This window comes from Vanessa cardui, chromosome 15, assembly GCF_905220365.1.
Source record: "Vanessa cardui chromosome 15, ilVanCard2.1, whole genome shotgun sequence".
NCBI classification, from domain to species: domain Eukaryota; kingdom Metazoa; phylum Arthropoda; class Insecta; order Lepidoptera; family Nymphalidae; genus Vanessa; species Vanessa cardui.
The window spans coordinates 9,378,377-9,522,555 of NC_061137.1; the positions used below are offsets into that span (position 1 = coordinate 9,378,377).

A 144,179-nucleotide genomic window follows, 5' to 3' on the forward strand; every position below is an offset into this window, starting at 1 on the left:
ATTTATGTGTATTTATTATTTCGTCATAAAAATGTAAGTTTAAAAAAAATATTTGTATATTTTTTAGGATGTAGGTAGCTGACGTAATGAAATAAAATATTGCTGTTCCAAAGTTACATAATATCATTTACTTAAAGTTTAAAAAAAACTTTGATTAATATTTCTGAAAATACAAAGTTTTATGCGAGAAGATCATCACAGGACTATTTGACTTATCTATGACCATGCAAAAAACTAACAAACGTGGTTTTTCACATATAAAAATGATTTTCAGCATTTTAAAATTAAAATTATGTCGTTCTTACGAGCATACATAAAAATAATCTTGTCATTTTGGAACTTTTTAATGTTGGTCAGAGAAAAACAATAACATAATTCAAAAAGCAGATAGCTTAGTTTGTACTAGCAGCTACTCTTCACAGGGTTGCTACTTCGATTAAATGTAAAAATGAGAAATTGTAGCCTACAAGTGCTGGCCTAAGTCCTCTGCTCCAATTAAGGTTACGAGTATTTGGCATTGAAATAGTCGTATTAATTGATTCCCCAAATACCACAACGCTATTTCAATGTCGAATGCATTGAAATAACCACACTGCCATTGAATCATGGCGATTATTAGAAGATAGAGTACAAAAAGATTGAGCTTTAACAACATTATCGGAATTTCTTAAATATAAAACACCTGTATGGAGGGTAACTTGCTGTCTACCAGCGCCAAAATGAACCGCTTGAATTTCTTCACTGTATTTACAGGAGTAATTTTCGCTGAAGTCTACATGAATTAACACATCATTGTCTGATAAATTCTTCTTTAATTGCGTTATAGCTTGATATTGGTGTGCTATATTACCAGTATGTTTAAGAAATGATGGCAATGTATTTTCTAATGTAACAGTCAGTTTTTGAAGGGTAGTAGATATATTTATTTTCATAGGTTTACGCACTTTTTTAGTTTTTCCGTCTTTCTCATATGTTGTAGTTTCGTACATCCATTGCTGATAAATAACTAGTTTATCTGGCTCTGGAAGATAATACTCGAGGGCTTTATCCTTACAAGTTAAGCATTCTTTAAATAAGCATTTTGTACTGTAAATATCACATGTTATAGCTGCTAGCATCCTCGGTATATTGTTATAAAGTAGTGTTTTCTTTTCGTGTAATTTAGCAACAATTAGCTCTGTATTTGCGTGGATAATGCATTTGCAAGTGTCTCGTTTGTTAATGTTTGCCCAAGTAACATTAAATGGTCTAAATCTACAGAACGTCGATAAACTTAATTTGTAGGTGACGGTAGTCAAAAACTTTTTGTGCAAGTTACTCAAAGTGTCAGTGAGCAAACGTTTTTGCTTTAATACTTTTCTCAATCTCACAAAATCTCTTTTTCCAGGACACATTCTAGAATTTTCATCTTTCTCTAAAAAATCCGCGACATCTTGCTTTATTTTTAACATTTTCCAGCTAAGTTTCCTACAAGTTCTTCCTGTTTTATACCTCTGGTTTTTGTAAAAAGAATTTGATAAGTATAACAATCTTTTCTTCCGTAAAAGATCTAATTTAAAAATTTCATAGTAGTCCTGTTTTGCTTTATGGGTTTTTAATCTTCTATAAAATTCAGTTAATTCTGTAATAAGTATTTCAGAATAAATAAGTTTCTTTTTAACAACAATCGGCACCTTTGTGTTTTTTAGAAGTGAATCTACTTTGGCCTCTGGTGATGTTATTTTATGTTGTTTTTTTATTCTCATGCACATTTTTCTATACTTTTCTCTTCTTTTAACCTCTTTCTTTAATTCCTTTTCTAATTTATTTATTTTGGCGTATAATATTGCACGACGTTTTCTTAACAATCTACGCCGTCGTGAAGCTAGCGCATCTCTATTAAGAGCGTTGTTTTGAGGAGCAAGTTCTACCAATGCTATTGGACTATCAGGTGGCGTATTACTTATTAACGTTGATAAATTTCTACGCAAATTTTCTTTCTTTTTTCTGTAAACTGAACTATTTATTCTCCATTGTTTTCTTTTTTGCCGTTTTTCTCTAGAAGTCATAGTACTTACAGGCTTCACTTGACCTTTCTCTTTTTTGTTAAGATATTTAATTCTCTCCTTTTCCCGAAGCATTACTAAAGATTGCGTATCACTTTTCATTTTTTCCCTTCTTTTTCTGTCGTATTCCTTCTTCTTTAATTTAGCTTCTGCTTCTGTGACTTTCTTTTTTCTTGCCATATCTTTCTTATATCGCCCTAAAAACATACAAACCTGAATTTAACAAATTTATAAAATATCTATCATTCCCTCACACCCCTGTCATTCCCTCACCTACAAATCGGATGAGGAAATGAGTGCGAGGGAATGACGAAATAAACCGTTACGTATTAAAATGCTGTGAACATGACGTTACTTTTTTATGCCAATACATACTAATTAAATACCCCTAAAAACACATACGATAAGTAGCTTACAATGAAAAAAACAAACTCTTACCTTTTCTTAAAACGGTGTGAGGAAATGAGAGGAGAAAATGTAAATTAGAATAATTAGAACTTTAAAGTATATTTAACAATACTGTTTATCACTGACACTCAAGGTCGCCATATTATATTTATAGCAGTGCTGCCACATTACTAAAAATATAACGCTGCGTTCAGTTTCATTTAAAATTTCGCTCTTATTTCACTGTCATTTAAGCTATGAGGGAATGATTTGCTTTTTAAGGACACGTTAAAAAAGTTAATTTGTGTTTCTCCCTTCGTGTCCTTTGTCAACAAATATTCATTTTTAAAAAGATAATGTTTTTATAAATGAATAAAAAAAATATTATTAAAAAAAAATAGACAAGTCATGGAATATATTAGAAAATGTTTCAAATTTCGGTACATGGGACACGATGAGGGAATGATTTTTGAGGTGTATATTTAATAATATGTTTTTTATTCATAACAATGGAAACAAAATTAATTCATGATTTGGTGTACCCAGTGATTTAGTTTCATGAGACAATCTTCTTAATTTTAACTTTCGGTCCAATTTTATAAAAATCAGCAAGGACAACAATTTCGATTTTTTTTGAGAAATAGCCATATATCATTGTATTTTGAAATGTTGAAAAAGAGTAACTTTTGTGTTTCTTGTCGGGTCTTCTTGGTAGAATATACATTCCGAATCGGTGGTATTACTTAATATAGTTGGTAAATGTCGAATCAAAAGCCTACTTGAATCAATTATATATTGATTATGATTTGGACGTATAAATGTGAATTTAGATCAATGATAATCCAATTAATGAAATACATTATACTTAAACAAGTTATAACAATCATCCCCGAGATTTATCATTCACTTAATTCCACCTACATTTTCATCGATGAATTGACAACTTATACGTTAAAACGTGAAAGTGAAGGGAAAATATTTCGAACAAATGAAAAAACTCCTTTGTTAATTTATAAAAATAAATTAGGATTTGAAAATACAGTGGCAACCCTTACGAAGCTAGCAGATTAATGCAACGAGACACGAGCATTTGAGCATTAACGTTATGGGATTCCACCTCGACTGTAATACCTCTAATTTGTTATTCCGACGAGATTTATTTTCAGATCCTTCCTTTTGTCTTCTTTTAAGCCTCTTTTTACTAAACATTGTCTGTAAAGAGAACCTTAATTCTGTTTGTTATTACCCTACTGTTCACGCCATCTAATGGTTATGCTGAGTGGCACAAATGTAAATTTTTGTATGTAGTATTGTTGTGATGGAAACCTTTCTATTTTAACTGATATAATTATGGTTTTTAATCAGACTATAAAAAAGAGTATTTCATATTTTAATTTGCTTAAATAAATCGAATACATAAAATTAAGCGCTTTTAGTCTTATAATTTTATGATTTATGCTAAAAGGTAAAAAATTAACCCAAGTTTCTCTTACTCTTGATAAAGTCGACTTTCCGTAACATCTTTTTGTATCCGCACAAACGCGGCGCGTTTCAGAGTTGAATTATGAAATGTTTTCCCGGACAAAGGATGTTCTTTTACCATTTTTATGATACAAATGAATTTCCTTCTTTTTTCATTATTTTTGTAATAACTGTATAAGCAAAAAGCTTCTGTGTTTTCTATATTTTAATGCGAGTAGACCATATTCTGATCGTATTAAAAAGAATAATATATACATTAGCAGTATGTAAAAATATATGTTATAAATAAACATACAATATTATTATCTAGGCTCGAAAGAAATTTTGTTTTCACTTAATTTTACTATTGATAGATAGTAGGTATTTATTTTTTCATACTGTATTCGTCGCTGTCATGATTTTAACGAGATTCGACCTCATTTTTCTAAAACCAATATATCTTGTACACAGACAATAATTTATAGTTACAATGATTAATAAAAGACAAGCTTTTGTATACATACATAAAACGAAAAAAAAAAAATTAAATGTCTTTATAAAAAGGACAATATTTTCTTAATAAAATTGTAACAAAAATTGTAACAAACTGGATACCTGTCTACAGCGCACTGGTTTTAACGATCATTAGGGAAGGATTTATGAAAAATCATTCTCTAAGCGTAGTTTAGGAGTCAATTTGTGTGGAAGATCGTCAATGTTAAAGCTATACAATTGGAAATGTATGTCTAAACTTCTTTAGAGTCTGTTAAAAATTTAGTTTATAATAATTTTCATAATAAAAATTTACTGGCTACTACAATGTCACATACATAAGATATACAAAGGATTATGCTTATGAATATTAAATATTTTAATTACTGTTTACTAAAAGTTTTCACTTGTATTTACCAAAATTTTGGATAAGGATCCCTAATACTGTGATTGGTTTTTAAAAGGTTAAAATTATAATAGAGGAGGGTTCTATCAGTCAAAGTAAGACCTACGCGTTGCTATGGTTACCAGACGCCGCAGTACTTCTGCCCGCCCTCCGCAGTAAGCTCCCGCACTTCGCTCAGTACGGACATATTATTCGATGCGCTTCGAAGTCCCTCGATGTTATTTTGAGTTTTATCAATTAAATATATTTAAAAAAAATTCATTATGAATTAAAAAATATTCGTACATACTTTTTCGGATTTAAAATTTAATCAATTAATTTTTAGTTGAAATGTTTCACGAAGGACGCGTAAGTTTATACGGTCGACTTTGGATGCAGTTGTTGTGTTATTCTGTGATGGTCCACAGTGTGCTGTGTTAGTGAGCCATGAGGCCTTTCTCCGTACATTCCTTGTGTGTGTTCTCACAGCCATGACGTCACAGGAGCGTAACAACATTTTCTCCGACGATGACGAGGATTTGGTGAGATTTCGCGCTATGATTATGTAAGCAGGTGTATTAAGTTTTGGGTCCGGTCCAAGAGCCCGCTGTTACATAAACTACATCTGCAGTACTCGGTGGAGTTCATATTTTAATACATTGAGCTGATGCTGCGTTTTTAGGATTGCAATGGTATTTTTCAAATTGAAAAAAAATGGTACCATCTTCTTTTGTCAGTTTAACTTATAAGTTTAGATAGTCATAAGAACATTTCAATAATGTTACCATGATTGTCTACTTTATAAAGAATATTGAATATGTATTAATTTTAACATACACACATACTTAAGCTATAAAAAATTATAAAGGTAATTTGTTGACACTACTCATAAATGTTGCTGTTGAATCTTAACAGAATTGCCGACTCAAAGCCCTGAGTACAGAATTTTCATGTTTTTTGTTTGTATAAATATATTAATAAATTTCGTTGTTCGGAAAACAACATAAGGAAACTTGCAAAACGGTGATACTGTAACATGCATCTCTGTGTGTGTATGTTTGTATGTAGTGAAATGGTTACAATCCCTCTCAAGAGGAGAGGAGACCTTTGTCCAGCCCATTTCCTTTATTTCTACACCCCGACTTCGGTGTGGGTGCAGTATATTAATAAAGATAATGATATGATATAAATTTAGTTAATGTCAACCGCCATAGATATGGGATTTAAAATTGGACATTAGTTCTAGAGATTAACCTACATTTTTATGCCAAATCAAATAAACAAACACACACATTTTACTTCTTTATAATACAAGTAAATATTAGTAATTTCACGTTATTTCCTAAACACAATTTTATTATTTTACTCTGAGACACGATTACTAATGTACTAGAAAAAATTATATTTAATCTTTTTACCAATAAAAATAACTGTCCTAAGCAGAAATCGAGTTTACGTTTCTCGGAATATAGATTAACTGTCGCCGAACAGACGTCAGTTGATAAAATATTTAGTAAATCAATAAATCCGTAATGACATACGACTACGTATTTGTAATAAAAAACACTACACGAATGAAGTATGAACTAATGAAAATAAATCTAAAAATATATATTATCTTTACGAGTCGAGATGGCCCAGTGGTTAGAACTCGTGCATCTTAACCGATGATTGCGGGTTCAAACCCAGACAAGAACCGCTGTTTCATGTGCTTAATTTGTCTTTATAATTCATCTAGTGCTCAGCGGTGAAGGAAAACATAGTGAGGAAACCTGCATGTGACAAATTTCATAGAAATTCTGCCACATGTGCATTCCACCAACCCGCATTGGAAAAGCGTGGTGGAATATATTTCAAACCTACTCCTTAAATGGAGAGGAGGCCTTTAGCCCAGCAGTGGGAATTTACAGGCTGATGTTGTTGTTGTTGTTATTGTATATTATCTTTAGTTATCTATATCAACATTATAAATGTGAAAGTAACTCTGTTTGTCCATTTGTTTTTTTGATTATACATAAAATGTGTAATTGGATGGTGTGGTGATGGTGTTTATTACAATTGAAGGAACAAGCATTGGCATGTAGTTTTGAAAATACTGAATTAAAATGAATGGATGAATGGTTTAAAACGCGAAATTATCTGCTAACCAATGTTTTCCCACTAGAGACGTTGTTTTCGGCGGTGTGCGTTAATCGGATACGTATCATCCAAAAACGTTCACTGACATTCTAATTTACGGATGGTATTGGTATTAGAAAATTAATTCTCAGTCAATGATACACATATTGTGGTTGGATTACATGAAAAATATTTATTACATTTAAACGCTTTTGTAAAACAACTGAATGATTTCGAGATTTCGTTGAAAATGGAATTTCCAGGCAGTGGTGATAAGATATGAATATGAGATTTATAACGAGGAGTCTATGAAAAACCGGTCTAAGTGAATCATCCGTTATTTAATAATATAAAAAATATTATTGCAGCGCGTTATATATATATATATATATATATATATGGTTTTATAACAGGACCTAAGGAAGCGTTCAAACTAGCACTAAATTTGAAAGGAACGTTTGCGTGCAAAATCTTATTACACAATTAGTAAGTTCATAAGTTATAGCACACCTTGAAAATAAATCATTCGCCTCCTTGATTTAACATCATATTGAATTTAAATTTTGAATGTATTTTATCTATGTTAAGAGTTCGTTTGCCTTGTGACAATTCCAATGGTAATTGTAATTTAAACCGATGCGTCGAGTAAAGAACATACAATTTATATATTCATATATTTAATAATTTTAAAACATACTGCGTAAAAGGTAGATAAGGTAACGCAACATCCATAAATGCAATTTTACAGGCGTAACGGATACCTGTACAAAAAATGTAATTCATTTCTAAAATCCGGATCTGTATCCCGATTTTACAATTTTCCGGATTTTGAAACTGAACTGCATTTCTCTTTTAGTATAGGTATCTGTTGCGAGTGTGAAAATTAGATTAATGGATGACGTGCTGTTTTGAGAATTTGGAAATATAATTTATTTTGTGTTCAGCTAAGGAAAACGTCGTGAGGAAACTTGCACGTGATGAAAATTTGATACATTTGAACACCTTTATTCATTAGGACAGTGTGGTGACTAAGAGAGGCCTTTGAAGAGTAGAGAAGATATATGATTTCATTTCCAGTTATAAATCTACTTATAGGACTATCATTAAAATGAAAATAATAAATTTCAATATTTTGAAGATAAATTGCCGGTAGATTCCTCGTACACGCTGTGAGAAGTCTATCCAATTTGAGAAGCTTATTTTGAACGAATAATGTAAAATTTCTGTTTAAGAAGCAACCTTGTTATGAAACATGAAATTGTGCTGTTGTTAAGGGCTTGTTCATGTAATTTATTGCTTAATTGAACAAATTGTAATCTTTTTTTCTAAATTGAAACGAATAATGAAGTAGTATGAGAAAGTATTGGTTTATGAGTTTGGAATTTGAATTCTGGACCTTTATGTAAATATTAGTTTTCTGTTAAAAAAACTTAGTATTCTCCTGAAGTTTGTAAGTTGCAAACTTTCTTGCCTCGGAGGGAATATGAAGCTATTCTTTTAGTCGGGGACTCTTTCCTATCGCGTTGGATTGATTGCATCATATTATATCATCATGGGTAGAAGTATTTCTTTTAGCTTCTTTCTTAAATCGTAGCTCCTATTAGATTATTATGATACTCTGTATTAACATAACATTAAAAATATACGGTCACATACTGTTATGTGACCGTATATTTTTAATGTTATGTCTCTACAGGTATAGGAGGTAGCAAAAATGATCAAATATGAAAGATAACGAGTGGCAGCTGTAAATATTCCACTAAAATAATGTTACACGCTAATATTTCATGTCAAACCAGAAGTTCTGCAATTTTTTTGCTAATTTTTTTGCGGTCATTTTGTTAAGTTGCGCTAAAAAGTAATTCATGTCTATGATATTACTTAATTTTTCGTTAAAAAAATTGGGAATAACATAATTTTAAACAGACTATATAGAGCCGAAGTGACTATACTAGTATTCTAATAACAAAAAATATTTTTATATATTTAATATAGAAATTTTACATTTACTTATTGATTATTAAATAAAAAATAACCTCAAGTTCGAAAAACAAAACAACCTGACTCGCGAAGACACGATAAAAGACATTTAAAAACAATCCTAACAAAATAATCGTTCAGAAGAAAACAATTTTAGAAATCCCAATAGGCTAAAACAAACACGTTTGCGTGATTCACTCCAATGAATACTATAAATATAAACGCTTCAATTGTTTGCTCAAATACTCATATTCCAGTTATTTTTAGCTAAGCTGACTGTTTTATGTTGATATTAAAGCAATAAAAAAGCTGATCCACTTAAGGACCGATCGGGACATAAATGATTTAAAAAAAACGTTCTTGCTTCAATAAAACCTTAAGTAAATAAGCCATGAGCTTCCATCATATTGCCATACTTACATACGTTAAGGACATCATAATGGATGTATTAAAAAAACGATAAAAAAAAATTATGGCTCTCTTTATGCAACATAAAACAGAATTTAAGGAGAATAATACTGGACGAAAAATCCTCTCCAAGCACCTTGTAAAAATAAAAGTAATACTCAAGACCTTTGTGCCTTTTTACCTACGCACAAACAGTTAACGTGCGAATGAAATATAGACCTTATTGTATAAGGTACAGAGCTGGTTATGTTATAAAAATATTATGCTGTGGTCGTCATCACCCACGCTGTCGGCTTCAGCCCCTGTAATATTAACGCGCTAAGGTACGGTCGGGTATGGAGTCGAGTGGTGAAGTTTGTAATACTTGCGTTTCGTCTATGCGAGGATCCTAAAAACTTTTTATGGCCAAATTAAATTTTCTAGTTACCAGCGAAATTTTCACAACAACAAAGTTGATATGTACTGAATATTTAATATTCGTTAACATGTTTTATTATATTAATCTTCAGCCTAATACGTTTAGCTTGCTATGCTAATATTTATTTATAAAAAAAATTAAAACTTAATACGGTTTAATATTTATCCAACGTTACTGGATACTGCCCATAAAATACATATATCATATTTATATAGACAGAGCGCCACCACAGCAAAAAAATGAATAAAAAAAATACACAGTACGTAGTTTAAGATTTAATTACTTTTTAATTTTTTCTTTGACAGAAGTGCAAGTAAAAGCGTTTTCTATAATCAACAGTGCTATTGAGAAGACCTATCTTGAATAAAGATATATTTTTAAATAAATAAAGTTCTAGAATTACATGCGCAAATTAAGAATATTCACTTGGTGGTAGGGCTTTGTGTAAGCCCGTCTGGGTAGGTACCACCCACTCATCAGTTATTCTACCGCCAAATAATAATACTTCAAAATTTTCATGTTCTGATTCTCATACCAATTGTATAAGTTATTTATAGCGGCCTATAAGACTGTAAACTGTTTTTCCTTTTTCTTAATAGCAGTAAAGAAGTGAGTGCCAGGAATTGATTATTTATTATTATTTCATAAGATAAATCTATATGAAATTGAAGAATACGGTTGTTATCTATCTTTTTTTTCTTTTTATTGATGGTGTACGTGTTATTGTTTGCGTTTTCAGGGCGATATATTTTGTTTCTCGCTACCGAAAAATATTAAAACGATCCCTCGAACAGGAAAAAGGAATAGCATTAAAGATAAAAAAGGCATAAAATAAATGGGGGTTTTCTTACAACAAAACGCTTGCCTTTTATCTATAAAAGTAGATATATTATACTGCCAGTAAATATAGGTTAGCTATGGTAAAACAGGTGATATGGGGGTTTTGGTTTTTTTTTATTAATTAGAAAAAAATAGATTTTTCCAATTTTATTCGGTCAGTGAAACTCTTATACATCTTTCCATTTTGTGAATACTATTTATCCATTAAATAACCCGTTTCATTTGCATATGGTATTTCGAGACCATGTTTATATTTGAATAATAGAAAAAATTTTACAAACAAACACATTTCTTTAAATTTATCGTGTTAGTTAGGATAGCTAAAGTTTATGTGTTAAGACTTAAGTTAAGTACTATAACGTACTTGGATTAGAAAATTAGTGCGTGGGTAATATATACCTAAATAATATGTGTCAACAAGCCGTCTTTTGGGATCAATAGTCTTGATGATGTCTTATCGTACCATTACTATTTTAGGCAATTATTTAAAATTATTTTTATAAGTTATTTTAAATGGCCGGTTAAGGCGCGTAGTTGAAATGTCCCTATCCGTAGCTGTTTCGCTCGGTTAGGGCAGCATATACTTGATCGTCAATTTTTTTCTCAATTTGCAAAAGTTAGGCAACACAGAACGCTATTCGCTCTGATTATATGGGACAAAATAATTCAAAATATAAATCATAATCTAAATCTAAAAATAACTACTCTAAGCGTACACGTATGCCTGCGACTCATTTGAATTGCATTTTCCCTTGCAACAGATCCCCTATCATAAATTTGGTTTTGCCATCCAGCTCCGCTCTCGCCAGAGTTAATAAAGGTTCGCCGTTAACGAATATCAAGCACGACATAACGTACCGCATCAACCCGAAGATTACAATGTATCGTGCTGTGCTTAGATATAAAATATAGGTACGACTTTATATGATACTAGTAGTCGCCCGCGGCATTAGGGTGTTGATTATGCAAAAAAGGTAGCCTATGTTAGGTGTTAGGCAAAAAAAGGATCCTATGTCCTTTCATGAAATTCAAGTTTTCTTCATACCCAATTTCATCATATTCAGTTCACAGGTTTGGTCGTAAACAGCGGCAGACAGACAGACATAGTTTAATTTCAAATTAATAATATTAATATAGATTAAATAACGAAGGAGAGGAGAGCAAAATTAAGAAGAAAGTATGTTCCTGTTTAAATCTCGAATTAATTGTACAAATAGAAGAATGATTGATTCTTTGAACACGTTTCCATCTATAATTAATGCAACACCTCGTAAATTTCCCATTGGGCTCCTCTCCCTTTGAGGAGATGGCTCAGAGCTTATTCCAACACGCTGTTCCAATGCGCTTTGCTGAATGCAAGCTGGAGCCGAATGTTGGCAGCATGTAGCCGATTACAAAATTAATACCAAATGTTAATGTCAAAGATTAACATCTGAAGCAACGACTTTTTTCTTTGGATGTGTTTTTAATCGTATTCATTGTATGTATCAAAATAGATTCTTGATATGTTTAAACTTTAAACGACTGTTGGCGATCAACACTGTTCAAAGACAGAGGCGCTGTAAAAAGTATTAATTATACCTTGCATCACCAATGCGCTAATAACCTCGGAAACTAAGATGTTATGTCCGCAGTAGAATAACAGATATGTCGGAGGTTTTTACTCAGGCGGACTTGTACAAATCCTTACTACCAAGTAAATAAAACAATTCAATAAAAGTGGTATATGTTCAATTCCTCTTATAACTTGGGTGCCAAACAAGGCGCGAAGAGGCCTCTTTCGACTTGGCGTGGGCGACTAATACAGCACATTCTTACTGACTCTACTGGTCGTCTTCGCGTTTGGACTCCACTTCCACTAACCACCAGGTGGAGTGGAGTCACAAGCCTTCCCGGAAAGTATTATTAAATATTATTAAATACCTAATTTAGAATATTGTTATCTAGCCATCATATGCCCTGTATGATTCTATGACGTCAAAAATAAACGAGGCGAACATTTTCCAATAGGCGAGCTAGAACAATAGTTCGGCTCATGCATGCCCGCACACATTCACATTGGATGAACACGAAAACTTTAAAGTGCTGATGAAACAAGAATATCGTCGCTTCCACTCGGATGAAATATCCGACGATTTTGAATATTTTTGTTTTATATTCAATACGTGGTAATTAACTTTATTATTTACCAATTCTAGTTACGTTTAGAAAAGTAAGCCACTAAAAACAATATAATTGCATATATGTTAATCTAACTATATAAAAGCGACATACAACTCACTAGCTAATCACGAAATCTCTGAAACTATGACACATTCAGGTTGTAGACATCCGCTAAGAACAAATTTTGCGAAACTCTCTCCTTCCTAAGGGGTTAAAACGGGACTTAGAAGTTTGTGTTTTTTAAATTTTGAAAAAGAGTAACTACCGAGTTTTTTGTCGGTTCTTCTCGGTAGAATCTACTTTCCGAACCGGTGGTAGCTTCACTCAATTTTAAAATGAGGATCCAAAAGTGCTACTTGAATAAAGTTGATTTTTATTTGATTTGTGTTTTATAAATTTGTTGCGAGTAAAGCTGCAGTTCAGCTAGTGATGATATAAAATATAAGATGGAAAAAAGTATCGATAAAATAGTAGCGAGCCGTTCTATTAAAAGGTAAAAGGAACGTAATCCATCACCCATTTATTTGTTCAATGAAGAGCGTTGCAAGATGAGAACTTATTATACCTACTCCATTTTAATTTCAGAGCTGTGTACAATCATCTGCAGATTAAATATTTAAATAGTTTTTACTGCACTATCGATCTTACAATTGAACATATGGATGTTAAGTTTTACTGAACTTGTCTGAAGAAGATTACCTACAATTTTGAAAGTCGAAGTATAAGTGCCTAAGCTCAAAAAAGTTAAAATGTATTGCTTTTTGAGTATGTGCATATTTTTGTAAACGCGTTTTCACTTCATGTGAGATACAAGAGTAATTTTCCGGAATACCCACTAAAATATAAGTTGTACCCGCTTCGTTTCTTCGGGAACATCACGGAATCACTTTTGTAAAAGGTTTGTTTTGCAAAAGGTTTCATCACAATCAAATGGTTTAAGAACGAATATACAACAAACATACATAGAAACATTATTTTATATCTGGCGTGTGATTGTACTTTTTATTGCATTTTATTATAAAATAAGAGTTAAAGAGTGTTATCTGAAAAGCTGAGATGGCCCAGTAGTTATAACGCGTACATGTTAGCCGATGATTGCAGGTTCAAACCAAGGCAAGCACCGCTTACTATTCATGTGAAAAATTTATGTTTCTAATTTTTGTGCTCGGCGGTGAAGGAAAACATCGAGGAAACCTGTATGTGTCTAACTTTATAGAAATTCTACCACATGTGTATTCCACCAACCCGCAATGGAACAGCGGTGTGGAATATGTTTCAAATCTTCTCCTCAAAGGGAGCGGAGGCCTTAGCCCAGCAGTGTAATTTACAGGCTGTTGTTGTATGTTGTCTGAACAGATAAATGTTTAACTATAAATCATATAAACTAATAATCATAAAATAAAACAAATCGAACTTACAAGTAATTATAAATGTATTTAAATAGGAAACTGTTCGCGTGTAATTTGGCTTATTATAAAATTAATCGGGTGTCATTGGGAATTTGGCCGCTATTGATAAATTTCCAATTGCGGTTTAATCATTATTAAATGATTTATAGTGTTGTACAGTTTAAACGACTTTCATAAATCTACGTACATTTTCGTACGTAAACAAAGATATTTGCTGATATAATAAATCCAGAAATAATAATGACATTTTACAAATCATTTTCAAAATGAAACGTTTCTTTTTAAGTGCTTATATTTCAATTACGTTTAAACAGCTGGGCATATTAAAACCCTTTTCAACTCAGGGGCTGATGCGGTCCATTAAAAAAATATACCGTTTGCCGACAAATATTATAATAACAATCTTAATTTAAGGTCTAAATATACTCAACTCAATTTCAAAAGAGTTCTTAGAATAATGTTTATTTTAATAATATAACAATATGATAAAGTTTATGTCAGCAGACAAACATTTTTTTATCTAAATTGAGGCTTGCGTGGGTCGATTATTCATGTAACTATTAATTATATAAGAGTAGATTTATATAGCCGTGATCTTTTGACATTCTCTAGTTAACGTTGCAAATTATTATGATTGAAATTATTAGGGAGCAAACTATGCTTGAGGCTAGATTTAAATGAACTGAGAGAATTCAGTCCTTGGATTTTATGAATTTTCATTAAGTCAGTTTATTAATTCCATAAAAATAATTTTGAATATATAAAATATCGAAATTATGGTTACTGAAGAATTTATTTAATTCATTATAATACGCTATGACGATTTAAATTAAGATGATAAATACACTTCTATATTACTAAAATGTGTCCGATTTGTAACTCGCAGAAGCAAACAAAACATTTTTTACAGGACGTACTGGTACTTGACTGATTTTAGAATTTACGTCCATCCAGAGATACCTTAACTTTCTATATAGTCGGTCCTTGGCTACTTGCATCATTAAGAGGGAACAAAATTGAAACAGTGGCTAACTTTGTACTTGGTTTGTAAAGGTTGTACTTTACGACTAAGCTTGTAAGGAATGTCATGAATTTGTCAGTCTCCGCGTTTACGGTCTATCTCATTTAGGCTGGAGTTCATATATGCGTTTGCGGTCTGTATGGGCCACCATTTAGGCTAATTTGTCCGCAGATATATTATATGTAATGTGTAGGTTAGAGTAGAGGTAGAATGTAAGGACTACTGTGTTCATATTAAGAAACTTGACCGAAATTGAGTTTATTAGCAGGGTTTAACTCAAATCTAACCCAAAAATTATGCTTTCATTTTTTTTCTCATTAATCATCTATCAAGACAGGTTGCGATCGTTTTCATATTCATGTTAAAATTATGTGTACTATCATCATTATATACATATATATTCAAACTTGATCCTAAAAGGGTTTTTTTTCAAGATAGTTATTTTACTAAACAAACAGGACTTGTGACATGTTATCATGAATACAACAATGAAAAAAATTAAAAAGCAATAGTATTCCGTAAACAATTATAACTTTTTGCGAACTTAGAACAAAACAAACGAGTAACTAAAAGTTTTTACGAGCATATAAATCGCCGAACTAGGGAGGATTGAGTAAAATACGCCACAAATCGTATGGGTAACTCGATAATGCCGTATTTTTTGGTGGAATAAGTTTGGTAGAGAATTTGTGCGATGTGCGCTCTATATCCAAACGATAGGTATACGTGGATTTCGTTTTGATTTTTTTAAAATAATAATGCGTATTCTAAGTATCAATTTTAATAAAACAGAAATGAGCTTATTTTAATAATTAATCAAGTTTATATTATTGTATCTTTTGTATGTAGTAAAGTGTCTAATTAACTTAACCCTTATGTGAGTGACAAATAAAACACCTTGAACAGAGTGACGAGGTACCCGGGTACCTTCATACACTTTATACGTAATGTAAATGATCAAGATCAGCTTTTGTGTCACACATTCTTTAAATATTATTCTTTTAGCTAATCTAAACAATTGACAATTTGTGGCAATCAAAGCGGAGGTGAGGTGGAGTGCGGAACATGGTTATCGGCGTACAAGAAACACTGGATCCATTCAATGCATCGTACTTGAAATTTGACTGTATACTTTTGTTTCTATTGTTCGAGTATATTTATAATTTGTGAGTTTATAATATATCATTACGAAAAATGGAGCTCTTGCTCAGTTTACTCACAGGTACTCACAATTTATCACTTCTCAATAAAGATCACATGTTCAAAGATAGAATTTCAAAGAATTGCTAGCGTTATTAGCAGAATCTTCTAGTGACGAGTATATATGTACGATAATAAAACGTGATTATATGCCTTAGGTTGAAGTGGGTACATCTTTCAAATTTTAGATGTGAAACCAGATATTTAAGTTGAAAATGATTCCTATAATTCCTATGCGAGTTTTGAAGGGGAAATCGCTTAAAAATATTCCTGATGCAAAAAATGGATCGAGGTGGTACTCTGAACCACTTTCCAAAATACAAGCTTGTAATAGAAATATATTTGGTCACCAGGGCGGCTCCATAGATCTAATAAAAAGCATTTGTAATAAAGAGCTTACCATTCTTTCGGGCTGCGATGTCCAATGATAAATTCAAAATGCAGCTACGCTTCGTATGATTTCATAATGACGTAACGCACCCTAAATATTTGTTATCTTATAAACCTGCTATACGAGATATTTGGACACGTTCATGACAAATTTGAAAAAATCTACAAAGATCGTGAATGTATTACCGCTGACGAATAACTATAAGGATATCGTGGGCGGATTCGCTTCACTCAATCCATGCCTCAAAAGTAATGGCATAAAAATGTTTCTTAGGCTTGTGATTCAAATAATTCCTACCCCCTAAATGGACAAACATGTACAAGAAAGTCAAGTGATGGCATATGTCAAATTAATGTTGGAGAATGTACTGTATTAGATCTCATGGTTACCTCACAACACAAAGAGGTACCCGGGTACCTCGTCCCTCGATAGTAAGTCTAAAATATGTTTTGATTTCCAAAAAGTATTGTAATTAGTAGACTTGGCCAAAACATTAAAAAAATTGTAATTTATAAATAGTTAGAAGCTCTCACAAAGCCGCAGTTGCGTACAGCGCGTATATCATACTTTTTTTTAATTTGAAAATGCCAAAGGTACCCGGATACCCACGGGTACTCACATACGGGTTAAATCGAGATTTCATCTAAGTAACGTATAAAAATACTAGCGACCCATCCCGCGATACTAAATATATTGCAAAATGTCTTACAATGTTCACATTTTCAGTCATTCTCTAATATATTGTACATTTTTATACACATAAACCATAAGTTAGTTGGTTTTTTGTGATACTATTTATCAGATAATTTTTTCGGACTTAATAAAAGGATTAGATCTCTTGGATTAAGTCCAATCTTATTTATGTTAGAATGAGACAAAAAATACGTACTGTAAGCTTATCGTTCAAACATAATCTTGATGAATTCCACAAAAAAATAACATGATGTTGCTAATGTAATAATGGTGTAAATCTTCTGCCATTCTAAACTAATAAAACTTATTTTCTATTATAATACCTGAGAAAGGTTAAAGTGGAAACCTTTACTTTAAAAAAATAACTTTTTGGGACGAAAAAAAATTGTCATTGAAATTTTTTAATCAATATTTTACAAGAGGAGATTATTATTTAATTATCTTTGTTAAGCCTCGTCATTGAGTAACCTAGTTTTCACGCCGACTTCTATAGAGTTTTTGATTTGTATCAGGGCTATATTCTAAATAGTCTTGTACAATGGATAAAAAAAATATTTTCATAATATCCAATGCAAAAATTTGAACCATGCATTAATGTAAAATAAATTTGTAACGGATAATAATCAGCTTTTGTATTAAAACGTAAAACATTATTCTTTGTTGAAATTAAAACAAAGCAAAACGTAATAATCCATTATTGCGTTGAAAATAAATGAAAACATCATGAATCCTTAGCGTCTTGACAGGATTATAATGAGAGCCTTAATTTAGTCTCCTGTAGACTCTCTAAATCACTTAAGTGTTTTATAAGGTAGGGAAATAAACAAAAAATAATTCCATTTGTACAAATTAAGACTGTAATGAAAATGTCTAATTTTAATAGCTTGCAAATTAAAAGAGTTTCGTTTGTGTTCTTTCTTTATTTATTTTTATCGAACCTCGAGATATTAAACAATATCATTCAATCTTTAGAATATTATTACAGAAGATTCATTGATCTAGTAGATAGATTATTAGGCTGCAGGTGAAATCGTATGTTCAAATCGAGTCATGTTTTAAATACATACATTCTCACAATACATTAATATTAGCTTCTACATGCATTAGCGACAGATTTCCGACCCCATTCTGCTGGTAAGGAAAAACAAATAGAAACTCTGATGCCTTTAATGGTTCTGCAATATATCTTCTAGAGTTGGCAAAGTCTTCATTCAGATTGGGCTGAAAAAGAGTCATGCACAGATTGCAGCTAAATCTCAGGGGAACGAATGAAGAAGTTCGTCGTCTCGATGGCCTCTACGGGTTACCCGTTTGGTCACACAGACTATCGGGCGTTCGCTACTGTTTGTCTAATACACAAAATTCGAGTGGCCATCTATATAGTGCGAGGGTAAAGAGGTGCGAGATTACCTTCGCCCCTGAGGAGAGCTCTGCTGAGCACGGGAGGGACGAGTTATTGCACAGATGCGTTACAACGATACGATACCGAAGTCTCGCCGATCCTTGCCGAAGACGCTTTTACTCGTAATAGGTAGCAATCCCACACTACCCAGTTCACAAGAAACCTTTCTGAAAATTTCCACTGCGTTAAAAATCTCCGTTGAGAATTTAGTTGCTCGTTCTTTTGGTAAAGATCAAAGTGTAGTACCAAGATTAATATCTGAAAGTCTCCGGTGATAAAGGCGACCGTGGCCCGATACGTAGGTAGAAGACGCTAATATGTCGAATACTAAGATAAAATATAATAAGTCGTAAATGGCGACATTAATCTTAACAATTCAAATCTTTTAGTATTTTTAAATATCAAATGTAAATTGCCTTCACTTAAAGAACAACTTTCCTATTCTAACCGAGAATAAATATTCAAAAACGTGAACTTTTAATCTAAGACTAAGTTTTAATTACGTATATAGACATTGAATTCTAAACTGTTACCAAATTGCGTACAAATTATTAACTGTTTACTTTATTAATGATTGTATATATTTTTTTAATTATTGAAATAACAAAGTTTATATATATATATACTACTTATTGAAATTATATACTGATACAAACCGCAAAGCTTTTACCACAATGCATTAGTCTATAATGAATTTAAAAAATAACAATGAACCAATACAAAGCCAATATCGAGTAACAAGAATAAGAATGAATATAGTTTATTTTATAACTATTCAGCATTATTGTTTAAGCATTACATACCTAAAGGTGGCGTAGCATTAAAAAAAAACTAACAGTAACACCGAGGGATACGGCGGTAAAATATTCAAAGACGATTTGTAACATTAATTACAACATTAAAAAGATAAATAAATAAAATCTTATGCATTGCGCAAGCCGTTTTTTGTCCCAATGATTATGAAATAATAGCTGCAAACATAAAATCGGTTGTGGTCGCAGCTTCAGACATAGACGTGCAAAAAAATAAAGACGATTCTTGATTGCAATTCATTAAAACTATGGTGATTTAATAAAGATTTTATGTTAGAGTGCGAAAAAATGTTACTGAGCGGTTGAACAGCAATACTACAGCTGTATAAGAACAAAATGAAAAACGTAAACAAACTTTAAAGAAGAATGCCATCGACTAACTCCTGACATTAAATATATTTAAAAATGGTTTCATCACTTTTGCTTCAAGATGAGTGACTTGCATTTTACAATGAAATCAAAACACAAATGCTAAGATGGCCCAGTGGTTAGAACGCGTGCATCTTAACCGATGATTGCGGGTTCAAACCCTTTTTTTTGGTGATGGAAAGTGGGGGGGGGGGGTGAGGGACTCCCCGGAGGCCTGAACGCCGAGTACGCCCAAGCACACCGGATTTACCCACTAAAAAACCAGCGGTACCCTCTCCGTCTTTCGGCGGACGCCACGGGATCGCTTACGCATGCTACCGTGACGCCCTGACGGTCGGCCCGTCTATACGGGCCTCCAACAGCTAGGGGGGATTCCCAGGGTACTGGGACCCCCCCAGGTCCCTACGGCGCCTATTGAGGCGGAGGGAGAAGGTGCGCGTAGCGCCTTTTCCTTCTCCCCGGTCGTCTTCTGCGGAGCGAGTCAGCGGCGGCATTCTTTTCCCGCTCCCGCTCCGCTGCTTCCTTCTGCGACATGACACTTTCGCAGAAGGAGCGCATCTCCGACCAGCACATCTCGCTACCGAGCATGGCGTTGATAACGCTCGACAGCGAGAGGTCTCCGCCCATACTCGCCGTAAGGGTGTGCCTCTGGGGCCCCCACGCAGCACACACGTACAGGGTATGGTACGCCGTGTCCACTGGCGCACCACACTCGTGGCAGGAGGGTGACTCCTCCCGCCGCGCTATCCCGTGCAGGTACTTACCGAAGCACCCGTGTCCGGTAAGTACCTGCGTCATTCTGTACGACAGTGTGCCGTGCTTCCTCTCGACCCAGCGACTCAAGTGGGGACGGATCGCCTCCACTGTCGCTAGGCCCGCCGAGGGAGACCCCAGATCCTCCTGCCATCGGGCGATCAGGGCTTGCTGGGCTAAAGCCCTGATCCGCCCGACCTCCGCCGACCCCGGACGGTCGCCGCGGTCCCTCGCCTCGACCCGGAACCGGTACACTTCCGCGAGCACCTCCGCCTGGAGCTCCCAGGGCGGATCACCCGCGAGAAGTGTCGCCGCAGTCCACGACACCGTACGGTACCCTCTGATGCCTCTCACCGCTATGACCCTCTGCGGCTTTCGCAGCAGGGCCCGATTTTTAGCGGTGAGGGCGTCTATCCAGATCGGGGCACCGTACAGCGCCATCGACCTCACTACGCCGGAATAAAGACGCCGGCATAGCGACCCCGGCCCCCCCACATTCGGAAGGAGGCGACCAAGAGCGGCGGCGGCGTTGATGAGCCTCGGGCCGAGATGAACAAAATGCTGCCCGAAGCTCCATCGTCCGTCCAGGATCAGGCCCAGATACTTCATCTTGGCCTGCACTTTGATCACCGTCTCCTGGACGGTGATACTCGCCCCTCGTGGGGGTCCTTTCCGTTTGCGGGTTCAAACCCAGGCTAGTACCACTATATACATATATGTGCTTAATTTGTGATTATGATTCATCTCGTACTCGGCGGTGAAGGAAAACATCGTGAGGAGACCTGCATGTGTCTACTTTCATCGAAATTCTGCCACATGTGAATTCCACCAACCCGCATTGGAACAGCGTGGTGGAATATGTTCCAAACCCTCTCCTTAACGGAGGAGGAGGCCTTATCTCAGCAGTGGGAAATGTACAGGCTGTTACTTTACTTTTTACTTTACAAAACAAATCTGTGATAAGTTTCGAATTTCTTAAAAGAAACATTTGAATAAACGCCGAGTTTCACGGGAGATCCACTAATAGCTTATTAATCCTTGTCTTATAATGTTATAATTCGCTTCTTAATATAACTCGAGTAGGATGTTACGCGATGGAGTTTCTACGGAAAAGCTTGCTGATGCTAATGCTACGTACATACGAGTACGTGCATGTTTGAATGACGTGTAGTTTAATATATAATATTCATACCCCGGTAAGGATTAATGAACGTTGCCATCGTTTCAGTCAAACGAGGCGAACCGTAATTACCGTGTATGTCGTAATTTATGACTACCAACCTTAATAGCGCCTTACATGAATACAACGATATGAACACGAATATCGTGATTAATATTTATATTAATAACGCGATACATATATTTAATGTTGTTTTTATAAATCACGAACGTAATCACAAAGTCATTCTTTTTTTTGCGTAAATTTACTTAATCTTCCATATGGTGACTCTTGGGTTGACTGGAAAAATCGCATGAGCGATCGTTTTGTACTAAAACATCAAACAATATGGAGCCAACTGACCAATAGCAAATTTGACTCCGTTTAATATAGAAATATAAAATTTTCATTCAAGTTTCTTATTTCTAGAAAATAGTATAAGTTGACAGTTTATATGAACATTTATATTTTCTTTACTTCAGTGCTTGAAAATTGAAAAGTCTTTTCCGTAAGAATAATCTTATACGTCTTTCAGGATTTAATGTCTAGCTCCATGGAATTAAAAAGAATGACAAACTGTACAGAAAATAATATTCTGCAACCATCAAATTGTTTTCTAAGGATTTTCATGGCAGTATTACCAACATAACGTGGAATTAGGTAGAAAGTCAGCTGATTAGAAAAAAGAGCATTAATGGAAGCTTTGAGCTCACTTCACTGATTCGAGAATACATTGGTCAATCCTTACTTTATAAATTTCATAATGAATTTTGAAAACACATTAATATATATAGAGTTTGATAGAATTATCCCGTTTGCCTCTTGATAGGAAACAATGTTGGGTTACAATGTAAGGGTCTAAGCCGCAACGAATAATGAAAAATGAGGAAAACAATTTTGTCCGATTTATTTGACCCACTGTAAATAAAATTACCATTTAGATTGTACGATTTTAGATATATTAGACAATGTTTGACAATATCGATATTAAATTTACTCACAACAATAGACCTTTTCATAGGTTATAACAATAGAAGTATTATAATAAAACGTAATTTTATCAGTGTTAATAATTATCAACTCTATGCATACGATAAACTCATATTGTTTTGTATGTATAATCCCCGCTTTGTAGGTAAATTTTAGATGCAAGCGTTGATGGGAAAATAAGTGAATGAGTGCATAGATGGACGGGAGTTAGGATAGACGGATTTATATGCAGTGTAGTGTATAGGGTGGATAGGCTGATAAATGGACTATAGTTTTACTAGCGACTCGCCCCGGCTTCGCACGGGTACTTTATATGTATTATTTATATTTATTTTAATAAACAAATTACATAAAACAATGGTTTTATAATGTATGTATTTATAATGATAAATCGTAGCTTATGTGCTATGCTGATGTATATTCTATGTTACTGTAAAATTTAGTCCACATCCATTAAGAAGTTTTTTCGTGAAATTGTAGCAAACATAACATCCATCCTCACAAACTTTCACACTTATAATATTAGTAGGAAGTATAGGTAATTGGTTAATTTTGTAGATAGGTGGATAGGAGAATAAGTCGATTGATAATTGAGTGGATATTATTAATAATCATATATAAGTATATAATAAAAAAAACACTATGAGGAATCCTGATCACAAAGCCACATGTGTATCCACTAACCCGCTTTGGAGCAGCGTGGTGGAATAAGCCCAACCCTTCTCCTCAAAAGGAGAGGAGGTGTTATGCAACAATTTGACACTTACAGGGTCTTACTTTAAGATTAAATTATAATTACAAATGCATTCATACCAGTAGGTACGTATCTTGGTTTTCTTTTTGTGCTGCCATGACTAAATGGATTTGTATATTGTTGTTTATTTTTGAACAGTGCATTAGTTCCCAAGCGCGAAGCGCTATACTAGTAAAAGCTTATTCCAATCTATCGTGGGCGAAGCCGTGAGTGGAAAAAAGACAATAATTTAATAATTATGATCCATCAGATTTTCGCCCAATAAAACAGAAAAAAATAGCTTAAAAACATACGACTGATGCCACAACTTATGAAAATAAAATTAAATGTACATGAGACGTGGCGATTTAAATGGATAACCACTTACTCACTCCATTTTTACTCTAATTTTCAATTGTTTACGAATGACAACATCACACTTAGAGGCAAGATGGCTCAGCGTTTAGAATGCGTGCATCTTAACCCATGATTGCGGGTCCAAATCCAGGCAAGCAACCATGAATATTCGTGCTTAATTTGTGTTTATAAAAGGACACCTCCATGTGTCAAATTTCAAAGAAATACTGCCACATGTGTATTCCACCATCCCGCATTGGAACGGCGTGTTAGAATATGTTCCAAACCTTCTACTCAAAGGGTGAAAAGGCCTTAGCTCAGCAGTGAAAAATTTATAGTCTGTTGTTGTTGTTGACATCAGACAGCCGCGTATATACCTAATATTCGACTATATTTTATTAAATAGCGAATATATCAAGCTTGTATAACTCTGACATTGATCTAGTAACCAGCTTATAAAACTGCAGATCCTGAAAACAATAGAGATATATTGAGTATTCTCGTCAATAAATTCTCAATAGAACACCTTAAAAGTTTGCACAGTTTACACTCGTGTCCCGGCAAGTACGTAAAGCCGTCGTGATATTCAGCCTATATCGTATCGGATTACTGTTCCAACGGATTATGCGAGAGGGAGTTTCAGGTATGCTTGTTTACATACACAGAAAATATCTCCTACCCTGTTGGCTAATTTCGGTTCAGAATGACAGTGTGACTGCAAACTATCGAAGAGATATTATGCGTTCCGTTCGACGTCCGAAGTCCCTTATGAGAGTACATCGATTCCTTTACCTCACCTGGTCGCTAGATGTCGCTTTTTCCGCTACCTAAGTGCTCCTCCTACAGCGTCACCTACAGCGCCTCCTACCGTTTCCGCCTGCCTCTAGGCCATCTTCTAACTACAACCGCCATCTTCGTCATTGTACTGCTCATAATGGTATATCACCAGGAAGACATTACTGGGACTTCGGACGTCATTGGAAGCATAATACAAATTTTATTGGAAGGTAAAATTTTTATATTATGATTATGATTAAGTTATATAGATACTGATATGTCTCTCAAGTTCTGATATTCTTAACTCTTAAGAAGTTACTAAGCTAATTATACTACGCTGATACCAAGATACACATACGTTTCAAAGTTTCAAGCCCCCGATGTGCTTTCCTTAGGATTTCCTTTACAGCGAGACGAGATGAATTTATGAATTAGCATTAATTAAGCAGTTTGAAATTTTAGTAGTGTGTTTGCACGGATTTGAACCGGTGAGTTATGACTTCTTAATTTTGATCTTAACGAAGGAAATAGTACGGAAGTTTTATCCATATGTTAACTATGTTGGTATATTAAATTGCAGTTTAATATAAGACTTTTTGAATTCGGCTGATATAGTAGAAAGTAATATATTTTTATTTTATAACAAAGGGAACTTATATCATTGAGAGTTTTATAGAAAGGACCAATGAATGCATACGTGATAATGATTGCGATGAATACGAGCTTACAATTTCAAAATACATGAAACTATATAATTTTGCTTACTAAGTGACTGAGTCATACACAATTATTAGTGAATACCATCTAGAAATAAGATAGCATTTTATATTACATAATAGGTCTATCAAATGTAAGCTATATTTGGGAAGTATGTATCTCTACGATATTATGTATTATAATATAAAATATTTGTATTTCTAGCTTTTTTTCTATTATTAAAAAAAGTTACGAAGCTGATGAAAAATATAAATAATTTAATGTTCAGTTTATTTTGAATTTATGGTGTAGCTCAACTTATAATCTGTGAATCTTCTATTAGGTTAATAGATAGGGTATTAACATAGTTAAATAATTAATGTTACAATTCATATGTCACCTTATAAACTTACCGTAGATTGTCATATGTCTCGCGAGACCGTAAAATATTCTGTGTATTGAGAATGGACTCAACTTACAATAAATCTTTGATTTTCAGAGTTTATGATATTTCGGTTTGGTTAGTTTAGAGTTATTATTATTTAACGAAACTATTTACTTCGATATATAATTATTTACCAAAAAAAATTGCATGAAATTATAAGAAGAAGAAGAAGATACTGCGATTGGCTGTATCTGACACTATAACCATATGTAAAAATAAACAAGTTCTAGCAATAAAGATTGTAGATTATAAATCACAGTACAGTGAAGTCATATAAAATGGTAAAACTGGAGAAATCGGATTAACTGTAAAATACTCATAATGAATAAACAAGGCGAGGGACAATGACATGTCAATGACTTGAACAAAATAATTGGCGGGATTTTTTTTTTTTTACAATAGAAAATTCAACAGCCATTGCTGTAAAGCCAAAGAGTTGATTTGAAAGAGTGATTAAAAGTATCATTCGATGTCAATAATGTGGATCAGAATTAATTCATTGTCTTATATGCATGTATACTCGTAAACTACATATTTGAGCTCCGTGATACAACTTTTTATTAAGCTTTTGTTTATACTAGATATATTATTTTTTTAGGCAAAGAAATGAATTAAGTGGTATTTTTTTACTAATATGACGAATGTATCTAATGTAAAAACACAAAAAGGTATAACATTTGTGTTGATATACATAAATGTAATAGACAAATATATTTTTAAAACAGTTTTCCAACAGTATGTACTATATATAAAATATACATACTTTTATTTAGATTTAAAAACCACTTTTAACGCCTAATCTTTTCATATATATAATTGAACTCAAACGATTTAAGACGATTCACTAGATCTTCTCATTACATAATTTTCATTAAATCAATTTAATGAATGAACTAAAATATTACAATTTATGTAAACTAATTTTAATTATTTCGGAAAAATATGATATTCATAATTCTATACATTTTATTAATATGATATAGGTTTAATAATCAGTTAACGCTTGGCCCTTGGAGTAGTGGTGCAAAAAGCTTCATCAAAAGTATAACACCTCGCTTCATTGCCTCCACTGGTGACAGGAGGGCTGGTTCGTTTTTTGCCCAGAGGATCGGAATTGCGATTCAACGGGGAAATGCTGCTAGCATTCTTGCCACCATTCCACACGGTCAAGATTTATACAGTAACTAGTTTTAGTTCATATTTGTATATATATATATTTAAGCATTTAATGTTGTTAATTCTTATGTTGATAAAAAAATATATATATAATCAGTTTCAATATAATTTTATAATTTGAAGATGCGTATGGAAGATTACACGCACGCACAGCGTACCCTTTTCTGTAAATTCAGATGTGCCTCGACTCGAGGCGAAATCATGATAGGCTGTCATCGTTGCATACGTGCCTCGTTTAGGAGTGTATCCGAGCGTGTTTGACTTGGTGCTCGTTCGCTCGCGACCATTATTATTTTTACGCACATATATTCTTTAGCAGATTTCCGTGACAGTGTTGTCTCACTCCTGAGGGAATAGGGTAGCGTACGGCCAGCATCGAACGTCGCATGTTGCGAGGCTACGTCCAATTTGTAAGCACTCTTGTTTTTATACAGGTTATAATCCTATCCTAATTGACTAATTATATTTTTAAATTCACACTAGAAACATATTCAGATATATAAGATTATAGAAACGTGTTTTAATGGGGTTAGAGAAGTTCCGTTATTATCATTTTATGCACTATGAGTGTTTAAATGACGTCATTTCTTATTATTTTACACTTAATCTAATATTTTTATATTGAGCATTTAAAAAATACACATGTGTGACACAAAATATATACTAGTGCTCAAGTGTGTGCGCCATTATAAGGTGCACTCATTCTCTTACTCTTATAACGACGCAAGACCGATTTTACAGATTTTCCGAAGTAAAAAAGTCTTAACACTACTACCCTCCAAACTGTAACAGATAATTTCTTTATTGAAATTGATTTTGATATTTTTTAGCCTAATCTTCAACTTATTCTATATATATATATATATATATATATATATATATATATATATATATATATATATATATATATATATATATATATATATATATATTGTAACAAAGTGATTAATAATATGTCGAATACAATGCTGTATCGCCTCTAATGATTTACAGTATCACTACGTTCCATGGTTATAAAATTATAATAACTTTCTGAGATTTGTTTATTTAACTAAGTTCTAAGGAAAATCCAAGAATGTATTACAAAGCTCGCCGCTGAAACTTTTCCCGCCTCACCTTTAAGGAAATAGCTCAGTAGAAAAGTGACGTTTGTTTTTAATTCTGACCACACGATAAAAGCATCTATTTCAATGGCAGTAAAGCTGTTTTCAGTTTATAGGGTTTTGTCAACAAAGTATTTTAGCAGCGAGAGCTATGAATTTGTTTGTATATTTGAATAATAATAAATTGTAATTAATGGAAGTAAAATGTTCCTTTCAAAGATTAATTTCTTAATATTTCATTTATAGAATAATTGTAACAAGAGATCAAATCGTACACAATAATCTCATCATTAAAAAAGTTGTTTACAACAGTTTGTATTTTAACATGGGATAGATTTCTAATTAAACTTTCGATTCCTTCAGACTCGTTCGAAAATAAATGATGTAACAAAAACAACGGTAATTCGGTTAGCATTTTCCTCACTTTTCCTCTTTTCAGGGATCGTGTTTGACCTCGTTTGAAGGGCGCCACGCCTATTGACATTTCGTAAAATTTACGTTCGAACTTTAGAAAGAGCCCTCGGAAAATTCAAAAGTGCTGAAGATTATTAAAATTATTGAAGGTAATCTAAATCGATTTGTATAAACTATAGGAAAACCTGTACCGCTTATAATAAATTGCTTATAAGTATGAGTACAGGCAAAATATACTTCTGGCACTACGGCGTGCAAATGAAGATGCATGTTACCGCACTTAGATACTATCTTAGTAAATATAATAACTATGAAGGAATACTCATATTAAATTGAAATTCTAGAAGATTTTTAAAACAATAGGTATTTGTAATATATGATAAACTGAAATTAATTTAAAGCTCTCGTGGTCAAAACATTGTATGTGAAATATATAAAATTTTCGTCAACAAAAAGCAAAATCTTACCCTCTATTTGATTTAGGTATGTACACATTCAAAACGTATCTAATTGTCAAATTCATGCATCTTAATCTTCTTAACAGATCAATATCTCTTTGCTTAGCAGTGTAATATATAATAGCTGGTATATAGTATTAAAATAATCTTCTACTACTAAGCTGCAGAGTACTGCAGCTTAGTAGTAGAAGTATGCAGTAGCATAGGTCAGCTACCAACTTGTTAGTCATAAAATAACTTAGGTACTTTCTTAGCTAGGGCACTATTAAAAATAGATTATTAAAACTACATTTCTATGATACTCTAATTGCATATAAATATGAATTGTAAGACAGCATTCGAAAGTCGCTTAGTAAATATTTATAATCTTACCTTTATTGAACTTCATTGAAAACAAAGTGGCTTGTTGTGTGTCATATTTTTAGATGTATGTACATATTTCACCGACTAATCCATCAATCACTTGTACGCGCTCTTCTTGTATTACGTATACATAAAAGAACGCGCGATCGTCTGTCACAGAGGCTTGAGTTTACTGTATGACGCAAATTGGGTGCTTCGGACATAATGACTTCTGAGTCTGTCTAGTCCAATATGCCGTTAGTTGCTCTTTGTTATATATTTAAAATCATTATTGTCACTGTTGATTGTTTTTTGTTATTAAACAGTCAGTTATTACTAGCTATATCATTTTTTTAAAAGTAATGTCCAATACTTATAGTGATAGTGCCACGCTGCATACCTCTCGGTTGCAGTCGAATGGGTCGGCACGCCCGAGGAAGTACCACTCTCTCACTTAAAATCGGCGTAAAGTGGTAGCTATGCTACCGCGTTTCGTCCGGTAAGTGAGAGTTCCGGAGGCCCGATCCCTCTCCCCCCAAAACATGGTTGTGCAGAGTTTGGTGACATTACCCCAGGAGGGTACCATCAGCAACTGCGGTGGAGAATCTCTCTCTGGGCATCCATGCTCAGGACTCACATCACCTGAGCAGGGATGCTCATGCTGCCCTCTGATTTGAGGGAGGGGGAGGGGTATTTCGGTCAATTTTACTCCTTCCTCAAAGCCCGGCAACGCACCTGCTAGCCCCCTCGTGCTGCTGGTGTCCATGGGCGGTGGTGATCATTTTCCATCAGGTGAGCCTCCTGCTCACACTATCGCATAACAAAAAAATACACTTCTCTAGAAATAGAAATTTTATATATTTGTGAATATTAATATCTTATTGATGAATAAATTATATCAAAATCCTAATTTCCCAATCGAAGTTGCGACGTGCAGCTAGTTTAGTGTAAATGGATATAGATGTTTCTGGTTTCGGAGATGTGTTTTATGTCGGGTTCCTGACACGAGATATTCTTACTCACAATAATTTTATGAATAAATTTATCCCTTATAAATAAAAAGGGAACGAAGGATTGCTATATTATGGGGATACTTCTTAGCCAGCGCAGATTTATATTACAACTAGTAATCGCCCGCGGCTTCGCTCGCGTTTTACGGTTGTTGGTTGTCATGTGTCAGGAAAAAAATAATTCAGCGCTTTAGTCATGAAAGAGGCACAGACAGACAAAACAGAGTTTTTAAATTCATTATAATTACATAGATTTAAGGCCACATTTTTGCTATTTTTTTAAGTAGACGGAAATAAATGAAAATAAGACATTCTATACGTAAAAGAAATCAAATTTAATTAAAAAAGTTCAAAATAAATAAATAGACGGTGTGTGTTACGTAATATTAAATAATTAGCAGTAGTGTTTTGTCAACTTAAGGACATATTTTAATAAAAATGGCATATGTTTATTATCTTAACTTTTGGTTTTAATATTTGTTTTAATCCTTTACTTATAAAAATGTTGTATATAATACATTTATACTACATTTTTATCTATAAAAAGTACACAATACCCTTATAGTGATATTTTTAGATAATTCCGTTTCACGTACGTTGTTTATCGAGGAATCTTCGGCAATATTGTTTCGGCACGACCACCCATGATCGTAGTTTTCCTGTAACATATGAGATAATGTGAATATAACAGTATAATATTAAAATTGTATTAAATTCATACATTTCTGATAGAAAGTCGTTTCCTATTTTCGCTGAATTAATCCTAACCCTCCCCATTCCTCCTCCTCCTTCACCGAATAGTTTCGTTATCTGAACCTCGAAAATCTTATTACGTAAAATGAGATAGCAGAAACTCCGATCATACATTTATTTGTTTTTTAAATTAGTATTATTTTTCTTTGAAAAAATGTACATTATTTTTTCTTATATAATTAATATCGTTAATACATATTTAAATATAGAACCTGACATGTGATAGAATTCCTTTGAAATTAGACACTAGCAGGTTTTCTAACGACGTTTTCACAAATTAAGCACATAAAAATTTAGGTCTGGGTGGTCGGTGGCTTGTCTGGGTTTGAAACACCATCGTCGGTTAAGATGTACGCACTTTCTAACCACTTGGTCATCTCAGCTCTTATAACACATATTGACCATTAATTTTGTATGTTAGTACTTTGGAGGAAGACTTAAACAACGTAATTTTATATTTTTTAAAGGGCACTGACCCTAACAAAAAGAACTTACTATGATTTTGCAAGGTTTTATAAGTTCCAACTTATTGAACCAAGATAGAAATTCTCGCTGCAATTCTTACCGCTTGTCTTGAACCAGTGAGTTTTATTTATTTAATACTTTATTGTGCGACTCAATATATATATTATACAAAATGCGATCTTCTTTGTCAACAAACATCGTTTGTGCGGTATTTGTTTGTGCAAAAATACTCCTTATTTAAATACATAAAAAAACTGTACATTAGAACGAGCGTACAAATAAACATGAATATAAAAAAATACATTTTTAATATGAAATGAAATACTAAAAATAGTTGCTTGACTTGTCGTTTAATTGCGTCACGTGAAAGAGCTTTCGTTATTTGTTCTAACATTGAACGAATGACAAAGTGAATGAGCCATGTGAATGAATGAAAAAAAACTCGATGGTGGGAAATTTTGAGGGACAATTCCAGTAAAAAAATAGATAAAAGAATATTGACAATAAACAATAGTATAGTAATATGAAATCCGCAGTTCAGTGTTCTTCAAAAAATGAACTAATTATTACATAAGAGAGCGCTGTATTGTGAAGAGGCCGCCTCTTCAAACCTTTCTTGTCCAAATTGTATATTTAGTTTATTCGCTGACAAATAGATGCTATAATTAATACAATGTATAATATAGCATAATTTTAGTATATTTAATTAAAATAATATAATATAAATATTTTGGTAGTATTCACTTACTAGAAATAAAAATGTTTTAAATACTTTAGAGTGACAAAATCTTTGTATTTAATCTTTATTAAAACAATGAAAACATTTATATTAAAGTACATAGTTTTATTTAAATACAAACTGTTGCACACGTAACATAAAATATGCAACAAATATTAAAAAAAAAATATCCTTTTATATTTTTTTCAGAATTACCATAGTACATTGTTTTGAATTTCAAAAAAACTAGATATTTTGCGATGATCAGTTACTTATGAACCGCTTTTCTAATTTATTTTTCTGAGAATGACACAAAATCTTTCATAATATTGAGAGAAAAAGGATATTTCTGATTTTTATGGTCGAAAGGCTGACAAATTGGAAATGCTTTTGAGGGTTCCTACCATACTGGTTGAAAAGGCGCTGAGTGTTGATGGAATTTTATAGATACTCTTAACATAAAAAAAAATATCTTCGTCGGGTCTTATGAGGCCCATGAGTTACGAAAATGTTGCTGCTTTATACTTTACGGGGAAACTAAGTGGAAATATTTTATTCATAGTTACTTGTTGTCACTTCCTATAGTAACATATTAAAATTATTAAATAAATCAGTAAATACACCTCCGCAAGAAATGGTATTCAGCGGTGGCAATATATGTTTATGTACGTTCATAACGACAAAAAAAGAATTAATATATTGTTCTGTTAAATGTTATTTTATGTTACAAATCCTTTGTATTTTAAACACAGCCCTTCTATGCAAAGTTAATCTGACTACAATCACTACACGAGGTTGCATGTAAAAGATCCTTATTAGTGATAAAAACGCTTTTGAACGCAATAGTAGTTTATATTCTTCAACTTGTTATCTTTGTAATAGAAAACAATTCTTCATATCTATAATATATCTTTAAACATAAATTAACATTCGAATTTAGAAAAGTATTTTTCATATGCTATCCTACTACTATTATAAAGGCGAAAGTTTGTATGTATGGATGTTTGTTACTCTTTCACGTAAAAACTACTGAATGGATTTGAATGAAACTTTACCACAATATAGCTTATACATCAGAATAACACATAGGCTACAATTTTTGAGGTTTCTAATGTGAGGTCGTAAAAAAACACATTTTTTGCGCTTACATTGCAAACGCTGACTGAATCCTACAAGATAGATCAAAACAATGTACTACAGTATTGTACAACTTAAAAAGGTCTACAAAAAAGTCCGTGATGGTATATGTTTATCTCTTAGGAATAACCCACAATAACCATTTTTTATCCTTTACTTTGTACGAGAAATAATGGCTTATTTACGAAGCGATTACTAGACTAGACGGGACGAACCTGAAGTCCACGCGAACGAAGTCGCGGGCAAAAGCTAGCAAAAACATAAATTTAAATTGAACTTATTTATTTATTTGTATTGCCCGTCCACATCAATTCACCCATTCACCGGCTTCAACTCCAGCATCCATTCACAGGTAATATCTCAACACAAAATACGAAAGTATCCGCAGCATAAGAGGTTTCAGTAGCCAACACAACCTTTTTATCGTAAGCTGATTACAATAAAATAACGTCCAAAGACGGTAAGATAAGAAGATATACAAACTCTTTTTTTTTTAATTTACTTACTTCGTTATTTTCAGACACTCCGAAGTAGTGCCGCCAATTTTATAGTTTTAACGTACTGCATGCGGATGCTCTCGGATTTTATTGGTGGTACGATGCAACACCCTTTCAATACGTTACGTCACCGTGACGTTTATGTTTGTATATAATTTCTTTAAGATCACTTGAGTAGTAACAATGAGAAAGGATGAGGAGGATTATTTTTTAGGGTTACAAATTGGGTGCTTATTCAATTATAGCAGATAACATTCACTATAAAACAAAAATATTGAAATAACATTAAATTAGAAACTTCAAATTAAGAATATGCTTATTAATGAAAGTAGTTTTGGATTTTTTAGGTTTAAAGTTTAATGGGACACACTATAAATTTGGACAAGCTGTAACGATGAATATCGAGGTCTATAGAGTTTTGTAACAGTAGAGTTATGACATAAGTTTTTTTATAAAACAAACAAAATCAATATATCGAACACTTTCGTAACTACTTTTTGAAATTGTCCAATTTAACCTGAAGTTCTCACATTAATTGTAAGTTACCTGACATCCGCTTATAGCGAACTATTATTGGCGGCCCTGACACGAATAGTTGCGGTCGATTTTGTTGATAACACGAGGTACATGAAGGTCAGTACGAAGGATAACTATGTGGGAAATTCTATATTATGTACACAGATGCAATGCTGATACTACTAATTTACGACATCACATTAGAAACTTTTAAAATTATCAGTGTTTCAGTACGATAACTTGTACCATGTATGTATAAAAACCTACCTCTCAAATTACCATATATAAAATAACCGCATCAAAATCGCCTTTTTTTATACTATGTAATGATTACAAAGAAGTTATCTTTGAGCCAAATATATCAATTTTTAAAACTTTTATATTGTTTTTTTTTTTTTTTAATGTATCATATATATATTATTACAAGGAATACTATCATAAAAAAATCTTATAAGAATGCTACGATTCCTTATTCATATGCCACTAGCATTTTAAGACCATTCTCCTCTTTATGTAAGACGACCGGATAAGGACTCATCTTGTACCCAAGCTGCAATACTTTTATTGCTGTTTCGCTTTACAGAGGGAAACTAAACCAGTGTATTACTAATAGTAACAAGATAGATACATCTTAAATGCCATGGATGAATCTAAGATTATAAAACGAAATGCATTTGGAGTATACGTAACATTGTAGTGAAGTAAAAAGTAAAAAAGTAAAGTAACAGCCTGTACATTTCCCACTGTTGAGATAAGGTCTCCTCTTCCGTAAAGGAGAGGGTTTGGAACATATTCCGCCACGTTGTTCCAATGCGGGTTGGTGGCATGCACATGTGGCAGAATTTCGATGAAATTAGACTCATGCAGGTTTCCTCACGATGTTTTCCTTCACTGCCAAGCATGAGATGAATTTTAAACACTAATTAAACACATATATATAATGTGGTGCTTGCCTGGGTTTGAACCCGCAATCATCGGTTAAGATGCACGTGTCCTAACCACTGGGCCATCTCAGCTCAGTGAAGTAAAGCCTATGTAAATTATCGATAGTGTGAAACCACGCGTCTTTTTTTTAAGCCTACAAAACATTATTTTTTTTTATGCAAAAGACTTTTTAGGAATATTGAAACCTATGACATATTTATGTTTTGATTTCAGTTTATTGTTTTTTTTTCTTTAACCCGCTGTAGCACTACGTTCTAAACGGCCAGTAACTTTTGCTGTTGTCTAAAATTAATTCTTTGTTAAATTATAACAATTTAGTAAATAGCAATCTAGAATCTTCTTTCATTTTCCGCACATCTACAACTGGAGCTCTTGAAAATTAGACCATAACTGACTATTTATGTGAAGCTATCGTCTCGTAATTACAGGAATAAAAATCTACTTACGCTCTTGATATATAAGATTCGTGACGTACAGACAACTTCTTTATTGCGAGGCATAATATCCCGAATTTGTATTCGCTTTTCTTATTCAGTTCCATGGTCCGTTTGCTTAATCTGTAACGCAAAAACGCTGCTTATAAAAATCAGTGATTATTTAATATACTTCAGACAAGCATATACACGTACATGTACATATTTCATAGTTATTACAATCTTCTTGACTTAAATACGAAAACATTGAACCAACAATTGTCGCCTGTGAGGGACGTCTAATTAAACTTTGCCTCTCGTGATCTTTGCCTTGAATTGTCTTTAATCCGATATGATGATAACTTAAATAAGCAGCGTGGAATTATTTCGATTGCATTAATTTCTTTTACCTTATATTGTTCTCCAATTCATTTAATGAAAAGACTTAATATTCTTTACATCTGAAGTTACCTTTTTAATTTGATAATATTTAAACTTATTATTTTTGTAATATATCTGATATCATTAAAATGATAAAATATTGTTCTTAATTTGAAAGTATAAAAAAATCACAGTTGTCACGTCAATTGAAAAAATTAATTTTATTCTATGCGTATCAATTTATATAATAATTCTATACTCTGAACCTTCTCTGATAGTTCGACCACTAAATTTAATTTCGGAGCAATAATTCGTCATTTATTTTACAATAGGTTTTACGTTCTTACTATCACATTTTGTTACACGAAACAATACAATACATTCACAAAACATTAAGAGTATTAATTACCCTTACGTGACCAATATTGTAAAAGGGATATACGAAATTATGGATGTTGAATAATCGAACTTTAAGCGCATTATTCGTCGAAGAGACCAATTAAATTGTCTATACCGACAATTGTACGTACGTCATATTTGGACAAAGACATGTCACTGTATACATAAATTGACCTGTACAGTGAATTTGCACAATGGATATATTGACACCAGTAACATGATCATAGTGAGCGTTACGTTTACATCTATTGTCTATTCCAATCGAAGTAGAAATAAATGTAAACAAACGTTAGATCAGCTATATTGTGCACTGTGTTACTGTGTGACTAATAGTTCTTGACTAATTAATAAACTAAAGTATGCCTACTTTAAATTTACTTCATCAGTTTCGAAAACAGTTTCCTCCGCGTTCAAAACCTTTTTTTCGCAAATCCATATTGAATATCATAGACTATTCACTCTTTGATATCGCGTCAATTCTATTTCAAATAAAGTTTATTTCGCTTTTGTTCTCTTGTGGTTGTAATACGCTATATGTATTTTAATTAAAAATATTCTCAATTAGATTTTAAAGATGTAACATTAAATTTGATCCTAATATTTTCTACAACTCTTAAATTTGTTAAAGTATCAGATTTATATAATTCTTTAACTAAATAGTCTGATTTTTTAAACGACAATTATCATATACTGACATGTCTTTTTCAACCGACTTCCAAAAGGAGGAGGTTATCAATTCGTCTGTATTTTTTTTTTTTATTTTTTTTTTTATGTTTATTACCTCATAACTTTTCACTGGGTGGACCGATTTTGATAATTTTTTTTTGTTTGAAAGGTAGTGCTTCCCGTGGGGTCCCATTTTTTTTTATTTTTTTCCGATGATGGTATCCATATGAAAACGACATAAGTCTTAAATTTGCATTATGTACATGCGCGACAAATAGGTGAATAACTGAAAATCACGTTAACCAATTTTGATAATTCTTTTTTTATTATAAAATATATACTTCAAGGGTAATTTGGTGAAAGTTTGGTAAGGTTCTGAGCACAGGATCCATGACAAAGTAACGGAACGGAAGGGAACGGAACAATTCTGAGGAGCACGTTAGCGATACTCGGTCGAATCTTTTATTTATAGGTTATTTGGATATTTGAGTCACCTTTCGTAATGTGGTTATGTTTATGTAATTATCATAGTCGAATATTATAATCAACTAGCTACCCACCCCGGCTTCGCACGGGTGCAATACTGATACTAAATATACTACAGAATTTGTTTATATACGACATCACATCGCAAACTTCTAAAATTATCAGTGTTTCTTTACTATATTGTTCATGTATTATATACACAAACCTTCCCCTTGAATCACACTATCTTTTAAAAAAAACCGCATCAAAATCCGTTGCGTAGATTTAAAGATATAGGGACAGAGAAAGCGACTTTGTTTTATATTATGTAGTGATGGAACTCCTATACGGCTCGTAGTTAGGGTGCGATATGGGGCAGAATTTCTTACTATCTTTAATCAAATTTTGTGTATGTGATGTGATGTCATATGATGTACGAAATATAGTTGGTCTTTTTCAAAGTTTTTTTGCTGAGTTCGATTACAGCTCTTTCGAGGGATCCTTGTAGTTTACGCCGCGTGACGTATTAAATCCGCATTTTCGAAAGTCTATTTTTTCTTTATTCGCAAGTTTCCTTTGAAATTGTCCTCGAAGTAGTTTCTGACTCATATAAACGGAACGCTTAATCTATCCATATTAAAAAAAATTAGTTAGTCAACATCAGCTTCACTTAAAATCGAAAAATAAATAAAATTTTAACAAAAAGAAAAACCGACTTCAAACAAAACACTATATTAAAACAAATGAATATGAACGAAAAAGTAATAAAAATAATTGCGTATTCAACATATTTTTTAGAGTCTTCCTAAGTTAAATGAAATGAAAAATATTAGACTACTTAAAAGTCGGTTAACGATTATATCATGTAGTTATAATTATTGTTATATTTGGAGTCGGTGTCAGCCAATAAAACCCTACAGTATATCTATCAAAAAACAATAAGAGAATACTTTAACAAATATGTTTTTTACAAATTACCTTTTACACAATAATATACTGGATCAATCAAGGGGCTCGTATCGCTTCTTTCTTTTGATTGTTGGGGCAAGGGCACCGTGGCTGACACCGGCTCCAAATATACCAATAACTATAACTACATGATATAATCGTTAAGATAGTCTAATCTAAGTCACTGTATACATAAATTGACCTGTACAGTGAATTTGCACAATGGATATATTGACACCAGTAACATGATCATAGTGAGCGTTACGTTTACATCTATTGTCTATTCCAATCGAAGTAGAAATAAATGTAAACAAACGTTAGATCAGCTATATTGTGCACTGTGTTACTGTGTGACTAATAGTTCTTGACTAATTAATAAACTAAAGTATGCCTACTTTAAATTTACTTCATCAGTTTCGAAAACAGTTTCCTCCGCGTTCAAAACCTTTTTTTCGCAAATCCATATTGAATATCATAGACTATTCACTCTTTGATATCGCGTCAATTCTATTTCAAATAAAGTTTATTTCGCTTTTGTTCTCTTGTGGTTGTAATACGCTATATGTATTTTAATTAAAAATATTCTCAATTAGATTTTAAAGATGTAACATTAAATTTGATCCTAATATTTTCTACAACTCTTAAATTTGTTAAAGTATCAGATTTATATAATTCTTTAACTAAATAGTCTGATTTTTTAAACGACAATTATCATATACTGACATGTCTTTTTCAACCGACTTCCAAAAGGAGGAGGTTATCAATTCGTCTGTATTTTTTTTTTTTATTTTTTTTTTTATGTTTATTACCTCATAACTTTTCACTGGGTGGACCGATTTTGATAATTTTTTTTTGTTTGAAAGGTAGTGCTTCCCGTGGGGTCCCATTTTTTTTTATTTTTTTCCGATGATGGTATCCATATGAAAACGACATAAGTCTTAAATTTGCATTATGTATATGCGCGACAAATAGGTGAATAACTGAAAATCACGTTAACCAATTTTGATAATTCTTTTTTTATTATAAAATATATACTTCAAGGGTAATTTGGTGAAAGTTTGGTAAGGTTCTGAGCACAGGATCCATGACAAAGTAACGGAACGGAAGGGAACGGAACAATTCTGAGGAGCACGTTAGCGATACTCGGTCGAATCTTTTATTTATAGGTTATTTGGATATTTGAGTCACCTTTCGTAATGTGGTTATGTTTATGTAATTATCATAGTCGAATATTATAATCAACTAGCTACCCACCCCGGCTTCGCACGGGTGCAATACTGATACTAAATATACTACAGAATTTGTTTATATACGACATCACATCGCAAACTTCTAAAATTATCAGTGTTTCTTTACTATATTGTTCATGTATTATATACACAAACCTTCCCCTTGAATCACACTATCTTTTAAAAAAAACCGCATCAAAATCCGTTGCGTAGATTTAAAGATATAGGGACAGAGAAAGCGACTTTGTTTTATATTATGTAGTGATGGAACTCCTATACGGCTCGTAGTTAGGGTGCGATATGGGGCAGAATTTCTTACTATCTTTAATCAAATTTTGTGTATGTGATGTGATGTCATATGATGTACGAAATATAGTTGGTCTTTTTCAAAGTTTTTTTGCTGAGTTCGATTACAGCTCTTTCGAGGGATCCTTGTAGTTTACGCCGCGTGACGTATTAAATCCGCATTTTCGAAAGTCTATTTTTTCTTTATTCGCAAGTTTCCTTTGAAATTGTCCTCGAAGTAGTTTCTGACTCATATAAACGGAACGCTTAATCTATCCATATTAAAAAAAATTAGTTAGTCAACATCAGCTTCACTTAAAATCGAAAAATAAATAAAATTTTAACAAAAAGAAAAACCGACTTCAAACAAAACACTATATTAAAACAAATGAATATGAACGAAAAAGTAATAAAAATAATTGCGTATTCAACATATTTTTTAGAGTCTTCCTAAGTTAAATGAAATGAAAAATATTAGACTACTTAAAAGTCGGTTAACGATTATATCATGTAGTTATAATTATTGTTATATTTGGAGTCGGTGTCAGCCAATAAAACCCTACAGTATATCTATCAAAAAACAATAAGAGAATACTTTAACAAATATGTTTTTTACAAATTACCTTTTACACAATAATATACTGGATCAATCAAGGGGCTCGTATCGCTTCTTTCTTTTGATTGTTGGGGCAAGGGCACCGTGGCTGACACCGGCTCCAAATATACCAATAACTATAACTACATGATATAATCGTTAAGATAGTCTAATCTAAGTCACTGTATACATAAATTGACCTGTACAGTGAATTTGCACAATGGATATATTGACACCAGTAACATGATCATAGTGAGCGTTACGTTTACATCTATTGTCTATTCCAATCGAAGTAGAAATAAATGTAAACAAACGTTAGATCAGCTATATTGTGCACTGTGTTACTGTGTGACTAATAGTTCTTGACTAATTAATAAACTAAAGTATGCCTACTTTAAATTTACTTCATCAGTTTCGAAAACAGTTTCCTCCGCGTTCAAAACCTTTTTTTCGCAAATCCATATTGAATATCATAGACTATTCACTCTTTGATATCGCGTCAATTCTATTTCAAATAAAGTTTATTTCGCTTTTGTTCTCTTGTGGTTGTAATACGCTATATGTATTTTAATTAAAAATATTCTCAATTAGATTTTAAAGATGTAACATTAAATTTGATCCTAATATTTTCTACAACTCTTAAATTTGTTAAAGTATCAGATTTATATAATTCTTTAACTAAATAGTCTGATTTTTTAAACGACAATTATCATATACTGACATGTCTTTTTCAACCGACTTCCAAAAGGAGGAGGTTATCAATTCGTCTGTATTTTTTTTTTTTATTTTTTTTTTTATGTTTATTACCTCATAACTTTTCACTGGGTGGACCGATTTTGATAATTTTTTTTTGTTTGAAAGGTAGTGCTTCCCGTGGGGTCCCATTTTTTTTTATTTTTTTCCGATGATGGTATCCATATGAAAACGACATAAGTCTTAAATTTGCATTATGTATATGCGCGACAAATAGGTGAATAACTGAAAATCACGTTAACCAATTTTGATAATTCTTTTTTTATTATAAAATATATACTTCAAGGGTAATTTGGTGAAAGTTTGGTAAGGTTCTGAGCACAGGATCCATGACAAAGTAACGGAACGGAAGGGAACGGAACAATTCTGAGGAGCACGTTAGCGATACTCGGTCGAATCTTTTATTTATAGGTTATTTGGATATTTGAGTCACCTTTCGTAATGTGGTTATGTTTATGTAATTATCATAGTCGAATATTATAATCAACTAGCTACCCACCCCGGCTTCGCACGGGTGCAATACTGATACTAAATATACTACAGAATTTGTTTATATACGACATCACATCGCAAACTTCTAAAATTATCAGTGTTTCTTTACTATATTGTTCATGTATTATATACACAAACCTTCCCCTTGAATCACACTATCTTTTAAAAAAAACCGCATCAAAATCCGTTGCGTAGATTTAAAGATATAGGGACAGAGAAAGCGACTTTGTTTTATATTATGTAGTGATGGAACTCCTATACGGCTCGTAGTTAGGGTGCGATATGGGGCAGAATTTCTTACTATCTTTAATCAAATTTTGTGTATGTGATGTGATGTCATATGATGTACGAAATATAGTTGGTCTTTTTCAAAGTTTTTTTGCTGAGTTCGATTACAGCTCTTTCGAGGGATCCTTGTAGTTTACGCCGCGTGACGTATTAAATCCGCATTTTCGAAAGTCTATTTTTTCTTTATTCGCAAGTTTCCTTTGAAATTGTCCTCGAAGTAGTTTCTGACTCATATAAACGGAACGCTTAATCTATCCATATTAAAAAAAATTAGTTAGTCAACATCAGCTTCACTTAAAATCGAAAAATAAATAAAATTTTAACAAAAAGAAAAACCGACTTCAAACAAAACACTATATTAAAACAAATGAATATGAACGAAAAAGTAATAAAAATAATTGCGTATTCAACATATTTTTTAGAGTCTTCCTAAGTTAAATGAAATGAAAAATATTAGACTACTTAAAAGTCGGTTAACGATTATATCATGTAGTTATAATTATTGTTATATTTGGAGTCGGTGTCAGCCAATAAAACCCTACAGTATATCTATCAAAAAACAATAAGAGAATACTTTAACAAATATGTTTTTTACAAATTACCTTTTACACAATAATATACTGGATCAATCAAGGGGCTCGTATCGCTTCTTTCTTTTGATTGTTGGGGCAAGGGCACCGTGGCTGACACCGGCTCCAAATATACCAATAACTATAACTACATGATATAATCGTTAAGATAGTCTAATATTTTTCATTTCATTTAACTTAGGAAGACTCTAAAAAATATGTTGAATACGCAATTATTTTTATTACTTTTTCGTTCATATTCATTTGTTTTAATATAGTGTTTTGTTTGAAGTCGGTTTTTCTTTTTGTTAAAATTTTATTTATTGTACGATTTTTAATGAATAAACATTAAAGAATCCACATTAATTTACTTCCTTATAAAGAGAGTTCAGTAGATCTTAATTGAAGATCGTGGGTCCAAATCTGAGCTTCCAACACTGTGTTTAATTTCCTTATTTTGTTTTTTTAGAATTTAGATTAGATTTCGAGATAGTTCAGTGAAAAAAATACATCGTGAAAAATTCAGCTGTATATCCTTTATACCAGTGTGATGGAATAAGTGGTAAGGCTTATCCATGATATGTTTCTAGAAATCAAAAGACCAATTTAAAAGTAATTAAATTCGAGTCGTTTATTGGAGGTTACATTACATCTGTTTGTTGACGATACTGAAAATAATACTTCGAAACGATGCAGCTGCCCTTTCCCTGGCTAATGGATCGTGGATAAGCATCACGAGTTGAGCTTATACTTTTAGCTCTATGACCTTAATAGGTTTTTCGTTAAATGTGACAAAATAAAATGTCAATGTTATTAATACATAGTATAATAAAATTTGATACGGTTTTTTTTTAATAGATAGAGTGATTCGAGAGGAAGGTATTTAAAGAATTCCTGAGAATTTTAGAAGTGTCTAATTTGATGTCGAAAGTAAACAAATTCTGTAGTATACTTATAGCATCACTATTTAATTGCACCCGTGCGAAGCCGGGGCGGGTCTAAACTACAACCATTCTGTTATATACTACATACAAATCATTCAACCTCGCTGGATATTTGAAAAACTAATAGTGATTATAATTGTGTCACCAACTAACAATTAAAAATAAAAACAAGTGAACGATTATAAAATAAAGCTTTTGTCATCTGTCTGTGTTTTTCCTTTTAACATTCAGCGAAACGTTTATTTGGTATTCATTAGGGTCATATTTCAACATCCAATAAATAAATGGAAATGTAAAGTAGGTATCTAACCAGTATTACTATAAATTAAAAAAATAAAAAGTACGCAGATCCTGTAGCCGATACGAAAAAAAATGGAGTAATGATTCTATATCGAGGGTACTTTTGCCGGTTGAGGGTTTTTTTTTTCATGTTTTACCGTCAAGTTTGCAAGCCTACGTGATTACATTTCATAAGTATCAAAAACTCAAAGTTAATTCGCAAGTTCTTGCATTTTGTAGAAGTTGTAACGGATAATGATGCCGATTCAGCAAAAAGTCTCAAAAAACCCACAAAGAAATCATGCTATCTCTTTCTCGTTTGTGCGAATGAAAAGGGTAACAAGTTTTATATTTCGGACAATGTAGACATGTTTTAATAAGTACATTACTTTTGTATTTCCAAATGTTATTTCCTTTTTGATTTTTGAAATACTTATTACAACATACTCGTAATGTAAACACTCGTGGATCTTGAGGCTAAACTATAAATATAATTAAATTAGAGTGTCTGTTTGTAAATAATCGATTTTTAAGAAATACACATGTATTTTCAATACAATTTTTGTCTATCTGTCTATCTGGTTGTTATTCCGTCTAATATCTCATACGACTGGAGAGATTCTGACGGGACTATCACTGGCAGATAGGTGATATAATAAGGAGTAGCTTAGGCTACAATACAATAACTTTTTTTGTAAATTCGCACAAAGTCGCGGGCATATCTTGTAGTACATTTTGAATTTCATGCGTTTCAATCTTAATTATTGGGTTTTTCCGCCGGAATAACCTGAGTAGCTGCAACTGAATATTCGTAAGCACGTAAAATCGTTGGTCCTGCAACGGAACTCTTTCTGGTTATATCGAATTTGCCGACCCATCGAATTACGAAAGAGGAAAAGAGAGTGCATCTGTGTTTGCACACACATTTGTGCTCTTTAACATGTACTCCATTGTTGACCTCCTTTGACATCGGCCTCCTTGATCGAAATCTGCCAGAGCGACATAATTAGTTTAGTACTGTATAATTACAAGTAAACAATCACCCTGATTATTATAAACGTAGAATTCATTTGTTATTGCTATTGAAATGTTTATCAATTTTATATATTTCTTTTGTTTTTATTATTTATCATAAAACATTTTTTAAAGTAAATATAATAATTACGATTGTCACGTCAAACGGGCGATACTAATAAATATTATATACTGAAACATTCTTTAAGAAATGCTTAATTTCTGGCTTTAAGTTTTATTATCTTGGCTTGTTGTTTTTTTCAACTATGTAATTCGTCCTCATTTAATTAGTATACAAGCAAAATCGTTAGTGGTCTTTGTAGCTTACATTTCGCTAATAACATGTTTTACAATCTAGTACACTTGGATGGATTAGTTAATTAGTAGTAATGTTTAATAGTAACCACTTGGGATCCATTTCCTAATCAAACGTAATTATAAGTAATTAGTTAAAATCAGTTTCAAAAGTAAGTGGGTTACATTAAGTAGACGTTATAGTCCAGAGTAAATTATAAAATATATTTCATAATTATTACCAGAAAATTTTCCAGTTCGCATTCTTCAAAATTATAGTAAAGTCTCTGAAAATAATTACGGACAGTCTCACTACTGGACGAGATGGCCCAGTGGTTAGAACGCGTGCATCTTAACCAATGATTGCGGGTTCAAACCCAGGCACCGCTGATTCATGTGCTTAATTTGTCATTATAATTCATCTCATGCTCAGCGGTGAAGGAAAACATCGTGAGGAAACCTGTATGTAACAAATTTCATAGAAATTCTGCCACATGTGCATTCCACCAACCCGCATTGGAACAGCTTGGTGGAATATGTTCCAAAACCTTCTCCTCAAAGGAAGAGGAGGCCTTTAGCCCAGCAGTGGGAATTTACAGGCTGCTGTTGTTGTTGTTGTTGTTGTCACTACTGGACTGATCTTTTCCTTAAGAGGAGGTTTGGTGCTCTTCCAACGTGGGTTGCTGGATACACAGGTGGCAGGTTTTAAACAGACATATGTATGTATGTTTCCTCAGGATATTGTGACACTAATTACAAGATGAATTATAAACACAAAGGAAGTACTTAAATATTAAGTAGAGCTTGACCAGAGTTGAACCCGTAATATTGGGGTATAAGTCACATATTGTAATTAATGGAAAATTTCGGTTTGCGTTATCAGATAAATATCATTGACCTTTTTGAACTTAGCAAAAATTGTAGTTAAACAAAATTAATTTTATTTAAGTATATATATATATATATATATATATATATATATATATATATATATATATATATATATATATATATATTTAGATTGTTATTATCTAATGCTTTGTGATAGATGAATAAAAATATAAGATAATTTTATTATTAAATAACAATTACATAATCATTAACATATAATATAGTACTAATTTATCATGCTTAATAGGTGGTAGGGCTTTGTATAAGTCTGATTGAATAGAGACCACCCACATATCATATTATTTACCGCCAAGCAATAGAACCTTTCCAATGGGCCGTGGAAACCATTGATCATCAGGCAACAGTTACCCATTATAAATACCTATTATTAAATTGTTCAGACCTCTAACATGAATTGTAAGTGTAAAGGAGAAAAAATGGTGTTATGTAATATTACTAGGTGACCAGCCTGTATACGGCATACATTTTAGCAACGTAATATACACGTCCTCCAAAGCAATCATCACCCTAATTTTTGTAAAAATGTTTACATACATATATATACATAATATGAAATTTACTGAGACTGAAGTGAAAACTGAAACTAAAACAAGTGATTTAATTTAAAAAAATAGTAATATTTTGTAATTATTTTGATGTTATAATAATCTATTGTATCTGTGTAGATAATATCTATTAAGCTAGAGTTAATTATTAATAACACGTGTTTTTTTCAAAACTACTTAATAAAGACAAGAGTTAATCGTTGTATCACAACTTATTAGAAGCCGGTAGAAGGTCGATATTATATTACTATGCTTATACGCGTTTGAACGCATATATTAATGAACCTTAAATATAAATTTTAATATTATCTGTCGATAATTTCAACATTACATTCAACATATATATGATACAAAAACTAAAACACATAAAATGTTACGAGCCCAATATTTATTTACATGCGTAATTACAAAATTATTTTGGTTTATAAAATAATGATATACATATCAAATACTATCCATAACTACATAATAAAACATGACTGAATAGTATACTAGCCGAATTTCTCCGTTGAATCACAATTCCAATTTCCTGGGCGAAAAATGAGCCAGCCACCGGTGAAGGCAATAAGACCGGGTGTTATATCTTTTGGAAATGTTTATGCCCTATGATTTTCAGGTGTTGTTCGATTCCAAACGTCAAATATATTATATATATACGGCAAACAAATATATTTGGGATTTGAGGTGAATATTAACGCCGATTGTTTGCTTCTGATTTATATGCTGCGGTTACAAATAACATGTATCCCTGATACAAGACATGTGACGTCTCTCAAAAGGCTCAATGAACTATTTTAAGACAATCGATTCTTTTGAAATCACAAGATCAGGAACGTCATGAGACCTTTTTCATACATACCAAATACAAAGACCAAGTACCTAAAAATATATCTGCGTTTAATTTTTAATTGTATTATGAATTAATTTTATCCCAAATAATAAATTACATAACAATGTCATACTAATAAATAATGGCAGCAGTTAACGGATTAGTCTACAACAGCATCGCGTATAATATTTGACGTTTGGTTAATTTCCTACAAATTTAATTATTGTGTGCTTTTAATTGTTACTGTATTTCATCAAAATTCTATTTAGTTGATATTGATGATTTTGAAGGACTATATAACCATAACAACTTTTGGTTTATCTAAATCCAAACTTAAATAATTGTAAAGAAAATTTGATATTGATAAAATAGTTTAAAATAAAAAAATATAATATTCATCGACAATTCTCTCATTGGACAGGTTATTAGTTATATTACCGCTTTAGTTCAAATACTGCATAAATCTCCTGTGTATTCTTTCGACTCGCTGAACATAGATATCATTATGGTTTCATAAATAATCATAACATGGATATCATATTGTTAATATATAAAAAGGTAGAAAGACAAACATATATTGTACGGGCGTACGCATAATTATTCAATAAAGTTTTATTTCATTCGGAGCTATGGTCTAAGTAAGCATAGAAAACTGATGTACAAAGAATCATTTATTTTTACTCATCCTTTGACAGTCCTTCATTGGGCTTATTAGCCTATACTGTGACAGTTCAGATTCGAGCATTACATGACCAAAGTGTAACATAACTTTGCATAATCATCATCATCATCAGTCCACTGCTGGATATAGGCCTCCCTCAAGGATTACTACTGAGCTCGATCTTCACCCCTTCGATTAGAAGGGCCAAAGATCGGGCTCACTCAGTCTAAATCAATCGATGTAATGTGTAATATTGCTTAGCAAAGTTAGTACGCGAAGTTCGCATTTATATGAGTTATTTGTAATAACTAACATCGGGCAACTAAACTTAACTCTGTATTACAAGTAACGTTGCTAAATTACCGTGTAGTGGTACAAACTTGTAGCAAAATTGTAGTGTAATTTAATGTTTAACAAACTTTAGTTTCTAAGAGATTTAATTTAGTAAACAATTTGTAAGGTAATATATATTTTTATAAACAATCATTAAAATCCAAGTTCATAAAAAACATACCTTAAAACCGACAGGAATGGTGTCTACGCTTTCATTTAATTTATACAAAACTCGACAACACAACGCCTTAATTGAACCTAATTTTCTTATAATAATCTAATATCATGCTTTAGATTTTTCTTTTGGAAATGTACAGAAGCAAATCAAAGTAAAAAATTTAAATTAACGGAATTTAGTGACGCTATGTTTAAGAGAAGTGTATTTTATAACAAATATTTGCGAAATATAGATATAGAGAATAAGAAATACAATGATCAGATTTGTTTTGTTACAAAACTACATTCCCTATTACATCGTAGTCCACTATACCTTTCTCTCTATCTATAGTGTGTTTACTTTTTATTTATCAAATTATGTAACCATTGTAATTTCATGAAATGAAACGTCATACAATTATTGGAAATTACTAAAAAAACTATAATCTCTGTTCGTTCGTCTGTTCGACGCGTCGTACAAACTTTTATGTTATTTTTTCACGCATATGACTAAAAAGATACGACTCGTTATGATCGTCGCACTGAATTCTCATTTTTTTTTTGTAATTAGGAAATATAAATCCTCCTTCTCAATTTACCTCCGAATAACATTAATTTTGATAACTGTATTAAAAAAAAAGTTCCTTTGACAACAGAAAATCATATCGTAATTTTGTTCTCATATGAGTGAAAAAATAGCATAAAAGTTTGTAGGATGAAACGAAAAGCGATTGCAGTTTTTAAAAACGCCATGGGCGTATAAATAATTTAAACTATTTGTTGAATACAAAACTATTTATCCAAGCTCCGCTCGTTACTAATTGAAACGCGAAAAAACTGTGCCCTTGTATAAATATAATAATGCTTTGTTCTGGAACGTCTCTGCCCACGCGTTTTCATTTTATTTGATTCTCTTATTACGTAGACGTATATATATTAAACTAATTAAGCTTTTTTATTAGTTAAAATATTTGGACATAAACATACAAAATACTTGAACTGATGAAACAGATAAAACTTCCGTTTGAAAAGTATAAAGAAGCCATGTTAGCTCAATAGAAAAAAATCAAAAAGATGCAAGTTCCCATTAAAACGAGCACAATATGTTTTTATGTACTTAAATTGTGTTATACTGTGTGCAAGCCCTTCTGGTTGGTTACGACGTAGGATAGTTCCATCGGATATGAAAGTTGTGTTCTAGTTTGAAGGATGAGTGCAAGTAAAACTACAGGCACAAGGGAAATAACATCTTCGTTCCTAAGGCTAGGGCATTGGCAATATAAGTAATGGTTAATATTTATGATAGAGCATTGTCTATGGTCAGTGGTGTCTACGGTCACATCTTACTATCACTTGGCCCATTTCCTCCTCTGCACACGTACATCATATAGGAATGCATTATTTCTTGAAGCATGCCTTAAATCCCAAATACGATACGACGTTTTTTAAAAGTTTATTGTCGATTGTCATTGTAAATAGACCTAGTTTTACCGACCTTTTGTAGGTTTGTAAAACTTGCCAACCTGAAATTTTGCCGCGGAGGTTACGCTCGGAAATGTATCTTTTGTTTGAATGCACGAAAATGAGAACAAAGGGGCTTTTAAATTGGGCCATCATGAATTTTGGTTAACTAGAATTGCTAAGCGCCTTTTCACACACTAAAATTTTACTAGCTTTTCAAAAGACACTAATTGGCGTTGGGTTATGTCATGAATATTATAAATATAAAAATACGTCTCGTTTAAAATATTCTAAAATTTTCAAAGAGTCGGATATTTTAATGAAGTTTGTAAGAAGTTCTTGTAATAGTAAAGCAGAAATAAAATAGACGTTGCCGAATATCATAAGATACTGGACTAACTTACACATTTTAAAATAAGCATTGCTTTGAAGGTTGGAAAAGATCAAGATATTTATTTAAAAAAACAAGTATTGCTTTAGTCAAACAAACACATACAAATATATTAGTAATAACACGTCAATCTTATTTATACAATAACAATGTAAAGAAAAACGTTAAGTACCTTTATACTGTCATGATTGCTTTTTTAAATAAATCGGATCAATTTCCATATTCAGTTATAAGCCTCGTTTAATAAGCTTCTGTTATATTTATACCGTATCGTGTGCGATCCTTTATCCCAGTACTCCGTTAAATTCAATTAATTACCGATAAATAAATGGCTTTGTAACAGGTTCAGTGTATAGAAATTTACTTTGAACACGAGTTATTATAATAATCTCTTAATAATGTTGAATTGTTCACATTGTTAAAATACATGACGTATTTCTGTACTAAATCGTCTGTTAGGTGCTTCGTTCTAATCGCTAGTTAATGAGGTCGAAGAACCCAAGGCCGTGGCTTAAAATCCCCGGTCGGTTCGATAAAAGCTATTGGGATTTTTCTTCTAAGGAATTCTCATTAGCAACCCGGAGTCAATGAGTTGGCAAGCGTTATCCTGCCTTGATCGTGTCAGATTGCCATCCCATCGTATAAGCTTAAGGTAATAGAGAGGGTACCTGTCTTCATTATCGTTTACGCATTTAATAAGTTTTAGTGTATTAACTGTATACAATTACATTGAATGTGTAAATCAGCTAGAGACTCTCTTTGGGATGTTTTTAACAAAGTGGGAATACTCACTGTTGCGTCGCAATATATTTACAATATTATGTATATTCACAGTAACATTGATCACTTTGATAAAATCAGTGATAATCATTGTATGTGAACTAGGAGTAAGGATAAGCTTATAACGCCAAGTTTCCGACTCCGCAAAGTCAATAAATCCTCCTTGGGGCAAGGTATCCGTTTCTATAATAAAATTCAGCAGAAATTTTTAACTTTGCCGTTTAGTAAATTCAAATCGTTTGTAAAAAATACATTGGTAGAAAAAGCATATTATTCGACACAAGATTTTATAGATGATAAAAAAGCGTGGAGTTAATACCTGTTGACATCCAAGCAGGATACATTAATTTAAATAATTATATTTAATTAACATGACGTTGTATTTTTTAAATGTTAAAAAAGAGTAACTACTTTTTTTCTTGCCGGTTCTTCTCGGTAGAATCTACTTTCCGAACCGGTGGTAGCTTCACTTAATTGTAAAATGACTATTCAAAAGTGCTTATAAAAGCCTACTTGTATAAAGTTCATTTTGATTTTGAATATTGATTAATATGTGAACTTGAATTCAGAACTTGGTATCTACGTTAAATGTTTCTGCTTCGATTCTTGCTCATGCAATTTGTGGAGCTCAAGTTGCTGGTTCGTGTTAGAGTAAGTTCCGTATATTATCTACATATTTGTAACGTAGGCTGTATTGAAATTACGGCAAATTGCGAAATAACACATTTATTTTCGTGCGAAATAATTCAACCCTAAATATATTTTGCGGCGTCTAAAAAACTAAAGACTATAAATATTCGTATAAAATGTATCGTAATAAATCAGACGAAATGAATGTATCGCCACAAACATTCGTTTAAATGTAAGTTTTATTATTTAAATCTATTATTATAAGCGCCAAAGTTTGTGGAATTGGATATTTATTTCTTTCACGGGCAAATACTGAACGGGTTTGAATGAGAATTGGGACAGAAATATCCTTATCGCTTAGGTTACCTCATAGCTACCTCACCTGCCCCGCCTCTTATACGCAGGCGTAATCACGAACAGAAGCTTCTTTTTGGTAAAATTATGGATTTAAAATAAAACAATTTCAGCATAAATAAATTTAATCAAGGCATCGCTTATAAATGGCAGCTGAATTACGATTTTGAAGCCTTTTGAATCCCGCAGCGAACAGGTCAAAGCTTGTGGGAGACATTTTATTAAAACTCTCTTCTCTTGCATGGAAATATTTCAATACCGGGAATACGATTTATTTCATACCGTGACAGAAATTTCGCAAAAATATTTGCTTTATGTGGAGTATGAGCATTTCTCGGCATTACTACTTAAATTATTATCCATATATAGGATAGAACTTGGTAAAGCCTCGCTAACATAGGTACCAGCCACTTATTGGATGTTCAGTGATGAAACAATAATACTTTGTATTACTGAGTTGAGCTATACAAGATGAATAAGCCGTTGTAATTACAGCTTTATTGAAAGGAATCTTGTCAATAAGCAAATGAGTGTTTAAATCCTTATATTATCTATTTGGAACGTAGAGAGTAGAGCTTATTTATAATTAAAAATAATCCCGTTTTATAAATAAATTAAAATTTCTAATTTTACGAATACAACTGAAAAATAGTAGTAATATTATACGACTTCTTATTATTAAAAGAAGAATAAAATTATATTTTCATCTTTTCATTTTCTTCTATTGTCATCAGACCGAACCAACGGAACCCGAGTTTTTTTTTAGTTTGTTTGGCGGTCGAGCATATGGGCCACAGCGAGCATATGATGGTGAGTGTGACCCATAGACAATGACGCTGTAAGAAAAATTTAACTATTCCTTACAAAGTCAATGCGCCACCAACCTAGGGAACTAAGATGTTATGTCCCTTGTGCCTGTTGTTACACTGGCTCACTCACCCTTCAAACCGGAACACAACAATACTGAGTACTGTTGTTTGGCGGTAGAATAACTGATAAGTGGGTTGTACCTACCCAGACGGGCTTACACAAAGCCCTACCACCAAGTTAATGAGATGAATGAAGACATTGAGAGTAAATTGATGTATATTTTTAAAATTGTATTAATTGGTTAAATTATAAATACTTGTAATAAGGTAGATTTCTACTTTACCAGATACACCTAATTATCAATTAAAAAGGATTACGTTAAAATCGAGAGTTTTATTTTATAGACAGCAGATTAACCTTCGTTCAACGACTAAATAGGCGACGCCATTACGCATTGATTGGATCCCAATTAGACATGATTTATAAAAGAACCATTCTAACTAAACGTGGACGGCATTATATATAAACGCTGTTAAGCTAAATATTGCCGTCTTCTTTGACTTACTGACTAATTTTTCATCCCTAATTTTCATACTTTGTACCTGTCTTTTGATAAATTAGTTAGTCGATATAAAAATATATAACCGATAAAATGTATAACTGACCATACGTATGAAAGAAATGCATTAAGTCCTTTGGATAACAGACAGTATAAAAATACTCTAAAATCGAATAGAAGCACCTTCAACTAGTGAGATTTTACACTCCAACTAAGCCCCAACCAATTCCATTGAGCAGTCAAAAAGAAATGCAATGAACGTTTCTGATGAATCACAGCGCTAGGGCGGGTCATCTTCAAATATGGACGTATTTAATCCATAGGGTTTTGTTATGCAAACATTTTGTTAAATATAAGCATTTTACTTAATTCTGTATAAAAGGATCTAAGATTATCTCCAAGTAAATTCGATTATTTTTGTTATTAAAATTTTATTATTCACATTTCAACATTAAAAAAATATATATTTCACCAAAGAATGTCCAGTCTCCTCTTCTTTATTTTTCCGTTGCCATAGTTACATAATTAAAGTCATTATGTGACTATGGCCAGTTATAACTCATGAATTTAAAAAGTTATTTGTGTATATATTACATAGTATTAAATAAATACATCATAATATAATATATTGGCTAATTAACCTTACAGCTCGGCCATCCTATCTTAGTGGGTCCTCCCACTAGCTCGTATAATTTTACATAGGAAGGAAAAAAAAAAGCAAAAAAAATAAAAATAAACAGAATAATACTAGCTTAATTAAGGTATACAATTAATGATAATATATAGAACATACATTGACCCAAAGACATCACATAGGGCGGGTAAAAGTTAATTACAAATCGTAACATCAATACTGTAAATTTTTAGGCTATTTATACAAATGATATAAATTTATTAATTGCATATTAAACATAACAACCTGAAAATCTATGTCAAAATCAGTATAATATATATAAATATACATAATCCATAATCACATTTCGAATTCATTTAGTACATCATATTCATGTATCATATTCTCATTATATAATCATTATCATAATCACAAATCTGTATCATAATTCAATTTCATTAATAATACTTCATTCTCATTCTCTATTTCTTTTTCTTGCGAAATTGTCACAGTCTAAGGTCATCTGTGCGACACCGTTATCTTGGTGCCATTCATTTTCTGCACTGACCAGTCATGACAACTTACGCTCAGGCCTTAAAAACTATCTTGCAATCATATGTGCGACATCCATTTCTGAATGCCATTCATTATCTGCACGGATTGCTCATATGTTTCAAATTTACATCAAAATATCAACATTCTTAGTAATGACACACACTACTTAAAATCATTAACTCAAATCTCAAAAAAATAATAATAATAATATTGTAGGAATTTGATCAACTGAAAATAATAATCGTAAATAATCAATTGTTTATTGCATTACACACTTATTAAAAAACAATCCATGTTATATTATTATTATCATTATAAAATAATATTTAAAAAAATATATATTTTGTTTTATACTTATTATTCTTTCTCTAAATCTCTAACTCTCTAATTTCTGAACTCTCACTCTAGTCACTGTCACTGTTATCACTGGAGTAACCTTTATAATTCATCCACGCATAAATCTTATATATCTAGTAAATAAACCCGAAAGCGATTCAATTATGCGATAACTGCTAAATTTTCTAATTCTAAGCAATGAATCTTTTGTTCATCGACTGAAGTTTTACAGCTATAATATATACGTTATATATTATATATATATATATATATATATATATATATACGTTACAGGCCTCAGTAAACCGTCTGTATCGATTAGGTGAATTTCAGCAATGCCTATTTTTGATGCATCTGTGTGCATTTCGGCTTATATATAACATTAATATTGGACGTTCAACTAACTTTGCTTTTAATATTCTCAACGATTCAGATTGTTCAGTCGTCCATTTCCATCCAAATTTAGGCCTAAGTAGGTCTGTTAATGAAGGGGCGATAAGCGTAAAGTCTTTCAGAAATTGACAAAAAAAAACTAGCCAGGCCAATAAAGCGCTCGACATCATAACATTTCGCGGGGTTGTGAAGTTATGTATAGTTATAGCTAACGTTTTTCGCGTTCCTGAACGTATCCCTTGACCACTTACTTGAAATCCTAAAAAGTCTAGTTCAGTATAAAGGAAACTGCATTTCTTTAATTTAAGGTTAAGTCCTGCGTCTTTTATTTCCTTCACCATGAATTGAACTAACCAACGTTCCGAAAAAGAGAGTCTGTACGGGCGGTAAACTACTGGTTGCGTATCATTCAAGTCTATTTCCATTTGAACCACATTATTCAACTCTAAGTCACGTAAATTTACTGAGAAACATGTATCATAACTTTTAAGTATCTTTTTAAGTCTGTTAATTTCATCCTCACTAAGTTGCTTATCGTGATTAATAGATGAACTAGTCTTAGGATTATTAAAATCCAATTAATTTAAACTTAAGTGATTTCCAATGCAAGCAGCACGTGTAACCAATGAGCTCTGACTTAAACAAATCGTATTATCACTAAAGTTTTGTACCAGTATTTTACTCCTGTCAATCTATATTATACTCACCCGGCATCAAATAATATTCGTTATTCAACGTACCTCGTATAGAACCACTAATGCGAATCGACCTCAAATACTTATTCGTGGAAATACATGGTAATGCAAACATTTCTTTAGAATGTAAAATAACATCGGTTTTTAAATTACAATTTAACTGAACAATCTCGCGTAAATAGTAAGGAATTTGTAGAATATACGCATTGACTTCTTCCACGATGTCCTGAATTTGTATCGTTACGTCAGGGACACCCAAAGGCATCACTATGCTATTACCTATATACCCTTCATGGTTGGTAAGTTATTATCAGTCCACGCAATTCCTATCCTAACTGCCTCACTGTGTTGAATCAACAGTACATTGGCTACCTAAATTGACGTAACATTGAATAAGTTCACCGTTGATTTTTTTACAGCATTAAACATTTATTGTCATTAGTCGTACTTATGCATCTGTATCATTAGATTTATCATCCTTACTAATAGAATCGGAAGGTAGTCTAGGACAATAGGTAGACAAGTGACCTAATCTATTACAAACATTACATTTTAATATATTTTTCAAGCATCTAGAACTAATATGCCCAGCTTCATTGCAATTAAAACATACAATTGACGTACTATTTTGAGATCTAAGGGTCCTATTTTCGCTGTTACTTGTCATTTGCCGTGCATTATTTATAGACATCGAGGAGGTAATATTATTACGCTTATCTTGATTCATTATATTTTTGACAAATTCGCGAGGTTGCTGCTTAATTGATTGAAAATATTTTAGAATTTGTTCAGGTTCTTGATACTTTACAGCTTTTGCACCTAACCTCAAGGATCGATCCTCAATACCGTACAGTAAACAATCTACCGCTCGTTTACCCCGTATTTCACATCTATTTAATAAATTAATTTTTTCATAAAAGTAATGTTCCAAAGAGTCGTTAAATTTGACACGTTTTGATAGCATCTCAGTCAATAACTCAGCATAGTCTTCACTAGTTGGAAATGATTCCTCTAACTTGGTTTTCCATTCAGGCCACGAATACGACATGGATGGTAGAGCTTGATACCACGTCTTCGCAACCCCTGTCAGTTTAGGCAATGCGTAGTGAATGATCTGCTCTTCCCCCCAACCGTAAAGCCTCGCACACTCTTCAACCTTTTTGATCCACATAGACATGGTCTGGCTCTTGACCATAGGGTCAAAATCGGGAATCACATTACCGAGCATAGGAAATTTATTACTCTGGGATCGACTTTTGGCTAAGAGTTCTACTAATGAGGCAAGAATCACTTGTGTGTCATTATTAAGAACATTAGTAGTACTCACGTGACCAGAAGCTGGAGGTGCACGACGCTCGCCGCTGCACTCTAAGCGTCCGCTGCGGCCTGTCCCGCTGCATCTTCCGGCGGAGCCCCGGCGAAGGCTGCGACGTCGATCGCCAGAAACTGAAGGTGTATGACGCTCGCTGCTAGACTCTGAGCGCCCGCCACGATCATTCCTGTTGGATCTGCCATCCGAGTCCCGGCTGAGGCGACGTCGATTCTGTCGCTTACAGCTGCTGCTCCGACTGCGACGTCGGCCACGGCTGCGTCTCCGGTTCGATTCATCACGACGTACTGTTCGCGAACACTGCGACTTTTAGCACGAAGAAATCCCAAGGAACAATCGTTCGATCGCATTTTTCGTTGCTCGTGCATTCCGCTTCGATCACGACGACGTTTTCGCTGCCTGTGCTCGCTTTTTTTAGTAACTTCATCCATTGTTACGGAGATACTTAACGACAATATCTATGCAACTCTTATAATTGATGATTAGTTATCGGCAATATTTACTGAATATTGTGGGCGCAATACCTTTATCCACTTCTGAGATAAAAGGATCTAAGATTATCTCCAAGTAAATTCGATTATTTTTGTTATTAAAATTTTATTATTCACATTTCAACATTAAAAAAATATATATTTCACCAAAGAATGTCCAGTCTCCTCTTCTTTATTTTTCCGTTGCCATAGTTACATAATTAAAGTCATTATGTGACTATGGCCAGTTATAACTCATGAATTTAAAAAGTTATTAGTGTATATATTACATAGTATTAAATAAATACATCATAATATAATATATTGGCTAATTAACCTTACATGTAGATGTATTTGTTTGATAGGATGCAAGAATAATTCGTCATTAAGTTTTATATTACATTAAATGACTAGACTAATTAGTCTTTATTTTTATTTTGATAGAAATATAATATATTATTTAAGTATATATAAATTCTTTACGTTAAAAAAATAACATTTAATATTTCTCGTTTCAGAACTTAATGCAAGGACAATGTATTTCTTGATATTTTTTAATAAAACAAATAAAGACACTAATGTAATCCATACGGTCTTACTTATTGACGTTTGACTTTGTCATATTTATCTAAATAAACCTCTTTTCATACATCATTATGCGCATATGTTACTGGTAGGATAATCTTTTTGCTTACCTTTCACAATTGGAAAAGCGATGGAATATTCGGCTGTTCTATAGAACATTTTAAGCGTAAATAACGATATCGATTTATTCAATTAAGCAAAATCTAAAAGTTAGTATTGAACACCCGAAAAGTCATCAAAGTAATCAAAGCAAAAAGAATGTCAGTACACTCTCATTTTCATAAAAGTAACTATTGTGCAAACTTAACAAAATAAGTCCAAAATGAAACTCCGTAATGATCACAATGACTTTATTCATTTTTTATTGACTTTACATTTTTTTCCTTCGCCGCTCAAAACCGAATGAATCAAAGCCACATACATTTTTGTTGCCATCCACAAAATACCTATAATTACCGGCAAATTCAAAGTCAAAAATCTTTATTCAAAATAGAAGTGATTACATTTTCTGATTACACTTTCCTATTGATAATCAAAAAATCTACCACCGATTCGGAGTTTAACACATCAGACCTGAGAAGAACCAGTGAAAGAAACTCAGCGGGATCAATTTTTTTTTATTTTTCAATCAATAGTCAATAATCTTTTATTGTTAATTAAAAATAAATTGAAAAATAATACTTTAAGACATTGAATCAAAGTTAGCTTACAATTATCATTTATATAATCATTCTGATTCGTTGAACATAAAAAATAAATGTCATCGCTGATATTCCCGGGAACGTCGCTATGTTATATTTTCTAAGAGCCACTCAATCGCTTTGGTTAGCTGTTTTTACAGAGCTTTGAAAGCGAATAAAACAAAATATATCGGAGTCAAAGTAAAAGTAGTCAATGGTTCGTTGTCTATTGAAATATATAAATTGTGGAACGAATTAATTGTTTTTTCTTGCGTCAATCATTGAGTACGTAATACACGAGTATTTTCGGATGATAGGGATTAGTGCTGGCCTCCTACGTAATACCCAATCATTAATATTTCATACGATTAATCCAGTGTAATCAGAAAAACAAAAGATATAAACCTTAGGTAATAAAGTTTATATGTCCATAAAATCAGGTTGGATAGTTATGGATTAATATTTTCCATGACGTTAATTATTAAAAACATACTTGATACAGATTCTAATATAATAAAACAATTGCTTAAGTTTAATCGGTTTCCACTCATTATAATTGATAAAACCTCGTTAATCTCTTGTCATCTTAAAATTTACTTCTCTGATTTAAATTTAATCTGTTTGAATATTGTTCGAGTCTAGATAAACGCTTTGTTAATCTTCAAACAATGAATTGTATTATTTGATATTTGTCTGGACAAAACTTAAATTTAATACTCGTAATACTGTTACGACAGAGTTACAGCATTACATTTAAAACAATCGGAACATTTAAATTAATTTAAATATGAATATTGATTATTACAAACGAGGCATGGGAGATACTAGCTCTAGTTATAAAGTTTTTTATTTCTTTCCTTACGACTTTGTTCGTTTAGGTTGTATACAAATAAGTAGCTAAAGCACTTGTGTTATGGAAAATCAGAAGTAACGATAGTACCACTAACACCCAGGCCAAGACAACATAGAAAACTAATGAACCTTTTCTAAATCGCTTCTGCTTGGAATCGAACCCGGACTTCGCAGTGGCGTATCCATGAAAACCGGTGTACACACTACTCGACCACGGAGGTCGAATGTATGTACATTTACCATATTTCAATAATATATTTTAGACCAATGATTGTGACTATCTTGTCATGATTGATTTTTAGTCTAGTAGAAAGTGTTAAAGAGTACAAGTACACACTCACTTGACTTTACTTTCTTTATCCGATAGTATCTCACTCGATTGAAATAAGATCAGCCTCAGAACGTATAGTACTTTCAGAAGTGCGAGTAAGTAAACATTGACAACTTCTAAAGGCTAAACGATTATTTATTATAAGGGTTATATTTTTATTGACATGAAAAAAAAAATTACTTTTATATATATTTGTGGTAGAGCTTCGTATAAGCCCATCTGGGTAGGTACCACCTACTCAACAAATATTCCACTGCTAAACAACAGTATTCAGTATTGTTGTGTTCGGTTTGAAGGGAGAAGTGCAACTAAAAACACAAGACATAACATCTTAGTCAAGCTTGATGGTGCATCGGTAATGCAACGAATGGTTAATATTTCTTACAACGCCATTGTTTATGGGTGGTGGTGATCACTTACCATCAGGTAGCTCATATGCTCGTCCTTCGTGCTATAAAAAATCCAGGATATTAAAATTTGCAACCTCATAAATACAAGTCACTAACGAGCCAACTTAGTCGGGTAAGATAAAATTCGATCACGTTCAGTGGTCTATTCAAATCATGACTCAGCATGCCGAGATTTTAACGTGAAACCTTCGATTTAGTTATACATATATGTATATGGTAAAAGTCCTCTCATCGCGTCTGAGTCGACGTAAAAACTACCGAACGGATTTTTGCTCGGTGTTCACTAATGGTCGAAGTGATTCATTCATTAAAGTTGTTTGTATATTCGCTGAAATATGACTGTAATCGTTGAAGCTGTCAGAAAGACATATATGAAAACTAATATAAATGTATGGTATGGTTTTATGTAGATCTTTATTGCACCCGAACATAGCCGGGACTGCTAGCTAGAACTATATATATGCAACAGCCCATATCAGTTCTACTTCATCATGTTTGATTAAATTCAAATATTATATTCACAATTCTAGAATATATACAAAAAAAATATTTACTCTTTTAGTATTGAATATTAGAAATCATGACTAACTTTAACTGATATTGTTGTCTGTATATATTAAATATTTTTGTGTAAATCTATATCATTTATATAAATATAATATTACAAATCTTTCCTGTTTATTTCCTAAAGCTATTAAGCAAAGCGTTGAATCGAATTACTTATTTCAAAGCTATTAAATTTTTAATCATCTGAACTAATTTTCTGTTAATTTGACTGGACAATGCAATATACAATAACATTAATTACAAATAAAATTGTTCGGAAAGTGTGGAATCTAAATGTTTGATAAAAGAAACTCTCAAAAGTAATTTACTCTCTAATCTTTCAACGTCGCTTTTGATAAAACGTTTTTTGTCTCAAAAACTCCAACGGACTGAAAAATATTTGTCTCTTGGGAACCGTAGGTCACATTATTAGGGGTGTGTAAACAGGGCTTGGTCTATACGATTCGTTTTGCGCGGCCTATGTCAACTTATTCCGTGGACAGCGTAAACATACCTTCACATCACAGCCCTGGTAGAGTTATTTAGGCATTTATTGGATGATAAAATATTGATTGAATACCTTAATGAAAATATTCCATTTCGTGTTTTTTTTTTGTACTCATGGGATATCGTTGTCATATTTTTGATTAGGTTTTAAACCAGAATAAGCGAATGGTACTTTCTAACTTAAAAAACGCAATAGTACGTTTTATTTTTTAAAAAATTGAGGTACAACATTTACTCATTGCTGTAAGGGATAAGTCTACTGATGTCGTTGTATTAATTAATATCCTTTTTAATATCCTAATTTATTTTTGTTTTACTTATGTTGTCTTTTGTTCTTTACTTGTTGTGCATTAAAGCATAAAAAATATACCTAGTTTACAAGTTGGTATTAAAAAAGTTTCTTAAGTAATATATTTTTTTCTTTATACAGCGCCCTCGACAACAAAGTATCGGTGGCGTGCTGAGACGAGAGGGAAACTGGAAGTGCTTTCTCCTCACGCTGATGATCGTCGGCTGTCTGGCCTCGGTAACTTGGTGCAGCACTGCTGAAATCGACAGAGAACTTATTGATCTAAATACGTGAGTATAGATCTCCTTATATTTATTGGGTAAAAAAATGTACAATTTTAATTACTCTGGACCCTAAAATCTTTGATTTGATGGTCGGAATAGAACATAATTAGAAGTGCCCGCGACTTTGAACGCGCTTGAATTTAACAAAAAATTAATTGTTTCGCCTAAGTTAATTCTTATTACATCAGCTTTCTGACAGGGAATATCCCGTCAAAATCGGTCGAACCGTTCTAGAGATTAGCTGAAACAAACAGACAGACAAAAATTGTAAAAATATATATTTTGGTATATGTACCCATTCATTTGCATTTAGTAGAAAGCGATTATTTTATTATTACAAACAGACACTCTTATTTCATTATATGTATAGATATAGGTACATGTACTACACTCAGTAGAAACTGGTTAGGAATTATTTAAATTACCCTTGAATATTTACGTGTTACACAAGTTCCTAGTTTTCCAAGTTCGTAGTTCAGGCTTGCGAAAGTTGATTAGTGAAAGTAGATCTCCGCCTTTAATGTTAACATCCGCCTTTGATTTATTTTTACCTTGAAAGTAGAATATACTATGACGAACTATTTTAAATTGGGATTAAATAAATAATAAAATAAATATGAGACAACATCACATACATTACTCTGATCCCAATGTAAGTAGCTGAAGCACTTGTGTTATGGAAATCAGAAGTAACGACGGTACCACAAACAACCAGACCCAAGACGACATAGAAAACTAATGGTAATCTACATCGACTCGGCCGGGAATCGAACCCGGGACCTCAGAGTAGCGTACCCATGAAAACCGGTGTACACACCACTCGACCACGGAGGTCGTCGATTAATTTTGTGACTGTGAAACTGACATTTAATTAAAACACACAAGGCATCCATTGGTAAGAAATTCGATGGTTTTGATAAAAAGAAAAACTGCATTCTACATCCATTTAAATTTCTTATGTAAAGTAATATTTTATTAAACTTTGTATCGCTTATAAAGAAAGAAGTACAGTGTAATGCTTATTATTTTCTTAAAGTCACATATTTCTTTGAGAAAGATTTCTATATTTGGATACGATATGACGTCACTATGCTCTCTCCCTTGTAAGAAAGGGTACTCAGTGTCACTCTTATACATATCATACTAATATTAATATTTTAGAAGTATGTTTTCTTTGTTTATAATTTCCGAATACACTGGTTATAAATTATAGGGAATTAGTTTAGTTTATAGAATTAATATAATATATATGTATACATTATATATAGTTTGTTTATTATATGTTATTGATATATAGCTCGTCGTGACGACTACTAACCGCAATATTTGTTATATATTAATACTGAAACAGAAATGCCTATACATAAAATTACTTAATTGCAGCACTTTCGTAGCAAATTTATGTGTATATTCCGTTTTTGAACCAGTCTAGGCTTTACAAAGAGAAAATATACGGCTTTTCCCATTGCCGCGCGCCACGACCGTTTCATTCTTAAATTGTTATACTAAATTGTATTCAATAAATAATAGTTAATTGCAATTTTTTAATTTGAAAAAAAACTGTTTTACATTTCATTTTCGATACAACTTACACGAGTGGCTACTGTCGCCCATTACCTATTGATGTTGAAACATTTATATCTTCTGTATTATACAGAACTTTTTTGATTAAACGTCAATAATGTGACAACTTTCAATCCTATTAATTATGTAATGAACGAAACTGACCACTAATATTTTTAGAACCAAAGCTGTTATAAATATTACAATATGAAAACAATCATAATTAACTACTTAAAAATTATAGAACTGTTTACTTTTTAAGTCAAAATAGCAACTCTATTATTTAATGTTGTCTTAAATTTTCGCGATTATTACACATTTAAATGAAACTAATTATAACGGATGAATCGCGTATATTAATTATTTTTTACGGGTAGTCTACCCGTGACCACGAACACTGCAAAGTGCTCGAAACGTCGGGATGTTTAAAAAAATAATTAATATACGCGATTCATCCGTTATAATTAGTTTCATTTAAACTCTATTATTGTCTAAGATTTCCACCTCATATTAATAGGATGTTGAAATAAATGTCTAAATCTATTTTTATCAATTCAATAAGTCAACATATCTCTTCTCTCTACCACTTGTATGCAGACGATCTCCAAATTTACTCCCACACAAAACTAACTGACTTACCAACGGCCATAACAAATTTAAACAATGACTTGCAAGGCATTTACAAATGGAGTATCTCCTTTGGTTTAAATATCAACCCATCAAAAAGTCAAGTCATAATAATTGGAAGTCCCAAAATGGTCTGTCGTATAGATTGGTCACTTGTTCCACTAGTTAGATTTAACAACACGACTATTAATTTTAGCGATAAGGTAAAAAACCTTGTCGTCGTCTTTGACCGGTATCTCTCTTGGTCGCCGCAGGTAGGCGAGCTTAGTAGGAAATTATTTGCAGCCATGGGCTCTCTTCGCCGGCTGCAGTATTTTCTTCCATTGCCTACTAAAATTGCATTGGCACAAACTCTCCTATTACCCATTCTTGACTATGCTGATACTTGCTTTCTCGATCTTAAAGAGGAGCAATTAAATAAACTTGAGCGCCTTCAAAATCTTTGCATTCGGTTCATATTTGGTCTTCGCAAATATGACCACATCTCCGAACTTCGTAATAAGCTCAAGTGGCTTCCAATTCGCTTTCGCAGGAATACGCATATCCTTTCCTTACTTTACTGTGTACTTTTTCATCCTGACACACCTTTTTACCTTAAAGAGCGCTTTGAGTTCCCTTTTTACCTTAAAGAGCGCTTTGAGTTCCTCTGTGACACCCACGAACGTTCCCTCCGATCCAACTTATTTTACACTTTTGTTAATATGTATGTATATGTATATGTATATGTAAATGTATATGTATATGTATATGTATATGTATATGTATATGTATATGTATATGTATATGTATATGTATATGTATATGTATATGTATATGTATATGTATATGTATATGTATATGTATATGTATATGTATATGTATATGTATATGTATATGTATATGTATATGTATATGTATATGTATATGTATATGTATATGTATATGTATATGTATATGTATATGTATATGTATATGTATATGTATATGTATATGTATATGTATATGTATATGTATATGTATATGTATATGTATATGTATATGTATATGTATATGTATATGTATATGTATATGTATATGTATATGTATATGTATATGTATATGTATATGTATATGTATATGTATATGTATATGTATATGTATATGTATATGTATATGTATATGTATATGTATATGTATATGTATATGTATATGTATATGTATATGTATGTATGTGTATGTATATGCATGTGTATGTATGTATATATTTCATTTATATCTATTATTATATATTAATATATTTTTTCCATATTGATATATATTGATTCGTATGTAATATATTTTAGTCAATTAATTTATAACTTTTGTACGCCTCCAAACCGCTTCCATTTTTTTTTCAGTCCTATGCCCAAAGGTTGTCTGGAAGAAATTGCTACCGTAGCGATAAGACCGCCTTTGTACATCTACTCAACATGTTACCCATTTGCCTTGTCTTTTATTATTGGTGTACAATAAAGAGTATTTATTATTATTATTATTATAAATGCTACATACGAACTATTGTTTTGTAAAACAGTAAGGATGAGAAGATTGCGTGGTTCGATAGTTAGTGTATAATTAAATGTTTGCACTCAGTCACATCGTACACCAGTATGGATTACATTAAAATTAAGTGATCAACATTTGGAATGAGTCTTTTTTAATTAAAAAGAACAGTGATTGGGCTACATATAGTTAAACATAAAACGTAATCAAGTCATTCTAAGTAATTGACGATAGCACGCTGAGTTGGGAAACTAGACTGACTCAAGTACGCTATTATACTGCAGTAGACTACGTGCAGTGCAGTGCAGGGACGTATAGCTAGAAAGCTAAAGCACTACTTAAAAATTGCTCTTTCATTTCATTTAAGCTTTACAAATAACTGCTATTTTATCTTTAAAAGAATAATCATTAAACAAGCGTTTTTATTTAGTCCAAGTATGGTTAGAGTAGGGCTGGCAGGTGCTTTAAATATTTTCTAAAACAATTATCCAATGTATAATACCTACTATGTATTGTACATTGATACTGCTACGCCAAAAACTTCATATATGTACCTCTGTAGCTTCTCATTAGATTTGGTAATTTGCAACTGTCAATTTAGCAAGTATTCACTTCTATATGAAAGAGGATTTGCTATTAAATTAATTTCGTTTTAAAATGATCTCATTGACCTTAGCTCACACTTTAATTAAAAACTTTGACATAGAAATATTTGAAGAATTTAAATGAATCTAACATGATATAGTACGTACGAAAAATGAGCTTCTGTTAGCACGCGCCCGAGATTTTTTACATTATTTGAAATATCTCATTATGTCTCATGAGTATTAATTGTCTAAATTACTAAAAATTAACGGCTATGTTTATCTATTGATATTATTGAAAGTTAATAAATAATATATTTTATGAAAACCTTTTTTTCTTTTGTTTTTATATAATAATCTGGCTATTCGTATAAAAAAAATGAAATTTCATCTTTTCCATTAATATTAAGATACTTTGTATACTTTTAGATTTTGTTGTCAAAAAGAAACCATGGTATAATAGAATAAGAAAAATTGGATGCGAGTCCTATACAAACAAACTACATAAGAACTTAAATGAACTCTTCAATTATTATTTATACTCTATCAATTTATACCATTTGTTACACATAACAATCACATACATATATATTATATGTATTTAATTGTTATGTGAAGTTTATAATAATATAAGCTTTATAACAGTAGCCCAAGATACTTATACGATTTTTGTTTCTGATAGCAATGTTATAATATCGATTTTTTGTTAAGGAAAAAATATTTTTTGTAGAATATTTTCATCAAATCAACTTCCTTTTGAATCTAGCTAAGCTAAATGGGTTATTTTTTAATAAAAAAGCTTGACTAATCGCGTCTACTGTCTAATCAACTAACAGTTTTATGTCCATCAGGTACCCAATAAAAAGGACAGTTCGGGAATCGCCCTGCGATGTCGGCTACGCTTACATTCCAATCGCCTTCGTGCTACTGCTGTATTTGGTGTATTTGGTCGAGTGTTATCACAGCACAGCGAGGATACAGCTAGCAAGGCGTGTGGATGTGACTGCAGTGAGTGCACGAGTCCATGCAATGAGGAACGCCAACCCAAGAGTCTGGTAAGAACTTGTCACTTTATATAATGCGACTCAACCCGGCTTCGCACGGGTGCAATGCTGATACAAAATATAGTAGAGATGTCTAAATTATCAGTGTTTCTTAACTATATTGTCCGTGCATTATATACAAAAACCTTCCTCTCGAGTCACTCAATCTATTAAAAAAACCGCTTCGAAATCCGTTGCAAAATTTTAAGCCTATATAGCGATAGACAGCAGCAAGCGTACAACTATGTAAATACCATTATATTCAGTCACTACTATGACCCGTAACTGCTAGTAATTTGTCGTACTTCCCACTTAAGGTTTACAACCACTTAGCGTAGTTTCGCAGTTCAACGATACAAGTTATAATTGTAAGCGAATTGTATTGGTATACGATAGCGACTTTTAATATTCGTGAATTTTACGACAGATATTTAAAAAATTGATGATTAAAACTGATATACGATTTTGACGCACCAGTAGTGCAAGAAATGATTATAATTTCTTATGACGACAATGACATTTACTCTATACAAAGTGGTTTAACGATATTTTTTTTAATAATCAAATTATAAAAAGCAATATCGTTATACCACTTCTTGAATTATTATAGCCACTAAGCTACACACAATTAATCTGTTTTTAATTTCTTCTCATAATAAAACCATAAATTTAGTAGCTTATCTTGTATATGATATATGCGTAATAGACTCACTAAAGACATACAAATATTGAAAAAATAGTTGTTATTTTAAAGAGCCACTTTTAAATAATCTTTAAAACATGCATTAAATATTAGAAACAAAATGTATTTATAGGAAGGAGTTCCAAAAGTCGAATCAAGTCACTTATCGTACAATTGTTTCACACTTTAACTAATGTATAACACAATTTAATGTTCTAACTTCGATTTGACATAATATGGCTGAACGAGTTAAAGTTTAACTTGTATACTGTAGCTCAAAACTTCGCCCCTCCCTCCCACACAACAGCCTGAGGTTCTGTTTAAAATTCATTATTCTCAACCATAGCCTCCATAATTTACTCTTGCACGCCCCAAAGCTATAAATAAAGCGATTCGTGTTGTGATAAAAGTAAAAATTGTATTCCCAAAGCAATTGCACTTGAACATTCAGTTTCTATAAATAATACGATCGTTTGATGAGGATTTGATATGAATTGTAGTAAAACTCCGATGTTCTTTTTTTAAAATTATGTTACTGATCAACGATATCGTTCAGCAATAAAAGGAGGTCTTATTGTCCAAATTTTTACCAGCCAGTAATTCTTAACGATTATAGAATATTATCTGCAACTAATCAAACAAATCTATATCGAAAAAATAATATAATAGATTTAACATTTAAATAGCAAAATGTGTAATTAAATATGAAAATTCTCTTAATACATTATAAGCTACTTACTATAAAATTAAAAGTTATTTATAAAATTATTACTAGTATCATGAATAGTGTCTTTGTTATATTTTTATAAAGAACCCAAAGGTTAAAGGTTACTTTACTGGAATCCTTTTTGCTACACATAGGAAGCTTTAAAAATCGAATAGCTTGACTGAATAAAAAATATGAAAGGAATCCAGAGCTGTGGATAGGAACTGGAAGTAGAAATAAATTGTTCGAACGTAGTACAGTAGATTTATTATCACACAAAATAGATGGAAATATCCACGTTTCCGAATTCCAAGAGTTCCACTATCAAATTATTAATAAAAATATCGAGTTAATTTAATTTAAACATTAATTTTAATCATCGTCGATAGATATAGATCTGAATCTACAAATACATAATCCTTACAGAAACCTCTAAAAAACGTATACGTGATTTTAATGGATAAACTCAGCAAGTTTTATAATATTACGATTCAGTACATATGAAAGACTTGAATTTAATATGCCTTGTATGCTTCTCACGTATTGGAGCCTGAAATGGATAAATGATGATAGGGTCAAAATCAAATATTTATGAATCGTACATCGCGTTTATTTAATGTAAATTTAAATTGTAGCCGAGGTGAACAAGTGAAGAAGTCAACCATAAATTAACCGAAGTTTTGGTTGAAATCTGGGCTGAATTTTCATATGATTCTTATTATTTATTTAGGAAACATAATACAATACTAATAAACAATTTCCTTAAAAGTTTATTCTCCCTTAGCCCAGCGTGGGCTCAAAAAGTACATTTACAGGGTCTAAGCATATTTTATCTGTATTTTAGGAGAGTGAGTATGGGTTCAAACCCAGGCAAGGACTACTGAATTTTCATGCTTAATTACTGGTTAGGAGTTGTCCTCAAAGGTAAAGAAAAACGGACAGTATTGTAGCTAAATGGTGGAATGAGCTTCAAATGTTCTACTCAAAAGGGGAGGGGCCTTAGGCCAGCAGTGCGACGTTTACAGGCTATTCCCTCCTTATTTTATCCACTTCGATGTTCTTTGTGTCTTAAATTATCCATATATATGGTACATACGAGGTTATAATATATTTATCTTGATGTCTGACTCTAAGAAATCAGCTTTCTCTTTTATGAAAAAAGGATGACTTGTTACTATTTGATACGAGGTTAGTCTAGTCTTTTACAAAAATATTTATTCAGATCGTAATGATTGATTTATATAATGAATTTTTTGGTATAATCTTAGAACCCTCGTTGAATTGTGTTTAAAAATTTCGTTGTATCTCGTTAGAAATACAATCTTGTTATCTAGGCACGGCATCAATTTAACTTTATAAAAATAATGTTATCTAAATATTTAATACAATGAACAAAATTTGAATGGCTTTGATTTTTTATATATCTAAAGAAAAATAGGTATATATAAGATCTATATAAGAGCGAAGCGAAGAAGAAATGAAAAACTGAGCATTACAATTATTGCTATTTTTAATTTAGATTACATTATTTTCTCTACTAATTATAGTATTATGTCATACATACTTTATTGAGAAAAAATATAAACATATAAAAAGATAAAACTAACAATAAAAAATAATACCATCAGGTTACTTACAGGTCTCGAGGTGACCACTTAGGATCAGGAAGACTATTTTCACATTGGCCTCAATATTACAAAAGAGGTTTTATTTTTTTTATATCAATTAAAACGAGGGAAGGCAATTCAGGCAGCTGAAACAAAAAGTGACCTCGTGTCAAAACGTTAAACTGACACTTTGAATTCTGAAACAATACATCAAGTAATTAAGCCTTTTGTCCGTTGTTTGAAAAAAAATATCGGACATTGCCATTGAAATATTTCATCCTGGCAAAGAGAAGTAGGACAAAAAATGATGCATGGTATCATCCAGTCTGTCCTCAAAACCCTATTATATTTTTTATAATTAAATATTTTTTATTCGGGTTTCAAAGAATAACGTTATTTTGTATTTAACCTACTGTAAACATATACTTCATGTACTAAACGTTTTTAAAGTTGAAACTACGAACGTATACACAGTTTAAACCTTCAATTGAACTTTAAAGATAGTACACAAGTTGTATGGAGCTTACTCGTATTACTCCGAGTCGGGCCATTAAAAAGCTATTGGGTTTTTCTGTTAAGAAATTCTCAGTTTACACTTTCGTGCCTCGGAGGTCACGTTAAACTGGTTTTGTGCCTAAATACATTCCGGTGGTATCGGATTGGCCGCCACATCGGATTACATTAGTGAGGGATGATAAAAAGTGTTAACGTACACTTGAATAAGCTCCGTACCCGTAGCATCTTGTGAATAACTGTTGTGGCAAAAAATTTTCAGAGGACATCATCTTTCCTGTTACTGTACACATGAAATATTATTATTTTATTGTATTATAATATTGATTTATATAAGATAATCTTATACAAAGTTTTAAAGAACAATGTCATACTTTAATAATTTTCATGCTACATTATGCGCGTAACTTAATAGCACCTACTATTCATAGAGTAAAATTATATCATTTTTTTCATTACTAGGTGGAAAGCTATTTGCTACCACTACGTGCGTCGAAAACGGCAAGTCACGCGATACCGCAATGGCGACGCTTACACTACAACCCAGGTAAGGGTAGAAATGCCACACAAGCTTGTGAATAATCGTTGAATAAAAAGGGAATCGCCACACACTTTTACAAATTTACATCCATATCTTTATATGTGTTAAGGGCTCCATCATTTAATATATTATTTTTACCGCTTGCGTAAATGATGGCTAAAGCTTATGAAAGTAAAACCTGCGTTGAAAATTCGATTAAACTTTTTGGGAAAACGCGGCCTACTCAAAACAAAACACGCGGTTTTTTGAATATATAATATAAATGAATATAAATTGTATTTGATTGTACGGTTTTCTACTACTTATAACATGGTTACTAACTCCCAATTTACATATATTGAGTTTATCTCCGAAAACTCAGCAAAAGCAATATATTTTATGGATTAATCATATCATTCCAATGCTTCAACTTTGCTCTTAACATCAACATCAGAATTCAGTGCCCTTCCTGAGGGAACTCGTTATCATTCCGATCGATACACTTTACATACATTGAAACAAACGGAAGGGAGAAAGCCATTTGTCATTGCGATCGTAAAGTGAAATACTGAAATGCACAGACGCATTTTTTGCAGTTCATTACACTCAAACACGAAACCACAGATTAAATAAACCTCCACAAATCATATATTACGTTACTTTCTAAATAGATGGAGTATTTAGTTTACATGTGTATTCTTTTTTACTTGGTATAATCATTTATAGAAATGTAAATTGATAATTTAATAACTTGTTTATCGTCTACGTCACTGATGAAGTTAAGGGTGCTCTACAACTGTGATCCACTTAACAAGGAATTAAATTGGCATTTAAATTAAAGCGGTTCTGTCGTCAACGATTTATTTTAAAAGCTTTTAATATTTCTATTCCTCACTTAAGAACATTGAATCATAACTTTGTATTATAAAAAAATATATTGAAAACTTTAATTAAACATTAGTGAAAATATCTTAAATCAAAACATTTCAATATTACGTATATAAACCATTAAGTGTGCTTTTTACTTTCATCTGTGTCTTTGCTTTATTATATCGAGAGGGATATAAACTTAGTCTTACGCTCTTTGGCGTCATTGGTTGAAATTTTATGATTTACATTTACCTTTCTAAATATTCAATCTCAAAAGCATAATTGAAAACGATTTTATAGTTCCTGAGATAAAAGATAAAACCCCACCGCTTTTATTGAAAGAAAGATAGATATTGTAATTTAATTTTCAGGTTTACTACGAGCGAGTAAATACGCATAGCGCAAGTACGTCATTTGCACATGCCTGTTGTGGCCAACGTGATGCTTCGAGGAATCTAGTTCTAGATTCGAAAACCCCCATCACAAAAGTCCGCTTCAGTAAAGGATTCGCCTTCGCGAATATTGAGGCTGCCAGTGGTAAAAATGACATTGACTGCTTTTTATATTCAAATTATTAAAATCATACAGACGGCTTTTACACTTCATTTTAAGAGGATTAGGATTTTCAAATCCCCGATTCGACTAAGCTACAAACAAATGGTGGTCATTAATAAAATCCTACGATGGCTTAGGGTATTGTGGGAAACAAAAGAAAGTTATAAGGCAAGGACGATCACAAAGGATACTTTTCCTCATTACTTCTGAATTTAAAATAATATATTTTAAAAATTTCATTCAATTTTTCCGCCTTATTCTATATTTAAATAAAAATATATCCACAAAACATTGCAAACAGATGTTACAAAGACTGACTCTAGACTTTGAAATTCAACTCAGCTATACGTTCAAAAGTACTGTTTCCGAGAGAGCTTATATTGTATGCCGTAGTTACTTTTGAATTCAAAGAAATAGCAATTTAAAACAAAACATTTAAGAGGGTTTAAAGATTAAGGGATAATTGCAACCATTATATATTTTTTTTTATAAAATCGGTCTTTTGTTACAGAATTTGAAGACCAAAGGTCAAGATTTTTTGCAGAACATGAAAGATTCGATGACTTCATGGAAATGCGAGAGGGATTAGATTTAATAGGTGTTAGTTCTTTTAGGGAGTACATGGTAGCATACAGGTGAGTTGTTGATTTGTTGTACAACTTCTCTTAATTGTTGTGATAAATGTTTTAACGCTTAATTTTATTTTTTAAGGGAAGCCGATCGTTGTCCTTGGTACTCATCTCAACTTCTTTTTTGGACACTTTCATGTCTTCTTCTTTCCTGGCCTCTAAGAATAGTCATAGAATGTAATACAGCATATGTCCATTATACGGTAAGTACCTTGATGAAGGATAACTTTGCGTATGTATGCTAATAAAATGACTAATCAAAAAAATTGAATATGATTTATATTTACAGATAACAAAAATATTTGGCACGAACTACGAATTAGACCCTAGCCGACAATTAGATTTAGATACACATTTGTCTGACACTTTACCGCCAGTTCCTGCAACAAATTACTCGTGGGCACTGGCTGACGAGCAAAGCGCCGTCTTATGTGCAGCGTCCAGACCTCCGCGTACTCTTCCACTTTCACATGCATCTACTGTGGATAGTCTCGAGTTATTTGCAGCCATCCGAGGTAACTGTGCAATTGTACCGTCATATTCAGAAGCTATGCGCATCGACGCTGCTCTTAGGGAAGACCCAGCGGAAAATACATCTAACGCAGGTGTTCTTATTGACATCGAAGGGGAACCAAGACCCAATAGGCCTGCAATAAAAGCAGCATCTTTCGATGAACCAACAAGGAGACCAAGAGTTACTATAGCTGGGACTCATTCAAGTCATAACATTGCTGGCAGCTCTAGATCTCATGAAGCTAAACAGCAGAATAGAAGATCCTGGGCAGGTGTGTTAACATCAGCTAGAAGCGCAAGACAAATTCTGGAAGACTTAACAAATAATCATGTCACTTACGAACCTATACCAGAATCTCAAGTGAGAAGAAACGGAGAAAATACTTTATATTTCTCTAGGGAATTGTCACCGACGTGTTCAAGAGATCCATTTGGAGGTCGTGCTCAAACGACGCCCACGGACGAGCCGCCATCATACGAGGAAGCTTTAAAGTTACCTGCGTTAAAGAAGTTAACGAGATCCATAACAGGCACCGATTTAGCTGGACCTAGAAGAGCATTTTTAAAGGATGTATTAGCAAATAGAAGATCATGTTTGGAAGGCGTCGGTGTATTGGCGGGTGCTAAAGTTGTTAGATTGCCATATAGTGAGTCAGGCGAAGAAACGCCTCTATAGCGCTGCTGTGTTAGTTTTACTGACTTTTTATGGTGCAATAAAATGTTATTATAAATACTCGAGATACTCGTCTAAGAAGTATAGTTAGAATCCATACAAAGTGAGATACCAAAATAGTTAAATTTAATATTTCTATTAGGTTAATTATATGCTTCGGAATTGCAACGCGCTTTAAGCTTGCCCGTTTATACATAACTGTAATTACACGGTAGCTTCAAAAGTTAATGGAATTGATTTTTTTTCTACAATTATTTGTATGCCAGATACATTTAATATAGTTGCTAATTCCTACAATATTGGAAATTGGATTGTATAGTGACATTTATAAATAAGTATAATCTATAAATCCTAATGTTCTGCTTATTATAAAATCTAGATTTTTTTAATGTATTCAATAAAACAGGTTGTGAAGTAAAAGATAAACTTTAAGCCAATAACTATATAGTTTTACTCTGCATAGATTTAATTTAAAATCAAATTCGAAAATAAATTATTATTTTTATTGAACATGTAACAATTTCCTCCTACATACTGTTTATTTATTCATTTAGGTATTAATTAAATACTTAGTAATATGTAATATAATAAATGTAGGTATAATTGCTTATTAAATTGTATATTATATAAAAGTAATTTTAAGGCAGTGCCTTGTATTATCAAGTAAATATAACAGGCTGTCTTCGTATGCTTAGTGTAATAATGTGTAATTTTACACATAATTAATGCAATTTTAATACGAAAACGTATTAAAATACATGATTTAAAAAAAGGTTATTGTCTTAGTTTAATTTTTTTGAGTAACGTTTTGATAGAAACTGTTTAAAGAAACTGCTTCATCCGTTCACTACAAAGAAAACATAAAAAATTAAATAAGATACAAAAAAATAATATAATTTTTAGTCAAATTTACTTTAAGCAAGCTTAGCTAACCTAATTAGCACAAAATCTAAATAACAAACAACTATCCATTCCATTTTCAAACATAAATGATATTATTAGCTAGCAACAGATAACATACAAATGTAATTACCACTGATACAGAAACACAATTAGTAAAACAAATATATCAGCGTATAGTACGACATAACTTAGATGTAGCGTCGACAAAATTCGTAAAACCGATCACATCTAAATTAAATACGCTATCCCAAATTTTCAATATTTATTTCTTATGTGAATATGATCTTTACACAAACGTAAAAACTTGTAACATAATATGACCTAATATGTTAGTCAATTTGACACGTCGATTTTCATGCACTTGCTTTCTCGGGTTGAACTGACGCGAGAATCTATAGCGACGAATAGCGTCAAGTGGCGCGATAGGGAGCTATTTCTATTGGTTGTATAAACAGGCAGTAATCGGTTTTATTGAATTTGCCAATGCTACGTCTTAGTTGTATCGTACTATACGTACAGAGCGTATAGTCACGTAAAAAAATAGTTCTCTTAGTTTATCAATTCGATTTCTTCGGTATACAAGAACTTTACATAGTTCATTGACCTTTAGAAATAAATTTAAAAATCTGTATGTACATACATTGCCAAAAGTGATATTAATATTAAATGTGTAAAGAATGTTCTGGAAAACATGAAGTTCAATTATGTTAGAATAAACAGCCGTTTTATATGTTAGATAAAAAAAAACGCTGCTGTTGTAATATATAATTGAAATGCTTGTACATAGGTATGATTCTAATTAGAGTTTGTTAAGTGCCAAGAAAAAACTTAAGGAAATAAAAAAATATTCATAAAATAAAGTAAAGTGTAATGTCAATTAAACAAAAAGTATTTTTATGTTGATTCATAATCCGATTTATTTTAATGAAGTACTTTATAAAAATCAGATATTTAAACCTCCATTTTATTCGCACGTGCATTTAATCTTCAAGTATGTTTTTAGTTCGATTTACATATTACACGTGTTTTAGAAAGTTTTACTCTAAAGTTCAAGAATAGTTTCGAAAATACCAGCTGTTGTTAGTCCTTACTTCTGGGATTATTTAAAATGATTCACTATTTATATTTCAATGTATAAATTTGTAAAACTAGATTGCAGCTTCTCCGTAAGTTTTAATTATGTGAACAAAAACTTTAATTTGTAACATACTGTTTAAAGCTAGCTAATCTCTTCTCTCTATATGTAATAATGTGTACATTTTTTTGGAACGTAGATGTATAGTTGTATTACAGCATTATAGAGGTACGGATTTTGAATCAACTGTAATCGAATTTCGAAATATTTTTTCTCTTAATTCCATATAATCAAAGTATTAAATTAATTTATTCATTCATTCATCCCTTTAATTATACTCACAAAACGTGTTGATTTGTTTATTAATTATAATATTTAACGAAGTAAATTTCATTCAATTTTTTCTCGTTTCGTATTTGAATCTGAATTTAATATTGATTGTTGTGCTAGCTTTTGTCAGCTACGCGAACTTATGTCACGGAGACCAATTTTTGCTTATTTAATATCAAGTTATTAAGTAGAATTGATCAACGCTAAAGTTGTTAATAATGCAAATAGTTTTGTAAAACATTGCAGTATATTCATGTGTAAACAAAGATGAAAAGTTTTATTTTTATAATTATTTTTAATGGAAAATAATATAAGTATTGTGTATGTATTCAAAATAGTATACATTTTAAACTTAAGTCCTAAAATGCTTGAATATATTTTATCCCAAGCGAGCGATAGAATCTTTCTTCATGTTTTTATTTGGGTACACCTCGAAAGTGTCTTTAGAATGTATACTTATAAATAAAACGCTTTTATATATTGTATTCCAAGCAACAATTAGGTAATGTAAATTATATTATAAGATAGTTACGCTATAAATAAAATATTTTTGATTGTAATGTCCGGGCGTACAAGAAAACTTTATTATTTTCAATAAACATTACAAATGTTATGATATTTTTATTTTTAAAACCTTATTGGTATTTAAAACTTTAACATAATAACGAAATGAAAAAAAAAAACAATGTGCTTCCATGGTTTGGAATATCTGCACAATACGGACAAATTATTTTTTATACTTTATCTCATCTCGAAAAACTACGGTTTGGGTAAAACTCTTTTAATCCAAGGGCACGCTCGAAATATTTTCTGGGACTGTTACTTTATTTTTACTGAGAAAAATCTATGCGGAATATTTGATTGTTTATTAAATATAAAAGTAAAAATTAAAATTTTCATAACCCGCCGACACAGATAACAAACTCGCATAACTAAATAACATCTTAAGCCTATTATGATTATTATCTTCACATACAATATTCAAGTTCAAATATTTTTATTTTCCAATCTTCATCATCGATTCTTGGAATCGTTAAGTGAAGAAAAGGTTTAGTCGCAGATTGCAACAAAAGAATTTATTCTGAAAAAAAAAAATACATTTACGTCGAAGTTAAAAATATGCTTGAGTATTTATCTTGTTGTTCATCGATCAGGCAGCACTTAAATATTCTTTATTCAAATAGGTTATTTTATAGGCACGGTAACAGAAAACCGAATCAAACAATTACGACAGCATTGTACAATAATTTAGACTGAAACTGTTTTCCAATAACAATTGTACGCAGCGTTGTAAAGTAACTAGCTGAACTAGATAAAAGTAATATTTTATACAATTTTGATAAAAATATTAAGTAATAGTAAATAGTATAAAAGTTAACAATCTGGAATCTGGAAATTAGATTTGACACTATAATAAACATAATAAATTCAACAATTTATACCACCGCTGAATTAACATGTTACAGAATTAATTTAAATGATCAGCAAACACTATCTATATAACTTATCAGCTTAATGACTGAAGTGTTTATATATATATATATACTGAGTGTGTTTTCTGTCAGTCAGTTGAGTTTTATTAATATACAATATTCGTAATAACATTTAGTCGAAAATATATGAGCGGAAAAGTAATTCAATTTCATTTTATCTGTGAAAGAAAATAGTGTACTGCAAATTCAAGGAAAATTGTGTCGCAACATTTTCCTTGTTCCGTTATTGTATAAAGGATTGATAAGATGGACCCTTGTCGCTCGTCGTCGATAATTCAATCATTTGAAACCCTTCAATGATGATTTAATAACATACTATCATTTCAACAATAACAATGCTTTTTATTTTCTTTCATGAGTATTTTTTTTAATTAATATTATTTTTCCAACGAAAACAAAGTATATGAATGGAATCCTTTTCTTTTTAATGTGAATCCACAGATTTTCAAATTAATTTAAATAAATCGATCAAAGCTTTTGACAACACGAACAAACAACCTTTAAATTTCCCATTGCTGAGATAAGGCCTCCTATCCTGTTTAGAAGAGAAGATTTTTGGAACATATTTAATTTTTGCTAAAATAAAATTAAAATTATTTAATTTAACAGTATTTAATAATTAAATCACATTATCTTGGATCTCATATATGCGGTGTAAAAATATAACCTCATTCACGCTTCTGTAAACACGGTTTACAAACAAAGAAAAGGAAAAAATATTTTTAATTCCCTTTGCTATGTTAAATAAGAGTATACTGTAATAGCAGTATACAACACGTATGTTTTAAATTGATGGTATGTACACCAACTCTTATATAATTATTGGCACTGTAATGTCAGCTGTAGTTTTTCCAGTATAGTCACGCCGGATGCCTGCCAATGGTGCTGTTTTTTATTCATAAAGTGAAGGTACGAGGTGTCGTTGTTTCTGTAAACATTATGGAGACTTGAAAATGAATACAAAGTTTTTTCGTTGTCTATAGACATCAACGTATCATTTATCAAAAACAACATTTTGTAATACTGTATCATTAGTCTAGTGACTAGATATAAGGCCGCAGATCATGAAGTCCTGGGTTCAAGCCCCCAGTCGGTTGATTAAAATTTATTGAGTTTTTCTAAAAAAAACCCTCAATAACAGTCTGAAGTTTGGAATTTTGAACATTGTACACTCGCGTGCTAAGGAAAGCACTTAAACTAGTTAGTCCTTTTCCTGAACTCTCGGACAAATTTTCCGTCCCATCGAATTATGAGACTGAAGGAATGCAGAGTGCACCTGCGCTTGTGTATGCACTTGTGCACTTTAATATTTCCTGCACAGTTCGATGACCTGTCAAGATGATATCATCATTATAGTGGGTGTTTCCTCCCCAAGCCGGCTTGTATCAAGCCCTATTACGGAGTAAATATTTGATCATTAGTATGATGCCTTAATGTAAGAAAAACCCAAGGAAACTTATATACCTAAATTATTATTTTGAAATCCGTAGTACAGTTTGTGTAATTTGTTTCTTTATTTTTCCTTCTATTTTCTAAAGAAGAAATGAGACAACTTACATATAAAAGGAATGACTTCGTACTTCTATCTAAAAACAAATCGAGATACACAATCTAGCTAAGTAGTTTTTGAAATAACTTACATTTCTCAGCTATTACTCGTCGGTATGCATTAAACTATGTGGAAACTATCGATAATATTAATCACTAGACGTCTAGACAACTCGTGCGTAATATGTAACTCGCGTGGAAACTATGTTTGGTATGTGTTATTAATTTTCCGAGACGTTATAAAATATTCATGGCAGAACCCTCAAAAATGGTAATATGAATATAATTATTTCGATTTACTAATTAATAAATTGAAATATACTGTGAATAAAATATCGAATAATAATTAAAAATTCGTGTTGTTCAAAATAAAACATAAATTATAAAAAGAAATATAGACGTAGTGATAAGTTGATTTCCATGACGCATAATAATATCTATGTAACTTAATTCGAAACGGTAGCATTAAATAAAATTGAATCTTGTAGAACGACAATTTGAAAACACTAGCAAGAGACTACTTGAATAAAGTATATTTCAATTTTATTAAATACAAACACCATTAAATGATTGAATATCTACAAAAATAAAGTAAAGTAACAGCCTGAAAATTTCCCACTGCTGGGATAAGGCCTCCTCTTCCATTAAGGAGAGGGTTTGGAACATATTCCACCACGCTGTTCCAATGCGGGTTGGTGGAATGCACATGTGGCAGAATTTCGATGAAATTAGACACATTCAGGTTTCCTCACGATGTTTTCCTTCACCGCCGAGCACGAGATGAATTATAAACACAAATTAAGCACATATATATATAGTGGTGCTTGCCTGGGTTTGAACCCGCAATCATCGGTTAAGATGCACGCGTTCTAACCACTGGGCCATCTCAGCTCTATATCAGCAGAATATCTAAAATATTGTGCTGAATATCATTTAATTTTTTCATCAAATTTGCTAAATTTTTAAATATAAAACGATAACGCTTATTTGGTGAATTTCAGTGTAACATAGCAGGTAGGCTTTCCAGTATCCAAATTGAAAGCATTTGTTATTGACAGCTCCGTTGTGTATTTTGGAATTGGGTTGTTTGTCCGGAACAAGGTATAAATTGTTTTACGCGCTAAATTGTACACAACCGAGGGCTTCATAGCAAACAGGCGTATCGACAAAACAGCATTTTTACTGATGATATTCAAGACTGTCATTCGATAAATTATCTTGAATTATCGTTATTAAATTATGACCTCGATTTAATTTTATATGTTTTATTGTACATGAATTTCGATCATGTCATGCCTTTTAGTTTTCGAAATAATATTCGAACAAATACAACGTTTATAAATATCAAGTTTTTATACGCGCTTAATTAGTAAAATTAACAATACGTCTAGTACCTAATAATTTACATATAGCTCTGTCAAACGAATATATATGTACTTATATTAATATGATAATGAAAATGAGCTTGTTGACTTTCAATTGTGTTCTCCTGTTATAATAATAAGGACTAATATTTCATTTAAAATGAATTATAAAAAATATAAAAAGCAAAATTATAAAAATTATAAAATCTACGTGACTAGCGTTGTGTAACCTAAATTTAAAAAAATATTTATTTTCTATTTTAACGTATATTTTAACTTTGAACTCATAAATTATGAAGCCTGTGACATAATATAACCAAGGCATTTTATAAAACATTTTAAAGGCGGGTTTATAAAGACGTAAAATTCGAACGAAATAGTCTTGGAGATTATTGTCAAAAATAAGGGAAAATGTTTCCGTTTTTGAAACCAAATCACATACAAAAGTAAAGACAAGTGCGATAAGAAAACTTTGAGCATATATATGTAAAATATATAATACAACACCTATTTTTCTCACCAATATGGCAAGGCATACGTTTGACGTGACCGGTTTCCATATGCAAAAACGATTTGGTTTTTTTTACAATACAAAATAAAATCCAATACAAACATTTCCTAAGTTTCGGTGTCGCACTGTATATGACGTAAAAAATTACCGGAATCACTAAACACAAACCCCTTGCTTGTAGCTCAAAGCGATCAGTTGCTAACGTACAATAATGATTCATTACACAAGGAACAAAATGAAGTGGTCTATACTTTTCAGTTCGTGACGGCATGGCATCCAATTAAAATCCTACACTCAAAGAATTGAAAACTGCAACTCTAATCTACGCAAACACTCTTTGATATTGCCATATTAAAGACTTCAGGGAAATGATTGTGATTGCAAATTTTATAAGTATTTCTTATTGCGAAACAGAATAATATTACAAGCAACGTCATAATGGCGACAGTGATCAACTTGATTTTTTTTAATGACATAGGTGGCAAACTAGCAGGAGACTCACCTAGTGGAAAGTGACTACCACCTTCCATGGACATACGCAACACCAGAGGGCTTGCGGGAGCGTTGCCGGCCTTTTAGAAAGGAGTACCTACGCTCATTTCTTGAAGGTTCCCATGTCGTATCGGTTAGGAATAACCGCCGGCGAAAGCTGGTTCCACAAAGTGGTTGTGCAAGGCAGAAAATGTCTAAGAAATCGCGCTCTTTTGGATTTTCGGACATCAAGGTGGTGCGGGTGAAACTTAGAATTTTGGCGAGATGTCCGAAGGTGAAATTCAATCTATAGACTTGATACACTTTACAACATGCCACCAGCCTTGGGAGCTAAGATGTTATGCCTGAGGTTACACTGGCTCACTCAGCCTTAATAGCGCAAAACAACAATATATCCATATGCTTAGATGATATTAAAGTGAACTGAAAATTAAAATTACTTTTCTGATGATAAGAACTTTTCTTTATGCTCTTACTGTTACTAGTATGGACACATAATAATAGAACATATGTAACGTAAAAAAATTGAAACTTAATTATAAGATAATAATAATTTTAGAAACACAAATAATCAAAGAGTTTATAATTGAGTTTGAGTTTTATTTTGTAACAAAATTTGTGAAGGTCCTCCAGATCAATTTCGGCAAAAGCGGCCATTCCCAGTGGAAATTAGACAGCACGGAAGATTTTAAACTACACAAGTACTTGCTCAAATTATTATGTGACTTTCATATCTCTCTTTTCAATTACATGTTAATACTAGTGTGGCCAACATGATCTGAAAGAATAGATACAAAAATAGTTTTAAATGTTTTTCGAAGCAGTAATCTGTCTAGACGGAACTGGTGACAATATTTGGGTTGATGTAACAATGCTTTTTATTACAATTAGCCCGATATGGAATCCGATACAAGGAATTTCGCGACAGTCAATGAAACTAACATGCAAAAAGTAAAGATAATGTACTCATATATAATGCGGATAAATAGGTATAAAAATGCTGATGAAAAACACTGTTATTGTAATTTATCTTCGTTGAAATTTCTAAATAGATTTTAATGAAATGTTATGAAGACATAATTATTAAATATTGCAAAGCAACCCATAAAAAAAATTACAAAACCAAAATAAATACAATTTCCTAAGAGTAAGGAAGAAAACAATTAGTAGTTTATAGTACCAATCAAAATTCCACTTTAATTAATATTACGTATATAAGACGTGTAAGACTTTATAAAAATTTAATATAAGTATGAATTTATTAAGGCCAAGGGATATCAAAAGAAGCGCCTCGCAGGATCAAAGAGCTTTTGATGATGTAATGAATTGGATTTTTTTTATATTAGACCTTTTAAGTAATAAAATAATATCTTAATTGGCTATATTCATCGTAATTTACCTAAAACTTATAATTACAAGTTAATTATTGGTATTATATTCATAAAATGAGTTCTTTAGTTATTATTTTATCTCCAAAGACAGTTAGTTTATAAAGTGGATTGCAAATTGATGACAATTTTGCATTGAACTTTACGATGACGAATTCTGCATTGACTCGGATTTTAACTTTGTTGAGTATTACTTGGTATTAATCTTAGTGGGTTCAGAAATCTTAAGCTGGTCTGAATTGTATTCGCCCGGCATGCTCATAATCGGATCATCTCTACTATGTAGCGCTATTTTTAATTTGTAATCTTGGATATCATTCCTAGTTACCATTTGTGCCTTTTCACCAGTATTCCCAACGCTTCTTTGCTGCTGTCGGTATAAAATGCGAAGCTGTTCGTGTAACGAGATAGTGCTACAATCTCTTTGAGATTAATATAATTCTTTGCCGTTCAAATTTATGTTAGCATAAAATTCATAAATTATAAAATGGAGAAGACTTTTTTTAAATGTGGTTTTAAGATTTTTATTATTCCAGCTTAATAGCACTGCAACGGTGAACTGTACTCAGCAGTTCAACTGGTCGCCATAATTATCGATTAATAGATATTTATTCAGAGACAAAACAACGTATTTAAGCGACTTGTACCTACTGCCGCAGTTAATCTCGTCGTGACTGAAGAACAATGACTATATTTATATTTTACAAAATAAAGTTGGTGAAATATATGAATATTCAATTGTCGACATCTAATAATAATTAAATCATCTGTACAAGGAACACGAACAAAGCTGTATAATATAGTTAGATTAACTCCAAGGATAAAGCAATAATTGGTTATACAGGTAGTGGTGGAATTTATTGTTCGGGGTCGGGCGGCGCGGGCGGTGAGGCGTAGCGAGATGAAAGAGCTTTGATGTACTCAACGGCCTAACGCCACGTCACTCTACTCTGTTACGTTAAATATATTTTAACTCAAATATTTTATGCTACAGTATCACAAATTGTTTTAATAATTCAATGTAAAGTAAATGAGTATGAAAGGCTCATAATGTGTAAAATAAAATATTTTGTACATGATAAGAATGAGGAGCAAAATAGTAATTGTCATATTACTTTTATTTAAAAATGGAAACAAAATACTTATATCAGTGGCTACCATGTAAGTTCACAGAGGTCCGGGATTTAAATCCGCGGGGGTTTGAAACTAAAAATACCTACATCGGTATATTGTAGTAGCGCGAAATTGGCTCCAAACTCCCGTGCCTCGGTAACCACGTAAAGCTATTAATCTTGGTTGAACTCTTTGCGGTCGTGTTGGACTTGTTGTCTGAGTAAAAATATTGCAATTGTATTTCCGTACACACTCTCATATGACCTGCGCAGTTGGATAGTCTCCACCGAGAAATGCCTCTTTGGCTAAAATCGGATAGAACATCTCCACCTGTAATTTGTATGAGTTATAGACAAAGTTGTGTGCTATTACGGTATTTAAAATTTCTAAAATGCTAATATTAATAATGATTCATCGATTTAAATATATATAAACTATGGGTATGTTACAAAAAGTCACTCACAAATGTACATATTACTTTTGCTTTAAGATAAATACTGTATATTAGAGGTTACTATTGAAGGGATTTAACAGGTCTTTTGGCATTTCCAGGCGCCAAAATGACGCGCCGAATCACATGTCATCGTTTTATGTATGATTTTACTAATATTAGAATAGTTTTACTTCATTCATGTTTGTATGAAAACAATATGAAAACCTTTATACAAACTTATAACATGAACTCAATTTTGTATATTATAATCATTGATATTAAATCAATCGTACCCAATATGAAATGAATGCGACAAGCAATTACAAATAATATTATTAAACCTATTTGCAATATACAGATATTTGATCCATTCCATTTCATTTAAGCCACGTTTTTATGATGAAAGATGCATAAAAAATGATATTATTAAATATTATGTTTAAAGTTGTATTAGTAATACCACGCACAAATTAAGTGTGGGCAACATGTTCACATCAATCTGTGCTCCTATTTGAAGAATATATATGTGATAACAAGCACGAAACAATAAAGATGACATCTAAATTCCTATTTGAAGCGCGCATGTACGATGAAAGGTATGGTAAATATTTCTTTTATTGACAATGTCAACAATTACCTACTTGTCGACTAATCATCAGGTGGACCTTTTGTCCGTCTGACAATATTCAAAGTAACTGAAATTAACCGCCTATATATGTACCTATCTCTCACTGCTGGGCTATAGCCTTCCTTTGAGGCGAATTCCACCACGCTGCCCCATTGATGTTTGGTGAGTACGCATGTGGAAGAATTTCATTTATATTGTCATATAGGATTCCTGTAGGATACGATGTTCTCCTTTAGCACCGAGCACGAGATGTTATTACACGCATGGAAATTTAGAGTTAGTAGTGGTCAGTTACCTGGCCTTGATCTTCCAAATCATCGATTAAATGAATGATAATTTTTCTAATGGAAAATAGATAGTGTAGGCCGTGTAAATATCAACCATTAATTTTGTTTCTTTTTTTGGCGCAAATGATCAACCAGTAAAAAAAGGTTTTAATTTTATTTGAATAAACTCATTGAAAATATAACTAGGTTCGTATTCACCTAGCTTTCATAACTTCACACTCCATGTACTCTCAAAAAGCGGATGGTTCGAAACACATACAATCTATTTTATCTTCAACTACCAGTGAAGTTTTAAATGTAAGCGCTCGCGTTTGTGTGACAGAAATATATGGAATCTATACGCTGCGGGCGAATAGTTGATAAAATTTCGTTTCGTAACGCAAAACTTATTTTTTAAATTAGACGTTAGGAACTTCTATTGAATAAATCATTCTTCATTTAAGATTCAATAATGTGACGTCACAATTAAATCTATAGGGGATATAAGTATATTAACATCCCAACTGTGAAAAACAAATTATGAAAGTATAAAGTTCAGAAATTGGTAACAAAACGCCTTCGAACAAAAAAATCTTAGGTGATTATTTACAATTTCATTAAAATAGTATCCTTAATGTACAATTAATTTTCAGCTACTGGGAATCGTATGCAATTTAACTTTTCAGGCTAACTCGACCGAACTGTCAAGAAATAATAAGATAAATGTAAAGCTAGCTCTGCAGGCCTGTGATATAGAGGATTTCATTGCAGATACGTTATCCAAAAATATTTACCTACACTCTGTGCACCGAGTAAGGTCAGCTATAAGAATCCGTCAAATTAATTCATTTTAGAATTATAAATACATATGATTCATGCAACTTAATTATATGATTTTTAGCAAATGCTTAGTTTTAATAATGTTGTTTAGAAACTATGCATAGACTTATATTATAGTTTGGCGTATTTTTACAATTTTAATGAGCATTCTTACCTTCATGGTGATTGTTTGAAAACGATCACTGTCATATCGATAAGATCCCTTCTTCTATATTCTAAATATATTATATACTAGCTGAAAGTACACAAACTTTCATCCCCGTTTTACATCACCGAGGGGTGAAATAAAAAGAATGTAATCTATGTCCTTCCCCGGAACTTAAATTGGAAACATACCAAAATTCGTCTAAATAATTTGAGTTCTTCAAGCGTGAGAGGTAACAGACAAATTACTTTCACAATTATAATATTATAAGAATTTCAATTAAATAAATAATATTAATATTTTTTTTTTGAAATTATAATCTATTTTATTAACGGCCAGTGTGCAGTGTTTAATATTTTTCAGGATAATGAACAATTTGTTTTAACAGATGATTACATTTTTTAAGTCCTAGTATCTTATACTGTTATATCATTAAAAATAATTAAATACACATGTAAGGACTACGCACACAAAGATGTTGTATATTTCACACAAAATGAAATTTGTTTCAAATGTAATTAAAAAGTTCCATGGAACATTCACATGGATGGAATTCTGTTGAAGGGAATCGAATTAATACTTTTATGTAACAAAATTCCTGTTCTAAAATATTATAGATTAAACATTAAAATCGTGTCAACCGAAATAGATCAAGTTTACTTCGACCTAAGTCATGTTTTGATATTAATCTCGACATTATTGGGTTAAATTTCTAGTACGCAGCCTTGAATCCATTTTCTCTGTATCTAGGATAACTGGCTTTAAAAGACCTCTCATAATAAGTGTCGTGGATTGAAGATGGGTCAAGTTACGTTGGTCAATGAAAGTGTGACTTGGCAATTTCGAACGAAACATGACGCAAAGCTGCGGTCCCCGCGGCTGAACTATGTTCACGACTATCGCAAAGGATTATGCATCTTTATGATACACGATAAAGACTGGAATTGCTTGTATCAAAATATAATCTGTGTACTGTTTGCAGACTTTAAGGCGTCGTGATGGCGTCTCTTTGGCGTTGCGGGAGATGAAGTCATTTCTCTCGTTTAAAGGTTCTAATGGAATCACTGACGCTTAAAAGTTATAATTTGTTTGTTTGTTGTTTATTATGTTAAATCAAAATGTTCGGTGTAACGATATCTAAATGTAAAACCCTATTTAACCTTTTAAGAGATATATGAGTGGGTGTTTTTGTACTTTAACCTTTGTGCTTGAGTATACTATCGATTTAATTCTTCCATAAGTAGCAAGCAAGATTACGGGATCATGGCAAGGAACGAAAAACACACTGATGTAATATTCATGAAACAGTGTTTGAGCTCTTCGCGCGTGATCTCGCGTAACAAGATGAATTAAACATACAACACAACCACGTGCGCCGGGATGACCTATTACGTACAAAACGAATCGTAACCAAAATTCTCATTTACAAAATTGCCACTTTTATATTTAGTATTTATTACTCCATTATTTTTTATATGTGTGCCAAACGAGCCGGAAACTCACAGAGGGGATATCATCTACAACATCAGGCTTGCAGGTGCGATGCTTTAAGGAATGTAAGCTCTTTTCCTGAAGGTATCTAAGTCGTGTCCGTTCGGAAAAACCGCCAGCTAAACTTGATTGATTTTACTAAAAAATAATCTGTTTATATTCGCTTGATTTAACCACTAGACCGGTTTTTAACCAAGTGTGCCACAAATTTGTCCACAACTCGGTATAATCGGCTATTCGTTTTGTATCCGACCGAATCCAGAGTGTCGAAATACTATTCGACTAATTAGCGAATACCAACAATTTTATGTATAATATACGTATATATATTTTAATATTTTATTGTAATATTTAATTTTTAATAATTACTTACAATAAAAAGTAAGCATGAGATTGTTTTACAGTGTAGAATACAAACACTGTTACAAGTGCACGTAAAACCACCGCATAGTTTTGGTGCCGAGATGGCCCAGTGGTTAGAACGCGTGCATCTAAAGTAATGATTGCGGATTCAAATCCAAATAAGCATCATTGAATTTTCATGTGCTTAGTTTAATTCTTCTCTTACTTGGCGGTGGAGGTAAGCTTTATGAAGACACCTGTATCTGTCTAATTTTAATGAAATGTGAATCCACCAATCTGCATTTGAGCGTGGTGGAATAAGCATCTTAGCCCAGCATTGGAACATTTACAGACTATTCATTTTATTTAACTTTTTTGGGAAACAAAATGAATTTGCTTATTTTTAATTAACCTGTAATACTTTAAACCATATATCAAAAATAAATAAACATTTAAACTGAACACTATTAAGAGAAAAATGATATTATTTAAAAATATATTTGATCAAAAATAACCCTAAAAAATATCTAAGTAAATTAAATAATTACGACACGACAATTTCCTAAAATAAACAGGCCAAACCTACCGTTAATTATACTTTAGGACACGGGCGAACCCGTGTAAACTTGGTTTAAATTCCCTTTGAGGCTTTAAGATGTAATGACCCATGGATCTAGTTAAAACTTTTCGAACACAAAGACCGTTTTCATTGCGTCTACAAACATTGCACGAAAAAGATGGTCAAGTTTTTTCAAGCGTAAAATTAATATAATGAAAGATAAGAAAGAAAGAAATGTTTACTTAGGACACGACACAATTATAAAAAGTAAAAAAATAAATAATATATTATTACTTAATCTACATAAAAAAAAACACCAAAACAATTATAGTTAAAATGTCATTTACAATTTAAAATAAAAGTTTATGTGTACGCATAAACCACATTGATGACGTTTTCAATTATTTAACAGTTAATATTTTTGTCCTCTGTTGCATTCTTATTTATTATAATAATATTATAATGCCAGGGTATTATCATCTAGTACTTATATTATATAATAATATTGAAAGAATGCATTTTAAAATATAAACAGTGGCTGCAAAATTCTGAAGAACGAATTTATTCATATTTTTTTTTAACCTTAAATATCTTTTAAGCAATGTGTAAACGGGTTGTTTAACGCAAACTTATCTACTGGTGTAGCCTTTTGTTGTGGAAAATACGTTTCTTGTATTTACTCAGGAGACCTCGTAGCAGAAAGGTCTGAACACCAAAGAATACGCAAAACACACAACGTTTTTGTATTCCTTTGTACGGTATTAAATAATTCAAGCAACTTAAACTTATTCATGCTTAAAATATTTTTTCAGTGAATAATTTAGGAACATATGGTACATAGCTACATGTTGTGTAGTATTATAGCAATATAGCAGAAATAATGAGGAACAGAATATAACTAGTTATCGCCTGCAGCTTCACTTTTGTTTTATGGGCTAGTCGTCAGTTGTTAGTCGTAAAAAATAACTTGTCCTTCCTTAGAGTACAAGCTTGCCGAAAATTCATCAAATTCGTTCTGCGGTTTGTGTGTTTAATGAATTATGTAGCTGAGAAGAAACATGGTGATCTTGATTAATTGACATATCATCATCAAGTATTCTCTTACCGTTATCTATTTCCAAAGATGAAACACATTAACTATAAGAATTGATGAGGAACTAAAGGCTAAGCGAAAATCCGTTTCCAAATATAAATTAACTAGCCTTACCCGTTTCAGAATCGATTGGTTGAGTTGAAATTTTTAGGGGCGCGGTACTCATCTTAAAACCAAGATTTCTTTTACGTTTCGAGAGTACGGATTTAAATCTCTTTATAATATACTTTAAGCTGCTTTGATATTCAGCCATGATTTCATTGGTTACATAAATTGAAACGCACTCAACTCATTAAAAGTGGCAAGTGGATTAATTATATACTAGCGACCCGAGCCGGCTTCTCACGTTTGCAATGATGAACTGAACTGAACTATGTATACTACAGATTTTTTTTATTTATGACATCTCATTGGAGACTTCTAAAATTATCAATTCTTTACTAAATTGTCCATGTATTATATACAAAAACCTTACCCTCGAAATACTCTATCTATTAAAATATATCGCATCAAATTTCGTTTCGTAATTTTAAAGATATAAGCATTAATAGGGACAGAGAGCGGTAAACGACTTTGTTTTACACTATGTAAAGATTCTATAAAATTTAGCTTCAAAAGATCTTATACAAACATAATAGTATAAATAATTTTGTATACATACAAACATTTAAATTGTATTATTTCGTATCACTGAACCCCTAATAGCAATCTTCTTAAAATAAACGAACCGTTTGATGATTAAGTATCCGCCCTTAATATAATGTTTGCCTTTCATTTACTCCTTTGCATTGAGTATTTGTTCCTTGCGAACATACGCTCCGTCGGCTCAGCTGTTAGCTTTTAATTAGACTTGTCGGCTGGTCCCGTTTGAGTTGCATAATGATTGTTATCTTAAACGTCTAAGGATTTCTAACCAAATTCTCATGACTTCCTAGTCTCTGCTAATACTGTATATACTTGATGAAGTATATTTGTATATCCATCCTTTTCGCGCAGTAATTCAGTAAAGTGATTTAAACTTAAAATCGTATATAAACGGAATTCATTTATATTTAATTTTGAATTTACTTTCAGACGAAACAACGTTAAATTGATTGATTACGGTGAAATTGAAGATGACAGCGCAATCGTTTAAGGGCCGTCTGGTCCGTCTCTATAAAAAGTCGCAGGTTCGAGAGTAATGACCCCTGGGGCTATTATAGCCCCTAACATTACAAGCTATAAGCGTAATTACAGGGGTAAATATCAATATAAGTTCCCCCACCTTCTATGTTGGATTAACGCGTTGCGCGTGTTTCCAGGGAGATAAATAAACAAAAAAAAAACTTGCAACATGCATCACTGGACAGTAATTAGTTGAATAATGTCCTTATTATTCCACCAAATTCTTTAGGTCTGATTTTATGTCTGATTTCATAACTACATCTTTGGTAATATATGTTTTGATTAAAACATAATTTATTAAAAGCAAATTTATCAAATAGACTATTCTGTAGCATTAAACTTTTGACACTAATTTACATATACTTAAAACTATTCGCATATTTTTTGCCTAGATAAGAAATAAGAGCTGAGATGGCCCAGTGGTTAGCATCTCAACCGATGATTTCGGGTTCAAGCGCAGGCAAGCACCACTATATGTGTGTGCTTAATTAGTGTTTATATTAATCTCTTATTTTTTTTTTTTTTTTTTTTTTTTTTTATTTTTATGGTATAGGTTGGCGGACGAGCATATGGGCCACCTGATGGTAAGTGGTCACCATCGCCCATAGACAACCATTAACGCTGTAAGAATTATTAACTATTCCTTACATCGTCAATGTGCCACCAACCTTGGGAACTAAGATGTTATGTCCCTTGTGCCTGTAGTTACACTGGCTCACTCACCCTTCAGACCGGAACACAACAATACTGAGTACTGTTGTTTGGCGGTAGAATAACTGATGAGTGGGTGGTACCTACCCAGACGGGCTTGCACAAAGCCCTACCACCAAGAAATTCTTGCTCGGCGGTGAAGGAAAACAATCGTGAGGAAACCTGCATGTGTCTAATTTCATCGAAATTCTGCCACATGTGCATTCCACCAATCCGCATTGGTACAGCGTGGTGGAATATGTTCCTCCTCTGCCATTATGGAGAGGGTCTCCTTAATGGAAGACGAGGCCTTATCTTAGCGGTGGGAAATGTACAGGCTGTTACTTTACTTTACTAACAAATATGAATAAGGCCTTTGAAATATAGATAAAATATAAATAAATAATTACTCAAAATATTTTCATCAATATGAAAGCATCACAGTAATATTAATAATTTCAGCTATCGTTACGACGCAACAAGTTTGTCAAACATCAAATTGACATAGTTGCCAATCATCGTGGTTTATTAATTAATGCTGGTGCGTCCATATAATGTATACCGAACCCGTATCGTATCATTTAATGGTTCACGTCATTAAAGGCTGAAAATGCGATCGAATTATATATACATTGGATCTATAACAGCTTTAATTAAATGAGATTCGTTTGTTTATAGTCTCACCAATAACTTTTCTTATTATTTTTTAATGCTCACCAATAAGTCAGAAATTTAAAACGGCTTAGTCACGACGTACATATACAATAATTGGATTGTGTTGTGCATAAATATTCCAACCTACTAACAAAATTTATCTTCTAAAGTACAGAAAAGAAATATAGTGAGTTTATTTCTTTTTTTATTTTATATTGCTTTTTGTTCTTCAATATTTCTGTTTTTATAAATGAATAACGTAAACTTGATGTATTACAGTTTTCCGACCATTACTCAATAATTTATGAATATGCCGACAGTTTCCAAGATCTATAAATAAATAAACGAATCCGAGTTCCACTGAATTTTCATGGGCTTAATTTGTATTTATAAATATAGTCCAGCCTGTGCTTGTGTAGCGTGGAATATTATTCAAAATCATTATATAAATTAGTAAAAACCACATTGTTTTTAATTCTAATAAATGTATGTATATTTCTTCATTTTTATTTACTTTTTATTGTTTTCTTTTATAACAATTTCAACTTCTGTATAAACTTTTAAAGAGATGCCGTTACTCAGCTTCAGCTAACATTATTTTTATTAACGGAAACAAACGATGAACAAATTTAATCAAGGAATAAATCCGCAATGTTAACACGCGCCTAAAATTAATTAATTCCAGTTTTGATGTTTGTTCAGTGTAAACCTATAGGACAAGTAATAAATGAATAAAGTTTCAAAATAGTTACTTTATTACTTAATATATATTATGTCATATTAATAAAAATATTTTTATAAGAGTATGAAATTGGCAACGGCGGTACGAATGCGAATATAAGGTTTAATTCGTAGGTTCTATTTATGTTGTTTTTTTTTATTTATGGTTTTATGGATTTCTACACTTGTAGCTGAAAATATTGGTAATCTTTTCATTGTATGAATATCATATTTGAATCAAGAAATATGACATTGAATTAAAACATTGTGGGTATCGGTTAAAAGGTCAGATTGCTATCAAAATATATTTTTTTGCGGTGAAATTTTATACGAGAAATCCTTCATTTATTTATGAACTACGAAAAGTAAGTTTCAGATTACCTTAAATTCACCAAAAAATTAATATAGAACCTGATGGATTATATAGCATTTCATAATATTGTTTATTATAAAACACGATTTACACCATGTTTTATATATGTATCACATTGCACAAATTTATATCAAATGCAATCTCTATTTCATTACACTCAAAATCCGGTGGTATGAACATCCAACACAACCACAAAAGAATTCATGCAAAGAGTGCAAAATGCATCAGGGGCTTTCCTAGGTACGAGAGTAAAATCTACTAACTTCCTGAATCCAAGTTGCTTATGAAAAATTCCCGGCAACAAATCCAATAATTACTTTATTGGCTTGCGGTATAACTCGATATTTCGCGTTATAAGGCAGCCAACAAATCCGTCTCAAACATGATTACGATGCTGACGAAAAACTGTGAAGCGCATACGAGTATGAAAATAGGATTATGGGCAGGGTAGGAACTTATTTTAAATTAATCTTTGTTTCTCAGCCTTGTTATCTGAAACAAAGGATAGTATTTACTCCTACTTATTTTATTTCTTCTTCTGTGTTTTAAATTTAAATAAAACCATTCAAATTCATGAACTTACAGGTTATATAGACGACGCTACAAAGATCCGGGCCTTCTAAATATTCATAGATTCAGTTTGTTTTCAGAAAGTTTGCAGAAGCTAAGTATTGATCAGAAAATTTTACCCCAACGAATTTGAATTCATTACGCTACTTTGCCTCAAAGTAACTTCATGCTGCTACGAGCATCCGCTCGTGTAACCTTAATTCCTTAAAAGTCTCTAATTAGTTAAAGTACTAAAACCATTATTATCGTTGTTCTTTATAATTTTTACAATATTTACATAATAATTGCAAAAAAATTATAACTATTTCATTACACATAAATAATGTACCAACTGAAAGTCTTCGTTTCAATAAAGTACATTTGAAATAATAAGTAATAAGAGTGCTTTTACCAATAAACAGTCTGTGGAGATTTGCTTGTTTAAAAAGGAGGTTTATATTCTACAGACTGTCAAATCTTACTTTATCATATATATAAAAAGCCTTTTAGACCTACTATACTCGCTTTCAAAATCTCAGTGGCAATAGGTGGTAAGTAATGTTGATGTAACATAATATACTATATTTTCAGCTTATCAACACGTAAGATTTAAAACTATAGTCTAAGTTATTTGCACTAAGATTCATAAGCCAATTTGCTTAAGCTTTTGATTCCTTCTCGCCTAACATTATTCACTTCATAAAAGCCCTCGGCAAGGACCTTTGAAATCTGAATGTCTTCATAGACAAACAGTTTTATTAAGGCTATAACTTTCAGGAAAGAGCCAATTCAAATGACGTCACACGCCTTGCTTAAAGTGCTCTCTTAGTCTCAAAGTCAATATTATCTTTAGATTGACTACTGTTATAAAAAGCTGCATATAATTTTGTATGAAAATTTCAATGTATTTTGTTCTTTTTTTAATATAAAAATAAATTAATAGCATATAACAATCTCTTGGTGACTTGGATTTATGTGCAAACCGATATTGCCCCTTGATAATCATGTAATGTAAATAGTAGATCCCAATCTGGGTGCGCATCACTGACCTTTAATTTTCCTTATTTGCATTTATAGTTCATGTCAGGCTTTTGAATAAAATCTGCCTTATAAAAACTTAGTATTTCAAAAGGAGAGAAGGCTTTTTCCCAGTAGCGGGATTAGGAGCTTTATAACTTAAGATTTTAAGTAGATAAGAACATACAATTACCGTTGTTTAATAAGAAGAATATTTAATAAAGAATATAAGATAACAAGGCAAACAAACAATTAGTATACAAAAATTGACATTTTAATTGTACCTTCGAATACGAGAAGTAAACTATTCTACAGAATTTCAATATTAAACCGATATTGAAGAAGCGCTTGATCCATCTCCTAGGATTAATCTCTTTAGCTAAACTTGCAGAGCCATTTTGCCGTCGACTGGAGAATTCAATTGCATATCGATTTTCAATTTTCTATTCACTTATACGTATCTGTTTGAGCGTAATAACTTAATTGATTTAATGTATGATTTTTTATCTATAATTTACGGTTATAAACATTTGAAGAAAACATGATCGTACTATTATTCTATTTGATAAAAGTATTTTATATATTTTAATTGTAAGCATTGATTTCATGGTTCGTTAGAAAAACTGTTGTTTTGATTGCTGTCATAAAAGTCACTCGATAGAAGCTCTCTTCATAATTCCATGAAGTTTTTTGAAGGATTGAAGCATTGTTATGAATAAACTACTTTAATCTTAATAACCTAGTCATATTTCTGAGACAGATGACTTGTTGTATCAATTTACAAAACTACAAAATAAATGATAGGTATCTTATTTTTTATCGTAGCCATTTCTTCATTATATCCATATTTCACATAAGTAGGTTTGTGTATATTACTATAGACATAAAAGTAAATTGCTTGGGCCATCACGGCCAAGAGACGTGACTACGGATATAATATCTTCATTTCTCGCTCGATGGGTTAGAAAACATTGACAAGAAACCTGAATGTGGCGGACGACAATCTGCCGTGTTTATCGACCAGTTCGCATTGAAGCAAAGTAGAACTAACTCTCCAACTAAGTAAGCTCCTAATCTTTTCCACAAATGTGAAACCTTAGCTCAACAACAACAGCCTGTAAATTCCCACTGCTGGGCCAAAGGCCTCCTCTCCCTTCGAGGAGAAGGCTTGGAACATATTCCACCACGCTGTACAAATGCGGGTTGGTGGAATACACATGTGGCAGAATTTCTATGAAATTTGTCACGTGCAGGTTTCCTCACGATGTTTTCCTTCATCGCTGAGCACGAGATGAATTATAAAGACAAATTAAGCACATAAATCAGCGGTGCTTGCCTGGGTTTGAACCCGCAATCATCGATTAAGATGCACGCGTTCTAACCACTGGGCCATCTCGACTCTTAACCTTAGCTCAGTTTTAGAAATATTTACCTCTGTACAGCATCTTGTTACTGTTGTTAATTAAATAATCAAAAAGACATATCTTTGTTTTTTATAGATATAAAATTAACTGTATTAGAGACTGCCTCTAGATGTTATACATTTAAGGCAAGTATTCTTATTCTAAAATAAATTACATATTATTATAATTTATAAAAGGAATGATTATATCTCTTTGATTAATAAATAATCAAAGCTATGTCTATACTTATTGCCCTGTATTGTCGCGCTCAACGAGGCATACGGCGCCGATTAGACTCGACTGGATTCGTTGGTGTGGAAGAATTGTAAAGGAAATCAAAGAGCTAGAATGCGATCACTGCGGGAAATATTACGATTATAGTTATAGTTTTAATGATATATATTCAATAATTCTAGTTATTTGAATGTTATCTTTTATTATTTTTGATAAAACATATGACTTCAAACTGGAACACTTTATTGGAGGAGATTTAATTTATTTTATAATTCAAGAGCAATTGAAAATCTTACGCTAAGAGCAACGAATGTTTACAAAAATAACAAAAATGATCTCATTATCTTATCAATGTATAATGAGTAACATTTTTAAAAACATCATATATATTTAATATGTCACCTTCCTTAGTCATCATTACTTTGTATGCGCACTATATTTTTTAGTAGACCGACATCACAAAGTATCCATACCAGCTGGCCAATACTCATATTATAATAACTAACAGACTGACTGTATTTTTAAATGTTGAAAAATAGTAACTACTAAGGTTCTTCTCAGTTCGACACTCGGTAGAATTTACTTTCCGAACCAGTCCTATTAATAAATTGTCGATTCGAAATATCGATTCATAAGTGCTTGTAAAAGCCTACTTGAATAAAGTATATTTTGGTTTTGATTTTTTCAATTCATCGTATCTTGTAGGAAGTTATATCAAGTAAACAGCATGATTACACATCTCTGTAAATAAAAATACATATTCTATTAATAATTATTTTTGAATACCATAAAAGTAGTCATCTTTAGTAATAAAACCATTCAATATTATATCTATTCAGCATCATACAAGTAGCTTTGTTTTATAAATTTTATATAGGAATAAAGGGTGACATTTACCACCATAAAAGAATGAGTGTCTTAATGGGAAGCCTGGTTAGGAAAAATTAGCTTGCGCTATTTTTATTATATTTTATACGAGTATAATTATTAATACAATAACGTTATGACTTAAATTTAAAGAGAAAGAGAGAAAAGTCGTCCGGTGGTGGCATAACGCTATTTCATGAAACTATTTCAGCCAAAACATGGAACTATAAGCCGCGTAAAAGAACTTCAATCCAAAAAAAAAACAATGAAAAATACTCAGCTCAGTTTAATGCGTTACTGAAATTCTTCTAATAAACATTGTTTACAGGTTCTAGCAGACGCCTTTCTGCCGTCGAAGAATTCTGAAGGCCAAATAGGTGCCACTGAGTCTCGACCAAGATTTGTCAACATTACGCTTGATGCACTATATTAGTCCTTATTACAATGGTGAGTGGGATCGTTTTCGTTATTTCAATCATGCGTAACTCGCACTGCAGTATTATCATGTTCAAGGACAAGGTTAAACAACAAGGTCATTATATTATCAGGTATACGACATGCACGTGATTTTATAACAGTGCCTACTTGCTTATATAATTACATGTGTCAATCAATCGAACCACTAAATATGCTGTTAGAGTAACCCTGGCTTCCAATACGTTGTTATGTCATTTGATTCTATATCATAATTGATATCACATTATTTTTACATATTAATATGGCAGGGGCTATTGAATTTACTTTATTATATACAATTATTGTAATTAAATGATCAAAAATTTGTAAAACTGTAATTCATATTGTTTTATATGGCATATCATTAATACTGGCATGGAGCTGTCAATAGAAAACAATTGAAATACTGCGTGGCATTATTGTAACAAAAGATGGAGAGATTGGAGCCGCATTGTAAAACATAATTTTATTTTGCCATCCCGAACTATAGAAATTACATTACCTTAAAAGTTCTTGGAATTTAAACCAATAAGATACTAAAAAAATGTTAAAATAAACAAACATTGATATTTTTTTGTGTTCCGAAAATTAGTACCAATCACCTATATTGTTTACACCAACGGAAATACTGTTTTATTTACCTAATCGAAAACCTACTGAGCCAATATACATAAAACTTTGTACCAGAATATGCAGCGCGTTTCAGATGTTTTATTACATACTCATATGAGATGAGTATAAGATGCACTTCGCGATTTAACCCGGTATAAATTTGGGATACTGACGTGTCAAGCATGCATATCATAATTTTATTCCATTTTCATATTTTCAATATTATGTAAGACTTGTACGATAGATTTTATTCCAGTTTATACTGACAACAGGTTACAATTTCTGAAAGTTTATGACTAAACAGTGTTGACAGCGCAAAGCAACCATTTTTTTATTGTTAAGATGCATCTTTATAACAGACGATATTATTGTTCAATAATAGAAAGTTGTAGAATCAGGTAACTATGTCTTAATTTTGCTTCCCAACCATATGGCCCTGTGGCGCAATGGATAACGCGTCTGACTACGGATCAGAAGATTCCAGGTTCGAATCCTGGCAGGGTCGCGATAGGAACTATTTTATTTTTTAATTGCGTCAAGTTAAAAACCAGCAAGTTATAGAATAATTAATTTACTTTGCCCTTTTACTACTTGATTTAACTGCGGTGCTATTGTAAACGAGAATAATTGAACGATAATTAAATTCAGAGCCCTACGTGGAAAATCAATCAACGAACGAATGCATTTTCGTTTGTTGATGAATGCATTGTTGTTTAAGGAATAAATTGACGGCATACGATTATTTAATAATCACAATTATACAGATTAATGCTTTTCTGTTATAAGTAATAACTATAATGTTGTGTTGTTATATTTTTTATGAATTTAAATGAATTCAAATTGGGCGTATGATACTTATGTTTAATTTTTGTAGTGCGCCTGTAGTGGTATATCATATCGTGTATGAATTTGTTTCTTAATTATATTTAATAATTTGTAAATATGCGGATGATGTTTCGAAAATCAACAAATAAAATAGATGTACATCACAATACAAGGTTGATGCCATTGTTCTAGTACATAGTGCAAGGTGTCGTAAATTTTTAATAAACGATAACAGTTTATTAACATAAGAATTAACAACATTAAATGCTTAAATATATATATACAAATATGAACTAAAACTAGTTACTGTATAAATCTTGACCGCGTGGAATGGTGGCAAGAATGCTAGCAGCATTTCCCCGTTGAATCGCAATTCCGATCCTCTGGGCAAAAAACGAACCAGCCCTCTTGTCACCAGTGGAGGCAATGAGGCGAGGTGTTATACTTTTGAGGAAGCTTTTTGCACCACTACTCCAAGGGCCAAGCGTTTCAACAGCAAATGGAACAAAAAAGTAATTAGATATGATACACGAATATTTAGTTATTTTTTTGGCTTCAGCTTTTTCCGCAGCGGCACCGGCTCTTGAACATTGTTTCCCAGATATGAGATGGGGCCAACGTGTCAACACATGTAGCGTCCCACACAAGGGCCCGACCACGTTCCCAGGGAACCAATGTTAATCCATCAGGTCTCTTACCATCATCACGACTAATTCCACGAGGTTCAGTAAGAGCAGGAACGTCGATGGTGGCAAGAGCCCTTTTTATTATGTCATAAATTGACAATGAAGTGCCTTAAGTGGTACCCAGGTTTTGCACTGTTTCATTCGTATTTCACACTGTAATACAACATAACGTAATATTGTTGCCAGCGTTATGTGATACTGCTCGGGCAATTTAGCATTAAACTCCCCTACGAGTACTTTGTATTATTTAATTTAATGGTCTTATAAATATAGAGCTTCTTTGTATATATAAAGTATAATACGATCATTTATATTTAAGGAAAAAAAATTACGAGGAAAGATTTTGTAAATGAAAAGGAATCTTGTAACGTGTACTTATTTTCGTCAATGAGATGTCATTAGTTCCCTCATTTCCGCAGTGCGGAACAAATTAACTGCCTTAACTAAGGCTCATTACAGGTGGCTATTCGTTACCACGGCTCCTTTCAGTAACAAATTATTAGAGTTTCCGAGCCAACTTTTTGAATAATAGACTTCCATTCGATTTAAACGAGTGGAAAAATATAGTTTCTATTCCCCTTGAAATCTTTTTCAAAGGCTAATGTTTTGGCTAAGGTTTTAATGTTAATGTTTTGATTGCTAAATTACTAGATGGCAGTTACATTTATTTCTGGTTAAATATTTCAATAAAATCTCTTTGCTCTTACTTTATTGTCCATAGATAAGAAAACTGTCACGTTAAGGATACATGTTTACCACTAGCTGTGCCCGCGACCTTACAGGCGTTTAAATAAAATATTATTGTAGCCTAAGATACTTCTTATTATATCAGTTATCTGCCAGTGAAAATCCCGTCAAAATCGGTCCAGACATTCCAGAGATTAGCCGGAACAAACAGACAGACAGACAGATAAAAATTGAAAAAAATAAATTGTTTCGGTATATGTACCGTTTATACATATGCATCGAGTGAAAAAGGGCTACTTTAATATTACAAACAGACACTCCAATTTTATTACATGTATAGTCAAATTGTGCACACATTTACAGTTTCGGAAGTAATTAGTTAATGTCATGACAATAAATGGCTTCCCTCATCTTCACAATGTCGGGTTATTTATGAGACATCAGAATCATCAAAACGGATTACCTCGCTCTGTTATTAATGAATGAGTTTACCTCTTGACACGAAATTTAAAATATATAAATGAAGTGGACAACACTTCACATAAATTAAAAATATATAAAAATATACAAGGAACATAACCCATTCAGCCTAATTAAGAGAAAAGTAAATTATTATAAAATCATTTTTTTTTATTTAAATGAAATATCAATTTTTATTTGTTTTGTTACTAAGCAAGGCTTCATAAAATCTGTAACACAAATGGTATATACATATCTCGTGGAGGTGGAAATAAATCACTGACAGATTGCAGCTTTGATTGATGACAACCATTTCTTTTCAGCGTCTCAGGCGTCTAATCAGAAAGTATTCTTATTAAATATTTCTGAACTGATATTTTAAGGTATCAAAATAAAAGTATGTAGCTAACCAAACCAAAATATTTATGATATATAATAATATAAACTCGGAGTATTATTTGGTGAATAAAAAATATAGATTTAGATCAAATTAAAAGTGTATGTATATTTGAAAATGTAATAATATCTAATAATAAGACCCAGATTTCTTGGGTTAGTAATTAAGCGTTATTTTCTTCTGAAACCTTTATTTCCCAATAATCGAATGAATAGATATTTCAATGTTTTTATTTTCCTTTTTTGTGTATTTCAAATTATCTACTACAGAAAATATGAAACATAATGTAGCTCATTATAAATATATTTAATAGGGCAGGTCTTTTTCGTAAGGATATATAATTTTATTAATAATTTGGATTATATATAATAAAATAAACAAATAAACGTAATAGACGTTCAGTATTAAGGTAAGATCTTTAATATAATAAAGACTAATTTTACTATTACAAAGACCAAGAAAAGAAAGAACAGAAAAGAAGACATACTTTTTATTTTAATTAGTTTTGTCGCTAGATTGGTATGCGTAACGCATTTAAATTATACATAAATTTTCTTTCTGTGACAAGTTCACAAAAAGGGCCGCTTATTTTCGCAGTTTTGTAATACGATTCTCATTCGATGAAAAAGTAGATCAAATTACCAGACATGCTTTTTGTTTTTAAAACATCCTATGCCATTTCCTTATCTTAAGCCGAAATAAAGATTCAAGCTCATAAGACGTAGATTAAGGTTAACACTTACTACTACTTAGTTTATACTAAATGTCGCTTAAAAATTAGCAGCAAGTTATAAATTGAGCCGAGATGCCCAGGTGGTTAGAACTTGATGCAGTGCAGATGATTTCTTGTTCAAAAGCAGTCACCCCAGAATTTTCATATGCTTAATTTGTGTGTATAATTAATCTCTTGCTTGACGGTGAAGGAAAGCATCGCGAGGAAACCTGCATGTGTCTTATTTCGATAAAATATTACCACATGTAAATGTGGTAATAACCCGCATTGGTGTAGCGTGGTGAAAGCTTCAATCCTACGTCACAAAAGGGCAAAGTGAAAGAAAAATATCAATCGTATGGGCATAATCGGTACCAAACTCGTACCAGGTAGGCACAAGCACAACATTTTAATTATAAAGTAAAATTAACTTGGCTTTAATTATTTCTAACAGATATATTTTTTCTAGTCAGACGTTAAGGTTTTCATTTGCTCAAGAAGGAAACCAAGTATTATACTAAAACAAATAATGCTTAAGACACTTGGCTCGCGCGAGTTTTGTGGATTTATTCGCTTTCATTGTGATGTCAAAACAATGGCTTTACGAAAGAATTTTAGTCGTTTTCTTAGAATACTTTAAGAATTTCTTGTCGACTTGTGTCAAAAGTCACGATAAAAGATTTTTGTATAAAATACCATCTTAATTTCATCTCTTTTCATCGAATATTTAAGTCAAGTCACAACATAGTCAAAATGTTTTAAGAATTAATTCCAACAATTTTTTAGTAAGCTTTGAGAAGCCGGAACTTCCTCAAGACATTTTAAAGGAATTTCCGTAAGCAAAAAGGTTTTGAAGGCAATTCGACCCAGAAGATAGTTAACAAAATTGTTTTTTTAAACGAATATTACTGAAAAAATGTTAAAAGGCAAATTTAATCAATTTCGCTTAAAGCTCAGTATTACTTAAGGCCTCTTTCACTCCTTAATTACAAGATCTACTATCTTGCAACGAATTTAATGAGAAACAACTTGTTACGTCTAATAATTATTTCGAGACCTACGCACAATATTAATGTGTCATCTACAAAGTAACGAAAACTATTAATAGTTCTATCATATCAATCCATTTTGCTTTTATCTTATTAAATAAAAAACTAGGTATATCATATATGACCTGTCTATTCCAAAAAATATATGCTCTAATATAACTTCGAGACAATGATGCAATGACAATAGTCAGCATAGAATAGAGTTATTTAAGGGATATCTGGGGGCAGCGGAGTGCCCAGTAACTACAATTATAATATAAAGAAAACTATTGATACAATTACTAAATGTTGATTTATAACTACAAAATAATTTGAATAGGACTTGGCTTCTATGAGATCTCAAAACTCGTTTACGGTAGAAAGACTTCATCGAGAGACTTGGCATTTTTTACTCTACTCTTTACTTGGTATCTATTTCGAATGATTTTTTTATGAACTTTATATTACATAATACAAGATACCGTTGAAGTAAAAATCTACTAGTTAAAACAACTCTTCATAAGTTAAAAGAGGCCATCCATTGGGAAAGTTTGTAATTATACTATATAACATCGTACTACAACCGACGACGGAGTTGTAAAGTTTAACGCGATCGAAACCGCTCGGACTTAATTTAGAACAATTCTATTGATGCTTAATTAATAAACAATTCGATTTAATAATTAATAGAATTATTAGTGCTATTAAATTTGTATTATCCCTAATGTGCTTTAGTGAAATATTTCAATTATATTATTGGTTAGAAAATAGAGTTAAATTATGAAGTACCTAAACTCTCTTCGATTTTAAGCACTGTTTTAATCTCTTAGAAACCGATTCAATTTAAACACATCCAATATGCTACGGAATTACTATGTAAACATAAAAGCTAAACTAATACAAAGATATACAAATCTGTATGGCCAAAACCAATATTTAGCCTTTCTCGTGCCTACTTAAACAGAATATGTTGGATAAATACATACATATTATAATTGGTAATTGGATCGATTATGTAAAAATGTTCCTATTAAAACCCACACGTCAAATAATTTATAAACAAATATTCAGTAAAGACGCAGGATATTAGAACATATATATAAATAATTAATAATACAATTTTCCGATATCGCCCCCAAAGTTTGTCGATTTCAAAAGCTCTTGTAATTGTTCACCCCTAAACTACAATTTATAGATTTGGTTATTGAAGGGATTTGTATTGTTTGGTTACTGAGTTTAATCATTGTTATAAATATTATTATAGTTAATTTTGCTTCATACACAACGTTATACTATATACATAAATATAAATTTTTTTTCTCGTTCTGTCGCATTAAATAAGAAAGAGAGAAGGGATATTTTATCTGTATAGCCACTTGTGCATTTTAATACCTCACGAGCAATAACACCACGGTGGCCAAGGTGTTAAATATGTAGGAGCCTCATCGAAGCTTATATATAATCGATGAACAGTTGATCAGGTTGAATTCTTAATGAAGTCAATTGAAAACAAGTATATAAATATTATTATTTTTTCGTAATAAAGTTATTTTTTACTTCCGTAATAATAGTTTTCGCTCGACGTATTAATGAGTTGGAGGTGGAAATTTTCCATATAAATTATCAGGAGACCCTAGCACCTGCCCCCCGGCAGGTGTAAGATCCCACGAGTTATTACGTGCAAGCCGTAAAAAACTTATTCACTATCGAATTTATAATATTAAGACTTGAACTACTATAACGCATGTCATACAAAAGTGCAAAAAATACGCATAGAAACCATACAAATGCAACGGGATAGGTTTTTCAACGTAAAAGATTTTTCAAAGCTAATTACGAACAGAAAGTGCGATAGAGGCTTTGAGTCTGATTTAGCAAATTGCGACAAGCTCAATCAATCAACGCTGAACAAGTAACGAGATTCCTAACACTTCTATAACACGTCGAGCTACTTCCCTTTATGATTGATTATAACTGAGAGCACTTTGTGTATATGGGATTCATATAAAAGGTTATTTATACCTGATTTTAGGTAAGTAATAGGTATGTTGTGAGTTTTCTAGAGGATACATTACATAGTAATTTTGTCATTTATTTACCTACTTGATTAAATTTTAGTTTGATTTTGATTACAACGATTTTTTCATACCTTTTAATCTAAGCTGATGTATGTTTTTTTTCTTTTATATGACGAGTAAGTATTTATTAATAATTATTATTTATAAAAATAAATAAATTCAATTTATAATTTCAGGGACAATGTCTATGCTAGACATAAGCATAAATATATTTTTTGTATTAATTATTATTATAAAATATATTGTTACCGTTAAAGTTAAATAAAATTGAAATTTGACAACAAAATAAATTACTTAAAAAAATCTTTATGGAAGTATCAAACAAGAAATATGGTTTATAAATATCGGAATTATAAGGTACCTAATAAATAAAAATAAGTGTAAACATAGTAATGATACATATATACAACCGGAATAAATACAAAAACATAGATAACCGCCATTTTTTTAATACAGTGGAACACATGCTGACTTCTGCTTACTTCAAATTCTGTAAAACGTATTAATTAGCCACTTTCGGATAAAAGATATCACATCTTGGAGAAAAGGTTTGGTTATGCTATTCCACTGCAGGCAGCTTTTACACGTGACTGAATATTACCGAACAAAATTATGTAAGTTTTTCGTAACCGCCGAACATATCTTTACACCAGGCTTGGAGATCAAAGAATTATTTATGTCGGTAAACTCAAATGTTCTGAAAATCTAAATAACCAAACACATTGTATGTTACATAAATATTTGCTACACAAATCATTTTATGGATTTATTGAAATTCCTTTTATGATAGGGATGATAATACACAAAAGATCTTCTGAAAGATAACAATGAAATCACACCAAAATCAGTTAATGGATATCCATTGTACAGGCAGTGTGATGTGGTATACCTATATATGAGGAAATACCTATATGCTAACACGTGAACGCTCTATGCACGCGTTTGAGTGCAGATTGATTAGTGTGATTTTTAGAGTGACCAAGATATTGGTTGGTTCAGCTGAGATGGCCCAGTGGTTAGAACGCGTGCATCTTACCCGATGATTGCGGGTTCAAACCCAGGCAAGCACCACTATATAGATGGGCTTAATTTGTATTTATAATTCATCTCGAGCTTGGCGGTGAAGGAAAACATCGTGAGGAAACCTGCATGTGTAATTTCATCGAAATTCTGCCACATGTGCATTCCATCAACCCGCATTGGAAAAGCGTGGTGGAATATGTTCCAAACCCTCTCCTTAATGGAAGAGGAGGCCTTATCCCAGCAGTGGGAAATTATCACTTTACTTACTTTACAAGATATTGGTAATAGCGGATTTATAAACTTATGTAAGTAAGGTGCGTGTTTATGCATTATTATTATTATTATTTATGTATTGCGTCCAGTCGTGACAAGAGGGCTAGTTCTTTTATAGCCCAGAGGATAAGAATTGCGACACAACAGGGAAATGCTAGCTTTCTTGCCACCATTCCACGCGGTCAAAATTTATACATTATTTATTTTTAATTCATATTTTTAAATATTTAAGCACTTAATGTTATTAATACTTATTTAATTGCCTTCAAATGATTAATATCAATAAAATAACATCTGTTTATTCATTCATTTGTATTTACCTGTTAAGTACAGGCACTTTTTATATTACCTTTAGTATGCACTATGTGTAATGAGATTGTTTACGATAAATTTATTGAAGCGTGCTATTGCAAATATCGGTGAATGGCGTGAATGTTTAAATAGCTGATAAGTTAAATTCACTAAATTACATATGACGTGACGTCATGTACGAGTATTTACTGTTGTATGCACTACCTACATTAAAATTTTCAAATGAATGCAATGACTGTTTGTCATGAATTTAAAATATTCCTTATTAAGATTTCTCTGACAAATTATTTAGAATATATGCACATGCATATATATTAAGTGTTCATGCGAAATTTGCTTGGATAATAATATGTTCTAAAGAGTGCAGTAGTTTAAATTTAATCCGAAAATATAATATGGAGAACTTCACCGAATAATGTATTTGAACGAGTATAACTCATCGTTTGATTCCTGATGTATAGAACCATTATACTCGTCCGAATGTATTTTACTTGCCTGTTTATGGGAAAACGTTTGAAAGCGATTAAAATCAAGCAATCTGTACGTTCTGAATTTAGAAATATACTTGTCTGATGAACTTTTCATGCGTCCACTTCTATGTGAATAAAATAAACACATTTCGTGAGAGATAATTTGTACAATACGTATTTATATATTTTAATTTATTAAGAAAAAGGTTTTTTGTACAGTGAAATTAACAGGCTGCTCTAATGCTTGTGATATACGTCTGGATACTATCAATGTTTAACATCGCCAATCCATTACCAACCTTCGGAAGTGATATGTTATGTCACTATGTCGGTTATCATGGTCTAAAGATTTAAATACTATTGATGTATGGCTTTTTTTTTTTAATATAGGAAGGCGTACCCCGGGTGAGTAGTGGTCACCATGCCCATTGACATTTGCGGTTTAGGAAACATTACGGATTACGCCATGCGCTACTGACCTTGGGAGGTAAGATGTTATGTCCTGTAGATACACTGGCTTATTTATCCTTCAAACCGAAACAGAACAATAAGTATTGCCGTTTGGCTATAGAACGTAATATTTGGATGATACCTACCCGTAAAATATTACCAGACGTGCGGAAGTATTACCAGATTACCAAGTTAGGATATAAATCAACAATCATCAACAGTAAGTTGACTTTCATTCAAAAAATGCAGATTTCCTCTTGACTTTTTTTAACGTCAATTACAAGATTAATTGTTAAAAAAAATATGCGTGAAAATGCAAAGGCGTTTGCAATCTTTAAAATGTAAATAAACAAAAAAAACACCCTATTTATATAAATATAAAACTAGAGCTATACTCTTCACATTATTTCAAATTCCACCGAAGAAACAAAATATTGGAACATCGACGAAATTTATTGAAACGCCACACCAAGAAGAACGTTTAGAAGCAAATAGTTTTCTCCTTATTTAATTTTCTACTATGAGACCTGCAGAAACAGTTAGTCAAGGTAATGATGAAGTTGCACATCTTCGAACAAGAGCATATTTATCAAAAGCTACTGAAAAACCTGACGAGCAAGTACAACGACTGGATGATCAACGATTAAAACAGATTAAGTCAAGAACTAGAACCAATCTCAATGAATAAGCCTTCAATTACGATAAAGGTTATAATAAAAGATGCATCCCGATGTGATGTGGTTCAATAGTATGCCTATTTTGTCACGCTATGAAGTTTAAATTAACTGCTGGTGTTCAATTGGCAAAGTTAATCTACCACAACCTCTTCTTATCTACGTAACTGGAAGGAGTCTAAATGTTTTGTTCCTCATCTCATATTAGAAAATGCAATTATTATTTTATTCTTTATTGCACCCAATCTTACAACTAAAAAATAACATTTTTGTTACATAAAAGCTGCATGAGGTGCAACGGGCGGCCTTATCGCTAAGCAGCGATCTCTTCCAGGCAACAGTCAGTCAACAGGCAATTTATGTTTTGAAATGACATCAAATCAAATTAAATCAATTTTATTCAAGTAAACTTCACAATGAAGCGTTTTTAAATCATCATTTGATGTCATTCCATTTAATGTGCAAGGACAAGTATATCATTAGATATGTTCACTTCTTCCAGTATCTGAAGAAAATCCTCAGTACCTGCAAATTTATTTCATGGACAACGTAGAAAAAAAGATGGATCGACGATGCATGTTCAGCCCACAACTAAGCGAGAAATCATCGCTAAATTAAAGAATATGCTTCACGAAAATATTTAAAATAATTGTAAACGAAACAACGGATGATTTCAAACTCGTTCCTCCCTCCTGAAGTCGCAGTTATTGTCGGTACAGAAGTTACAAAACGAGGTATTGTTATCATTAAGCAAAACCAAGCAAGGTGTTTCCGAAACACCGATCGTTTGACCATTATTTCGATTCTCCAATTCTGTGTCTGCGAGCAGAAGATGGATGTCATCTCCAACTGTGTCAAACTAATCTCACGACAGGCTCTGTGATATCAAAGAAAGTTAGTTGTATGGATTTTTATGCGTATCGTACAAAGATTAGAGATAATCAATGTAACCATATTCTGAAGTGTCGTCAACTATTCTAACAATTCGTTGTTGACATTTACGCTAAGGTCGAGAACGAACGATAAAAATATATTCGATAAAACCAATCAAAATTTCGAGTCGAAGAGCACATTCATTTACGAGATACAATATGGAATCATAAATTAGCTCATGATATTGGGAAAAGAGTAATACTTCCATCTTCGTACACTGGAAGTCCAAGATATATGAACGAACATGCTCAGGATGCTTTGACGCATGTCGTGACGTATGGACAATATTGTAAATATAATAACATCGTAATTACTATACAGACTCTACAGACTATAGAAATTTAAATAATAAGATACAATGAACTTAACATCGAGATTACACCTACGAAAACATTGTAATTAACCACACCTGACAAATAAGTTTATGGGTGTCATGAACAACCTGTAACCTCATCGAACGTCATCGAAGATGATGATTTTTTAAGAATTTAATCAGATCTCGCATATTTCTTGATAATTTTCTTTATTATTTGTACGAATTACAAGAACAACAATAACAATGATTGAAAATTATTTTCAAAATAAAAATTTACAAATTTATTTTGCTGCGTCTAATACCCAGCGAAGCGGGCGGGTACAGTTAGTATAACTAAATATGTTTTATAAAGAATTTAAAAAAATCTTATTTTCCTCTTCATTCAAGCATGAAGCTTTTATTAGGAGTCGAAAGAACAAAGCGTCAAGGGTCATTGAACCTTCCAAAGGGATCAGACATTTGACTTTAACATCGCTATACACAGCGCTTCAGCGTTTTACTTGAGCTATTGACGCTCAAGAGTTACTTTAACATTGCATATATATACAAATACATCTTATTTAAAAAATGTATTTACATCAATCAAACTGCTGTAAACACATGGTTAACGTAACAAAACTTGTTTCGGGATGAATAAATGTGTGTTCATTGGGGAATAATAGCGCAAGGACACTATGGGGCTTTATATAGTGGACCATTAGGTCGGTTTAGCGGCTCTAGTCCTTGATTAGGTCGCCTTTGTTAACTAAAACCTCTTTGTTCAAAGTAGCTTATCAAACAGCCCAGACAGTTAATTACTTTTAAACAACATATGTACTCCATTATTAAATTTAAAACATTTAATTTACTATAACCAACTTAAAAAGGTGATGATTTTCAATTCGTCCATACATACATACATATAGTTTATGTATAATTAGGTCGTAAATTTTTTTTCTTAGGTTCGTATCGAGTTGCCAGGCCTTAAAACAAAAAATTAAAAAAAAGTTATTTTTCAGAGTTGGTAAACCATTGTATGTATAGCCCCTGGTTATGAAAAAAAATATAATCATGTTAATAAACATGTTTTAAAGGATAGAACTGGATTACACTTTCGTTACATACGAAAAATGTGTGAAGTCAGTCTGATACGATACAGCTAACACCGTTATATCGTCGAGCCCGAGGGATATTATTCAACCTCGTAAACGTCTTCAGTATCTATAAAATGGATATTTTTTACATAAAATCTTATAACGTATTCACCGTCCTATAAAAACGATATTAGCTGATGATATTCGGATCACTGGTTTATGAAATAAACAGCTGAATGTATGAACATATCATTTGTTGGATTATCTGTGATAATACCGTGATTACAAATAAAGAATATCGTGTTTTTATTTCATATCTCTATTGATTAATTGATTGATTTATGTAATGTTTAATTTATATGTTACGAAAGTGGGAAAAATTATGTAGATGAGAATATACATACATTTGAATCCAAACCTTAGTTCATACTTATGAATTCAAGCCTTAGGTACTACATAATTCTATCAGTTAAAGTTACTCGTCTCTTTATTTTTAAGCACTATATATTATGAAGTTCCATTATATAAGTTACAAAATAATCTTGTTATTTCTTGTATATTTTTTCACGTTGACATATTTATTGACAATTCTATTTCGATTCACTTGTCTATTGATAAGGTATTTTGTCGTACATCTCTATTGTTGTTCAATCTCTTTTCGGTTCAATGACAACACAATATTTCCGATATTATTCGTGCCTATTATTTCCATTCATGTGGCACACTGTTTGAAATATATTTTGAGACAATTCGAAAATGGAACAAAAAAGCTTACTTTTCAGTTTAACAAAATAAAAAAAAACAAATGCCTCAATTTAGTATGACTAAGAAACTAACCATACCTATACTATAAAATTTACGGGACATTATAAAAAAAGTTCAATATTGTCGTAGACGCCAATCCCACTCGTCTCTGCACTAACAATAAGTTCTCGGGATCGCTCTCAACTAGTATCAAATATTTGCATAAGCTATGTTACTTGTTATGTATACGGCTCGGTGTTTGTATAGTGTGTATTACTGAACTTAGACACAATGCATTCTAGAAGAAGACATTTTATAAGAACACGAGTTGTCGCCCGCGCTTCGCTCCCGTTAAGGACATTTCTTAGGTGTTATATATTAAGTGGGGGTTCCTTGGAGTTCAAGATTGCTTTATTAAAAAGCTTATGAAATTTGTTAAGTGTTTTGGCCGTGTAAATATAACGGATAGACAAAGAGAGCTACTTTTGCATTTATAATATTAGTATAAATTCTATGAGTATTGTATTTCAATGCACATATTTTACCTTTGGTTGATTAATTTTTAACTATATAAATGTAAACACAGCTCGAATTTTCTTCATGTAGAGCCGGATTTAAAGGTCTGGAGGGCCCCGGGTCACAAAGCAGTGGGGGCCCTAGACAAATAACACATATACTTATGTGTGTTGATGTATACATATGTATATGTTAAATTTGACAGAGCTGTCACGCTAGAAAAATTAAAAATAATATTATTTAAATAATCATAAATAAATATTAAATAGCATAAAAGTACGGTTGTATTGGTACCACATTATAGTTAAATAAATAAATGGGTACCAAATGTAACGGGTGCAATGCTGCAATTTACGATATATTATATATGGAGTGTGTACGAGAAAAATGTAAAAAAATATACCATTTAAACTGTTTAGCGTTGACAGAGAAACAATTTAAATCATTTAGTGACAAATACAAGGCTGAATGGAAATCCTCAGAGTGCATGCGAGCTGTTCCAAAAACACTGACACTGACCAATAGGTGGCTGCGGGCAGCCACCTATTGGTTTGAATTTTTACAAAGCTGACTTTAAACAGTTATATTCACAAATTGCAGCCATAGACTGGACTCCTATGTATCAACTACATTTGGAGGAAAGCTTAAACTACTTTTATAAAACTATTAATTCTATTATTAATAACTGTGTACCCAGAAAAAAGCGAAGTTATGTTACATCGAGGTACATTTACCCAGAGTGGTACACGGGTGAAATTATTCGCAACATTAAATCTAAGGCAGTTCTGCACCGTAAGTATAAGGTGACTAAGTCGCATGACGATTACGAAATGTTTGCTCAGTGTAGGACAAAAGTGAAAAATATGATATTGTTACAGCACAGAATTTATCGGGAACATGTTCAAAGTCAGTTACTGAAAGATCCATTATCATTCTGGAATTATATAAAATCGATAAAAAAATCCAGATTTACGCAAACAGTTATACAGAATGGAGTGCCGTTAACATCTCAACAATGCGCTGTAGAATTTGCTAACTACTTCTATTCAGTTTATAGCACAGAGCAAGCTGAACTCAATGTGAACTTGGCGGTCGCAGCTGCGGGGGGAGAAAATGGAGCAGCACGAGTACACTTAGATCGACTGACATTAGACGAAGTAAGGCATGCTATAAAACAGCTTAAGCCCAAAACATCTGTAGGACCGGATGGCATACCACCCTATATTTTTAGAGATTGTGGATCAGCGTTAGCAAAGCCTTTGCTTTATATTTATAATTTATGTCTAGAAACAGCTATGTTTCCCGAAATGTGGAAGCTTACTCGGGTAGTCCCAGTACCAAAGGGTGGAGTGGGGACACTACTTAATAATTATAGACCTGTTGCAGTGCTTTCAACTCCTGCAAAAATACTAGAGTCAACTATTTACAAAAGTATTTATACACAGGTGAAAGCCCAACTATCAGACTCTCAGCACGGGTTTCGGCCAACGAGAAGCACTACCAGCAATCTACTCTCGCATATGTCTCACATTGTACCAGTAATAGATAGAGGAGGACAAGTTGATGTAGCGTACTTTGATTTTAAAAAAGCCTTTGATTTAGTAGATAACGATGTATTGTTAAAAAAGTTAGCATCACTTGGATTCACCCCGCATTTACTTGCATTTTTTGCCAGTTATATGAAAGACAGGCAACAATATGTGGAACACAAGGGACATCAGTCTCAACCATATTTTACACGATCCGGTGTAAGTCAAGGAAGCAATCTAGGACCTTTGCAATTTGTTTTAATGATCAATGATCTACCAAACGTTGTGAAGGATGCGAAATGTTTGCTGTTTGCAGACGATCTTAAGTTATCTCTCGAAATTAACCAACTCAGTGACTGTGCAAGGCTGCAAAGAGATATAGATAGAGTAGTTAAATGGAAAATCGGTTGCAATTTAATAAGCAAAAATGTGTTGCGATTTTCTTTTCCCGCGCACATTTTCCAATTCTAAATGACTATTTTATTGATGGGGTACAGATGACAAGAGTTTCAGAGGTTAGGGATTTGGGCGTAAGTTTTAGGACTGAGCTAACGTTTCGTAATCACATAGTAAGATGTTGCAAAAAAGCATATCGAAATTTAGGATTCATGCTCCGTACAGTTCATGGTTTCACAAATATGAGTGCTATAATCACCTTGTATAATGCGTTGGTTAGAAGCCACTTAGAATGTAATTCGGTCATTTGGGCTCCACACGAAGCGAAATATAGTATGACGTTGGAGCGAGTCCAGAATAAATTTACTAGATATTTATATATGAAGCTGTATGGAGTGTATCCTTACTACCCATTGATGTACCCAACTTTATTTGTCTTAGGTATGGTAGGATACAATGAACTAAGGGTAAGGAGAGAGCTAGCTCTTGTAATATATGTTTTTAAGGTTTTGAGAGGTATAGTCTATAATGCTGATGTCCTTAGCCAGTTGAGTCTGTGCGCCCCAGATAGATATGTGTGGCGGAGACATCGACCGCCGTTGCTAGCGGTGCCCACCGGGCGAACCAAGTTGCTCAAGGAAGCACCACTGACGCGCACGTTACGTACTCTCAATACGATAGCAGGCAGAGTTGATTTGTTTTGTTGCAGTATGAGTGAACTCACAATAGTTGCTACTTGGAATATATCATATACAATTTAGTATTATATATATTATTATAACATGGATAGATGTATTAAATTTGTTTTTTTAAAGTGCTGTAATATCGAATTGGGGCACAATCCTGTAATGATATGTATACAGTGTGGCATTAAATAAATAAATAAATAAATAAAAATAAATAGAAACGTGAACAACCTAATAATTATATTATCATGAATTAATTACTTTTTTTATTTCAATCAGTAAGCTATGATTTATTTACTTGTATCGGTAACTTTTAAAATATTAAATAATAACATTATTATAATTTGACTATATCTCGGTATTTGTTAACTTGCTGAAAACTGTGGCCCCCACTAATGTGGAGGCCCCAGGGCAGTTGCCCCGGTTGCCCTCCCCTAAATACGGCCCTGTCTTCATGTATGCATTTAATTTTTTCTTTCGCCTGTGAAATTAAATTATTTATGGGACAGTAGTACTATGAAACGTAATCTTATTTTTTTGCATGCGCGATGTAATTATTTCCATGAGAAAATCTGCATTTTTTATTCTATTAAGTCCGAGAGATATCTATGAAATCAGACCATATAACGACAACAATTTCTATTATTGCCATAAAATCAAGCGTGTCATATTTCTGTCGAAAGAAATCACTATTCTGATAATTCTGCTTTTATCGTACATGTTCCCTTGAACTGTGATACTTGGTGAATAAATTCTGACATGAATTCTGAATTCTACAAGAAAAGGAGATCAAGCCATTCACAACAATAGTCTGTAAATTCCCACTACTGGGCTAAAGGCCTCCTCTCACTTTGAGGGAAAGGTTTGGGTTCCACCAAGCTGTTCCAATGCGGGTTGGTGGAACGCACATTTGTAGCAGAATTTTTATGAAATTTGTCACATGCAGGTTTACTCACGATGTTTTCCTTCAACGCTGAGCACGAGATGAATTATAAAGACAAATTAAGCACATGAAACAACGGTGCTTGCCTGGGTTTGAACCCGCAATCATCGGTTAGGATGCACGCCTTCTAACCACTGGACCATTCTCTCCTTATTAATAAATGGCAAACAAACTTTTGTATATTTTATATTGTTTTTTTTTTTTTTTAATAAATAAGTAAATATTGGACACAACACCACATACTCTATGTAGCTCTGATTGTAATGTACGCAAACAACCAGCCTCAAGTCGGGATAGACATCCAAGGAGGTCGTCATTTCTTAATAAGCGTGTGAAGAAACCATCAATTTCTCCGCACAAACATAAACAATATGGCTGGATTATGTCCGAGATAGATTAAGCACAGGCAAACAGTTAAAATAATCCATTCGTCAAAACATATATCTGCCCAAAGAGTCGAAGAGCTTGCCATTCTCGCACTGGACTGTTTAGTCATCAAAGTTGGTACTTATCTCTACTAGCGACCGGCTTCGCAGGGGTGTAATGGTATAACATCACAGTGGAAACTTCTAAATCTATCAGAGATTCTTTACCATATTTTTCATGTATTATATACAAAAACCTTCTTCTCGAATCACTCTATCGTTTAAAAAACTGCATCAAAATCCGTTGCGTAGTTTTAAGGATTTAACCATACATACCTAGTCATAATGACTATAGCGACAGAGAAAGCGACTTTGTTTTAAACTATGTAGTGATGATAACCGACAGATTCTGCTTCTGCGACTGTATAGACGTATACGTTCAAGTATAATTAATAATAAATGAAAATAGCATTTTAAAATATCTGGCCAATAACAAAAATTCTTGTAGACATTTTATAAAAAAAAAAAGTTCAATGAAACTACAAGCACGCTTTAAACTAGGCACAAGGCATTTAATTAAAATCTAATCCATTTTAATACTGCACGCGATGTTTCCGATTGTGTATAATGTAAGTTAAATGGGAAAATCGTTGTTAAATTAACTTTAATATACTTACGTAAGAAAATAAACAAAACTTTTCATCGTTGAATTAATTGACAAGTGAACACATTTAAAATATAATTAAATTAATTTAATTTTAAAATAGTGAGCATTTTAAGTGTTACGTATATTAAAGGCTCAATAAACTCAAAAATCTTGTGATGCCAGAGACATAAAAACAACCGATGCTATTAAAATTTCGAGCGCAAAATTATTTGCCACCAATAACTAACTAGCTTAACTCGCTTAACACTGACACTCTCTGATTTTTTTTAATTTTTTTTTATGGTATTAATTGGCGGACGAGCATATGGGCCACCTGATGGTAAGTGGTCACCATCGCCCACAGACAATGACGCTGTAAGAAATATTAACTATCCCTTACATCGTCAATGTGCCACCAACCTTGGGAACTAAGATGTTATGTCCCTTGTGCCTGTAGTTACACTGGCTCACTCACCCTTCAGGCCGGAACACAACAATACTGAGTACTGTTATTTGGCGGTAGAATAACTGATGAGTGGGTGGTACTTACCCAGACGGCCTTGCAAAAAGCCCTACCACCAAGTAAATGATTCTGATGCCAATCGTTCCGAATAGTCCAACATTTGATTGTGAGATTACAGAGAGCACGCATTTGTGGACTATAATAATTGTTTATTAATGAATACGGATTAAATTTAATTCAAGAAGTTGTTTTATTATAATGCTTATTATTTACTTAGGTATATCATTTCCTTTATTTTATTTGAATAATCGTAGACGAAGTAGCTTATGGTAATGAGCACCGAGGGGGTTATTGAGGTAAGTACCACCCACTCACGGGCTTTTCTACCGCTCTGACAGCAAAGCTTTGTAATTCTCGGTTTTGATAATGAGAGTGTAGGTTTCGATACTAATGATTCCCGATGGCAATATTATTATATAAAATGTCTCTTGAAATTCGAAATATTAAAAAAAAAATACGGCGTTATTCCATCATCACTTTAAAGGCAATTTACTCCGGGTCGCTAAAGTAAACACGTCCTCCCAAGGCCAATTAAACCGTTTCCATAAAATAATCCCGCAATAACATTTACATTTTAAAAGTATTTTTAAATTTATGATGAAAAGTATAAGAGTGAAGCTATTACTCGTTCATGGCCGTGAGGTTTTATATATTTAATTGGATATATAATAACGCTAACCAATTGTTCATCTTGGAAACTCGGTCACATGGAATAAGTACCTTATCATTAGACAAACTTAAATAAGTTTCTATAACTAACGCTACCACTTTAAGGAGCGAATTAGTAACTATAAATCCTACAAATTTCGAAGTGATATTATAAGAAGATATATTAAGTTTGTTAATTCTAAAATCGTAATGTTCTACCCTTACATAGTTTTCATTTTATATTCAACTGCTTTTGACTGGTTTCGCTCATACAAAGTAAATGTTAAACAGTTATTAGTAGATATATTTAGATATTCCTTCTAATGCCTTTACTCGGATGATATCCTTTCTTCTTATCTAATTTGCTCTGTACTCTCTCTATACGCGAATAAACGGTTTACATACCCTGAAGCACCACATCGCCGACAGAGTCCACTATTGTATCGTCCGGCGAGAAACATATAGATAGATATGACCTCATCTAGCTAAACAGTTTGCGGTACAAATTGGAACATTCCTATGTTACACTTTGAACCCGGGTAGAAAAGAAAAGCGGTAATGGTAATGATCTACTGGTAAAGAAACCTGAGTCTCGTTAAGAAAGAACAAGGCCGGCTTTGCTGTCTAAAGGTGAAAGTGAACAGCGTTTAAGATCCACCCCCTTATGTTGCACAAATCCACGGTAAATGTATTTGTTGTTATAATTTTTTTCTCATTCACTGAAAAATCGCTTTAAGTTGTAACTTGGTAGTTTTGAGAAAGCCAGCCTTGAATACCTACCCTTCCAGATATTTACCAGGTAGCAAGACTAATTATTGTTGTTAAGTTTAAGGCAATTTAAGTGCGGACATATGAGCAATACAATATGTAAGTTCCAAGTGTAAGAAATTATAATATTAATTAATTTGTCATGATTATTTAAATATAATTTGAATTGAAACAATGATAATTGAAATAATAATATTTAGTACGGCTTTTATTTTTAAATACGTTTTTATTTGAAATAACATTTATTAGTTTGTGGGACTCCCGTCACTTCCTCTCGTGGCGTGGTGCAGCGAGCTAGTAGTGAACGGGCAGGGCAGAAGAAAGCTAGATTCGTGGATGAGCGGTAAAAGGAGATAATTATATACAATAAGCGGATAAATAATATATGAATCGATTGGTAAATTAATATAGTGACATAAATTAATGTAATGTGAGTAATTTTATTACAAATTACTCATATCATCATCCTTTGATTTTTTTATATTTCTACTACGAATAGGTACTACCATTAGATACAACTAAGCCTCAATTGGACCAACTAATCTTAGTAAACTTTTTTTATGCTAACGTTTTTCTGTTCCATTGTTGATATGTTCCTTTATTTACATTTTCCACAATGAAGTAGAAATATCTACATTATAAAAGAAACTGAAAGAAACAGCTTTTAAAAACAGTCATAGCATCATCGAAATGAAAGCTAAAATTATGATTGATGTATCGCAGACAGACAAAATTGAATTTCTCGTTCGCTCAAAATGAACAAATTAAATCAACCTACCTTCAATACACAGGCCTTGATAAAATGTGTGTTGAATTCATAGATGAACGTCAATTTATTACAACAACTCAGTCAAACTCTCGGTAGGAATTACTTCAATTTCAAACGTGACTTTTAGTCACTGAAGTACAATAATAAAAGAATAAATAATTTAACATATTTTTAAGTATAGCGTATTAATTAATATTTCAAATTAGTTGCTCGCTTTCCAAGCGAAAACTGGAAATATAGCAATATGCAGTGTTGCCTGTAACGAAAGTCTCTTATTACTGATAGGAAAGAAGTTTGAAGGTTATTGAATAACGCTGCTCTAACGTAGTGTACTTGATACAGATTCATATTAACACATTCTTTAATAGAACCTAACGATGATATGATAAACAAAATAGAACTAAGTCCTGTGCGATGTCACGTGCTCTTCTTAGTATATTTTGTTTGTTATTAAGTATTTATGGTTAGAGACTACAATTTAACAATTCAAAAATTTTGACATCGTACCATACAAACGCGTCTGGTGGTATTTTTGATAGTAACGAAAACTGAAAGAGCTAATCGTTTCTTTTTTGGATATGTTATATATTTTTTTAATTTCATAAGGTTGTTTTTTTTAAATAGGTTTGTGATCATCATTTAATCAATAAAAAATAACGAAAAAAAATTATAAATTAAACGACCTACATGCGAAACTAATTTAAAAAAATGTTAGTAATTATCTTAATGCCATCTAGCGGATTATTTATAAAATACGTTGTTAGTATAAATGTCTTCATAAGATAGTGATTTATAAAAGTTTGTAAATCGTAACTATTACTAGAATATATTTAAAATTGCTTGAAAAAATAAATTACCAATATTTTTTCATAAAGTATATTTATTCGTTTATTATTATATAAATATATTATATAATTGTCTATGACTTTTTGGGTACTGCACTTTGCACTTAGATATCTGTGTCAATTTGTCTTTGGCTTCATCACATGACCACTTTATTTTGTCCCCGTGATCAAGTTTAGAAAATTCAAAAATAATTACGCGCAATGGCCAAAGTAGAAGTTGAAGTTGACATCCATGAAAATTCACTCGATAACAGGTAAAACATTATCGGCATCTTATATAAATGTTTCGGTCTCATTTGTATTACATAATTATATTAATCTAAAGTGCCAGCGAAGGTCAACATTAGTTTTGCAATTTGGCAAATATTTCTTCTTTCGTGATATTATTTATGTTCAAATAACTTAGTTTTATTTGTTTATTGTAAATATTATTTACAGTGCAGATAGTGAGTTGCTGGGCATGGTCGATGAAGGATCATTTGGTACGAAATAAATTGTTTTTGAATTCACATTGCTTATTCGAACAAAATACGAATATTTGTCAACACTAAAACATAATAGTATTATTCAATTAAATGTTTGATTTAATAAATTAAAAGAGGCTTGTTTAACTATGTATAAGCATACTGTAAGTAGTAATTTGCATTATTTGAATTTCAGGGAGTGCTGAGTGTGAAAGATCACATTTAGTTTCACAGTCTTTTCTGGATGGTAATGAAGAAGATAATAGCTCTTCATATAACTTTAAAGATATATGTAAGTTTAACCAGATTAATTAAATTTTTAGTATCACTACAACTTTTCCATTAAATATGAGAGATACAACATACTAATTTCATTGTTTATTTAGATTATAGGAAGTAACTGTTTCGTAGTGTTGCACTTATTTGTTTGTAGTATATTTTTAGTAACAGATTAGAAAACAAATATAATTTGTTTTCAATAATATATAATTTGTTATATATATATGCTATGAGATTTATTCTTAATATTTTTTCAGCTGGAGCAGTGACATACAAACTAGTCCAAATGACTGGTGAAGAAACACCTAATACTATGTCTTCCCATTCACCAACACATGGTATGTAGTAATGCTTTTTGTTAATCTCATTGATATAATACCATATATTCTTTTATATATTTATGAATAATATTTCTGGTTTTGTAAACTTTTCGAATAAATAACATGACATGCATGTTCAGGGCATTATTTCTGTATTTATTGTAAGTTCATAGAAAAAAATATATAATTACTTTACATGCTAATTTTAGAAAGACTATTTAGAGTAATTTCTTTTAATAATTAGTGTACATGTTAAGTGTAATAATTACATTTTTATATTGACAGTTATACCCAGCGGTGAGTTTTATGTCATAAGCAATCCAGTACAAGTATTTGGTACAACTGCAACACAAAAAAAAGTTATAAGAAGGCAACCAATGCAAAATAAAGCTATAACAGCTAAAAAGGTAATCATTTAATTTATTTAAAAATAACAAAATATAATAAATAAATCTATTTGAGTACTGTGATAGCTGATATGATTACTATCATATACTTTTATTATAACTTCAGCGGGATGACAAAAGAAGGGCAACCCACAATGAAGTGGAAAGGCGCCGAAGGGATAAAATTAACAGTTGGATCACTAAACTAGCTGCTCTAGTACCCAATTCTGGTCTTCCTGACACAGCGAGCAAGGGTGGCATTTTAGCAAAAGCATGTGACCACATTACTGAACTCACTGAGAAACAGAAGAAGTAAGTAAAACAATTTTGAGTTACTTTCATATCTTATGAGCATTTGATTATAAAAATTATTTGATTTTAGATTGGAAAAGCTGGAGGTTGATAACGACAAACTTGTATTAGAAGTCTTAAGGCTGAATCAAGAATTAACAGAATTAAGGAAAGAGAACACATCAATGCGGGTACAGTTAGCGGACAACTGTCTGATTTCGAATACACCTAGCCACCGACCGAAAGGTCAAAAGTCTTAGCTTAAATTAGTTTAATAGTTGTAATGTGTAAGTGTTGGACTAATGTTCATGATGGAAATCCAAGGTGCTGAGTACTAAGCTTAGAAAGTGACAAGAAATTATGGTAAGTAGCAGGAATAAATTATAAGTTATAACTGTTATTGTGTAATTGTTAAATCTTGATTCCACATGCTTTTTATTTGAATGAAAAAATTGTTAACTTAATAAATGTTTCAAATGGTTAAATATCTTGCAATATACTGAAAATGACTCATTTGAAAATTAAGAATAAAAATTACACATGAAAGAATAAATAAGATATTGTTATTCGTCCAGCTTGATAAAGTTTGCTATTTATTTTTTTGATATTGTTATATTTCGTGGGAGAACTACCAATTAATATTGATGTTATAAAAAGTTTATTGAATTATGACAATATTGGAAATAGCAATAGTAAAAAAAATCATAGAATAATAGAAATAAATATCTATATTTAATATTTATCTCTAGAAATAGTGTTACTGTTGATCTGCTACATCACATTTTTTCGGTCAACAAATGACTTATACATAGAAATACATCTTATTTTTTAATACTCCTGTATCAAGTTTTGGGTTAAAAATATGAAGAATGAGTTTTTGTTTGTGAAATAAAAAAAATGTTATGTTGTAAATGTTATATTTTAGTTGTTAAAACCAAATTTATTATTTAAGAATTAGGTAGTTATTGTTTTTTTTTTTGTATAATAGGGAAATACATTTTATTAAGCTAATATCACTGTATTTCTTTAATATATCAATTATTATCTCACATACCGAATGAATTTATAAGTCAACCAAGGTATTTTTATACTTAAATGCTAATTATACATGCAACTTAAGATTATTACAATTGATTTATGACATTAATGTTCTTTATTTGTGCATTAATTTATATACTTTGAATTGTATCAAACAAATCAGGCCTGGTGAACCTTTGGTGCTCAATGAAAGAGTAACTGTACATAATTGTAAAAATTATACAGTAATAATAAAATGCAGGCTTTGTGCAGTTATAAGATCCGTGCAATTACATTTGATAGCTTCAAAAATAAAAATATACTGTAAACTTTGTTGATACACTTGCAATAAAAATAATTTTAAAATTGAAAATAAGTAGAAATGTATTTGGGAATAAGTGAGCAGATTTTAAGATTTGGGGTATTCGGTTGAATTATTAACTTTTGTTTAAATTGAGTACACATTCTTTTGAAATTATGTGCAGTAAATTTATGTAATTAATAAGGTTATAATTAGAGGCAAAGGTTCTTCAATACTGATATTACATAAATTAAATGGATTTTGTACAGAGAAATTAAATTAATAAATCAAAAGTAAAGCGATTTTTAATACTGTATTTATATTTATTTACACATTCTCTTTTGCACTAACAGTGTATTTAAAATACAAAAGCATTTGTAACGAGTATTTCATTTTCGACATCGTTTTTCTCTTTTATTACTTCCATTTGACGATGAATACACAATTTGGATTTACTCTGATGAGACTTCAATTCATATGATTTGCAGAACTTTGTATCACAGAATTGACATGTGAAAGGCTTCTCCCCTGAAATAAGATTATTAATTAGGAGATTAAAAAATAATTGCATTATCAAAAATCAAAATAAACTTTATTCAAGTGGGCTTTACTTCTGAATCGTCATTTAACTATTAAGTTAAGCTACCACCGGTTTGGAAAGTACATATATTCTACCGAGACGAACTGACAAGAAACTCAGTAGTTACTCTTTTCCAAACATTTAAAAAATACAATCATATTAGTTAAAAACAATTATACATGTATGTAATGTATCCTGCCTGTAAGTCGTCAGGTATTAATTCCACGCTTTTTTATCATCTACAAAATTTTGTATCGATTAGGTTCAGCAATTTATAATTATTATTCTACATTATCGAGGATTTTCAAGTAAAAGTTACCGACTGATAAAATCAAAGACCTGACTGTAAGTACCTGTATGACACTTCATATGCCTGTTGAGAACGTCTTGTCGGGAAAAACTGCGGGAACAATATTTACATTCAAACGGGCGCTCTCCAGTATGTTTTCTAAAATATAAATAAATATGTTTTTATAAATGATTAACTTTATTTATACTTCTATACTAATATTATTCATGGGAATGTAACTATCTGTCGCTTTTTTTCTACCAAACCAAGAACCGAATTTTATGAAATTTGGTATGCAGGATACTTGAACTACAAGAAAAGACATAGGTAGGATTAACACAACAACCAACCCCTAAAACGCAGGCGAAGCTGCGGGCGGCAATTCGTGTATAAATAAAGCCATGGCTTAGACTTAGCTATTATATTTATATGGAACTTTTGTGAAAACATATCTCATGGCTATGGCTAGTTTTACGGGTAGTCTACCCGTGACCACGAACGCTGTAAAGTGCTCGAAAATGCTTTCACTTCCGCGAAAACATTTCTTTAAATACCAAGATTTCAATTTTTAACATCAATAGACTTATCATATTTTACACCCGCGTAAATATATATATCTTTATATTTACGATTTTATGCGTCGATTCATATTCAAGTAAAGACCGTGTGACAACAAGAATAAAGTCGTAAGTTTTTTTTATTCATTACCTATTTTTACTAAAGTAAGAATTTTTAATTTAAAGAAAATGCCTTATTACACTCTACAATATGCCTTGTCCAATATGTGCTGTGTTCCAGAAAAAAACATTAACTGTATTTGGCAGCTGAGCAATGCAAAGATGAAAGGTTAAAATCGCTCCTGCAAATTATTAATACGACTTATTGCGCGGGAGATATCGAAATAAAATTCAACTTATATCAACTTTCATCGTTCTGAAAACAATTACGTTGAAATTTCGAAATGCTATTTATTTGTCTTTACTCTTTGTATGGTTGAAATAACTAAGCGAATCTTGAACATGAAAATGAATGAACGTAAAGATATTTATTGAGAGAAAAGGCTTTGATAAAACTTATCAGCATAATACTTAATCGTTATCTCTGAAAGTTGGAACTTACCTCATATGGATTTCTAAATCCGTAGTTCTATAAAAACCTTTCCCACACTCTACACAGGATTTTGTAAATTTATTTAGGTGACGTCTTTTATGGATATTGTAATTTGAAGAACTGCTGCATACTGCTCCACAGATGCTGCAAACGTATTTCTGAAAAAATATAATGGAAATTATATTTCATCATTTTAGACTTCATAGATTTCTATACTTCATTATAATAATAAAGAATAAAAATGTATTATTCTTTATTGATAAAACTTTTATTGCGTGTTTTTAGTCATGATTTTTTTTCAGTATTGCTTATAATTCAAGATTTTATTGCTGTTATAAACTGAGTTTATATAATAAGATGATTGCATACTACTCTTATTACTAAAACTTAATACAATTGCAATTTTTTTAATGAAATATGTAATTCTCTTTTAATCTGATTAATACACACATATTTTCAGATTTGAATAATCGAGTTCTATTTCTACAATTAACTTTAAAACTACTTAAACTACAAATAGGTGAGGAAAAAGGGGTATATAAGTAATATTAATAATTATAATATTTACTGACCTTACTATTGTTGAAAATAAGTAGAAATGTATTTGGGAATAAGTGAGCAGATTTTAAGATTTGGGGTATTCGGTTGAATTATTAACTTTTGTTTAAATTGAGTACACATTCTTTTGAAATTATGTGCAGTAAATTTATGTAATTAATAAGGTTATAATTAGAGGCAAAGGTTCTTCAATACTGATATTACATAAATTAAATGGATTTTGTACAGAGAAATTAAATTAATAAATCAAAAGTAAAGCGATTTTTAATACTGTATTTATATTTATTTACACATTCTCTTTTGCACTAACAGTGTATTTAAAATACAAAAGCATTTGTAACGAGTATTTCATTTTCGACATCGTTTTTCTCTTTTATTACTTCCATTTGACGATGAATACACAATTTGGATTTACTCTGATGAGACTTCAATTCATATGATTTGCAGAACTTTGTATCACAGAATTGACATGTGAAAGGCTTCTCCCCTGAAATAAGATTATTAATTAGGAGATTAAAAAATAATTGCATTATCAAAAATCAAAATAAACTTTATTCAAGTGGGCTTTACTTCTGAATCGTCATTTAACTATTAAGTTAAGCTACCACCGGTTTGGAAAGTACATATATTCTACCGAGACGAACTGACAAGAAACTCAGTAGTTACTCTTTTCCAAACATTTAAAAAATACAATCATATTAGTTAAAAACAATTATACATGTATGTAATGTATCCTGCCTGTAAGTCGTCAGGTATTAATTCCACGCTTTTTTATCATCTACAAAATTTTGTATCGATTAGGTTCAGCAATTTATAATTATTATTCTACATTATCGAGGATTTTCAAGTAAAAGTTACCGACTGATAAAATCAAAGACCTGACTGTAAGTACCTGTATGACACTTCATATGCCTGTTGAGAACGTCTTGTCGGGAAAAACTGCGGGAACAATATTTACATTCAAACGGGCGCTCTCCAGTATGTTTTCTAAAATATAAATAAATATGTTTTTATAAATGATTAACTTTATTTATACTTCTATACTAATATTATTCATGGGAATGTAACTATCTGTCGCTTTTTTTCTACCAAACCAAGAACCGAATTTTATGAAATTTGGTATGCAGGATACTTGAACTACAAGAAAAGACATAGGTAGGATTAACACAACAACCAACCCCTAAAACGCAGGCGAAGCTGCGGGCGGCAATTCGTGTATAAATAAAGCCATGGCTTAGACTTAGCTATTATATTTATATGGAACTTTTGTGAAAACATATCTCATGGCTATGGCTAGTTTTACGGGTAGTCTACCCGTGACCACGAACGCTGTAAAGTGCTCGAAAATGCTTTCACTTCCGCGAAAACATTTCTTTAAATACCAAGATTTCAATTTTTAACATCAATAGACTTATCATATTTTACACCCGCGTAAATATATATATCTTTATATTTACGATTTTATGCGTCGATTCATATTCAAGTAAAGACCGTGTGACAACAAGAATAAAGTCGTAAGTTTTTTTTATTCATTACCTATTTTTACTAAAGTAAGAATTTTTAATTTAAAGAAAATGCCTTATTACACTCTACAATATGCCTTGTCCAATATGTGCTGTGTTCCAGAAAAAAACATTAACTGTATTTGGCAGCTGAGCAATGCAAAGATGAAAGGTTAAAATCGCTCCTGCAAATTATTAATACGACTTATTGCGCGGGAGATATCGAAATAAAATTCAACTTATATCAACTTTCATCGTTCTGAAAACAATTACGTTGAAATTTCGAAATGCTATTTATTTGTCTTTACTCTTTGTATGGTTGAAATAACTAAGCGAATCTTGAACATGAAAATGAATGAACGTAAAGATATTTATTGAGAGAAAAGGCTTTGATAAAACTTATCAGCATAATACTTAATCGTTATCTCTGAAAGTTGGAACTTACCTCATATGGATTTCTAAATCCGTAGTTCTATAAAAACCTTTCCCACACTCTACACAGGATTTTGTAAATTTATTTAGGTGACGTCTTTTATGGATATTGTAATTTGAAGAACTGCTGCATACTGCTCCACAGATGCTGCAAACGTATTTCTGAAAAAATATAATGGAAATTATATTTCATCATTTTAGACTTCATAGATTTCTATACTTCATTATAATAATAAAGAATAAAAATGTATTATTCTTTATTGATAAAACTTTTATTGCGTGTTTTTAGTCATGATTTTTTTTCAGTATTGCTTATAATTCAAGATTTTATTGCTGTTATAAACTGAGTTTATATAATAAGATGATTGCATACTACTCTTATTACTAAAACTTAATACAATTGCAATTTTTTTAATGAAATATGTAATTCTCTTTTAATCTGATTAATACACACATATTTTCAGATTTGAATAATCGAGTTCTATTTCTACAATTAACTTTAAAACTACTTAAACTACAAATAGGTGAGGAAAAAGGGGTATATAAGTAATATTAATAATTATAATATTTACTGACCTTACTATTGTTGTTCCTTATTCTAATTCCCGTGTGACTGCTTTCATGTAATCTCATCCCAGCCTCTGTTTTAAATATCATTGTACATTTCTTGCATTCGTACGTTTTTGGTTTCTGAAAATATAAATTAAAACGATATTTTATTATTATAGAATATAAATCTTTAAAATAAAGTAATCGTCTTGGGTCAAAGTTCAACTAAAATCGCTGAGGAAAAGAATTTGTGCATATTATTACGAATACGTTTTTTGAACACATATTTCCGTTTTTAATAAAAGTTAAAAAATAGCTCCACATTTCGACCTATTAATGTTCTTTATATGGATCACAGTGAGTTAGCCAAAGCACATAAAATAGCTGCAATGCTATTATTATATCTATACATATTTACTGTTATTTATAACACATCATCGTTAAAGTCAATTATTAATCAAGTAATCATAAATAGTCTATTTATATGAAATTAATTATATATTAGAACAAAGAAATCTACATTGCCTGCATGTCTTACTTATTTCAAATGTTATGTAACACACGTTTTTAAATGAGGCAGATTTTACAAAAATTGCTCAAATTCTTGTCCTCAAAGTCTGCATTATTCCAAATTGGTAAGAATCGATTAAGACATGATAATCTCAATAAAGCATAAATGTTCATGGATTGTAGGATATTATCAAGATAGCAATATATGTACATAGTAGCTGCATAACATACCTGATGTTTTTCAAGGTGCTTTACAATACACCTGGACGATGCAAACAGTTTTCCACAGAAGTCACAAATATACTGTTTCCGAATCCTTTTAGTTTTCGGTTTCTCTATTTTAAATTTATGATACTTCGTGCAATGTACTTTTAGTGCTAACAAATTTTTAAACTGTCGTTTGCACATTTTACAATAGAAATTTGTTATACAATATTTATTTTCTATAGGTGACATAGATCTTTTTATATCTGAGTCATCTGTATCTTTCTTTGATGTTTTATTGATATACCTATCTATACTCTCAACCTCATCCAAATCCATTAAACTATTACTAAATTCAATATCTTCAGTATTTCCTTTTACATGATTAACATTAAGAAATTCATCGATCACATCAATATCTGGCTGTATATCTCTTAATTCTTCTTTAGGATGTTGACTATCATAATTTTTATTTTGTGTCATTTCATCATCAAGATCTATACTATCTCCAAATAGAATATTTTTTATCACAGGTGTAGGAGGTCCTGATATATTTGGAATCACTGAAATAAAAATTATATTTTTGATCACTAAAATGGCACCAATTGGGTAGGTACCAATATCAATATAATCTAATTTGTAATATTTTTTTCAGCTATCCTTTTTCTCATTTTTACATTAGTAGTAGTTTTTACATCAGTCACCTTATATAGAGTATAACAATTTATAAGCATGAGTGTCACTCATACTTATGTGGAGTGCATTAGTATGAGTGACATTCATGTTAATAATTGATTTAATATAAGTTGTAAGTGCCTATATAAGTGATTAATTAATATTCTATAATGACAAGACAAAAGTGTTTGCAAGGGCTTTACTTTATTTAATTAATTAAATATATTTTAATCAGTAAATTAATTGCAGTATCAATATATGTTATTATTCTCTTCTTTGTGTGTTCTGGAAAAAATCTATACAAGCTTGCTTTTTATACATTCTATTTGACATATTTATTTTCCTGTAGAGTATAATAAAGTGTTAAATAAACACCCATAGATATATATTTATGGATACTTACTGGGAGGAGTTGAAATCAATTCTTCCAATGATACTTTCTGGGCTGTGTCATTTCTCAGTGCATTCTCTAAATTAACATCTATTACACACTTTTTATCTTCCGATACATTCAAATTGAATTCTTTTTGAAAGTCACTATCATTCAAAGTAATGGCCGGTTTACTTGTAAAAATATTCTCTACATTATGGTCTGCTACATTTTCAATAATCAATTCTGGATTATGTACTTTGGTTTGACTGTCTTTTATTTGGTCAGTCATTTTAATTGGACTAAATTGATTTTCATTAATAGCTGAACGAGGTGTAGAAAAGGGACTGAAACTGAATCAAATAATAATGAAAACAATGTCAATATAAACTATACACATTTAAGACTATTAAATTAGATATAATTTCTGGAAATACATTATTTACGTTTAGTAAAAGATATAAACATTTTTACCTGAAGTCCAATCTATAATCACTATCTACTGAAACATCATCCTGCAGCCAATGAGAGTCAAGGGAGTCTTCCAATATATCTGCTTCTTCCTCTATCACTTCCCTGATGATGCGTGCCTCACTGTCTGGAATTTCTTCAGCTTGAAGGATGTCCGTCATGAAGTTTTGTATACTTGTACATGTTGAATCTGTAAGATATGCAATAAAAACGTAAATAAAAAATATATCACATATAAATACAAACAAAAATTTAAAAATAATAAAAATCAAATAAATCTTTGTCTTGTTAAGTTTTAATGTAGAAAATTAAAATTATTTATTCATATATCTAAGGAATAAAATGATGACTGGGACATATTTAATTAGGAACACAATATCAAAACTGTAAATGTAACAGACTCTTTATATATACAATCAATTTTTATTTGCTTATTAAACTAAAAACATGACTTACCATTATCATCATCCCGGATTTTTTGGTGAGCCGGTGTACTGTTTCCGATATTTATTGGAAGCCTGTATGTATGAATTTATTAATATTCTTAAAAAATTGAATTCTATTACTTTATAACACATAACTAATTACTGCCAAGAATAAAATAAACTAATTTGTAATACCTGAACTTGATGGTTTCATCAGTGTTTTTAAGAAATGTGCAAAACTCTACGTTTTCACCAGATTCCTTGAGTTCTATATAACTTTTAAGCTTTTTATCAGAGTTGCGGCAATTCTTTTTGAAGTTACATGCTGTCTTCATACTTAAACAACATTCCTTACATAATTGGAATATGAAAGCGTCATTCCTTTTGACCTATAATTTTTTTAAATAGATAATTTTAGATAAATACTAATGTTGATACACATAATTCTTGTAAATATATACAATGTATTAAACAAAACTTAAGAAAAGACAACACAAAAAGGTGCTCTTATATACATTTACAACAAATAGTATTAATATATAAATTACCTGTAAACCAGTAGAGTACACAAATAACCTTCTATTTTTTTCACTGTATTGAATTAACTCAATCGGGTCATGTTTCGATAGACAACCTCTACATAAACTTTCCATGTTTCCTATATATCGCAAATTAATTATCTGAATATTATCGTTGTGTTTGTTTAAAGATAGCTTGCTTGTTTATTTTTTTATTCCGTTTTCAGAAGTTGCCAGGACCTCAATATATATCGCCTTCTTAAACAAATATGTTTTCTTTTCAAACATATTTACATATATTTCTTGATAAACATTACAAGTTTTGAGTTTCGAGTATCGAGAATGTTGACATTATTTTGACAATACCGGCTGTGCATCAAAATCAAACGTCATAAACGTTATGTTTCACGCATGTACTAAAATGCAAATCTCGTGACACAATAAAACTGTAATCTACTCTCCGTAAATTTGCGAATTTAATTAATGAAAAAAAAAACCTTTTTTAAATTATATCATCGTGCCTATGATGGAAAAGGAATTTTAATAATCCGTTTTCTATAATGGCTGTAGATACCGACTAGCATATTAACAAGATGTTTTAAATACTGTTATTATATTTAGAGGTTCCTCAAATTTAAGAAAAAACTTAACTGAATTTCTAAAAGTCATATCGATATCATAAGAGATTATAAAGAGATATAAATATTATAGATGGCAATCCTTGTACACTGAAATACTCTTTGTCTCTTTGACATTTTAAAAGAACAACGTTTAAGGATAACAAAAGGAAGGGATGAATCATTGTTTATTGATATTTTTAATTTGTTAACAATACTTTTTTGTGGCGAGCGATGATGTAATATCTCAAATTGTAATTTTGAATATTAGTAGTGAATATATCAAGATGGAAACTAATAAGCTGGACTCTGAAGTGCATGTGAATATAAACAAGTCTATAAGAATTTTACACTTCAGCGACGGTGTAGAGGAAGAAATAGAAGAAGAAAAGGTGAATGAGCTTCAAAGTGTTAAAAATATTGATGAGAATATAGATCCAGTGAGTAATGCTCAAAAGTTTATATTACGTTTATTGTGTCTAACTTCAAATATAAATAGGTCAATTTATAATTTTTAAAAGTATATAATCCTGGAAAAATCGTTAAAGTCTTGTCTCAAAATCTTATGGAAGCTCAATATTCATTAAATATTACAATGACCAACAATAATTTAGTAATTTTTATGTTGGTTTTATTTGTGTCAAAGCTAGAATAATTCTGAGTAATTTTCGATAAATCCTGCAATGTCACCCTTAAATCCATTTTACTCCAACATATATAACCTACCAATTGGGAATAATTGAACTGTATATGTAAAAAAAAATATGGTAAATTAGGAAGTTTTATTTTAACCATCTTATTAACACAATATAGTGAGTATTAAAAATTATTAACAAATATAACAACTTACAACTGTAGCTAGAATAACATTCATGACTTATTATTTATGTTTCTAAAAGGTTATTACTATATGTAATAGTTTTGTGGTATAAGATAAATATTTTTGTATGCATGACTCATAAGCCAATTTAAATAGGCACTACACAATTACACAGTTTTAATTATTACAATTGTTTAATTATTAACAATATACCCTATATTGTTAATAATTAAACAATTATACAATATGTTAGTACAGTAATTAAATTGAGAAATTCATTACAAGCAATATACTTTTTCATATTTTTCAGAAATCATTAACATGGGGACCTTGGTTTTCACATTATGCCTCAAGGTCTGGATCAAAGGTTCTAAATGCAGTGGATTATGCAGGGGAAACATTAGCTAATTTCTTTGGAATAACAACACCTAAATATCAAATTGAGATTAATGAATATGAAAGATTACAGGAAGAGAAAAAGAGGATAGAAGATGAATCAGCCGGTTGGGTGCCAAAGAATGGAGGAGGTGATATACCTCTAGTCTTAAATGAGCCTTTAAAAGTTATTGGAAACAATGATAAAATGGAAGTTTGATTACTTTAGTGATTGGAAAAATTGTAATTTCTAATGGAAGTAGTTTCATCTTAAAATTTATAAAACACCACTCTGCACTGTTGTTATTATAATGAAGTATTAATCTCTATATTTCAAATTTAGAACACATTATAATTTTCTTTTAAAAAATATTATTTTGATACTGTAAAGCTGTTTTTATTAATATGCGAGAGTGCGAGAGCTATGCACAAATGAAAAGGCGATCATGTTTACATAATGCCTATGTTTTATTAATGAAATATGATCCAAATCATTTGTATGAGATATTTCACATAATTTACTTTACAAGGTCTTGTAGTTTCACTCTTAAGTACTACTAGTTACTGCTTACAATGAAAATCTTTAGCCTTCACAAACTCATCTTTGCGCTCTTGCAGATAAATTTAATTTGTTAATGTAAAGTTGGAGTAGGGATTAATAGACACAAATGTGTAACAATCATTTCTATTTACGCTAATATTTTTTTTACACAAATAATTATACAGTATTAAAAAATGTTTAGTTATGCTTTTTGTTTAAAAATAATTGCAAATTTAAATTTTTTTATTTTTTAAATTAACAATTTGAATAATTCAATTTATAAAGTGTTATGTACGGTACATTTTACTTGCGACTTTAAAAACTAAAGATAATCTAAAAATTGTAAAATGAGTTAGGATTGACATCAAAATATAAGGATTTGATTTTTAATCTGTTTGCAAATAACTTTGTTCTGTACTTTATGTGTGTATTAATGGTGCTTTATGCTGTTAAGTATTAGTACTCTAACTGGGACTTAAAAATTACTGGCTTAAGAATAAGCTCTATTAGATTTTACTGACTAGATGTGATCTTAGAATAAAAATATTTTATCACATATTAAATTGTGTATATAACACTATAAAAAACATTGGAGTTGAAATTGTAACATACTAAAAATAAATTTTTATACTTGAGTGTAATTTAATTAGTATTTAGAATAATCATTATTAAGAAAACACAAAATCACTTTGATTACCCACCTTAATTCTACAGCTTATACCCACAAAATGAGTTTATAAACATATTACATTCCTTTATAACTTTATATTACACACTAAATGATTTTTATTTACAATTTTACATGTTATTTATTATATTTAAATTATTAAATAAATTATTTTAAGCTTTGTTTTCTTTTTTTACTTCATCAGCTATATTATGGTCGTATCTCAAGCTAAAAAGCAATTTGTTTCTACACATAGTTTTTTATTTTGCACGACAAACATTCACTTATTTTATATTTGCTTCTCTCCCAAGTTGTTCCCTAAATAATGGCCTTTTGTTCGATGAAAAAGACATTATAATAATATTTTATGCTAAAATTCCATATCACTCTTAGTTACAAGTATACATCACATTTAAGGCAAATGTCATTAAAAGTTAATTGATTTTAATTATTTCCTTCACAAAGCGCTGTATGGAAATGTGATGTATAGTTTGAACTGTGAAATAAGGTTTTGCTTACTTAACCATTTAAAATATAAAAAAAAACACGTCTCTGTTATTGAATGCCCTCTTTTACAAATAAAATATTGGCAAGTCAAGCAGGAAATTATACAAAATTAGTTAGATTAATTTTATTTATTATAATAATTGAATACTTATTTTGACAAAGTTCTAATATTTATTTGTTGAGAGCCATCTAGCGTTGAGTTAAATTATCATTTGATGTACGTTATCGGAGAACTTTCAAAAAAGTATGATTTATTATGACTTTAGGTCGCTAGATGTCAGCACTTTGAGATATATCTTTTCAAATAAAAATGTAATATAATTTTAAATACTTATTATTATTTAATATTATATATTATTAATATAGTTTCATCTCGAACGTATAATTTTATTCAATTAAAAAAAAACGATTGTTTCATAATTTATTCCTATAATGAATATTGAGAAAACAGATTTCATTATGTTATTTTTCTTCATGTTGTAAGAAAGAAGAATTAGTATTGGTAATAAAAAAAATATGCAAGTAAAATTAGACCTTAATACTGTACATTTAAGATCAGCTTTGTAATAGTTCAAAGGAATTATAAATTACACACTGTCCGAATATGTTATGTTGTAAGTGCAATCAGTATGGCCAAAGAACACTAAGCTTTAAACGATTTGCATACGGTTCAAAATTGTTTGTATTTTACACACATGTTATTGTTTGTCGGTGTTTAGCGTGTGATATGTCGAAATGTAAACGGTTCGAGCTGTGTCCGCAGATCAATATGCGTGTTGCGCGAGGGTGTTTAGAGTCGTGCGATTGGCCACAGTGTATGGGGCGGGGCTCGTATGTGAGGCGCGGTCTGTTAGAACGACGCCGAATTTTGGCGCCAAATTGCGCGTTCTATTTTCAAGAGTCAAGAGACCATAGAGTATAGCAAGTATGGAGTTCGGTTTTTTTTATCATGTTTTTCCTTTTCGGTTTTGAAATCGGTCTCAAATTTGATTGGAATTTATTATTGTGTGTTAAAAATTCGTATTGACTAGTTAAAATTTTTGATTAGTCATTGAGGTGTCTACCATACTTCATTATAAGATATTCAGTAATTTAATAAGAATAAATTAAAACATATAAGTATTTTAGTAGATATTACTATATATGGTTACCTATTTAACCCTTTAGCGACAAAGAGTACAATGAGGAAAAAAAGTAAGAAGTTAGGTAGGTATAGCAAGGTAATATATCTAACTTAGGTAGGTATCTATAATAATCCTAGATTTCTTGTCTTTGAGTATCTTAATAGGTCTTATTATCTATACCTACGCAATATCAATAATTATTTTTTATAATTTTTGACTAAAGGTAGTTGAATGATTTTCCAGAAGATACCAATCTACATATACTTATGTTGCTTTCATTAATATGTTAAAAAGTTGATAGTAGGTAGGTAGGTAATGTAACTATAGGTACTTATTTAGGTAGATAGGTACTTAAGCAGATTTTAATTAGGTACTCTATTGAATATACTGAATGATCTGGATGAACACGTATGGGGCACCTATTGAGAAATAAACAAAAGATCACGTGCCTAATTCAAATATATTTTCTTTGTTGATTCCTTACTATTAGGTTCATTTGTTAAGTTAATGACTTATTCAAAATCCAAGATCTTATTCAATACACATAGTAGCAATACATTTATTCAATGACTTAAAAACCAATCCACCAGTATATAAATAGGGCTGAGTAAGAATCACTAGAAAAATTAAAGTAGGTACCTATAACCTTATATACCTTCCAATAATGTAAGAGATTGTGATCCACAATTATCATTCATTTGGGTATATTCTACAGGTATTTACCTAGATCAGTTAATGTATTTCCTAAGCTCTAGCTTAAGGCCTGGTCCATAAAAAGGGCAGTAACAAGGCAATATAGAAAGCCAATCCAGCACTGACTTGCTACTGGGCTCGTGTAGACACCTGGTATCAAGTCTATTCAGTGCTTACTTCGTGCTTACAAATCATTCGTCTCCAGTGACTAGCCATCCGGATGCATCCGTTTTATTTTCGGCGCCGTCAGCCCAGTGTGGCTGGCATTGTATCAATGCGTTCGGGCAGTCGCTGTTAGTTTGTTTTAAGTCCTACGTTCCTTTTAGTAGCTCAATAGCAGTCTTTCAACTGTCTTACTGCCTGTCCGATTCTGTCTGGAATTAGCCAGTTACTGGGTACGAAATATCAAGTCACTGGGTGTCACAGGCACCGTGTAAACCAGACATAAGCTTTCTAGGTCTTTCACCAAAGCAAGAAGAGCAATAAACAACGTCATGGAAAACTCTGGATAAACTGGTTGCATATATAGCTAGGTATCTAAAAGAAAGGCTACTTGAAGTGTATTTTTCTTGGTGACAAATGACACTAGGTCATCACATTTATCTTTTCTATAAAATTTCAGGATAATTTAAAATACGCTAGAAGGTACATGTTCCGATAACTGTTCTATTAAATGTACCGTATAGTACCTACCTAGTAATGTAAAATAAAATTAGCAAGAAGGTATACCTACCTTAAAGATAAAATACCTAATTAGTAACTTACTTTAATGTCATGTCAGTGTGTTTCATATGCGTTATTTGTTGCAATTGTTATACTTATAATAAATGTTGTATAAGTACCTAAGTGTTGCCAGCACACAATAAATCACATAATTTACGACAAACGCCGTAATTATTAGCTAATTCAATAATTCGTTAACACACAGGTCACAATGCGGTGCAAAACCAGTGTTGCTAGCGCAAAAATGTTTCCCCTTATTTCGTTTAAATAAAAATCGCTAATAAAAAGAGGCGCGTGGTAGAACTTGTTTTATAAGCAATCAACTAGTATTTCTGGTTATTCTGGTTCGTGCTTTATTTTGCATATATTCGCGTTTCGCGGCGAATTTGTATAAATTATTTGTCGACCAGTTTATGATTGTTCACGCTCTTTGATTGTAAATAAATAATCTTGATATAGTTGTGTTAATTCCGATCGCGTTGTTAATTTTAATATTATTGTATGAACCTTTTATTTAATGATGGACTTGTTTTGTATGGACTAGACAATCATTAATATACCTCGATATGATAATTTATCTACTTGTACTAAAGCCACCTAGGTAGGTAGGCCTACGTAGATAGGTAGGTAGGTTAAAGCTACATATACTTGCGTTGTGTTGTCCAATCCGGGTCAAATATGGAGCACAGACAACTATCTGTTCTTGTTCTAACAAATGGTTTACTGCAAATACCATCCAAATCCCTTTGATTATGACTGGGCACGTGCCGCATATGCTCATTGGAAAAAGCGTTAATCTTGTGTCGTACCTACAATGGCTTAAGTGACCTACCAATTAAATATTCACAGAAATGTAGGTATAATATCTACCGAATTATTTGCACGCGACCTACCTAATTTACTAAGAAATACTTTTTGGTTAGTTGGTATTAGATGTTTTTATAGTTCCAAATCTTGTGACATATTAGGTCCTACTTTGAGGTAACGTGGTAGACTAAAGGCTTTGTACCTATTGATTATTTGTAAATTTTACTATCTTATAAAATTAAGGTATATGGTCTGGATAGTAAAAAGTGAACCCACTTGGTTTTCGATTACAAATCTTCGTTAGAGAAAATCGATTCAAATCTATAATACTATAAACTGAAACTTAAAAACTGTTAGTTCCAAATGAAAAATCTTTAAACTGCAAGACTAACCGACACAGCACTTCGAAGACACTGCGTACCTACATCACCTAAACGTATCTCAAGATACTCATAAAATAGTAGATACATATCTAAGTATCAAGTTTCATTTATGTTTTTATTAAAAAAAAAACAAACAAACAAACAAGTTAATAACACAGATACCAATGAGTTTCCATTGTTTTATTGTTATCTGTCATAAGTCCCTAACATACACTATCGTACCACCCCTAATAAGAAAGTAATACTACCCTACAATAAGAAAGTAATGTTGTCGCTCAAACAGCTGAATTGATTATGTATCATATACCTATATATAAAAAGAATTTGGTTTTTGTCAATCATAATTGATAACAAGTATTATAAAGTTTATCATTAGATTTAAGATCTGTTATCACCAGTAATAGTTTCGATAGGTATTATTATTTCGCATCACTAAATCGAAAAGGGTAATAACATGTTTGATAATTATCACCACAGTCAGTATTAATTCTGTTGAGAATAATGAAGATGGATGGACTAAGATGCAGGTTAGAAAAAATAATTTATTGTAATGCGTTTGTTTCTATTAACAAGATTTTAATTAAAATAAAATTGAGCTGACCTAATTTATTTTAGCTTAAGTTATTTATAAACAGAATGTGGTAATGTTTTTAGATACGTATCTAATTACCTGATAGAAAACTAAGTGAAGTAATATTTAATAAATCCCGTAAAACTATGACTCATTTGGCACAATAACTTCATTTAATATCTAGTCACATAATAAGAAAGAATAAGGTACCTAAAATCTGGGAAGGAACTAACTTCCAAAACACAGGGAAACTTCGAATTCAATGCTGGTATTAAAAATGTAAAAAAACCTTGTACGCAAATAAAAATATAATAATTATGAAGTAGGCGAGTAATACTGAATATTATACAATTTATTATTAAATAAATAAATAAATTTATTATTATTGGTAACGATATATTGCACCGACTATAATAATTGGTTTGCTAGAATGTACCTACATATAAAAATCATTAATGTAAATTTTATACTCATATGTGTAGGTAATAAAAATAAATCAATAATTTTAGACTACCCTACCGGCAATTCCGATCGTGTACAGCATTAGCAGTTAAATAAGTATGTATCTAAGTATTAATTATGTATGCGTTCGATGCAAGCTTATTGATCAGAATAATATTATCACAATGCGTAACAGTTTAGAATTTTCGATGCAATATTCAAATTTCGCACTCACCTCCCGATAATACTAAGGGTCTACATGGCAGATGTTCTACTTTCGACTTCGCAATGTTGTTTATTAAAAAAAAAAATCTTTTGTGGCCATTTAAAAAAGTGAAACTTCCTAACAATGCGCCATGCAAATTAGAAAGGAGTTTGCTTTATAAGGGTTTAAAGGAACGAATTTGATTCGCGAATTTGACTATTATTTCATACACGAATTCGGTTATTTTTCTTTGATAAATCGTAACATGCAAATATTATTTTTATTCGTTGCATTTGCAAAGAATTGTATGCTTTATTTGTTCGTGATAAAAGGTAAAATCGGATGTTTAGGTTCGGAAATTTGCATAAGCGTCGCGCACCTTTCCTCTGATCCTTTCTATGGCAGTTTGACTGACAGGGTTTAGCCTGAATGAAATTTGAATCACGGATAAAGCGCTATTTACTTCTGTTATATATTTTAACGTAAACTGTTTTTTATTTCTTTTAATCCAGTATTGGTTTAGTCAGTTTATCGAACATGCGTATTTAAAATCAAACATTGGACCTAAATAAAACTTATTACGTTATACTTAATAATAAAAATATACTAATTATTGTCATAATTTATTACCGAACATTTTGAAAAATATTAAATTAATATGATATTTAATATATTATATTTATTTCGCACGTTTCATACGAAATAAATTAAACGGCGATATCGTATACAAGAAATATAAATGCGGAAATACTACATAAATCACATAACATATAACCCTCGGTCGCTTGTCTAAAAATTTGCAAACCAGTTCCCAAACCTTAAACTGTCGGGGGACACTTAAAAAGTTTTAATACGAACACAATGCCCGTACGGCCGTATCGGGCGGGCAGTGACCATCACAATGGACATACTAGCCGATTAATTCGCTACACAATGACCGAGGGTAAGGTCCGAGAGGTCATATTTAGGTAGAAGGGTTAAGGGTCAGTAAGGGTTACTGGTAAATAGCAGCGTATGTCCTACCAATGCGGAGGGAGTGACGGCGGCGAGGCAGTTTTGAAAACATGCGGACGTTGACGGGTTAAGAGAAATTTATGCGTTTTGCATTTATTTGTTTATCAAATTTTGAACACAATTAAACAGGAATTATTATTTCATATTAAATAATTAAATATGATTTGATTGTTCAAGTTGAAATAATGACATTGTTAATCAAATGTATATGTAGGAATTTTATCATCGACTAGCTGTACCCGCGACCTTGCATGCGTTTGAATTTAACAAAATATTGTAGCCTAACTTACTCCTTATTATGTCAGTTATCTGCTAGTGAAAGTCCCGTCAAAATCGGTCCAGCCGTTCCAGAGATTAGCCAGAACAAAAAGACAGACATATCGACGAAAATTGTAAAAAAAAAATGTTATTTTGGAATATGTAAAGTGTATAAATACATATGCATTGAGTAAAAAAGGGCTATTTTAATATTACAAACAGACACTCCAATTTTATTATATTTATAGATATGTTTAATTCCTCATATTTATATTTTATTTATACAAGAGCAGTATTTTTAATGCAACAACTAATTTCAACTACCTGGGTGTATAGTATCATGCATCTACCGAATATATCAAGACAATGAGAAAATTAATTACAAGCTGTCTAACGATAAAGTGACCATAGAAAGCCAACTACATATAAAAAAAGAAACCCAAGGAAAGTTTCAACCACACACGATTAGAACAGACGGTCATCTATGTTTTCATATAGTGTAGTTGTTTATAGTATATTTGTAGTTTCATATAATGTCATGACCTTATTAATGTTGTAAGTAATTCAGAAAAAAGTATCTACTCCTATGGAAAAGGCCTTGTTTTTTTTTTTGTTTTTATGTTATAGGTTGGCGGACGAGCATATGAGCCACGTGATGGTAAGTGGTCACCATCATCCATTGACAATGAAGCTGTAAGAAATATTAACTATTCCTTACATCGTCAATATGCCACCAACTTTGGGAACTAAGATGTTATGTCCCTTGTGCCTGTAGTTACACTGGCTCACTCACCCATCAAACCGGAACAAAACAATACTGAGTACTGTTATTTGGCGGTAGAATAACTGATGAGTGGGTGGTACCTCCTCAGACGGGCTTGCAGAAAGCCCTACCACCAAGTATAACATAAAGCTTTATATCACAATGGGACATTAACTGCCCCATCATTGTCGATATATTACTATTCACTTGCGCGGGGTATCAATGTTTCTTTTCTTCATCATCATTATTCATATTCGTCATTACCTCCAGTCATATCCTCCGCCACTGTCCCTGCACATGTCTTGTAGCAATTCATAACTCGCTGTTACTATACATATCTATGAAAATAATCTTCTTGTTATATTATTCATTTGTATGGTTGTTACACCATATTAGAAGGATCTACGCATTAAAAACTAGCGATCAGTCACGGCTTCGCATGTGTTCAACGCTGATACTGACTACAGTATAGAATGTCTTTATATACAATGGTAACAGCATTTCCAGTCAGTGATGATCCATTGATATATTTACTTATATTTATTTATATTAAATGCA

General features: G+C 31.6%; 5 protein-coding genes and 1 non-coding gene across 7 annotated transcripts; 4 read left to right on the forward strand and 2 right to left on the reverse strand.

The window, feature by feature from the left end:
• Positions 1 to 4,971: 4,971 nt before the first annotated feature.
• LOC124535871 (transmembrane protein 151B-like) lies at positions 4,972 to 76,461 on the forward strand. Its single transcript, XM_047112267.1, has 8 exons — positions 4,972 to 5,312; positions 62,607 to 62,755; positions 67,875 to 68,078; positions 72,037 to 72,121; positions 73,336 to 73,501; positions 74,031 to 74,154; positions 74,231 to 74,351; positions 74,438 to 76,461. The coding sequence occupies exons 1-8, from the start codon at positions 5,262 to 5,264 to the stop codon at positions 75,335 to 75,337; spliced, it is 1,800 nt and encodes a 599-aa protein (XP_046968223.1). The 5' UTR covers positions 4,972 to 5,261; the 3' UTR covers positions 75,338 to 76,461.
• Positions 76,462 to 100,519: 24,058 nt separating this feature from the next.
• Trnar-acg lies at positions 100,520 to 100,592 on the forward strand. The gene has a single exon. It is a non-coding gene; the product is annotated as a tRNA-Arg (tRNA).
• Positions 100,593 to 121,977: 21,385 nt separating this feature from the next.
• On the forward strand, positions 121,978 to 125,228 carry LOC124535582 (upstream stimulatory factor 2). Its single transcript, XM_047111841.1, has 7 exons — positions 121,978 to 122,115; positions 122,300 to 122,343; positions 122,522 to 122,617; positions 122,862 to 122,942; positions 123,210 to 123,331; positions 123,438 to 123,622; positions 123,693 to 125,228. Exons 1-7 carry the CDS (start codon positions 122,063 to 122,065, stop codon positions 123,859 to 123,861), a joined length of 750 nt encoding a protein of 249 aa, XP_046967797.1. The 5' UTR covers positions 121,978 to 122,062; the 3' UTR covers positions 123,862 to 125,228.
• On the reverse strand, positions 125,214 to 127,477 carry LOC124535583 (protein krueppel-like). The gene is made up of 4 exons (XM_047111842.1): positions 127,471 to 127,477; positions 126,908 to 127,056; positions 125,853 to 125,947; positions 125,214 to 125,447 (listed from the first exon to the last, which is right to left on the reverse strand). Exons 2-4 carry the CDS (start codon positions 126,910 to 126,912, stop codon positions 125,278 to 125,280), a joined length of 270 nt encoding a protein of 89 aa, XP_046967798.1. The 5' UTR covers positions 126,913 to 127,056; positions 127,471 to 127,477; the 3' UTR covers positions 125,214 to 125,277.
• A 232-nt stretch (positions 127,478 to 127,709) lies between these two features.
• LOC124535584 (zinc finger protein 662-like) lies at positions 127,710 to 133,423 on the reverse strand. Its single transcript, XM_047111843.1, has 10 exons — positions 133,143 to 133,423; positions 132,790 to 132,983; positions 132,626 to 132,687; positions 132,173 to 132,359; positions 131,732 to 132,051; positions 130,681 to 131,216; positions 129,967 to 130,080; positions 129,404 to 129,552; positions 128,349 to 128,443; positions 127,710 to 127,943 (listed from the first exon to the last, which is right to left on the reverse strand). Exons 1-10 carry the CDS (start codon positions 133,245 to 133,247, stop codon positions 127,774 to 127,776), a joined length of 1,932 nt encoding a protein of 643 aa, XP_046967799.1. The 5' UTR covers positions 133,248 to 133,423; the 3' UTR covers positions 127,710 to 127,773.
• Positions 133,424 to 133,865: 442 nt separating this feature from the next.
• Positions 133,866 to 136,314, forward strand: LOC124535772 (protein FAM177B). 2 transcript variants are annotated; one of them, XM_047112101.1, is made up of 2 exons: positions 133,866 to 134,169; positions 134,860 to 136,314. In XM_047112101.1, the coding sequence occupies exons 1-2, from the start codon at positions 134,017 to 134,019 to the stop codon at positions 135,142 to 135,144; spliced, it is 438 nt and encodes a 145-aa protein (XP_046968057.1). In that variant the 5' UTR covers positions 133,866 to 134,016; the 3' UTR covers positions 135,145 to 136,314. The 2 variants fall into 2 exon arrangements, with proteins under 2 accessions (XP_046968057.1, XP_046968059.1); XM_047112103.1 differs by having other exon boundaries at positions 133,866 to 134,121.
• Positions 136,315 to 144,179: the final 7,865 nt, after the last annotated feature.

Coding starts and splice junctions, on each gene's coding strand:
- LOC124535583 (XM_047111842.1), bottom strand. Junction 125,448..125,852: donor GCATATGAAGTGTCATACAG/GTACTTACAGTC, acceptor ATCTTATTTCAG/GGGAGAAGCCTTTCACATGT.
- LOC124535582 (XM_047111841.1), top strand. CDS start 122,063: ATGGCCAAAGTAGAAGTTGAAGTTGACATCCATGAAAATTCACTCGAT. Junction 122,344..122,521: donor GGTCGATGAAGGATCATTTG/GTACGAAATAAA, acceptor TTTGAATTTCAG/GGAGTGCTGAGTGTGAAAGA. Junction 123,623..123,692: donor CTCACTGAGAAACAGAAGAA/GTAAGTAAAACA, acceptor ATTTGATTTTAG/ATTGGAAAAGCTGGAGGTTG.
- LOC124535871 (XM_047112267.1), top strand. CDS start 5,262: ATGACGTCACAGGAGCGTAACAACATTTTCTCCGACGATGACGAGGAT. Junction 5,313..62,606: donor CCGACGATGACGAGGATTTG/GTGAGATTTCGC, acceptor TTCTTTATACAG/CGCCCTCGACAACAAAGTAT. Junction 74,155..74,230: donor GAGTACATGGTAGCATACAG/GTGAGTTGTTGA, acceptor TTATTTTTTAAG/GGAAGCCGATCGTTGTCCTT.
- LOC124535772 (XM_047112101.1), top strand. CDS start 134,017: ATGGAAACTAATAAGCTGGACTCTGAAGTGCATGTGAATATAAACAAG. Junction 134,170..134,859: donor TTGATGAGAATATAGATCCA/GTGAGTAATGCT, acceptor CATATTTTTCAG/AAATCATTAACATGGGGACC.
- LOC124535584 (XM_047111843.1), bottom strand. CDS start 133,247: ATGGAAAGTTTATGTAGAGGTTGTCTATCGAAACATGACCCGATTGAG. Junction 132,688..132,789: donor GATGAAACCATCAAGTTCAG/GTATTACAAATT, acceptor TCATACATACAG/GCTTCCAATAAATATCGGAA. Junction 129,553..129,966: donor TAAGGAACAACAATAGTAAG/GTCAGTAAATAT, acceptor ATATTTTTTCAG/AAATACGTTTGCAGCATCTG.